The sequence below is a fragment of the Haliotis rubra genome, unplaced genomic scaffold (genome assembly GCF_003918875.1).
Source record: "Haliotis rubra isolate DU_JTF1 unplaced genomic scaffold, ASM391887v1 Scf27, whole genome shotgun sequence".
NCBI lineage: Eukaryota > Metazoa > Mollusca > Gastropoda > Lepetellida > Haliotidae > Haliotis > Haliotis rubra.
The window spans coordinates 2833859-2939003 of NW_025766780.1; the positions used below are offsets into that span (position 1 = coordinate 2833859).

General features: G+C 39.8%; 3 protein-coding genes, 1 long non-coding RNA gene and 1 pseudogene across 7 annotated transcripts; 2 read left to right on the plus strand and 3 right to left on the minus strand.

Moving 5' to 3' along the window:
• Nucleotides 1-8209: 8209 nt before the first annotated feature.
• LOC124280574 (deformed epidermal autoregulatory factor 1 homolog) lies at nucleotides 8210-18511 on the minus strand. Of its 3 annotated transcripts, none has more exons than XM_046716546.1 (7): nucleotides 17898-18511; nucleotides 15625-15833; nucleotides 13160-13316; nucleotides 12243-12368; nucleotides 11240-11349; nucleotides 9239-9370; nucleotides 8210-8812 (listed from the first exon to the last, which is right to left on the minus strand). In XM_046716546.1, exons 1-7 carry the CDS (start codon nucleotides 18331-18333, stop codon nucleotides 8543-8545), a joined length of 1440 nt encoding a protein of 479 aa, XP_046572502.1. In that variant the 5' UTR covers nucleotides 18334-18511; the 3' UTR covers nucleotides 8210-8542. The 3 variants fall into 3 exon arrangements, with proteins under 3 accessions (XP_046572502.1, XP_046572503.1, XP_046572504.1); XM_046716547.1 differs by having other exon boundaries at nucleotides 8212-8812; nucleotides 13160-13304; XM_046716548.1 differs by having other exon boundaries at nucleotides 8674-8812; nucleotides 9138-9370.
• Nucleotides 18512-18680: 169 nt separating this feature from the next.
• Nucleotides 18681-57630, plus strand: LOC124280583 (protein PAT1 homolog 1-like). The gene is given in 21 exon segments (XM_046716562.1): nucleotides 18681-18767; nucleotides 27877-27988; nucleotides 29061-29200; nucleotides 30468-30584; nucleotides 40089-40157; nucleotides 40675-40800; nucleotides 41559-41658; nucleotides 41660-41883; nucleotides 43366-43486; nucleotides 44886-45023; nucleotides 46853-46946; nucleotides 48099-48185; nucleotides 49037-49265; nucleotides 49993-50119; nucleotides 50235-50398; nucleotides 50551-50618; nucleotides 51008-51155; nucleotides 51336-51410; nucleotides 52164-52298; nucleotides 53492-53589; nucleotides 54548-57630. Coding segments are annotated over 21 exon segments (2592 nt in total). The 5' UTR covers nucleotides 18681-18728; the 3' UTR covers nucleotides 54729-57630.
• On the plus strand, nucleotides 31797-32166 carry LOC124280588. The gene is made up of 2 exons (XR_006899719.1): nucleotides 31797-31977; nucleotides 32099-32166. It is a non-coding gene; the product is annotated as an uncharacterized LOC124280588 (long non-coding RNA).
• A 2086-nt stretch (nucleotides 57631-59716) lies between the features above and the next one.
• LOC124280571 (beta-D-xylosidase 1-like) lies at nucleotides 59717-82316 on the minus strand. 2 transcript variants are annotated; one of them, XM_046716534.1, is made up of 12 exons: nucleotides 81975-82316; nucleotides 80504-80663; nucleotides 79995-80165; nucleotides 78324-78415; nucleotides 77733-77959; nucleotides 76857-77107; nucleotides 76336-76558; nucleotides 75816-75905; nucleotides 75315-75526; nucleotides 62468-62668; nucleotides 61727-61901; nucleotides 59717-59879 (listed from the first exon to the last, which is right to left on the minus strand). In XM_046716534.1, exons 1-12 carry the CDS (start codon nucleotides 82280-82282, stop codon nucleotides 59764-59766), a joined length of 2226 nt encoding a protein of 741 aa, XP_046572490.1. In that variant the 5' UTR covers nucleotides 82283-82316; the 3' UTR covers nucleotides 59717-59763. The 2 variants fall into 2 exon arrangements, with proteins under 2 accessions (XP_046572490.1, XP_046572488.1); XM_046716532.1 differs by lacking the exons at nucleotides 59717-59879; nucleotides 61727-61901; nucleotides 62468-62668 and adding exons at nucleotides 71927-72102; nucleotides 73316-73490; nucleotides 74647-74847.
• A 1847-nt stretch (nucleotides 82317-84163) lies between these two features.
• LOC124280616 lies at nucleotides 84164-94917 on the minus strand (annotated as a pseudogene).
• Nucleotides 94918-105145: the final 10228 nt, after the last annotated feature.

Here is a 105145-nt window from a genome sequence, read left to right on the forward strand (position 1 = left end):
AGATAATAATCGGTTTGATTTGATAGCATTGTGTTGGTCACGTGTCATTCAATAACGTAATTACCTTGTGTAAATACACTCTCTCAAAAAAAGAAACGCAACCCCTGGTTTTTTTGGTAATGTTTATATCAATTTTAACTGGTTATTACATTTGTATTTTTAAAGATAATGCCATGAAATTTGACATGGTGAACCTTAGGTCAGCACGGTATAAGGTAACAGTTAATGCAGGTCAGTATCGAACTCTCAATTTACGCTAGGGGGCGTTGTCTTCAGTATCTCGTTGTAGAGCCACGAACTCTAATCACAGCAGTGCACCTCCTCGGAACAGAACGAATCAGACGGCGGATGTTTTCCTGGGGGGATTGCTCTCCACTCTTCCTGGAGTGCTGCGGCCAGTTCAACCAACGTGTGCGGTTGTGGTGTACGTGCACGAACACGACGATCCAGCTGGTCCCACAGATGTTCGATAGGATTGATGTCTGGCGATCTGGAGGGCCACGGCATCACGTTGACGTTTGAATTCTGTAGGAATGCCACTGTTGCACGAGCTGTATGAGGGCGGGCATTGTCATGTTGAAACAACTCCCTCTGTTGGTCGATTATCGGCAGAAGATGTGGCTGTAAGACGTCATCAATGTACCGTTGTGCCGTCAAATTGCCACGAATGATGACCAAGTCTGACCGTTGGTTGTAAGACATGGCTCCCCATACCATGATGCTTCCTCCTCCAAATCTGTCGACCTGTCGAACGCAGTTCGGTGCAAAACGTTCATTTGCTCGTCTATAGACACGTTGTCTACCGTCACGTCGTTGAAGAAGAAAACGAGACTCGTCACTAAACCAGACTCTTCTCCAGTTTCTTAGGGTCCATCTCCTTACGTTAGTACACCACCTGAGACGTTGGCGTCGATGTTGGCGTTTCAAGACGGGCCCAACAACTGGTCTTTTGCACGTAAATTTGCCTCATGTAAACGGTTCCTGATGGTTTGGGCCGATACTCTCCTCAAACCTGGCACCTGTGTTGCAGTGATGGTGGGTGTGGCATGCCGATTACGTAGGTGGCTGAGTCGAATAAAGCGATCCTGAGCCGGTGTGGTGATCCTAGGTCTACCGCTCCTGGGACGATCTTCAATTGCATGGAACTGTGTGTAACGATTCCAAAGTCGTGAGATTGTTGTTTTGTGTACGTTTAGATGACGGGCAACTGTTCCAAAGCTTTCCCCGGCCTCAATGCGACCAATGGCAATATTTCGATTTGCTGTACTCAAACGGGGCATTTTCGAACTTGATTTGCAGAGCAAATTATGAGAGAAAAATTACAAACTACGCGTGCTTTTAAAACCCTCTACATGAACTGTGTTTTCAACGATTTGCACGTGCAACAGGCTTTTAGCATTTTGTACATGACAATTTCGCACTTTCTCAAATAACACGGATACAAAGGTCATCATGTGTGAAAATGGTTCCGTTTGGGAGCTTATACTGATCAGATGGGAACGTATTAACAGTATTTTGAAGAAAATTCTAATTTACATTCACCATCTTTATTCTAGAAATGATGTCAGATATTTAGATAGGGGTTGCGTTTCTTTTTTGAGAGAGTGTATATTGATGAGTTGCAATATGGAGAAATATTCAGTAATATGTATTTGCCATGATTTCTCCTTATCCTTGATAATCTGTAGCATGTCTTGGTGGCTGGCAGACTTTCAGCCAGCATCATCAAGAAGACTAATTTTTATTTGAGTTCTTGTGTCTCAGACAACTAATATTCTTTTACCAGTGAGTGAGTTCCATAGACGAGTAGAACACACTGGACACGTGGGGAGCCGGAACAACCTTCTCCAGGGGCGTGCCAAGAGGCTAAATTGCCTAATTGCTTTGTCTTTTTTTCAACTTGCCCTGGTAAATCAGAGAAAACTAAGGGTCTACACGCCAATGCGACAAATCAGGCACTGGCTTTCTTCAGAATATTGAAACTCTCGTTCTGTTTTTTGTTCATGTTTTTTTTTCATCATTGATATTATATATAGACCTGTTTTGGAGGATCTGGTCCCTTCCAGGATCAAACCGCTCCATTCAGGGTCAAACCTCTCCCCGTGCACTCCTTTTATACATTCTGCAAAATGTATGACGAAAAGAACCTCCCAGCACTTGTTTATAACTTACTCAAACCCGTGAACTCAAGATTCAATGCAAAAATAATCCTTACCTCAAAAGCTCCATTAAATTAAAAACTTGAAAGATATTCATTAATAAAAGGTAATAATGAAATATCTAAGCAAGGTCATTTTTCTATCTGATTAGCTTGTATTCTAATCAATTTACTCTTAATTTTCATGCCATTTATGAATATATGAGTTCAATACAAACATTATTCAAGTGAAATCATTGATACCAACAGTTTACAAACATTCCATTCTGAACATGGAAACGTGTACACTGATGTCTTGACTTGATAATATTCCAGTTACTATCAGAATGAGGCGAGGTGAAATTGGGTTTAACGTCGTACTTGAGAATATTTGGCTCATATGACGACGTGCATGCGTGTGTATGTGTATGTGCGGCTGCTTGTACTATCAGAATGAACACATGGAATTCCAATTGCGATTTTTGTCCAGCGAGGAGGCTGGCCCCTGCTATAATTGAGTAAAAACACAAACAGAACCAATTTGTTGAATGAAAGCATTAAGAGAGGGAGCCAGTTTCATCCTGAAGGGAGGCTATATCTTGGCAGTCTGTAAATAATCCTGTGATCAACAGCATAAGCATCGATATGACATGTGTCAAGAATATATCAGTGTGCCTGACCACCTGATCTGGTTAGTCGCCCCAAGCATGGGTTGCTGAAGACCAGTTGTAACCCAGATCTTCAAGGATGAGGCAATAAAATGTTCCAGGCACACACTGTATCTTCCAAATTTAACACTAAAGTAGAAATCAAAATATTAGATGGATGATTATCTGTAATAAATCAATAACATTATCATCTTCGTAGTTGAATTCATGAAACATGAAATTTAACAATAATTCATTATCTTAATTGGGCTCTAAAACTTTACTGTGTCATATAAAATTAGGACTTTACCCTATAAATATGTGTTACATTCAAGCAAAATACCTGATGCAGCAAACAGTATGTAACAGGCTATAACATGTCAATTGCGTCTGTTAATCAAAACGTGAATGAAATGCACATGCTTTTAGTGGAGGGTCGTCTCATAACCCGTTTGAGCTACTGCCATCAAGATGGACAATCACTGGTTGGACATCACTCTGAGCAACCCAATCAACCTCACAGTATTCATTTTCAATCTTGATGACATGGTTTTCAACATTTGTCCATGTTTCACTGTCAATCCTTTCAAAAGCTTGCTGTACCAATCGTTTCACATCTGAAAGTTTGAACGTGCTGTTCTTTTTCGCCACGAAGTTCTTGCAATTCGCCCATATTAGTTCAATGGGGTTGAGTTCACAGTGTCTCACTGGAGTTCTCAGAACAACATGTCCCTGAGATCCAGCTAGAGCATCGGTTTGGTACTGTGGTTTAGGTTTGTTTACTTTTATTTGTTCAAGAAGTTTTGGCTTTGTGTCTCTGGCATCAAAAGAAACATCATGATCTTTCAACCAGGATTGCATCACACATCTTTTGCTGGCCATGGTTGGGGCAACTGTTGATTCCTACTTCACATTATGGTAAGAGGCGTTATCTAAAACAATGACGCTTGGGTTATGTAACTCTGGTAACAGTTGATGTTCCAGCCATTCCATGAAGACTTGAGAATTCATTTCCTTGTGATAGTCACCCTCACTGCTGTTAGCCTCGAAAACAAGATCACATCCTGGAATCAGTCCACAGTCTCTCCTACCCGCGTGTAATATGATGAGTCTTTTCCCTTTACCTGACGGTATATGAGGTGCAGGGGACATGTCACATGGCAGCCACATTCTATCTGTCGAATGATTTTTGTTCACCCACGTTTCAGCAGTATAAACAATGTCAAACCCCAGTTCTCTGTACTCACGTATCTGTCTCAGGTAGGCACATCTCTGATTGACCATAGTCTTTTTTTCTCCGAACAAATGTCTAATTTCTCCTCGTTTGGAATATTGGAACCCCATGTCCTTCAAAACACGTGTTAAAGTCCTGCTTGAAACACAAATAGTATCCCTAATTTCAAGTTGGATACGTTTGACAGTGGGAGGGATGCGGCTACGATAAAGCTTTTGAACTGCGCGCCTGATTATGGCCCTGTCAAAACTGTCAACCACTTTCTTTCTACCTCTCCGCTCTTTTGAGACGGTCCCTCCACTACCTTTCGTCGTCTGTTTATTGATGATGACTTGAGTCACAGATAGTCCCACAGCTCGGGCTGTTCTTGGCAATGCCCGATTCAAATTTACCATATTCTTCCCTAATTTCTTTTCCCACTAAAAGAAAGAACATACCCTCTTTATTACCTTCACAACTGATACGGGCATTGTTGTTCCTCTACCCATGTTGACAGCACGTGAGCGAGGACGTAACAAGCATGGATGTTGTAGTTTTTTTCAATAAACGCATAATAAACTTAGAAAAGTTTTTATTTCAGTAGGTTTCTCCCATTTATGTCATTTAGGTACTCATCTATGGCACAAGTAGATAGTGTTTTTATTTTTATGCTGATATATACAGATGTCCTTCTTTTTCAATCGATTATCTCCACGATATCTACCAAAAACATCATTCTATTTTACTGATCAATACTTTAGGTTACTAAATGACATTTTTCCACTTGTCATCCACTGAATGTCACAGGTCAGGCAAGTCAAGCATACTAATTACACATCACAGTGTTTTCCACACGAGACAAACAACACTGATATATTAACAATCAATCTCTTTATTCTGTATGAACATGAATGATATAATAAAATAGAAAAGGATAAGCCTTGTATTCAAACTGACTGATCCACTTAATTACAAAGAACCAGTTGAACAAGTCAATGCATGCCCAAAACCAAACAATCTCCTCAAAATATTAAAAAATGCCACAAACTGAATTGCTGTTGAGCTAGAATTGTTTTCTCCTTTATCCACTGGTTGTTAAGGCTTCCAAGTATTTATGTATCCCTGCATGGGCAGCAGCCTCTAGAATAGTGTCCGGTGATGTCTACAAAGAGGTATGATGTGGGTCCATTAATCTTGAAATTTGGGACATCCACATCAATTTCTTAAGACCGTAAGATTGACTTCTTTATGAAGACAATCCTGAATGCCTATGTGAATGTACCTTGAATAAATACAAGCCTACTTTGACAATATCCTTTGATGATTTTTTTTACGGTACACCAAAATGTATATTAAAACCCTGCTCTCTGAAAACCCCCTGTCTTGATGCAGTTTGACATTTTCACTATCCATGTTACACCTGACAAATTCTAGACATGCCCTTAAATTTCCCAAATTTGGCCCAAAAAAATTGTCCTATACCCTGCCATGTTATGATATTTTTCTAACCATAATCATACAAACATGTGGCTCCTATTGACAGTAAGCTGAAACAATAGACAACACAATAAGCGTTAAACTACAAGCTTCATGTTGATGAGTAGCACTTGAAAGTTCGACAGAGCAAAACACCAGTTTAAAAAATGAGTAAACATGAAACACAGCAGCAATATCATATTTCATTCAAAGAATACATGTTTCTGACCCCTTCATACACAAATAAATTTTCTTTTCCTGAAACACATGTTCTTTTTGTAACAAATTGATACAAGCAAAACAGATATCTTTAGTTTCTTGAGTAAAAACCCCAAAAATACCCCACCCACCCAAAAAAACAAAACAAACCCAACCCAACCCAAAACAAATATTTTCTTGATTTGTTCATTCTAAGTTAATATAATATATCATTTTCAGGTATATAAGTGCAAGAAAAACTCTAAACAAATTATTCTTTTAATGAATTATTTTCCAATCTGGCGACAATATTTCATTAAAATATCATAGAATTGTTTTAGTGATGAAATCTGCTCTACTTCAATAATGCTTGTATGTTTTCTGCAGAAATACTTAGTCATTAAAGAATCTTGTGTGTACAAATATCACAAAATATGATGAATGATGAATGAAATTACTTAAAACGCCACATTGAAAGATTAGAAGCATATTTACAGTCCATATTGTCAAGAAAAAATCATTAAAAGTTCACATGCCCTCTCCAGCATACAGATGTCATGTCATCCTTTCAAATGTAGGTAAAAAACTAATCAATAACACTTTTAAGGGCGCAACAAACAGTGGGGGCAACTAGTACTAACCCAGCATGCAGAATTGTATTAAACCTTTTAAAAGTAATTAAGTTAGGCTACATTTAAGTTCACTCGGATCAATTCATTGGTCTCTGCATGATTGGATCATTTGTTCAATTAACAGACAGGTTTTTTATTTCAATGATTAACTGACTGACTGAGTTTGGTTTTACGCCGCTTTTAGCAATATTCCAGCAACATCACGGCGGGGAACACCAGAAATGGGCTTCACACATTGTACCCATGTGGGGATTCGAACCTGGGTCTTCGGCGTCACGAGCCAATTTCAACGATTAAACTAGCTATACCTGCAACACTGCAACAGGGGACACATTTTCCACTTTAAAGGATCAGACTAAAATTGCCATCTTTATGTAACAGGGACTAATTGTTTGGTTGGCATTCTAGAAGTTGGCGAGTCAAAAAATGAAACATGCAACTTTATGGATGACAACTTCTCGTCAGCTTTTATCGCTCTATGCACAATAAACAAAATGTTGTCATCCATAAAGTTGTATGTTTCATATTTAACAGGGACTAATTTCACTTTCAAACAACTAGCCTTAACTAGTTTCTCAAACATTAGTAATCTGAAGAGAGACTAGATGTCTAGTTTCGCATCAGTGTGGATATTATAAGAACAGAACTAGCATGACAATGAAAAGATACTACCCTTAACATGCATGATTAAAGAGAAAGCTCATCACTATACGTTGTGTTTATGTGTGCGACACAAGCTATGATGCATATCCGTTTTTGCTACAAATGTCATAATACTGAGTAAATTTCTTATAGCTCCCAATCCCATGCCTGTTGGTTAGCTTGTAATGCTTACATGATTACCCATACCATGGATCAGTGTACCGAAATTTCATTCTCAACTTTCTGAGGAGGACACAAGTATATGAATGTGAGTCATAATTTGCATCCCATACATGGGGCTATTACCTCTCAGACTAACAGTGGATTGGAGTGGGCATGAAGACAACAGAACATCAAAACTTCAACCTATGCCTCAGAGCAATTAAATAAAGAATAAATGAAATATGATACTGGTAGGCAAAATGTACAGCACAAACTCAAGGGAAGTAACATCATACAAACTCTGACAAGCCCAACACAGGAGAACCCTCTCTAAATGCCTGTTAGGTCTACAGTCAAATGAATCTCAATGATACCGCAACACATAAATGAGTAAAAACATACTCCCAAGGCAGAGAATCAGACAAAAGACTTACGGGGTAATGACACAATCTATGTCAGTGATGAAGAAAAGCAGAGTCTTTACTATCTTGGGTGAGTTTTTTTTTTACCTCTTCTGGTTACTATATTGCAAATCTTTTTACACTGTGGAAAATAAGTACCCTTTCTTAGATTTACTTTGGACGTATCAATACCTCATAACTTTTCTCCTATTGCAACAAAAGAAGGAAAGTTTCTAAGCATGAATTGTCAAATACTGCTAGTCAAACCACTGCTATTAGGTTACTCTGAAATTTCACTGTAAAAGAATGATTTGAACTACTGGCACGAGACACAGCATTTGAAATTAACATTGGTCCTTAGGCCCAAAGCTGACTGAGAACCACTCAGACTCACAGCTTTTTTTCTGCAGGTCCTTATGGCCAACAACTTTTTCATCCCCAATAACTAAAGAGTATTATTTCCCTATTAAAATATAGGGCATACACATTCTGATCAGGACACACAACTTTTTATGGTTCTGGGTCCTTAGAATCTGCAGCTTTTTGGGGTCAAGGGCAAACACTGAGGAGAACCATTTAAATCACTGAGTTTCACAATAATATCAGAGTAGTCCTTGTCAATTTATGCATGAAAGACTGATTGACTGACTGAGCTTGGTTTTACGCCGCTTTTAGCAATATTCCAGCAACATCACGGCGGGGAACACCAGAAATGGGCTTCACACATTATACCCATGTGGGGATTCGAACCCGGGTCTTTGGCGTGACTAGCCAACCCATGAACCATTAGGCTACCCCACCGCCCCCATGCATGAAAGAAATACAACAGGAACGGAAATAGTGAAATAAACCCAGGACGAACTAAGGAGACATGATGAGAAGGGATTAATACTATGAACCGAGATCTGGATCAAGGACATGGAGGAGACCTGAATGCTGAAGCCTAACTGCAATTCCAAAACAGACACAGAAATATATATAGCAGGGTAGGAACATCAAGTACGCTTGTTTAACAACTGCTGAGCAGATGCAGTCTATTTCTCTTTATCTGAATCTTCTTCCTCCTCATCATCCACCTCATTACAGATGATATTCTCAATATTGTTTTGTGTGGTCTGGTGTGGCCATGTCACATTGTAGCTCACTTTATCTTCAGTCACAACAGTCACAGAGTCCAGTTTGTCACTCAATTCCGCCCTGCCCTGTACCAGGGCTTGCTGCACAGCCAAGTCTCTCTGAGCTCGTTCCTCCATCAGTACACGAGACAAGTTCATCTGAGCTTCAATTCTAGCAGCTTGCAAGGCCTGGAACCCATCGGTGAACACATTAGCTGATAACATTGATTTTATGATGCTTCAAAATGAAAATTGATCCATTTAGATGAAAGCTGCGAGAATTTTAACAGTTCACCAAACTTGGTGTTGATGCTATACAATGGAAAGAGTACATGATATGGAACATTTTCAGAGAAAAAAAATTGAACTTTGAACCATGCATTGATATTCTTTAGAAGAAAAGGAACTTTACACAAAATCACAGTGAGCCATTTTACAAAGTCAAGGAAAGAAGTAGAGCGAGTACTAGCCAGACAGGAGCCAATACTTGAATGTGTCTCCGTGCAGTGCTTACTAGATATCGGGGCGGACAGCAAAAGTGTAAGTGCCCTCGGCAGTATTAGAAGCAGTGGGGGCATAATAAAGTTTGTTTCCAGAATCCTGCTCATTCCAGACCTCTTGTTTCTCTTTCTCCATGTGAGCCCGAAGTTGCTGCAGAGCGTGATCTTTGCTGATAAGGCTCTGCTGCTTCACCTGCTCCAACATGGCCTTCAGACCCTGGGCTTGCTGAATCAAACTTGCGGTCATCTGCAAGTCAAGGACATCATTTTAGGGTCAAATTAACGGACAAAATTGAGAAAAATGCAGTAAAGAACAGCATATTTTCAGCTGCTTCGATCATTATTTGAACTGTATTGTGGCACGTAAACCTGGCAAGGGATCATAGGTGGATGTTGTGGGGAAGGGGGAAGGGTGTGCAGGGGTGCTCACCTCCCCCCCTCCTGAAAGTTTATTAAATGACCAATGAAACTCGTGAAAATGGGTGACAACGATCTGCGCTTGCACGCACGCACACACACACACACACACACCTGCCAAGAGGCGTCTACTTCATCATAATACTGTGTACTGCTGACAAATACTTGAAGCTGGTGATAGAGATCTGCAGAGGGATCAATGTTAGACATGTTTTCCTCCTAGCATCATCTGTAACAAGCTTGGATGCAGTCTGTGGAATTGACAGCCCATGTCTCATGTCAGGATTGTGGTGATGCCTGGGATACAACAAGCTTCAGCCTCTTACAACAAACTGTCAATCAACCCATAACACTGAGACACAGCATCCAGAATAGATCATGATGAGCAGTTAATCCAAACTTGTTGAAGTTGTGTGCAGCCTCTTCAACTCCACAGGTCCAATCTCAGAGGTTGACACATCTCAGATTAGAAACCCCAAACATGCTGATAAGCACCATCAACCACACAATGAATTTTCTTTTTCATCCGGCATTTCCTCATGCAAGAAACTGGACACTTCACAAGACACACAATGTTCTCAACTGACAGAGTGCATCCGTGTCAGCATGTGCAGTGTCGTGCGTGTGTGACAGCCCAGTCCTGGGTCATTTTGGAACTCATACTTACACTTCTTGTCCCTGTTGCTCATGCAGGGGGAGAGAGAGAGAGAGAAAAGAGGGCACATGATCCTCCGTTCGGCATGAGAGCGGGGTCAGATACTATCTAGCAAGAACTTGTTTACACATCTGATTCAAGTCTTGTAATTGTACATCACTCCCCAGCACTCATAGGTAAGAGCAGTTTAGTGAAATCCAATTCCACATTCAAACCACAATTCAATTCAATATTGATTATGATAACGTCAGCATGATCAGCAGAATTCAAATAAGTTAAGGTACATTTAGACAACTGGGCTGTTTTATTTTACGTGCAGCAAAACTACATATAATTATATGAAACAAAAGTTAATGACTTTAGCTACCTTATGACCTTGACCCTAACATCAACCTATAACATATCTGCATATTACTTCTCTTGTGCCAAGCTCATACAGACATTTCATACCAACATGAAGATTGTTGATGCACAAAAGGAATCAAGGATGAACTTTCCTGTGACCTTGAACTTCATGCAGGTCAGTCAAAACAACAACCTGGATGATAACCAAAAGGATGAGATCATAACAGGGAGTATTTATTTACTTCATCACATATACATGTTTCAAGGCTATTTCTGAAGCCATTGCCAATTCATGCATCCAGTAGCCCTAAAATGGATATGTATTGAAGCACTTGTTATCCTTCAAACTCCTTGTCATTGATCCATTCTTCAAAATACATAAATACCTAAAAACACTATCAAAATGCAGAGTGTAGAATGAGAGTGGGGTCAGATACTATCTAGCAAGAACTTGTTTACATGTGAGATTCAAGTCTTGTAATTGTACATCACTCCCCAGTAATGACAACTGTAGGAGGAATACCACTTGAATTTCAAACTCAAAGTATTAAAACCACAGTAGAACCAAAATTGAAACCATAAAGATTCAGGAGATGATTATGATAGGATCAGGAAACATACAATGAATTCCATGTTAATTTTTACAACTGGATTGTTTATGACTTGACACTGAAACTAAGTGTGATTAAAGGTTGTCACCTCTTCCAGCTGCCACCATTGCTTCTGCTCTGAAACATCCATGGACACCACAGTGGCTGTCTGGTTCTTGGGGTTGGGAGCAATGGCGATTGGAGTCATCACCACTGCATCTGTACCAGAACAAGACCATGGTCTCAGATCTTAAGACACTTCAACATGCACACTTATTAAAAATCTCTCATCATCTTCAGCAAGAATGTGGGATTGGAAACCCATAAAGACTGGATTTTGGCATGTCTAAGTAAACACAACTCTGTACTGTCAATTCCAGCACCTAGGCCAGGTCAAATACTGCATGTTGCAACGAATAATTTCTTACATCGTGGAATAAGAGGTTGTTACATGACAGTTTCCCTTTCGCCAGTCATATCAGCCCAAGACTACCATATTAGCCCTTGTAGGTCCGAGGGCTGATATGGTAGTCTCAGACTGATATGACTGGAAAAAGGGAAACTGTCATATCATAACCTTTGTATTATAGGAATGTAATAAACCAGGCTCTGTCTATTGAAGTTTTAAGCGTTTTTCGGCCTGAGGGCTGATATGGCTGGTATGCATTTTCGGGAGCGGGTGGTCAATATGGATGTATTTTATGGGCAATATGGTCCATATTATCTATAGGCATATGATAATAAGGGGTTACTATATGACAGTTTTCCTTTCGCCAGTCATATCAGCCCGAGGTCCGAAGGGTCATATCATACTGTTTTATCATGTACGTATGAATAATATGGACCATATGGCACATACATGGGACATGACATATGCAACTGTATCAACAATACAGCAAAACTAATGTCTCATATCATATCAATAGACTTAATGTTAATAGAATCAAAACACATTTCGGTCAAAGTCAACATTTACTAGAAAATAACGGTCCCAAGAAAGTCAGAGTTATTTCTTTTTACCTTAACCCTTATTTGATTATCAGGCTGAATCCATGGCAAAATCGATATGGATCTCTGCAAATTGTATTATCAAAACATGAAGCATCTCCTACCTCCAGCTGTCACAATGTTGCCAGCACTATCAGTGGTGACGATGTGCACCGTTTCTCCATTCTCTGCGTTCGCCACGGTGATGGATCGACTCAGGGCTTGTCCGTTACCAATAGATACAACCACACCTGATAAATTAAAAGCACAAAATATGTCAGCGCTGAAGTGATGTCAAAACAATGACACAAAAAAAATATACCGTGTTAACTGAGACAAGCAGAGATTTTCCCAAGATAAGAAAGTCAGTGGTAATGGTATCGTCAAAGTTACGTTACGAGTGAATGCTTTAACCACTGGGCTATCCCACTGCCGCCCCATGCATATAAAGAACGTTGACATCACTGGATATGGCAGGGGTGGGAATAACTTTAAAATTGCTGGTGTACTCCGCTACAGTTGCACCTGTAAAATCCCTTGCCCTGATAATTTTTCCACTATACCGCCAATTTTCTTGTTGATTTTTTAAATAAACAACATAATTAACATTGGAAAGTCAACTGGACACCGGTACAGCGAAATATACAAATTTGCTCGCCCGACAGAAAAAAACACAGGACTGGGATGTCGGGCAATGGGTTATTTCCACCCCTGTATGGCTGCCACATTTCTCACCTATACCATGCGTATCGGTTTATATCGTCAATAAATATTATGTACACTTTCTGGAGTCAAGCAATGAAGTGTTATATTTGTGAAGTAATAATTTCATAACATATGGAAAAGTAGTGACATATTAACTTCGCCTGAACAATATCTATTCTGCCTTGTGGGATGCATATTTTTTATCTGGACGAATACATGATTCTGAACAGAACTTTAGGTCATGCTATTGATTTGCATGTTAAAATCTTTTCAGGACAGACATCAAAACAGACAGCAGATGAGTAAGCAATCAACCATATTTGTCAAATGTCATTACCTTCTTTGGTCATGTGACTAGCAGAAACAGCAGGAGGTGACTTGGCTGATGAAGGCCGCACTTTTTTGGGTGGTGGTGAAGGGGGACCACTCTCACTATCCTTCTTTCGCCTTTTATACGGCACAAATAATCTCACTGGACCAGTCTGAAAAGGAACCTGTAGAAATGCTAATATACTGATAGATCCTTCCAGCTTCCAGTATACCTAACAGCCTGATTAGCTTACGGTCGGACTGCTCATACTGGTTGACGTTCAACATCCCAAAGATTTAAATGTAGGCAGTTTTTCACTCAAGTGATCATGGTGATGGGGATCTTGTTTGGGCTCCTGTATACCAATAGTATGCGTACCCTCTATCAAATGTAACAATTATTATGCCCCATGATTGTGATGATTAACTATTTACAGAAATAGCTCTATCTCTAGTTTGATCATGTTATGCTAATATCCATATATGACCTTGTCACAATCATAGCATGTATGCACTAACATGACAGAGAAAACAATTGATGCATGCTTCTCAAAAGCTTTTACTGATTGAAATGTTTGTTTTTTAAGTCTGTGTTATCATCCATTATGACTTAAGAAAGAAAGGGAGGGAGGGAAAGACACAAAGTGCCAAAGAACTTTTGCTCCTTTTGCTTTTCTTTGACTTAACACTGAAGTCAGCTGTTCTTAAAAAAATATATTTGAGGGATGTCCTTTGACATAAAGTGCTTAAACTTATTGATGCTAACTTCTGTATTGTGAGAATGATGAGAAACACTATGTTTCATAGTATATTCTTAGTCCTTCATGAAAGCTCGGAAGCAGTGAGCCTAAATACGTCAGTGACTGACATAGTGCTTAATTTGAGTGCCATTGCATGGTAAATGTTGAAATGACACAGATGATATATTTTCACAATGCAATTGGGGCATGCCTAAAATTATACAAATAATTCTCACCATTATTCATTTAATGGACAATGCCATAAATTTTTACATTTCACAACCGATATTTGCACCTCATCAATCTGGCACTCTCAATCTCACAGCTTAACATAGGCACTCCAATTTTGAATGCCAGTGCACCTGACAGTAAATCCTGTTTTGGATGATCGCACCGTTTCTGTGTTAGTTTAAGAGTCCAGGACAAATAAACCATAACAATTCTTGCAGTCATGATTAGTGGTGTTCCGATTAATTGAAATAATCGAAGATTGATCGCAGTGACCAAACGACCAAGCAATCGATCACATTTTGTCATAATCGCACATAAACGATTTTGGAACTACTGTTTTAGTCTTTGAAATACTTGCACTGGAACATATTGTTGAAGTTGTCAGGGCCTGAAAACGTGTTTAATTCTTAGAAAACTCGCTTCACTAACTGAAAAGCCATGACTGAATATTTCTTGAAGACTCCGGGAAGTTTATGTTCATGATATATTAGTCATCACTTTAAAGTAGCAAGTTGCATCATGTTATACATATCTGCAATAACAACCTGGATAGGAAAATCTGAAAAATGACGCCAACCAATTTTTTTCGATGATTGTTCATTGGAAATGAAGCAATCATCAATTGTGAGATTTCAACCAATTCCCAACACTAATCATGATAGTGTTCAGGAAATCCAGCTCTCAAGTTTCCAGGTTTATATGATGTTTATTGACATATTAACAATAAATTGAGCCAACACATAAATTTTGCCTGGGTGTATGTATCACTTCTAAATGCTAGGGCAGCAACGAACCCACTAATACAAATAAAATATTATACATGCCATGATTACAGGGTTACAATTATGAATATTTTCCCCGAACACCACAACACATCACCAGTTGATGTTTTACTCATTATATTCGATCAAATGATGACCAAGTATATTATCAGACATGTTTTGACTATTGACAGTGTTCATTTGTCACAAAAGTGACCAATTACCACATTACTGTCCATAAAATAATTCAAATATTTATCTGTGGTGACCATTATGCTGCCTGGGTTGGATATATTCCATTTCACTCATCTCACTTTCATAAATAACAAATTCAAGTATAAAACTCCTAATAAATTCATTCAATTCACATGACTGCAAATAATGAATTAAATTCATGAAGGAAAATGATCTGATTCATGAATATGTCTTCCAAAACATCTGAGTGAGTGAGTGAGTTTAGTTTTAAGCCGCGCACTCAGCAATATTCCAACTATATGGCGGCGGTCTGTAAATAATTGAGTCTGGACCAGACAATTCAGTGATCAACAGCATGAGCATCGATCTGAGCAATTGGGAACCGATGACATTTGTCAACCAAGTCAGCGAGCCTGACCACCCGATCCAGTTAGTCGCATCTTACGACAAGCATAGTCGCCTTTTGTGGCAAGCATGGGTTGCTGAAGACCTATTCTACCCCGGATCTTCACGGGCCCCAAAACATCTGAAGGTCACATGACAAGAGAGACTGTGTTTAAACTCACCACTGACTCATCATCACAGCATGCAGCACATGTACAGGAGGTAGCATGGGGCTGAAGGATGCCGTCTTCAATCAAACACTGTAATGTTCTACCACCGTATCGTATACTGCGCTTCCAGTCTTTGCTGCTGGCTCTACCACTCATAGACTCAAACTCATTGGGGGTAAACCACTGATTCTCTGGGGTCCTGATACACTTCCCTCTCCCACCTAGAACACAAAATGAATTGACACAGTTGAGCTGACATACTCCTCACCTGGCTAACTAATCATCAATCATGTTGCCTAGTTTCTATTCACCTGGACAACCTTACATACTTATGTCCACATACATATACTGAATCGCTCTTATGTTACTAACAATGGAAGAAATTCTTTTGCAGTCACTTTTGCCCTGCTCTGCTGGTAAAATATGGTTTTACAATTAACAATATATAGAATATTAACAAGAAAGTATAACCTGCCATCTTTCAGTGTTGTCATTTTCATGACTTCGGCAAGGGATCAGAATGGATTGTTGTCACTATTATGATGATTACGGAGGTTTGGACCTATTCTTCAGCTTAAACACCTTGAAAGGTATGAGACTGTCGCATACCTTCATACAACGGCAGACTTCTGGCTTTAATGATCACTGTTAAAGTTTCGTCTAATGAAATACCATGGACATAAACATAATAAAGTTTAAGCCATGACAGCAAATAAAACAAACAGTAACATTTAAAAATTTAAATTGCTTTCTTTAACTTATCCTCTTCCAACTTTCAGTTGCTCACTGCTCTTCATGTCAAACATTCACTAACCACTTTTACAGTCTGCATGGTCAGTGCCAAATCTTTTTTGAGTTTACTAGTTTACTAGCCTGAAAATGTCTTTTGGCATAATATTCAATATATTATAGTCTTAGTTTAGGGATCAGAGTAATGTGATCTTACTGGACCAGAAGACATTTTGATAGACTTAGTTTCAGGATAAAAGTCGCAGACTGTGCCTGTAAATTTTGTTGTCAATGGGGCCTTTCAATACTCTAAAAATTGCATACAAAAGCTATTTGGGGGAAGCCTTTACTATCCTCAATCATTGTCTGAAGTCACTTTAAGCAGGGAGATAATAATATCAAAGTTCAGCCGTTGCTTTTGATGATTTAATTTCATTGGGCACTTTCAGTGATCACTCTTGATTAAATCTGTCATCTATTAACATATTTCCCCATCATAACTTGCCTTATAAACAGGACTCGGAAAGACAACTTTGACAATGGGCTATTTTCAGGATTATTAGCCATTTTCTGAATTTAGAATGGGCTACTGCCCTTGTATCAATAGTAAACTTCAAAATCTTAATGGGCCATTTTTTATTCTAATGTGCAAAATTGCCTATGCCTTTCCCAATCCCTGGCTGTAAGCTATAGTTATTCTTGGCTCTTATGCCCAGCTTTCGAAATTTGCTCACTTTGGAAACCATATCTTAGACACTTTGACCATTAAAATGAGCAGTGCTGTGGTTAACATTGAGATAACACTGCGACCACACAGGCTAAACCTCGGGATCAAAAAGGGGCGTTTGACAGGTAAAGGCAAATCACTTCCCTTGGGATTGAAAAGGAGTGTTTGGCAAGAAATCAATGTCAGTTCCAGAAAGATTGAAAAGGGGTGGTGGATAGTAAAAGTGCGTCAACTTTGCAGAACCATAGAGGGACCATCTTCGACATGAGAGTCCAATCAAGCAAAAGCTTGGGTATATGGAGAGAGAGGTAACGCTGTAGCGCTGTAACTGTGCCACCTGTAAATTAACTGCCCGTGTGTAATCAAGGGGGGGAAGACTGACTGACTGACTGAGTTTAGTTTTACGCCGCTTTTAGCAATATTCCAGCAATATCACGGCAGGGGACACCAGAAATGGGCTTAACACATTGTGCCCATGTGGGGAATCGAACCCGGGTCTTCGGCGTGACGAGCCAACGCTTTAACCACTAGGCTATCCCACCGCCCCAAGGGGGGGAAGAGGTTCTGACATATTGACAATGACAGTTAGGTTGACCGATGAGGATCCAAATCCATGCAATCTTACTGCAAATCACCCAGCACCACCAGACTGTACTTCCTAATGTGGTAAATTGCTACAATGGCAAGTACAAAATATTTAAAATACTCCATATGTTTGACTAACAATAGCTTTCACCCCAAGTTTTTTATGTAACTGGGTTATCTGAGATCACCTAAGATCCCTTTCCTGCAGGGGTGGTTTACACAAGTTCTCCAAGTTGATATGTACCTGATCCAAACTTTGCTTTGTGCAGTTCTCCGTTTGTGTTCTTGCATCTAACTGGCAAAACTTCTGAATGCACTGAACTGTCCCACTGATATCTAAAGCCCCTTTCCTTGCTTTGAGGCGTGGCTGGGGTTGGAGGGGGGAGAGGGGTGGTGGGAGTCTTCAACTCGGTCGGTGAGGAATCCACATTCAATGTTTGATCGTGAATGACAATATGTGTCGTTTTGATGCCAGCTGCCTCTTGCAGCTGTTCTGCTGTAAGAAGACCTTGGGATGTTGCAACGAATACGTGATCAGCCGCTATTGCGCCATGAGGTGCTGATATTGTTGTGGTACCAGCGTGGTTATCGTTGCCGCCTTCGCCATTTTGTTGTTGATCTTCGGCGAAGGCCGAATCGTCAGTATTCGGTAGTTCCTCGGAAATATCGACTTCGGACATTGTGGTCGAAAACGGTCAATCAAAACGGTTTTGCACACATCTTGGTGGTGCTTGTGCAAAGAACAACATTAATAGAACATTTTTCTTACATTCAATACCGATAAAAGTGGACGAATAGCTGAAACAACATAAATTTTGGAGTGACCTCGGTCATTTCCGTTCTTTGACGAAATATGGCGGAAAATCGAACGAAGTGCCCATAGTCTCTAACACATATATTTATTTAGTTTGTATTGCACATTCATTTGATAATAAATAATGGCTCACACCAATAAGGTAATATTTATGGCTTCTGTATCTACACATATCATTTGAATAAAAATATTTCTATGGAAAAATGGTTATTGCGAAGATGGGTTCGAGTCTATGTAGGTACAATGTGAAAATGACTTGAAATGGCTGATCCGCATGTTGCTTTCGGTTCAGGCTTCTCTGTAAGTGTTGTATGCCAGTTACATTAGAGTTAGTTTGGTAAAATATTAGTAAAACCTACATTGGTGTATATTGAAGTGCTGATATTATGTTATATTTCTTACTGTTTGGAATTTTCAAAATTTGTTTCGTAACTACTGACACCTTGCCCACGTTTTCAAAATAAAACGAATAGAGATTGTTGGAAAGGGCACTAGTAGAGTGTTACAACAATTATTATTCCAGAATATGTTAGTGCAACACAGGGTAAGAGTTCCTCCCCTTCCCCTATCCCATATAATATTTACAAATATACTAAAATTATTCACAAAACTTAACACAACAATTACTAGAGAACTCACAAAATGACTAAAAGTCCCAAATTTAAGTTAGGTTTAGGGTTAGGTTTGGGGTTGGGGGAACGGAAGGAACACTTTCCCAACATGACGTTTGGTTGTACATGATTGAGGAACTTCAATTGCTCTGCATTTGGGAAAGGAAATCTCGACGCAATACTCAAAATTTGCCTCAAAAGACACTGCTACTGAATCAGATGGAATGGAGTTAAACGTTCGGTCCATGTACACAATGACACTTAATATGATTCTAAGAATGATGTAACATTGTCGTTAACTTCACTGCAGACACATATTCAGTTAGCCTGAAAAGTGAATCGCCTAAGGGACTTAATAAATTATGGCAAGGGGGTTGGGGTGGTGATGATGATTTTTATGCAGAAGCATGTACAATGTGTATGAGCCCTGATACAATTTATGTACAAAGTAAGTGACCCCCTTGCATATCATGTACAAACTCAATGACCCTCCCTACCCATAATTTTTAAGCATAACTTCTTAATATCTTTATGGACAAAATTCCTGACCCTCCTAGTACATGTGTACAAAATTGCTGACCCCCCTACACCCCCAGAACAGAATGGGTGACAACCCCCCCTCCCGTTAAAATCATCATCGCCCCCTAGCCATAAATTATGAACGGTCCCTAAGTACCCTCAAGAAATAAGATTATATAACTTGGGGTTGATGTTGTCATCATTTACTCGCATCATGAATTTTCACAACATCAAGTGAAGTTATACAAGTGAATATATGCAAATCGACATTGTATTCACATGAAAATTAACTAAGGTGTGGAAATGGTATAAATCACACATATTTATTAGTTGTATGGATCATGAAGCAACATGTACTGAATTTAACCAGTGTACAAATAGTTAACTTCTTGGCACCCACAGAAAACACTGTCCACTCATGTAGGGATGTCTGCATCACAGATATGTTGCTGTATACTGAATAACGTCAACTTCAGAATGTATTAGTTTTGCCAATTTGTTCAGTGTTAGAAAATCAGAAGTTATATAAAAACTGGATCATCCTCTGGCTTTGGCTTGAACCATAACATGACAACATATCCATGCAGGGGGAAATGGCATGTTTCATTTACACCTGATTCAGACATGCGAATTTGTTAAGTGTAAATTCAGATTAGTATTATACAATAGTACATGTACTTGCATATGTGTAGAGGAAACATAAACATGGTATTTGCTTTAGTTTCCATGTTATTTCTTTCACAAATTGTACGTTAGTCTGCACATGAAGTTTGTCACCAAAATTGTACTGTACAACTTTGTTTTTCCCTTTGTCATCGGATAATGAATGCAGTGATTTTTGTTGAATACAAACGGTAATGGGGCATTTTTGTGAATCATAAAGTTTAAAATGACAATCAATCTGGGCGGCAAGAGTTCTGCCCATAACCACTGCTTGAAATGTATTCTCTTTATTAGGATTATTACGAGGTTTAGGGGTAGGGTTCATAAAATAACATCAATTCTTAGGCATAGAATGATAAAAAATGAAGGTCACGGTCGGAAATCTGTCCGTCTGGGCCTGACATAGCCTTTTCACTTTACTGATCACTTGATTTCTTTGTAACTGTCCAAGTCCAGATGTATTGTTGTTGTTTTGTTTTTTTTTTTTAGTTTTTAAATCTCTCAAGCAAATTTAATAACTCTGGACCTGAGTGTCTTCAAAGAGTAGACAAACTGGGAGTAATGTCCAGATGTATTCTTATTCCCTGTCTAATAAAGTCTTGTAAAACATACAATATTTCTTCACCAAATGTTACACAGGGATAGGTCTGGTGTTTAACTGGTGCCCTTTGATGCATTGGGATTTTTTGAAAAATTCATTTTTTAAGCTTTCATGATAATAACTTTGTTGTAGGCTTTAAATAGTTAGTGCTCGTTCCTGGAGCAGATATTGAAAACCATAAAATATTTCTTTGCAAAAATTGGTAACAAGTTACCATGGTTAGGTCTAGTTCTGACCTGGTGCTGTGTGATGGTTTGGGTTCAGTAAGTAATATGTTTTTGTCAGAGCTAATTTACAGCACTGAGAAACAAAGTCGGCTCATATATATTGCAGGGATGGCAATTTTCTGCAGATTTCTGCCAATTTTACTTCAAATTTATCAATTCAAAGCCCCCGTTCGATTAAACAATATTAAGTTTTCAGCTGAATATAGATCTTCCTGTTGCCATCCCTGATATTGCCATTTTTGTGTCTCATAATTAAACGTGAAAATCCCTTAAAAAATTGTTTTGAAGGGATTTAGTCATAAATCATGAATAATGAAGTTTTCACTTCTTTGCCCAGTTCATCTCTGTATTGATTGTTGTAACTGACACACCAGTAGACACTGCAACAAACAGGGCTAAAAGAGGAAAGCATTCATAGCAGATGTATCAGAAGTTCAAAAGATTTTGAAAGGCAAGCAAGCAAGCTCACAATTCTTGCACATTATACTAGGGCTGTAATGAATACACTATGTTGCGAGTATGATACGTATCATGAATATTAGGTAACGAATACGAATAATTATTCATGAATACAATATTGTAGTTAAATGATTGATGCACAATATTGAATGCCAATGTTGACAGTGTTAATTTGTCTCAGCAATAACCAGTCATCTCATGACACTCAAATTTTGTATGTAATAGTTACAGTTGACAGTAACATGTGCAGCCTTGGCAAACTAACATGACTTGGGCTACTACAAGGCTAGTACATATTGCATTCTTGCATATCCCGTTTTGAAAAAGGACATAGGGTTCAAGTAAAACACACTCCCTTATAAAAATTGTAAATATTCATGAATATTCGGTTCTTATGACCATGATTAACGAATTGAATTCATTAAGGGCTACGGTTCGATTTACCGAATATGCAAGTGAATCGTTACAGCCTTACATTATACCTTACTTGAGTAGTTAACCTTAAAGGGTAGGCGTGCAATGCTACATTGTAGAATTCATGATATTCATATGGTGCTGTACACAAAGATACACAGCAGTCTAAGCCTTCACATAGATTATTTGAAACTTTGTTTAGCAGTCTTACTAAAGCAGATATTTGTACTGAGCTTTACAACGAGGCAAGACTGTATGTTATGATTTCAACCTCTTCCACAAGCAGCTGTGGAAAGCAGGTTTTTTTATACAATGTCACATTTCCCTGCACATCATTCTGTTCATTATCAGACAGACTGGGGATATGGCAGACTTTTATTCTTGTTTAAACATATTTATTTTTTCTTATCCTGACTCATGATCTTTTGCTTATCTCCCTTTCCTTTGCCAATGGTAGTGGAACACTTGAATCCCTTGAAGTTCCTGAAGCAGACGTAAAAATACACACCCACAAGTTACCTCCCTTTTGCCCTTTCCCGCACAAACAGTCATGTGACCAGCCTTACTTGTCACTCCCTTTTCGCCCATGTGGATGGTTGGGCGAGCACTGGAGTCCCGTATACGGCATTATATCCTTTTTTGTTTAGGCCCTATTCTTCAAAATTACGTTGTGTATGGATTTGGCTATAACTACATTGTATTATATGTAAAAATTTCGAAAAAATTATTTGTATTTGTGTCATTTCTTCGTGATGTAACTTGTTTACATTTCATGAAATCTTGCAGTGTTTGCAGGCACAGGTTATCCGTGGCTGATCCTCACACCCAATGCCTTTGTGCATCAAACCATGTTCTTCCAGCTTGCACTGTACTTATTGTGTTGATTTATCAAATCTACAATTTAATCAGTATTTGTCTGATATCTATAGATGTACCATGGATCGGCTGAGGAAGTCATCACAAGTCATGGCCAATAAAACAGGAGATCAGCCTGCAAACCGTATGTTGCTTGCTACTGCTGAAGTTCATAATACTGGTGCTATGTTGAGTACGTTGCAGGGGCAGTCTGCTGGTACGGGGGTCAAGAAGAAAGCGGCTACAATGCAGTTGACTCCGACTCAAGCTAAGAAAAAGACGTCGTTGTCTTCTGCGTCGCAGAAGAAAGCATCTGTTACCAGATCGGAGGGTAAATCTACACGGCCTAGTAAGTCAACGCATCAGAAATCCTTCAACGAAGAGATATTACCTCCGCATGAAGTAGATGTTTTTGATGATCCCCCGTTACTTCTACCCGAAGTACCTACGAGATTGGCAACTCAATTGACTTCCACGACTACTACATCGTCTCCTGCAACTGTCACAGCAGGCCAGCTGTTTGACGAACTACCACCAACTTCTCAACGGAGTGAAGTCGAGACACACAACTGATCAGCGTTCGTGAACGCTTCATCTACACCGCAGCAGCTTCAATCAACGCAGAACTTTAATCCGGGTGAAGTTATGAGACAATTCACCAACCAGATGATGGCCATGATGGAACGTAGGTTCGAGGAAGAAGCAATGGCTCGGCGAAGCCTCTCATCTACTGACATCGTGTGCAAACCTACGGACCTGCGCGAACCTACTCCTCATAGAACTACGTCTCAAGACTAAGTTGGCGAGCGTACACCTTTGCGAAGGTCTCCACAGTCGGACGACTCTGTCATCTTGGAGGAGGATAGAAGACATGAGATGCCTACTCACCGTTCTACATCTGAGAACCCTCAACGTTAGAGAACATCGAAGGATCCAGCCGCTCAAGATCGAGATCTCATATCTCAAGGTTCGCGAAGGGATACATCTAGAGACAGGTTCGCGAAGAGAAGCTCACGTCATAGAGGTTCACGAAGAGATGAATCCACATATAGAGGTTCGCGAAGGGAGGAATCTTCAGACAGAGGTTCGCAAAGGGATGATGGAGGTTCGAGAAGGGATACAGGTTCGCAGAAGGATGATTCGCGGAGGCATAGCTCTACCGATCAGGAGATAATTGATGAACAACCAGACTTCGTCTTCCCGGACTCAGAGGTTACAGCTTGGATAGCCAATGGTTTGAACTTGGAGTCTCCTTCTAATAGATGAAGTCTACACTTATGAGATGCATAATGACGACTTTGACTCGGTGACTATTCCTCAGATTGAACCTATATCCAAGATACCTTCTAACCTACGCACAGCTTTGAGAAAGCTGCAGACATCTACAAGGTTCAAGAACTCTTAGATCTACAGGCAGATAATAGCAACGCAGACATCTACAGGGTCGCGAACCCTAGGGTTAACGAACCCTTACATCAACAGACAGGATGGTGACGTCGACTCTATTACCATACGGCTGGATAAAACGAAGCAATGATGAAAACGGATGGTTTTGTCAGAGTTTATAACTCAACAAAAAGATCTACATGTGCGATCTCTACAGTTTACAGCCTGCACAACTCTACAACCTGCACGAACCTTACACCTGTAATAGGTTCAGTTTCGGACGACATCTACATCCCTTCATCTACAAGGATGCTGAGGTCTTATACCGGGTAGCAGATGGCCTGCGGATATTGTCTTTCACTTACTCCTCCAACCCAACAGTGACGTACTGCATATACGCTGATGACTTCGACTCCAATATGATATCACCGATATCTCAAGTACTGGAGAACCCCAAGGCGACCTTTGTAAAGGGCTGAAGGTTACCAACGCCTTCAGGAATCCTTGAACGGACGTACAGATGATATTATTAACACTCGTCACACAGCGTGGGGATTATGATTTTATATCTTATCAAATAGATTCAACATCGGTATTTCTTCAAGATCCATACAGACATATGTCTCGACAGCCTCCTTCGTCATGCTGGTTTATATTATCAACAATGGGAATACATGATTTATATCACTGAACAAGATTTTACACTTGGAGCAACCCTTATTCAAGAGGTTTATATGAGCGGTGTAGTATTACGAGCGCTTTTACTCAACCAACTAATTGCACCAGATTTTATGTAGGCCAACTTGCCACAACACCGGTGATGTCATGCTTGAAGCTGATTGGTTCATGTCAGGCAACGCCTCCCACTGACAGAGCAGGCACCAGCAAGTTTACTGACTTGTAAACAAACCCGTGGTACGGGGAAATACTTCATCGGCAGCCTTGGAAACAGTATACAACTACGGCCTGTTATCATCATGGGAATCTAATAGATGTCTAGCCATGACAGCAGCATAAAACGATGTATATTTTGGAAGTTGTCGCTGATGAAAGTCGGTATGAGTACCTGTCCCCTGTGATGCTACACTGGAGCCAGCCTTGCTATAAATAGACAACTCTTCGATGTATGCTGATCAACACAGATCGCCTGCGTAAGGGGAAGAATGATGTATCATCACTGCAATCAGAGGTTAGCACTTCCAATGGAACATCCTACTGTTTGGAATATCATTGGCTCTGATTATTCATCTGAATAACCAAGCCTATCGGCACCTATCTGCAGCATCGAGGTCTACGCAGTGCCGGTTATCTGGACGACGGCATACAGGTTCTTCAAAGTGCCAATCAACTCAGACAGCATCTGAACTTCACAATTAAGGATACAGGACGTATCTAAGGACAGCTGATGAATCCACAAAGTGGCTTGACCCACCACCAATCCGTTGGATTCTATAAGCAAAAGATCATGAGTCAGGATAGAAAAAATATGTAATTTTTTAAGTCAAATTGATATTTTTATACTTATCCTGACTCATGACGAGAAGCCCTCCCAACCACCCCGCTGGAAACACTTCAGATTTCACAGCAGATCCAAGTGCATGGGCAGAAAACTCAGGAGAGAGTGACAAGTAAGGCTGGTCACTATACTGTTTGCGCGGAAAAGGGCAAAAGGAAGGTAACTCGTGGGTGAGTGTATTTTTATGTCCGCTTCGGGAACTTCAAGGCTTTAAGTGTTCCACTACCATTCTCAAAGGAAAGGGAGAAAGCAAAAGATCATGAGTCAAATTACATTCTTTTTGTGTTATTAGGACGTTACAAACATTCGTGATGATTAGTGGTGGTCCGATTAATTGAAATAATCGAAGATTGCTCGCAATGACTAAAAGGCCAAGCAACCGATAATGTTTTCTCATAATCTCGTTCCTTGTCATAATTGAATTTATCTTTAAGACCCCAGGAAATTTATGTTCCTAACATACTAGTCATCCTTTAAACATGTGAAATTTGTAAATGCTTTTTGTGCAATTTGCAACAAAAAACCCAAAGGCACTATATGGTTCTTCTATGTTTCAGGGGTGGAAATAACCCATTGCCCGACACCCCAGTCCAGTGTTTTTTGTGTCGGACAAGCAAATTTGTATATCACGCTGTACCGGTGTCCAGTTGACTTTCAAATGTTAATTATGTTGTTTATTTAAAAATCAACAAGAAAATCGGCCGGTATAGTGGAAAAATGATCAGGGCAAGGGATTTTACATGTGCCACTGTACCGGAGTACACTAGCAATTTTAAAGTTATTTCCACCCCTGTGTTTTTTTGTTCATTAACCATGTTAACAAACATAACCAGGAGAATTTGATAAATGACCCTAATCAATTATTCTCGATGATTGATCGGTTGTAATGAGCCAATCATCAATTGTGAGATTTTAACCAATTCCAAACACAAATGTCGGTACACAAGCATTTATCTTGATATGTTGCTGCAGGGCTCCAGATAAGGGTCGTATCGGCGTATGTACGGATAAAAAATATGCAAGATACGGTAGAAAATAATTTAGAAAGCGTAGCAGATACGTACCACAGCAATTGTGTACGGTCTTAGAATCATTTACAGACGTATTTATCTGAAAAAAGTATTGTTTTATTGTTTATTGACCTGTTTACACAAGAGTAGCAATGTTGTGGTGCATATATGAAACGAAACACAAGATTACTGATACGCCATTAATTTCCATTCAGTACTCTAATTGTACTCTTAAGGTTTTCCACTACTCCTATATTGAATAAATAAGGAGTACGTGCTCTGATCATGAAATAGTATCTGGAGCCCTGTTGCTGAGCAAACCGGTTACTTATTGTGCATTAGGCAGTACTCTACTCACTTGACACCGCAGACATCTTTGAAATCTTGACAAATATCATTCACAATCAGACTGCTTGCTTCTGTTGTACATGTTTGGTGCAAATGATGTCGCTGTACACAGTATTCCAGGTGTTCGTGTGCTTATGTTAATAGTTGCATGACTTTGCAGTTGCTCATATGCTCATGAACAAAGTTTTGGCAGATCCCCAATTTAATTTTTTTTTACCTTCATGATGCTTCACATGCAAATCTGTGTGTTGTTGTTTTGTGGGAATTCTTATTTTGAATAGGCTCTGTCTTATGAGTCAGGTTTTCAGCTTCTGTGACTTGTTTGCTTGTGTGTCATCATTGCCTGACAATTTCTATGACTGGCTTGACTGGTCGAGGTTCCATTATTGTGAGGCTGGATTCAAATAGAAATATTGGTGAGAGGGAGACTAAAAAACAGTGTGTGAGTATGATCTGAGCAGTATCACAGCAGGGACACCAGACATGGGCTTCACGCACAGCACTCGTGTGGGGAATGGAATTCAATGTTTCTGCATGATGAGTGAACACTTGATCCTCTCGGCTACCTCACTGTCCCCATTAAAATATCAAATAAATCTGATTGCGTTAAATTAAAAAATAAATTACCATCAAACGGTGATATGGGAAAAAATCAAGTTTTTCCTCCCTGTTCTGCTTACATGATTGATGACATCCCTAATTGTAACAATTGTAATATTTATTGTGTATGTAATATGTATGTAATACTAATAGGATGTGCTGAGTTTTATGACTTTGACTTGGTCACTGTTTGTTTGCAGGCCCTTGGGGCAGGGAAGCTTAACCAGATAGACAACGAGCTGATGGAGGCCCCAGAAGATGAAGACGACTTTGATGTACTAAATGAAGAGACATTTGGGGATATTGGAGACAGTATGTACTTCACTTAAGGTGTTCATTCTTGTTCATAGTAATTTTGGCCATGGCTCACATGTCTCTGTTGACTGCAAGGAAGTGGGCCATTGAGAATCTGAAGAGTGCTCCATCATTATTAAACCTACTCCAGTAAATACATTCTAATTGTGATACAAATATTACAGTCCAACTGATGTATTGAAGTTTCATCTCATGCATACTTAGAAGACCTGTTGCTGTAATTTGACATGAGTTTGTGTCACTCATGCAATAAGTGAGTGACTTTTGCACTGACATAGCTACAGATAACTTTTAGGGTCATTGAGTTATGTACTCACTTGTGTTCATTCCAATTGGATATCCTAATTTTCCTTTCAGTAACCAAATAAATTGTACTCCCCTCACTCAAAGTCAGTTGGGTATTTTGCCATTTTCCATTAATTTTGAAAACATAATAATAAAGTTTAAATGTTAGTGTTTGTTATTTATGTTTGATCTGTGATGAGAAACGATAAGAAAGACTGCAAGTTTCTAAGTTCATGTCCTGAAATAGAATCTCAATATACCTCAGTTATTTTATCTATCCACCGGTACGCAAGCAAAGATTTGACATTTGTGTACGCATGTAAGATCACATTGAGTATTTACAAAAGTTCAAGCGTACTTGTACGCAATAGACTTAATAGGAATTGACTTTTCACATAAATATTTGCATAATTTATCCAGATACGCAGCTTATCTGTACCTCTGACTGAACTTGCCATGGTTATGTGGTTTTGTACATATTTAATGTTAGACTGAGTTGCATTGTGGTTTTAAACAAGGTTTACACAGGTTTGGAATTGCAATGTTGCCATGAAAAGGTATTACATTGAACCTGCCTTGAAGAGGTATTACATTAAAATCTGCCCTGAAAAGCTGTATAAACCATGTGTGCTTGCAAAAATGTTTTGAGAGATACACTAATCATGATCATGCCTCATTTGCTGTTTCCCTGCAGAAATCCCCCATGTAATTATTTTATGGAAATCATGTTCAAGCTTAGCCTGTTTTTAAGGGTTCTGTGAATCATCACTGACTTTTCTTTCAGCTGAGTTTGATTGGGAAAAACAACATGAAAGATTTGCTGAAGAATTGGAGGCCCACTCGTTTAATGATTCAAGGCAAAATGGTAATCGAACCAGGGATTCAGGCTTTGACACAGCTGAAAAGAGCTACAGACTTCAAGAGGTACGATATATATGGTTGCTTCTTACCACCATGCAGTTATCCTTGACAACTGGGGAGTGATGTACAATTACAAGACTTGAATCTCACATGTAAACAAGTTCTTGCTAGATAGTATCTGACCCCACCCAGACTCGGAACTCTTTGACTATAATTTGAATGTGTCTCCTGTGGTCCAACGGTTGGTTCGTGTCATTCTTGATCTTTTTTAGCCTTTGGAAGTTTGATGTAATTATGAACAACCTCTTTACTAAACATACACAATTAAGGGATACTGAATGATTGACCTGATAATGTACAAGAGATAGCCTTGAAACATGATGGATGTATAATAAAGAAGCTGATTCCCGTAATACTTTCCGACATAAAACCTTTATGATCAAGCATATTGTTGGGTTTGAGTGACCTTCAAGGTCACTGGAAGCTCATCCTAATGCAATTGATTGACATTGAGGATCAAGGTCATGAGGTAGCCAGGGTCATGGGAAATCGTTTCAGAGTGACCGTGCATGCTTAAGAAGTATGTTGCCCAACAATGCATTTATGTTCTTCATTGCTGTAGGTAAAGGTACAGTCTATATTCAGTAATTAGTAGGCATGTTTCCTGTTAATGAAGGTAATTGTATCAGGCTTGACGTGCATGATCGTTATGATTTCTGGGGCCTTCTGAAGTGGTGGTCAGGGGTCTTCTGTTATTGCAAGTACCTGATTATGATGATGTTCTGTGTAAAATCTGGTATTTTGGGTCAACAGGAGATCATGGAACAGAGCATCAACCACCTGGTGCTGGATGAAGAAGAGGAGCGCCACCTCACTGATCCAGCTATTGTCAATGTGTCGGGAAGTGCTGCCATACCATTCTCATCTCATGTAGGTTATCACAGTCACTTGACACAGGGACTCAATCACATGCACCTATGGAAATATCCACTAAATCTATTACAGTTCTGAAGCATGTCCTCTTTACTGTCAGTACTGGGGAGTGATGTACAATCACAAGACTTGAATTTAGCATGTAAACAAGTTCTTGCTAGATAGTATCTGACCCAACAATGCATTTATGTTCTTCATTGCTGTAGGTAAAGGTACAGTCTATATTCAGTAATTAGTAGGCATGTTTCCTGTTAATAAAGGTAATTGTATCAGGCTTGACGTGCATGATCGTTATGATTTCTGGGGCCTTCTGAAGTGGTGGTCAGGGGTCTTCTGTTATTGCAAGTACCTGATTATGATGATGTTCTGTGTAAAATCTGGTATTTTGGGTCAACAGGAGATCATGGAACAGAGCATCAACCACCTGGTGCTGGATGAAGAGGAGGAGCGCCACCTCACTGATCCAGCTATTGTCAATGTGTCGGGAAGTGCTGCCATACCATTCTCATCTCATGTAGGTTATCACAGTCACTTGACACAGGGACTCAATCACATGCACCTATGGAAATATCCACTAAATCTATTACAGTTCTGAAGCATGTCCTCTTTACTGTCAGTACTGGGGAGTGATGTACAATCACAAGACTTGAATTTAGCATGTAAACAAGTTCTTGCTAGATAGTATCTGACCCCACTTTGATGCCATACAGTTTTAAGTGTCAGTAACAAATGTTACGCATTCTTTTCCATTACAACTATAGTATGACCAGAAATTATTGAGAATTTTAGGAATATGTTTTATTGGATTTCTAGTCTAAACAACCTTCACCAGCTATCAAGTGCTTGGTTTCATTCAAGAGAGACAACTCCGTTAATCCTTTTTCATTAGTTTGTGAAGAGTTATCCCCGTGTTTACTTGCTAGCAGACGGCATTTTCAGTGATCCTCAGTATGGATGATTTAGAGAAGAGGAAGTTTATTTTAGAGTATTATAACAAGGACATCAGATCAGCTAAAGTGATTTCAAGTAGAAAGGCATCCCCTTGTCCATTGTTTATCGTGTTTTGAAAAATATTGCAAATGGATATGGCATTGAGCACCAGAGAGGTGCAGGTAGGCCCAGAAAATTGACTGTTGGTGACAGGAGGCGGCTTGGTATTCTTGTTTCTAAAAACAAACGAAGGAGTTTAGAAAACTTAAGGCTAGATATGATTGATAGAGGAACTGTGGCTGTCTGTAAGGAGACAATTAGAACTGAGCTGCATGCAATGGGTTGGCAGAAAAGTCGAGGAATTCCATCACCGATCATGAAACCTGAACAAAAGGAGCGAAGGTTGAACTGGTGCTTACAGCATAGAAATTATAACTGGGACAATGTGATTTTCTCAGATGAAAGTTCTGTGTGGCTGTTTCCTAATACACTGAAATTCTGGACCAAACAAACTGAAAAACTGTATTTGAAGGGAATATGAACATTGAGCGGTACACAGATATTCTCGAGGGACATTTACTTCCATCGGCTCACGTGTTCTATGGAAATGTTTTGATTTTCCAGCAGGACAACGACCCAAAACATCGTTCAAAGCATTCACAGGCCTGGTTTCGGACCCAAAATATGACATTATTAGATTGGCCAAGCTGTTGCCCAGACCTAAATCCAATAGAAAATGTTTGGGGACTTATGAAGGAAAGTGTCAATAAGAAAAATCTGAGAAATATTGCTGAAATGAAAGAAGAGGTGGTCCGATATTGGGACAGCATGGACCACGACTTTCTAACTTCTTTGATCCATATTATACTCGCCGCATTGAAGCCAACATTGCTGCCCATGGTGACTTGACAAAATACTAACTGTTCACCTGTCTTTGAATCTGGAGTTATGTTCTGCTAATATTCACATTTAATACGGTAATGAGTGGGGTAGCAAAATACTAACTGTTCACCTGTCTTTGAAGCCCATTTCTGGTGTTCCCCTTCTATTGCTGGAATATTGCTACAAAGCGGCGTAAAACTAAACTCAGTCAGTCAGTCAGTAATGAGTGAAAAAGATAAAAACTTACAATCTTTAACTTCTCAATAAGTTCTGGTTGTACTGTAACTGTAATGAATCTCTTCAGGCTTTTCGAAATATTGAAGTATGTCTATATGTGGAAACATGCAACTGCTTCATTTGTGACTGCAGCTGTCTGAGACAAGAGTGTCCACCTTTGTTTTGTGTCATCTAGAGCCATCTAGTTCAAGTACATTATTGTCCCCCGCCGCAACGCGGAACGGGGGACTATGTATTCAGCGGTGTCCGTCCGTCCGTCCGTACGTCCCGATTCTTGTTAACGCGATATCTCATGAAATGTTGTACCCAATGTCTTCAAATTTGGTGACAGCCTACATTGGGTGATTATGCAGACACCAGTCGATTTGGGTGACCTTGACCTTATTTTCAAGGTCACCACTACACTTTGGCCACTTTTCAAACTGTTGTTAACGTGATATCTCATGCACTGTTGTACCCAGTGTCTTCAAATTTGGTGACAGCCTACATTGGGGATTACGCAGACACCAGTTGATTTTGGGTGACCTTGACCTTATTTTCAAAGGTCACCCGACGACACTTTCACACTTTATAAACTCTTCTTAACCACGGCATCTCATCGACCCGGGTCTGACTGTTGTTACCCAATGTCTTCAAATTTGGTGACAGCCTACATTGGTGGATTACGCAGACACCAGTTGATTTTGACTTGACCTTATTTTCAAGGTCACCACGACACTTTCACACTTTCAACTCTTGTTAACGCTATCTCATGGACTGTTGTACCCAATGTCATTAAATTTGGTGACAGTTTACATTGGGGTATTACACAGACACCAGTTTATTTGGGTGACTTTGACCTTATCTTCAAGGTCACCATGATACTTTGACCGCTTTTTAAAGGCGATATCTCATAAAACATTGGACCCAATGTTTTCAAGTATGTTGACAGCCTACATTGGGTGATTATGCAGACACCAGTCATTTCAGGCATCTTGTATGTGACCCAAAAATAAAAAGTAGTAAATATAGATATTCCATTCTTTAGTGGCGGGGGACATTGCCACATCAGTGGCAAACACTTGTTAGGTTTAATCTTGGTGCAGCTGCCTTTACAACATGAATTGTGTCCCTTGTGAAAATTTAAATATCCAAATAGATTGCTGTTCTTATTTCAGTCTAAGTAAACTTAGACTCAGTATTATTCGTTACACTGCTATACTGAGTCGAACAAAACCTTGTGGAAGGTCGCTTCAGGTAACCTTTGAGCGATCTATGACCATCCAATCAAAGGCGAGATGGCCGAACGGATTTAACCAATCAGACAACGGCTACTATTTAGAGTCCGGCGGGATTTACAAAATGGATTTTCTCGTCCCCGGTCGCCAACACCGATCTCCCAACAAATGAAAATCCGCATAAAACACTGATATTTGCACTATATATCCTTTGAGGTTCCTGTTGACATGGTTATAATTAGCTAATATTTCTGCTAGTTGACATGCTTTAATACTGACAAAGCGCTATTTTCAGCGAATGTTTTCTCACTGCTGTGGCATGCATCACTAGGAACTGATCGTCCGGAAAAAAGCATTCAGAATCGTTCTGGTACAAACTTTTTCGAGGTAAATGTTCAAAAGGTATGTGGGAATGTCCACTTTCGCGATTTGGTAAGCTGTGTTCTGATTGGTCAATTGGAAAGGTTACCTGACGCGACCTTTCACAAGGTTTTGTTAGACTCAGTATAGCAGTGTAACGAATAATACTGAGCCTAAGTTTACTTAGACTGTTCTTATTTCAAATGGCTTCACAAAGATGACAACTGTAGCAGATGATTTTAGAAAGCAGATAAAGAAACGTGGATTTAATTCCTGACTTACACATTTAACTGTTGTGCTGAAAAAAAATAGACATACTGAATGCACAGTATCAGGTAACACTGCGTATCAAAGTAGCATGAAATGTTCTGTTGCCTGGATACTGCACTGCATCTTTGTCTCTGCAAGTGGCATTCAGTCATTCATGTAAAAAACTGCGTTTTGCACTCAGACATGTAAAAATACTTATTTTTCCTTATCCTGACTCATGATCTTTGCTTATCTCCCTTTCCCTTTCGAATGGTAGTGGAACACTTGAATCCCTTGAAGTTCCCAAAGCGGACGTACAATACTCACCTACGAGTTACCTCCCTTTGCCCTCTCCCGCGCAAACCAGTCATGTGGCCTTATTTATTTGTGACTCTCTCCCTTTTCGCCCAAGCGGATGGTTGGGCAAGCACTGGAGTCCCGTATAAGGCAATATTATTGTTTACTCTTAGGCCTATTCTTCTTAATTAAGCTGTGTATGGTTTTGATTATAATTACGATGTATTATTTGTAAAAAATTGTTGAAATTTATTGACTTTGAGTCGTGTTTTCATCGTGTTGTAACCGTGTTTACAACTCTTGAAATTGTGCTGTGTGTGTAAACACAGGTTGTCTCTGGCTGATCCTCACCCACAATGTCCATCGTGTACAGATCCATGTTCATCCACCTTGCGTTGTATCTATTGCATTGATTTAACTGACTTACAATTTTATCAATATCTGTCTTATGTTTATAGACGTGCCATGGATCAGGTGATAAAGTCATCTCTAGTCACAGGTGATAAATCTGGAGATCAGCCTAAAAACCATATGTTACTTGCGGCTGATGGTCATAATAGTGATGTGTTGCCTAGTACATTACAGGGCCAGTCTGCGGCAAAGGGGACTAAGAAAAGGTCGTCAACCTCGCAACCTACGCCGTCCCAGTCTAAGAAGAAGACGGTGTCCTCTTCTACTACGCAGAGGAAGTCTACGAGTACTAGATCTGAGGGCAAATCTACACGTGCTACAGCTGCTACGCAGAGATCTTTCAACGAGGAGATTGTACCACCTCATGAGAAAGACGTGTTTGACGACCCCCCTATACTACTACCAGATCATCACTCATGAATGTCACAGTAGGCCAGCTGTCGGACATAAGACCTCTTCCTTCGAGGACAGAAGTTGAGGCACAGAAAACAGCATCGCAGCCGATTCAACAGATGCATAACTTCAACCCGGGGGAGTTCATGACGCAGTTTACCAACAAGATGATGGCTATGATGGAGCAGAGATTCCAGCAAGAATCAAGGAAGACACAACAGTCTGCCGACATCGTGCGCAAACCTCTGGCCTGCGCGAAGTTTATGACGCAGTTCACCAACCAGATGATGTCCATGATGGAGCGGAGGTTCGCGGAAGAAGCACATGCTCGGCGAAGCCTCTTAGCTGCAGGAAGGGTTCGTGAACCCTCAGATCAGCGTGAAGATACAGGCCTCAGTCAACCCTCTATGCAGACATCGGCAGTGAGAGATAACGTTCGGGAACGTTCACTCAACAATCTACTTCTGCGAACCCTCATTCACCTGCAGAGAGATCTTCAGACTCCAGATGCAGCAGAGCAACGAGTTTGGACGTCATCATCTTCAAGTCGCTCCAGATCTAGATCTCGCAGACGTTCGCGAAGCTTTTCACCACATCATAGAGGTTCGCAAAGCTCACACCACAGAGCATCGCATGAGCATAGATCATCCTACAGTGGCAGCCTGCAGAGCAGACGTTCGCGAAAGCACAGCTCTCATTATTCGAAGTCAAGAAGTAATGAATCGGCGGTAGAAGGTTCGCGAAGGCACAGCTCTCCTTACAAGGGTTCGCAAAGGTACAGCTCTCATTACAAGGGTTCGCGAAAGGATGATGAGTCATCTAGAGGTTCGCTAACTCATCTTTCCCAAGATAAAGGTTTGCAAAGAGGGAAATCATCTGAGAAGGGTTCGCGAAAGGACAGCACACGAGGGAATGCAGATTCACAGGCAGATGAACAGCGCAGTATCAGCTCTATTCAGCAACCACTACAGGAGCAACAAGAAGACCTTGTGTTTCCTGATCCAGAGATACAGCTGGATAGCTAACGGCCTGAATCTGCAGTCACCATCTAAAGATACAGATGACATCCTCTCCTATCAGATGCATGATGACAAACAAACGCAGACATCTACAGGGTTCGCGAACTCTCAGATCTACAGGCAGATATCAGCAAGCAGACATCTACAAGGTTCGCGAACTCTCAGATCTACAGGCAGATATCAGCAAGCAGACATCTACAGGGTTTTGCGAATCCAAGGTTTAAGAACCTTAGGTCAACAGGCAGAATGTTTACGTAAACTCAACAAAAAGATCTACAACATGTGCGATCTCTACATTTTGCAGCCTGCTCAACTCTACAACCGGTATGAACCTTACACCTATATAGGTTCAGTTTTAAACGACAACCTACTTGATGAAAGAATCCCTTCATCTACACGGATGCGGAGATATATACCGGGTAGCAGATGGCCTGCGGAAATTGTCGTTCACTCACTCACTCCAACCCATCTGAGACGTACTGCATATATGTTGATGACTGTGACTTCAAGATGATATCACCTATCAAGCTGATATATCAAGTTTTGCAGATATACATCTCGACAGCCTACTTCGTCATGCTGGCTTATATTATCTACAGTGGGAAGAGGTGATTTATATCACTGAACAAGAATTTACGCCGGGATCAACCCTTATTCAAGAGGTTTATATGAGCGGTGTAGAGGTACGCCCGCTTTTACTCAACCAAGACTGATGAGCGTCACGCTCAGCTGATTGGTCCACGTCAGACGACGCCTCCCACTGACAGAGCAAGCAGCAGAAAGTTTACTGACTTGTAAACAAAGACGCAGTACGGGGGATTACTTCATCGACAGCCATGTAAACAGTATACAACTACGGCCTGTTATCATCGGGGGAATCTGATAGATGTCTACCCTTCACAGCAGCATAAACAAGATTTATTTTGGAAGTTGTTGCTGAGGAAAGTCGGCATGAGTGCCTGTCCCCGGCGAGGCTACACTGCACCCAGCTGTGCTATAAATAGACCACGCTTAAATAGACAAGTATGCTGATCAACACAGATTGCCTCCGTATAGAGGGGAAGAATGATGTATCATCACTGCAATCAGAGGTTAGCACTTCCGATGGAAGATCCTACTGTTTGGAATATTGTCGGCTTTATGATTATTATTCATACGAATAATCAAGACTATCGGCACCGATCGATAACATCGAGGTCTATGCAGTGTTGGGTATCTGGACGACGGCATGCAGTTTTCTTCAAAGTGCCAATCAAGTTTAACAGTAGCTGAACCTCACAATTAAGTTGCTCACGCAACTAGGATGGCTAATTAACCTGATGAAGTTGCAGTTAGAATCAACAAGATCTTCTATTGCTGGGAATCATCACAACAGAGAACCGTATTGTCATCCCAGAAGATCGTTTGGTTAAAATACAAGCCATGATACCACAAGCAGTCATCTCTCCGTTTACACTACGATCATGGCAAGTTCTACTGGGTCTACTAACCTCGGCACAAGACTTAATCCGTACAGGAAGATTACAACTGAGGCCGTTGCATCGATTCCTGACAAAACATCTAGACAGCGTCGATCCCATCTCGCTACCAGACAACCTCAAGAGGTATCTACTCTGGTGGACTACCAGAGTGGCCGAACCTCCTAGTACATCCGCACACCAAGCAAGCACATGGGAACCCAGCAGTGTTCCAGTTACACGTATGGACCGTATCAAAGCATGCTTGACGAAGAGAGGATACTCTGCCAGAGCAGCCAAGCAGTATCGCTTGCGCTACGCAGATCAACTCGCAGTCTATACGACGACAAGTGGCTGAAGTTTGAACCTTATGCAAGGCGGAAGAACTTCACTGCGATAAAAGCGACTCATCCTCAACTGGCGGAATACTTGTGTCATCTAGACAGACGAGACACATTAAAGGTTCGACATTATCTACATACCTGGCTGCCATCAGTTCAGTGATCACCATGATAACAGGCATCAAACTGACAAAAGTTCCACAGCTACTAGAGTTGCTGAGATCTTTTAAACTGGAAGACCAGCAGAGGAAGTTTAGAGCTCCGGCCTGGGACCTGAACGTCACTCTACGTCATCTCACCAGTGATGCCTACGAACCTTTACATCAACAACCTTCGAGTTGCTGACACAAAAGACTTTGTTCCTGCTAGCGTTAGCCATAGCAGCAAGAATATCAGAGATACATGCCCTGGACCCTGGACTTCGAACTAGATTCGACGCAGGGCGAAATGAGGCAGTACATCTAAGACTTAGATGGGACTTCATCGCCAAGAACCAACTACCTGGTCAACCAGATAGACAGTTCAATGTACCAGCGCTATCTACAATCCTCGGCCCAGAGGATGTAGAAGATTTATCCTTGTGTCTAATCAGAGCTCTGAAGATATATCTTCAAAGGACTAAGACAAGGAGGCAAAAAGTTCAAGCGCCTATTCATTCCGTTATCTACAGAGACAATGACAGAGGTCTCGAGAATGACATCGTTTTGGATGAGAGCCGTCATACTGAGAGCCTATATAGCAGCAGGACTAGAACCTCCTAGAGCTTCCAACCCACACGAAGATAGAGCACTGGCGTCAACACTAGCTCTACATGGAAATTGCTCTATACCGACAATAATGGATGGCTGCTTCTGGAAGTCGGACACGGTGTTTGCCAACCACTACCTCCGAGACATAGCCACTGAAGACGTCTCAGGCATTCACCAATTTGGGCCTCTCGTTGTAGCACAGCTACTAACGGTTCTTCAAAGGCTCTGAGTTGAAATCTCACCCTTTATCACGTTAACTTGTAGATGACTTTTACTAGGAAAAGTATTAGTTTGAAAGTCCATGCGCACAGTCTAGGACAGACTAGCATGAGTGATTAAGATCCTGTGCGGGTAATAACCTTACCTGCACATAAAGGGATCGCAACTCATTTATGATAAAGATCTTATCATAATCCATGGGTTGTTATAAGATATCTAGTACAGGAGAATACTAGTTTATCTATAACCACACGAATCAACATGATTCAACTTGTCTGAGAGTGAAGTAAGACAAGGAGTGGTCCCCCCCCGAGTTACTATGCAAGTTGGAAGAATAGGACCACGGAAATGCCGTTTGCAGTTCCCATGGCGGGGATACAGGACGTATCTAAGGACAGCTGTTGAATCCAGTGGTTTGACCCACCACCAATTCCGACGGATTCTATAAGCAAAGATCATGAGTCAGGATAAGGAAAAATATGTAATTTTTTAAGTAAAATTGATATTTTTATACTTATCCTGACTCATGACGAACAAGCCCTCCCAGCCTCCCCGTTGAAGACACTTGAGATTTCACAGCAGATCGAACTGCATGGGCAGAAAATCAGGAGAGAGTGACAAGTAAGGCGTGTCACATGACTGGTTTGCACGGGAGAGGGCAAAGGGAGGTAACTCGTGGGTGAGTATTGTACGTCCACTTCGGGAACTTCAAGGGATTCAAGTGTTCCACTACCATTCGAAAGGGAAAGGGAGATAAGCATGAGTCAGGATAAGTATAAAAATATCAATTTTACTTTAAAAATTACATGTTTGAGTAGATTGAAAACTTTAAACCAGTTAAAATGTTTCTTTGCTCATTTTAGTGAATAATGTTTCAAATTTCACGTCTGCTGGCTGTTTTCAAAGCACCATATATATTTTTTGGAACCTGATGTTGATTATGTGTAATGTTGCCAGTTTCAACTATCACTGTGTACAATAGCAGACTCGTATCAGCACAGAAAAGTATCATTGAAATGGAAATGGTGGAAACTAGACTCTGATCATGCTGATAAAGGCAACTTTAGGCAAGTTGGCACTCTTGTGTATAGAAGATAGTCACGACTTCATGACCTACGAGTAGGCAAATGGTTGTGCAAGTTTGGGTCTATCTCAGATCCTGTGAATACCATTACAGTAGAAGCAAAATTTGAAAGAAAACAGTGCTCAAAAGCAATGAATAATTTTTTAAGTTTTTTTTATGTTTCTTAATTGCAGAAACAGACTAATCTTGACAAGCTGTTTGGACCATCGTCCCCTCCAGCTTTCCTGGACACAGAACACCTGGTAAGGACTGAACTCATTGTCAACAGCCTTCATTGCTGTCAGAGGGATCAGTTTGATTAATTACTGGCATATCTTGGTATCATTCCAGCATGCAAATGTGGTGATATCTTTTTGACCATAATTCTGTCAGTGATGATTTTGTTTCCTCATCATTCTGCAACTCCTGTAAAAACTGTATTCTCAGAACACTGATCCATATGGTCATCTCCTTGTAGGATTGAAGGGCCTGTTGAAATTGTAGGACTTTTGATAGTTTCCCAGATCCACACTTTCATTGAATCAACTGATGGTTTAATGTGTTCATTTCTGAATCAGTGAGTACACATAATAGTAATTGAAAACTCAAGTTTGATTGTATTTCTTCCATGAAACATCATGACGTTAACACTCTGTAGGATCCTGCAAACTCATCATAACTCTGTATTAATATATGGTACTTCTAATCATCGTAGCATCAAGTAGACCCTGTTTTGAGTGAAATGTGCATGTCTTCATATGTAAATGTTGCTTGTTGCAGGTGTCCCCCACCAGCAAGAACATATGGGGTTCTCCTGCCAGGGACTCCTTTACAAAACCAGTCAACAAACTACAGGCTCTGTTTGACTCTGCTAAGGGGGCTGGAAGTCCTACTCAGAATTCTAATGTAAGTTTTTCTGCAGTTCATTGTGGTCCTCCAGTGGCAAGGTAGAATAGGTCCTCAGCAGCTGATAATGTTTTAATATGGCAGAGGTTTAAATGGCACGTTCAAGTGTCATGCTCATTCTGTAAACCACTGATTTGCACTAGTTGGTCCTGATAAATAACAGGCTGCCGATAGTTTGCTTGATCATAACCCACTGTGGTATATAAATAACACAACACTACTGGACATACAGCTTTGTTCCCTCAGTTGCTGTGCAAATGTTATGAGAGACAAGAAAAGGCGAAACTCAAATGATAAATTTTGTTCAGAATATTGGAACAAATGTCAGTATTGTTTAATGTGAGCTTTTGCAATAAGTATACTGGTATATTTTAGTGTAAGTGTATTGAATGTGACCTACATAAGCGCCGGCTTCTTGGTGTAGTGGTTAGAGTGTCACGGGTGGTTAGAGAGCAGAAGTTCGCGGGTTCGATCTCCGACCGCGCCACACCAAAAGACGTTAAAATATGGTCCTTGTTGGTCCCTGCATGATGCTCGGCAATGGGTACAACAAGGACTGGTCGGCTCGGAGTCAGTACAATATGTCTGAGTGGGGTATTCATACTTATCTGCGGCATGGTATCTCAGGGAGCTAGCACTATAAAATCAGCTGGAGTCAGGGCTAGAACAAGCAGCCGCACATACACACGCATGCATGTCATCATATGAACGAAATATTCTCAAGTATGATGTTAAACCCCATGTCACCTCACCTACAGAAGCCATCAGTTATCCAAGCCAAGCCCCAGGTGTCGGGTATCCTGCTTGCTCCCCAGTCTCCCATAGTTCCCCCCAAGTGCCCAAACACTGGCAGAGATTGAGAACCAGCTGCTGAAGAAGAAGACGCCCACGGTGATGACAGCCGAGGAGTTGGAGCGCCAGATGAGGGGAGAGTCCCCACCAAACCGCCCTCCTGTGAAGAGAACCATTGCCACACCAGGCAGTGTCTCCACATTTCCAGATCACAAGTCCCCGTTCTCCATGCCAGTACCCATCCAACCCATTGGTAGACCTCTCGGTCCCATGATGCCAAACTTATCACAGGTAAGATGAGAAGAGGAGGTCATGTTTGTTCATGTTTGAAGTGATGGATTTTCACATGTACGAAAAGGTCATGTCCACAAGCTTTTTTGCAGATGGTAGGTGACCTCACTTCACAAAACAATATCACATACAGATAGATTGACAGCCTGAAATGAAATATGAAGATGATATCATCTCTGTATACTATTGCAAATACTGATATGTTTGGCGTTTATCACTTATACTGGTACATTTATCATATTGTCAACACAACTATGTTTGGTGTACTATGTTTTTGAGTATTTAATAACAAATTCAGAAATCATTCTTACTGGGCTTTGATATGTTTCTGTTGATAGATTTTTACTCCCTATTGTCTGTGGTTTTGGTATTTCAAAAGTTATTCAAAATGTTTCAAGTGTCTCTTTGTATCAGTTCTTGTGTTGCCTCTAGAATGTAGCATGTTGCATCAACTTACAACTGGGATGTATGTCTGATTGAAATAAGTCTGACATGGTACCCTTTTTATGCATTTGTCGCTGCAATGGAGTTCATGTATGATATCTGGAACACAAATTGCATAGGATACATTGGGTAATTTAAACAGGTCGTCCTTGTGAGGTTTTTGACATGTATTAATGTTTGTTGGTGATCAACTCAAATTAACAGGCAATAGGTCCTTTGCATATTTTATACAGCTGGACTTGTGTGTTGTATTGTCAGCAGCAGTATATATGTGATGTATCATCAGTACTTGTACATTGAATGGATCATCACTGAAGGGACATTATAGCATGTCCTGAAATTGTATTGTATCCCAACTAAGACACTGTGATGTCAGTGCTATATGGTATACTGTCATGTCCATAACATAGAATAGGCGGGTATTTTATGAACAAATTATACAAACTAGGTTGCAGCATGATCTCTCATTTCCCTTGGACCTGTAAGGATACAGGGTAGAATAATGTTTTATAATCAATACTTGTCGTGAGTCAAGTAACAGGATTGGGTTGTTAGGCTCACTGATTTTGTTGATGCTGTCATCATTTCCCAATTGTGTGGATTGATGCAGATGATCTCAGTCACTGGATTTTCTGGTCCAAACTGCAGTCATATATGGCTTAGTTGAATAACAGGTAGCATTACAAAGACCAGTGAATTGTCATGTCTAGTGACGTTAGATTTAAAGTTTCCTATTTTCATTTACAAAGTTTATTTGTTCACCTCCAATGATATGACATAGTACTGACTAGGCACAATACACGAAAAAGTAGTTGTGCAATGGCCTTTATCTCGTGTCATGGCGAGGGATACTTGTAGCTGTAATATTTCCGATTTAATCATTAAACAATAAACAAAACACAAATCCCTAGCCATTTAAATTCCCAAACAACTGTCCATATACTAGTATATGCCATGATTTGATTTTGATCTGCAGTACCATAAGCAACTCCTATATCTCGAACCTTTTACCTTAACCATGTGAGATAACTGTTCCAGCCACCGCCAGGGTTCAGCCCAGTGCAGGTGTCTCGTTCTCATGACGGACGTATGTCACCCCTCCACCAACGATCAATGACCCCACCCCTTGGAGGGCACTCACCCGGCCAAGGCTTTATGGGTAGGTTGAGCCATTTACTGTCACTGTTTGTGGAATGCTATTGTCTTTAGGAAGTATTGCAATCCTTCTGATGGCTGTTATATTTGGTAAGTTTTTTGTTGGTGTGAATGAATATTAACTTGATGCTTTGCTAAACTGTGATTTTAAGATTTACTCGCATAATAATTTACATGTAATATTTTTACACAATATTGTGGTACGTTGGTGTTGTTGATGTTGTGATTGATATGCGTAGATAGAACTTAGAAGTATGAATGTTGCATGTTAACCTACTGTTAATCTGCAGTTGATCAGCCAATCAATGGTCGTGCATTGGTGTTTCTGCATGGATGTAGTGTGTCTTGTATTTGCATTGGTTGTGGAACATTAGTTTGAGGGGTCACCTATTGCTCTCTAAGGGTGTCCTGGCCAGGACAAATAGAATGTAAAGAATTTTGAAGATGGGCATAAAGCTATACTGTAAAATTTTAAGATGGTTTACAGTTTATTAGAAACCCATGTAGATCAGGGTTAGAATTGGTCTTCAGTAACCCATGCTTGTCCTAAGAGGCGGCTAACAGGATCGGGTGGTCACTGACTTGCTTGATACATGTCATCGTAGCCCAATTACGTGGAATGATGCTCATGATGTTGATCACAAGATTGTCTGGTCCAGACTCGATTATTTACAGACCACTGTCATATAGCTGGAATCAGAGCTCCAGATAACATTTAGCTCATGTGGGTACTGTACCCACTGTATTTTTTTGGAGTGGGTATTATGAATGTTGAGTGGGTATTTCATTTTCTGTTACCCACTGCTTTCAAATATGTGCGTATTTCAGTCATTTTACTCACCTGAGTATTATGTCATTGAGTAAGTTTACTAAGCAGGTATGTTCTGCCTTATGTCATACCTAATCAAAACCAACTTAAATATAATGGAAATGATTTCATAAAAAATCATTCATCCTATACTGACAGTACAACACTTGTCCTATACTAACAGTACAACTTGATAGCAATCGATGTCTTTTTCATTACGCAAGCGATTTTTATAAATATATTCCGTACGCATTTGTTTTAAACTTTTTGCGCATCTAACATTTAAAATGCGTAATTGGTACGCAACAATTATTTTTCAATGCGTTATTGGAAATTTTATATGCGTATTTTACCCGGATATGCAGCTTATCTGGGCCTCTGGCTGGAATATTGCTGAGTGTGGTGTAAAACTAAACTCACTCACTCGCTCAGATACTGCTGAATCCTCCACTTCCACAAATGGCTTTTAGTTGTGTTTTATTAACGATAACCAACTCAAAATTAAATAGGATAGATTTACTTCCCGTTATCAGCATGGCACAGTTTGTCAGATTTGTCCTGTTAAATGTGATGTTGTCAGTGTGTCTTGTTACAGGCATGTCATCGTCCCCTCTTGCACGGTCCATCTCTCCCACCCCTCCCCAACTCTGTGGTACCCCCATACATAGACCACCGTCCCCAGTGCAAGCCAGGTTCATGTCGCCCTACAACAGCCCAGGCGCCATCTACATGGGTAGGTTCTATCAGTACTTGATACACTTGGCAATTAAATCTTTTTAGGGCAAAAAGGATATACAAGAGCATGTGTTGATTAGGACTTTCTAATCACTCACATATTATGTGATTCGAACCATATCCTTTCATGAATTCAATTTTTATTTACGATCACTAGAGTCAAATATTTTTAAAATGATTGTCTTTAATTTGGGCAATATTTATCAAAAGAGACATAGAAAATGGAATATATATACAAGTCAGGTTGGATAATAGTCAACACTTTTGTATGTTTAATGTGATGGTAACATGGTCACTGGTCATTGTCATCATAAATTAACATGGTCAAAACATGTGATTTCTGGTGTCCCCTGCCGTGATATTGCTGGAATATTGCTAAAAGCGGTGAAAATCCATACTCAAAACATGTGATAGAATATAGTTTGTTATTGTTTCACTGAATGTGTTGATAGATGCATCAAGTGCTGACTTGCATGATACGTTTGGTATTCACCTCACAGTGGATTCGTTGCAGCGACCAGTGAAGGTCCGGGTTAGAATATTGATCTTCAGTAACCCATGCTTGTCATAAGAGGCGACTAACGGGATTGGGTGGTCCGGCTCGCTGACTTGGTTAACACGTCATCGGTCCCCAATTGCGCAGATAGATGCTTATGCTGTTGATCACCGGATTGTCTGGTCCAGACTCGATTATTTACAGACGGCCGCCATATAGGTGGAATATTGCTGACTGTAGCGTAAACTAAACTCACTCACTCACTTGTTGCAACCATAGTGTTCTGTGTTACAGTAAGCTGTAATACATCCTAGTTGAAATGGATTCCTGTGCTTATTCTTCTGTTATTCCTTCTGAAATCAGCAACAATGTCAGTAATTCAACTTGACCAATGATATAACTTATGAGATCTGTATCCCTGCCTTGCTCACTACAAAACATGGGGGCACAGATGGCCAAGTTGTCTAAGGTGGAGTTGCCTCCCTTACGCACTCCAGAAACCTGTGATTATCGTGGTTGTTTGTGTTTCCTGATTTGTCAGCAGTATTCCCATGCTCATGGGTTTTACACAAACGGTAAACATCTGGGAGCTGCATCACTGCAGTGTTTGCTCCCCATATTCAGCGACCGTCTCCGGGGTGTATTGGTTAGAGCGTCAGCCTGGAGAGTGGAAGGTCGAGGGTTCGATCCCCGACCGCGTCATACCAAAAGACGTTAAAATATGGTACTTGTTGGTCCCTGCCTGGCGCTCGGCATTAATGGGTACAACAAGGACTGATCAGCTCGAAGTCAGTATAATGTGTCTGAGTGGGGTATTCATGCTTCACTGCAGCATGGTATCTCAGTTGGCTAGCACTATAAAACCAGCTTTAGTCTGGACTAGTACAAGCAGCTGCACATACACACGCATGCACGTCGTCATATGAGTGAAATATTCTCAAGCACGATGTTAAACCCAATTTCACCTCACTTCACCCTATATTCAGCTAGTTTGCCATGTTATACCCAACTCACTATTGCACTGCCTCACAATATCTTATTTAGTCATAACAGATGAAACAATGGCTGCGTTCACTGTAAACTCAGTATGTAAATATCAATTAATTTATTAGGTGGGCTTATACTCTGAATATTGTTGTAAAACTCAATGAAAATGGTGCTTGTTTCTCGTATGTAAAGTTCTAATATGATGAACAATACCTTGGTGCCTTACCAGAAGTGTTAAGTTTTGAAAGAAAGACCAACTCTCCACCTTAATGTGGTGATGTTAATATGCCCAGTTATCATGATTACTGATACGAAAGATTTCTAAATGGAATAATGTTTTTCAGGAAATGCAAACCGGTCGTTCTCCAGCCCGATCATCATACAAAGAGGTCACCGCGTTCCCATGCCCTTTGGTCCAATGGGCAGTCCAGGCCAAAGGTAGGTTCTGCACCAGCTCATCACTAGTCACTCCAGTGCTGATAGTATTACAGTACCGGTATATTAGTTGAGGGCCCCACCAAGTGGTTACGCCCTTGCAAAAACCCTTTGACTGCTATTATTCCAAGCACAAATTTTGAACAGTTTGTTACTTGCCTCAAAATTACTTTGAATTTAAGGCATAATAAGTCAATATCAAAATCTGCAAAAGTTCTGATTTTGCATTTACTAACCCTTTAACTTTGTAAACTAGAAAAATATGTATTGTTTTGTAACACTAGTTTCAACACAGGGGTGGAAATAACCCATTGCCCGACGTCCCAGTCCTGTGTTTTTTTCTGTCGGGCAAGCAAATTTGTATACCACTCTATACCGGTGTCCAGTTGACTTTCTAATGTTAATTACAGTCAGCTCTCGTTAATCCGACACTCATTAATCCGACAATCACGTTAATTTGCAAACATTTCTGACACACCACTTAGACGTTTTTGATGTTAATGACCATCAAAGATTTTTTCAAGTTATAAATTATATATGTTATGATACACGCCTGATTGTACATTAGACGTCTACATGTTATTATGGAAATATATGTTGTATGGAAACTGTAACATATTCAACATCCGGGTCATAATGGCAGCTGATATGCGGTAAAAACAAACGTGAGTTTTGTGGTCATGAAATAGATATGAAACTGTTCGCTTATGTGATTATATATGTATGTTATGCCATCTATGAATGTTAAGAAATGAAAACAAGTATGTATTGTTAGTATTTTTTTATTTCTGTGAATATTTTTACATACGATGAAGATAACTAGATCTACCATTTCTGATATGCATGCAACAGTATGACGATCATGACATTTAGTAAACATTGATATTTTCACACAAATACATTAATCCGACATTTTCATTAATCCGACATTTTCGTTAATCTGACATATTTCTCTGCAACCACAAGTGTCGGATTAACGAGAGTTGACTGTATGTTGTTTATTTGAAAATCAAGAAGAAAATTGGCCGGTGTAGTGGAAAAATTATCAGGGCAAGGGATTTTACATGTGCCACTGTACCAGAGTACAGGAGCAACTTTAAAGTTATTTCCACCCCTGCAACAAAAAGCTTTGAAGAATTGTGTTAAATATTTCAGGTTCCCCCATCATTCACCAATGTCAGATCCTCATGGAATGAGGGGACCTCGTCCAGGCAGGGGAGGACCATATCATCCAAATAACTAGTGAGTTCTAAAAGCAGACATAGTGGTCATGTTGCAGGAATACAATTGCTTCCTGAGTTACCAGAAGTCAGTCATGTCCTGTTGTGTTTGATTGAAAAAATAAGTTCAAGGTTAACGCTCAGATTTTTGTGAAGCATGATCATACAAGTGTCAGTTTCTGAGGTACTGGTTTCCTCGACAGACAAAAATCTTCACAAGGATTTACCAATTGTACCATTTTTTGGTGCCTTGTCTGTCCAGGGTCAAGGTTATCTTTAAGGTTACATGAAACATGGTTGTATCATTTACAGTTACTTATTCACTTGTGCAATCCTGAGACTTGGTAATTGTTGGATGCTGTCTTGATCAAGGCCAAAGACTGGATGTACATGGTGCTATGTCAAGACTGTAGAAGTTTTGAGGAAAATCACAGTAATAGGGCTGGTTATGATTTTGCAAACACAGACACACACACACGTCTAGTCGAGTGAACTTGTTTTGATGCTAGATTCTCAACAAGATTCATCAATACTTACACGACTCTGCATACATTATGAAACAACTGAAACTCTGCTCCTGTGTAATTTTTAGTTTCAAAACTCTGAAACTTTTGAACTTACACAATCAATACTTTTCTGCTGAAGTCTTTGTTTTTCAGTAGATAAGAAGGAACATGTATATGGCATTGTGACAAGCATTGTATTCTTCATGTATTGTGATCAGCTGGTAATTGACAGAAAACGGGTGGTTATTTTATAAGTTTTATTAGGTTTTACAACTCTTGACAAAACCAGACAGTGTCAATCTGGAGAAACATTGAATGCCTGCACCGACTATTACTTCAACGATGGTGTATGTTGCTTTACTTGTAGTTACCACAAAAATCAGGGGCACCCCCATGGCCAGAACAACAACAATCCCCATCGGTACTTCAACGACAGTCGCAACAGGCAGCATCATGAGGATGACTTGGTGGACCACGACATGGATGAGGACAGCTACGATGGGTTGATGACACAGAAGGAGAAGGACTGGATCATCAAAATACAACTGATGCAGCTGCAGACGGACAACCCCTACCTCGACGACTACTACTACACTGTAAGGTCAAGCACATTGGAGTCAGGAATGGGACATAGGGCAGATACGGGAATATTTGGACAGTTTTGTCTTGTCTTGCCATTTGAAAATATATTCCTTTGCTTATCTTATTCCATTGTCAATATTCCAATACCTGCTGTCACCAGTCAGGTGGTTGACCAATGTCAGTTTACCATTGGCTAGATAACTCTTGCAGCTGTGACTTTGCAGAGGACTTATAGCTTGGTATTTGTGGTAGTTGTCACCTTGCATAATACCACTGGTTAGATAGTTCTTGCAGCTCTTAGTTTGTTTAAACCCTGAAGATATGGGTTAGAATTGGTCTTCAGTAACCCATGCTTGTCGTAACAGGCGACTAACTGGATCGGGTGGTCAGGCTTGCTGACTTGGTTGACACATGTTATCGTATTCCAGTTGCATAGATTGATGCTCATGCTGTTGATCCCTGGATTGTCTGGTCCAGGCTCGATTACTTACAGACTGACGCCATTTAGCTGAAAGTTTGCTGAGTGCGGCGTAAAACTAAACTCACTCACCTTGCGGAATACCACTTGCTGGATCCCTTTTGTCCTCAAGGCGAAGTGCATGGTATGTAAGCTGATAGGTGAATTAAACATCATCAGAGCTGATGAGTAATTGCCCCCGAACATACACATGATGACTTGAGAAGCCTGCACAATACAGAGATATGCAAGAACTGTGACATTGATTTCATTTCTGTGTGTAGTATTATACACTGAAGAAGAAGGCTAAGGAGAGACAGAAGTTACGAGAGAGTGGGGAATTCAGTGATGATGATCCAAAACTTGTCATACCAAACCTTGCGAAAGTGGAAACAAAGGCTTACACACCAGGTAAGAAAGATGAGAATAAATGTGCAAGTAAATGTAGAATTATCTGCTCTTACTTTTAAATTATTGATATGCTTCTCATGGTTGTGTAACTCTTTTTTTTGCTCTTGTTTTCCAGCTCAGTTTGAAGGTTCATTAGGTCGGTTGACAACTGCCAGTGTTCACAATCCTCGCACAATCATCGATCTGTCCAAGAATGTAGCTCAGACAAAGGAGGACAACCCTCAAAATGTCAGCAAGGAGCTGCGACGAGTTCGCCAGTTACTCATGGACATTGAGAAGGTAATCAGTGTGATAGATATTGCTCAGCACTTGAGATACATTTTACAAGAAATAGGTACAATTTGTAAAATTTAGAGTTTTTCAGTTCCTAATGAATGAACTTTATTCATGTGGTCATCTAGAAATATAGCATATTCATTTCCTTTACTCAGGGATTTCTGCTTCTGCTTGATATTGACGACCTGGAGAAGAAGCTACTGGCACTTCCTGAAGAAAGCAGGTATGTGAAGGAGGGGTCGGGCAAGGCTAGTGTGGTGGGGAGAGGACTGTTGTGGTGGGGAAGTGGACTGTGGGTGATGACACGTTTACTTGTAGACCTTTCTTTTACTTTATTAATGGAAAGTCAGTTTTACATATGTGTTGACCCCCTCTGTGTATAGTTGATATCAATGTGATTATTGTGTTCATTTTGACAGTTGGAAGAGCAAGAAGATCATTTTGTTCACTAATATTGGCATGTCATCAGAATCTCTGTGGAAAGCTGGTATATTGGACACTGAGAATGACAATTCTGTCATCCAATTTGCTCACTCAGCAATGTTTGTGGCTTCCACCAAAGTCGCAATTGAATTGTTGCAATGAGTTCAAAACATTTCTTATTTGTTTCAGGATGCCTCTGGTCTTTGAAAGAAGGGAGAAAGTGGACCAGTTGTTTGCCTTCCTTTCAGCTGATGACAACATTGAAACATTTATTCAAATCATGTCAGTTAGGAAGGGGAGAAAACTCTTATCACGAGTCTTGCCTTTGCTGGATCCTGTAAGTATTTATTTGGAGTCATTCAACATAACAGGCATTATTTATCGAATTTATTCAGAAGCAGTGGGTAAAAATATTTACATTCGAAACAAAAGATGGAAGATGACGTGACCTTTTTTGTTGCTTCCTTGATGACAGTTCTCTCTCTAAAGCTACTGCTTCTGTCTCACTGTGTTCCAGGCTCAGCAGTGTATTATCGTCTCCTTGATGCTGTGTAACCTCACACAACTCATGAGGAAAGATCAAGCAGAAGAGGTAAGCAGCTAGTTGTTCTAATTCCTGCAGAGGTCACCATGAGTCAGGTGGCCTGCAGAGTGGCATCACTTTATCATGCCAGGACCAGTTTTCCAATTCCGGATTTACACTTAAATCTGGGTCGTAGCCTGTCAGCACCATATATTGTGTTGCTGGGTTTCATCACATGTACATGTACAAGATCATGTGCAGTACATCTGAGATGTAACCAAACCAAACTCTCATGTGTTCTCCATTGTGGTTGTGTAGTATTGTTTCTATATGGTCAAGTAATTATGATAAACTACTTGTCAGTCTAGTCAAGTGTAGGAGAATATGCTGATACCTAGGTCATCATTGTTAGAAACAATGGAAGTTTGTACACATTCCGCTATTGTTTGTTGTGGAATGTTTTCTATAGATATAAATAAGTGATGATAGTACATAAGTAATTCTTGCCTGATTATGTCCCCAGTAACCCTTACTAATGTAAGAACTTGCTGATGTGGATGTGGTAGTTGAAGTATGCGCCCTGGCTGATTGTGACTGGTGTGCCTTGCCAAGGCTGTTTATTTATGGGCAGTTATCATAGAAGCTATGTATCTTTCTGTAGAGTTAAGTAGGAGTGAGAAAAATCATAATGGGTATCTACCCTAGCATGTAGGTAAATTGAGAAATTGTAGCTTTTAATTCGGGAAAACATTTGTGGGTAACCTGCCTGGCTTACTTGTTGGGAACAAACTGGAATAATCAATATTGGTGAATTTTTTTCAGGGCCAGTCAATGCTAACAGATTCTGTGCATCAAGCTCTGAACAAGAGTTCATTTGAAATGCTGGCAACAGTGGGAGAACAGATCCGGCAGATGCAGAGCCAGGGAAAGGCAATAACAGCCATGTTGCAAAACAAGGTCTGTCTCACAGAGAATTCATCAGAGGGTTGTGGTGAAAAACATCTTTGTGGTATCACTGGTTCTTGCTACTTGTGTTCATAGGTTAATTCACAATGTGAACATGCTCTTTTCTCTTTTTCTTGTACATGCACCTCTATTCAAATAAAATTAGGAATTAAGCGAGCAGACCAGATGCAATTTGTTTAGATCACCATCAGCTGACTTCAACAATATTTTGTTAACAGTCCAGTGTGTATTATAATCAGTACATCAAAACTACATTATTCTTTACCATGTGGAAGCGTACATGAATATACTTCAAATGTCCTATCACAGAAAATACCCAAACAAATCCAGTCCTACATAAGTGATGAAATATATGAAAAGAAAATGCAAAAGTTGGCCACCCTTAATTCAATAAATTGAAATGTCAGATATATGCACATGACTTACAGGCAGGTAATGTTTAAACAAACATATTTTTATTAAAGAATTAACATGACATAAATGAGGTATCCAGACAATGTGTCAATGAGCCAGTGTCAGCTTCTGTGTGGAGGTTAATAGAGTTAAGAACAGAGGTAACTGTTCATGACCAAATGCTTTTGCTGGATAGTATCTAATTCCAAACTGACAGAAAGAAATACCTTTATCCCCAGTTGTTTTGTTTTTGTGCATTTTACATTGCATATCTGGCACAATCTTTATAAGAATGCATCCCAGTTTTGTGTGTTTAGATAATTGCTGGAGTTACCTCCCTGTATATGTACATTGCAGGTGTATTTAAAGTTAGTATCTCTTGCTTTTGCTCATACGTGTACTGAGATGTTGTGGGGCTTCTGAATAAGTGAGCAGGATTGTCAAGGTCAGGTAATATGAGTTTTAGTCATGGAAAATTGCTTTTTCAGCAAATGACTTTGTCATTGACTTTATTGCCATTGTGAAAGAACTGCAGTGGGAATGCAAAGATTCTTTTCTAACAGTTCACATTGTCTAAAATGTTTTGGCATCACTGGGGTAGCCTAGTGGTTAAAGCATTCACTGGTCATGCTGAAGAACCAGGTTTGATTTCTCACATGGGTACAATGTGTGAAGCCCATTTGTGGTGTCCCGGCTGTGATATTGCTGGAATATCATCTCCCAAATGTGGCATGTAAACCTCAGTTCATAGAGATGTACATTTGTAACAAAAGGAGTCCTTCATGTTTCAGTTTGGCTCAACCATACTGTGTGCAATGCTGGCCAGAATGGAAGATATTTACAAGAATACCTCTCCTGTTGATATTGATAATCAGCTGCAAACAAACTGGTAAGTTATGAAGTTATCACCCGGTATGCATGTACAGTTTTGAAAGAAATCACTTGTTCTGCTTACTAATTAGAATGAATTGGCTCAGTTTAAAATGGTTTTATTTGAGACTGTCGTTCCAGTTGTCAGTTTTCTGATCACTGCACCTATGCATGAAGATTGACTATTGTTAACATGGTGATAATTCTGTCTTCAACTTGTGTCTTTTGATGACAACACCACATAGTGGCCTGTTAACAGTTGTTTCTGGGCCTGCCAAACCAGGGATTGATGTCATGAGCCACATATGTCCTTGTTCGGAATACATACATTTAACTCAGTCTCTGAGTCTGATCAACCGTTGCATTCTGTCTGATTACCCAAAGCATTTAAACCTGCACTAACCAATTCCACCTGGGGTCTTGACATGGGTGCTTGTCTGGCATTTTATATAGCCATTGAGTAATTAATAATGTGGGCATTCTCTCTGAAACCAAATGACCGATTTTCATGGTGGATTCCATCAATGGAGTCTAAAGTTTATCACCTTTAAAAAAATTTTGAAGTAGCTTTCAGACATTGAAAATAAAGAATTTGAAAATTCCATTGTGGCCAACATGAATAGGTTTTAGTACAAGTCAGTTTGAAGTAGCTTCCTAATAATCAAAATATAGGATTTGAAAAATCTCCATGGCTTGCATTTCAGTAAATTTACACAAAACCCTGAGTCCATTCCTGTGGTTCCTTTGGCATTTTGCCACATCTTTGTAAGGACTTGTCAAAAGTGATGTCCATTTCTTTTACTGATTGCTTACTTTTTGAAAAGAAGAAAAAAACTGTCACAAACATCCTAGATGTTGATTAGCATAGACTGACCATTCTGCTTTGACATAAACACTCCGCATTTCATGAACACTGAAATAACCTTATCTCGTAATACCTGTGTCTTTTCTCCCATGAGTTATCTTGTTGTCTACAGGTGTCATTTTGTGGAACTGTTAGTTGAGTGTTTGTCTGAAGTCTCTGATGAGAGCATCGTTGCACCCTTGAACCCGAGTGAAAAGCTGGTGGAGCACCTGGAGAGACTCCTCAACAAGAAGCTAGTGGCCAGTGTGGAGGACAAACTTCTTGTGATACTTGGCACCAAGTCCCAATCCTGACCTGAGTCTCAACTCGTGGCAGGCCTTGCCAGTCACTCAAGTGTCATCTCAATTCACACAGACAAAGACTTTGATGGATAAATGCATTAGCGTATCGTAATGACTTGGTCGACATCATTGGATTGAAGAGAATGTTGTGGGCACATCCAGTATTGGACTAGTAATTCATTGACCCAGTTGAACATTCAGCCATGGAGTAAATATGCATTTTATGTAACAACCTTCTTGAATCACGAAACTAGATCATTTGGGTATATTTGAATCTCCTTTTACTGTTGCACAGATGGGTACATGTATAATGCTTGTGTCAAATGTTATTGTATCCACTTGGCTTTTGGATTGTGAAAGATGACATTGATCTGGTGGTTCAACTTGGCATCTTTATTCATGATCTGTACTGTTAGAAATGGAATGAAATTATGCATTTTACACTGACAATATTCACAGAATGAACATCAAAGAAAATATATTTGTTAAGACTGTTTAAGCGTAAAGTGCTCCTTCCTACTGAAACTGGTTTGTTAAGTTTGGGTTAGAATTTCTATTTGTATGTAATTTTGTTAGAAAAACAAATGTTATATTGGTTTGCTTCATGTCAATATTGGGAATGTGATAGTCAATTGGGATGTGTATTTGCTGTTACCAAGATCAAGGCTTCTTTTTGTCACAAGTGAACTGTTTTGGGGCCCAGACTTTCCAGTCTGTTTGCTGGGTGTAAAACCATCTGTCTTGGAAGTGTTAAAGTAACCAGTTGGTAACTAACATTGAGCAGATTGCCACTTTTTGTTGTCTAACATAACATCAGTGTTGTGTATGAAGCATTAAGAATCACTGAAATATATTGAAGTCTCACTGACCCTTGGTTCTCACATGAACCACATTTAGTGCTAAAGTAAGGGGAATATTGTGGTTGATATGTTATCTTATCCTAATCAGTAACTTCATCTACAGCTGTGACATTCAGTTGGGTTTGTTCACATCCAGTGTTGTTTTGGTAAGGTTCCAATACTATTTGATGTTCATTCTTTCTCAAAACAATGCTTTTGCTTTCTGACAAATTAATGTGTTCTTACATGGAAATATATTTGAAATTGACATAAAACCTGGTTTGTATTTGTGCATATACTAGACCTTGTTAGGTTTGTACAGTTAGAGGAAAGGCATTTCCTTAGTTGTTTACTGTCTTCATATGTTTTGACAGTATTTTAATACCAGCACCCAATTCTGTTTTGATTCAGCACTGTCACATTTAATTGAAACTCGACTTGAAAAATGGTTGAAAGTGACACTTTTACCACAAGTGCTGTCTTTGCTCTTGTATGTATCTGAATATTCAGTGTATGATTCTATGCTTCTCTGTGATAGAGCATGACTGACACTACTTAATCAGGATATGTATTACAGTTGCAATTACAATATTGATGCGAAAGCGAGTAGTATTGTTCCCACCTTGTTTCCCTTGTATGCTGATGTAGTGTTATGTATGTACTCTTAGAGCAGAGGTAGTGTCATGAACAGAACAATGAATCAATCACAGTGCTTATTTTTCTTGCAAATATACTGCAACATCTTATTGGATGTACTCCCTTTGAACCAGAACTTTTAGCTTTGTCATCAGTACTCTTTTGAACAACTACTGTTGAGTGATTAAGGCCTTGAAAGCTATCACCGAAATTGTCAGTTTTACAATTTAAATCATCCAAGGCTCATTGTAAGTGTTAAACGATTGAATATTTAAGTTTGATGAGGTTATAATAAAAGACAAGTATATGGATGGCAACTTCTCTATTGTTGCTATCCATATACTCGTCTTATATATTCACCAACTTCTAAATGCCTCTTAAGAATTTGATAAGGTTCATATTCTGTTTACCAGCTCACATGTATCAGACTCAAATATTTAAATCTTTGAACTCTTAAAATGAGTCTTTGATAAGTTGATAGAGGACAAATCTTTTTTGTCATACATTAGTAATTATTGACTTTGTACAACCGTGTTATGTGTTCCTATATGAGACAATTTACCACCGTTTCTGTTATTTAACTTTATTTGCACACTCTAGTTTTTCATTTGTGAGCATTTAAATGCCTTAAAAATTATGTTAGAAATAAAAAAAAAAGTGTTCTGAAAAATGTTGCTAGTATTTTGAAGGTCTCTCATAGAGACCTTACTTGTGTGACGTGCACACATCTATTCAAGATTTCACCTGTGAAATGAAATACTGTGATGTCAGTATATTCAGATGTCAACTGGTCCTGAATGTACTCCATTGAAACTTAAACCATTGTAAATGTGACATTGAAAACTATTGTAATATGATTTCTTAAACACTTAACCAGCAATTCAATCATACATTTTCGAAAAGAAACCTTCAATTCCACATTTATTTTGTACATTTATAGTGTACATACGAAATGAACAAATTAGTTCAATAGATTTGCTTTGATGCTCAAATGATGGCGTTTTCTGTGGGGCGACATTGGTTATGCCCAGGCGTCTGTCAAACATCGATGAACACAGTTTCTGCGAACTTGATTGTGATTAAGGATATTGTCAAAAAAGTATGTGTCTTTGTATCATTTAAATTTGTCTATGACCTTTAAATTATACACCTAACCATTTTGTATTTATTTTTAAGAAAGTGCATTTTGTTCCTTGTTTAGGGTACAGCAAGATGGTGTATTATTAACAATTTGTGATGTGAAACCTATGCTTTTACACACTAAAACTTGGAACTGGTTTCATTGTTTGTTGGCTTATGTTTTGCCTTAACTCATTATTCACAATTGTCAGGACATTACAGCTGCATAGAGCGATGCTGAATAATGGGTTAAAACACAGATTACATTGGATACAAATGTACAGGGCTTGTAATCATTTCATTAAATTATATTGTGTGCAGTTGCTCTTCTGTTGTTTATTCCCTGATTTGTAACATCTTGACATTTAATTTAATTTCTTTAATTTGATTCTTTATGAAAGGAACTTTGGTGTTTCAAGCTCTTCAAAAATGAATCAGCAATCTAAACCCTTAATAGTGTAAATTATCATCCAGTTGTAACTGTCTTTATGCATTTTTATGGCTGTGTTGACAAGAATATAGTACTTGGGATGAGAAAACAAACTTGTTTTGAGGGTTCCCAGCAAATAAATGTTGTCTTGACAAATACAATGTGAATTTTCGGTTTCATCAATTGGCTTGTCAAGAAAGTACTGACTGAAAGTGTTATCCTGTTATTATTAAGTAGAGGTTTCAGACTTCCACCTCATTATATATGCACCAGGAAAACAATTAAGCAAACACTAATTTTTGCAAAGTTACAAGTTTCAGCTAATATCAATTGTGTTAACGCACAGTACTTTGGTTAGGCTACATTTTGTTCTGTTAGATCATGTCTTGAGTACAAGAAAACACGAAAAGGACAGACCTATAAAATGATACCTGTTACAAGTATGGAACCAGAGATCGGGCAATATGGCATGTATGGCACGTGTATTTGTAACCTGGTAACGTTGTACAATCAATATCTAGTGAACCCTGTATTTGTAACCTGGTAACTGCCTGTACTCTACGTCTCATACCCCTGTCATGCAGAAGAAATTGTCGCCATCCTTGGTTCAAATCTGCTTCTACTCAGGCCGATTTTGAAGGTGTGCACATGCTTGTATCAGTTGCCTGATAAACGGGGTTCAGGTCTGGACTCTGATGGGCCAAGAAATGAAAGCTATGAAAGCTGTCACTGCACAAGAAGAGTGTGGCCCAGCGTTGTCAACCATAAGACACAGGTCAAATAGCAAGAGGATGACTATCAAAGTACAACTGGATCCAGCACTTCCTGGCTATACTGATCACATGTCATATGCCCTCGGATTGTTACCAAGTCATGTACATTCGTGAGATGCACCCCCATACCAAGATGGAATCTCCACCAAAGACAACAATTGGTTGAATGTTTCCCCTGCCTCCAAACTCACAAGCATCCATCAGTTACTTTCATCTGACCAATGTGCCCTCAGATTCCAGCGTTGTCATGATAAACACCAACCCTAACATGCTTGTTGGTAATGATCGCCGGTGGTGGACGGTTGATGACCCTTCTAGAGTTGTTCCACACTCCTTAGGCAATTCTTGACTGTTCTCGTGGAGAGTAACCAGTGGTGCTTCAGAATAGTTTTTGTGGCAAGTGGTTCTCGTGGAGTGAGCCTCATTGGTGTGGTGTCTTCACGATTTGACATCATCCAAGGTCCTCCAGAACGTGGGAGATCATTCAACTGATTTGTTTCCCTGTATTGCATGACCAAACGGCCGACTTTTGGTTAGTGGACAGTCATTTCCCCACCAGTTGCTTTAAAGGACATTCCCGAGTTAAGCATACCGATAATTTGCCGTCTCTGGCGATCTGATGATCAGCTTCGTGACATAGTGGGAGAAAAATGATTGAACATTGTTACCCATGCAGATGAAATACTGACATATTGACACGTGCACAAACTGCACATGTGAAAATTTGTGGGTTTGCTTCTGGACACACTCCTCAGGGTGTGTTTCCACCAACACACTTGCAATATATTATACTTTCTTAAATGAATATTTTTATCATACACAAGCTGAACTTGAACACAGTTCTGTTGGCTGTCAATATATTTACTGGTGCTTAACATTTTTCCAGGTTTATATACTGGACAAAAATAGTTAGGGATATATGTAAATTTTGAAATTATGAATAATGATCTATTTATTCATTGACTCACAGATAAAATATAATCATAACAATACCAATATCCCTAACTTCTTTTGTCCAGTATATTATGAAAGAGTGAGTAAGTAAGCAACATCACGGCGGGGGACACAAGAAGTGGGCTTCACACATTGTACCCATGTGGGGATTCGAACACCGGTCTCTGGCGTGACGAACGAATGCTTTAACCACTAGGCTATCCCCACCACCCCATATATATTGTGAAAGAGATAACAGAGGAATAGTTATGACAGTTCTCGCAAGGCACATTTTATTAATGCAAAGCTGATTTGTCTTAATATACACCAAGATACTTGGACCCCTCGACTTTGAATCTACCTTCCAACACTTGTGATGCGGCAGACTTTTGTTGACCTGGTTGTTGCCCACCCGCAAACATCTGCATGTAACCTGAAGAGGATGATCATGATGGTTAATGAGAAGACAAACCTTGTGTGTTTTCAAGTCTCGGCAAATCTTGACCATTTTGTTTACGGCAAAGAAGACACTTCTCGTCTATTTACTCAAAGACCCTTACCCAAGGGAACGAAAGACTTCTGAGCTATTTTCTGCTAATGGGCTAATAACCGATCAGCTTGTCAACTTGACTTAAACCTGCTATAGGAATGCACTTTTCAATAGCTAAGATACTGGATGATGGAAAAATCGCATCACTGATGAACCCAAGAAAGCTCACCACATAAAAACTGGACACGCTGGGTCACAACTCTGACTTGTGTTACAATATGGATGAGAATCAATAACCGCAACAGAACCAAAATTACTAGTTGAATAATGCTCTTGCTACAGTACCCAGATCAGTGGAACAGGGACAAATTACCTGCACGTGAGGGAACAGCCATCTGGACAGTAAGGTACTAGACGCTGTTCAGAAGACGTCAACACGAGGTCAGAGCTTACAAATCACATAGCAGATCCTAACCATAACTCTGAATGGAAAGGGTTGCGTCCACTGCCGACGACGAGAACAAGCCTCATTTTGATGGAAGTTGCAGGATTATGGCTAAGGGCAGCGTCATTATGAAGGTAGGTGGCAATCAATCGAACCTGGTTTACGTTTGTATTCCCATTTGCAACACCTCTGTAGAGGATGAGTATCATTTCACACTTATATGCCACTTGTACAATGAATTGAGAATAACTTTTCTTCCGGAACACTTTTGGAAGTTCCCTTCTATCCATAAATATAAAAGGCTGATATGTACAACTCAGGAGAATTTAATCAGACGTGTACAGTATTACATTTACCATGCATATATAAAAAGAAATAGGTATTTAGAAACACTTTAGACTTCATTTGTATGCTCTTGTTAACTATGTATAGTTATATCTTGTATATGGGCCCTTGGCCTCGTTACAAATAAACTCCTTTTGACTTTGATTTGTTTGGGTGGCATTTTAGAAGTTGAGACGTACAATATAGAACGCTTTTTTATGGATAACAACTTCTTTACTTCGTGAGTGCATAGGTAAATTGTAGCGCAAATAGGGTTGCGCAACCCTATTTGCGCTACAGTTTGCCTGTGGTGAGTGCGACGTTTCCATACAGATTCTGTATCGAAACGTCGCACTCACAAAATAAAAAATTGTTCTACATGTATCAGATTTATAGAAGTGTTGGTCTATTTGGTCGTTGCTTGAGGTCTAAGAATGTTCCATCTTTATAATGGCGATCATTAAACAGTCGAGTCCAGACAATCCAGTGATTGGCATCATGCGCATTGATCTACACAACTGGGATGAACTGTATAAACCATGTGAACGAGTCGGATCATCCGATCCCGTTTGTCGCTTCACACAAACATGGGTTGCTGAAGACCAAATGTAAAACTATGTTTTTCTGTTAAATCACCAGCCAAGAGTTGTCACCAGTGCAATGAACTATAGAACTGCATCTACACCTAGGTCGTCAGCGTTAGAGGCACAGTGTACATGACAAGTAAACAGAGGTACAGTATATACCAGTACCCACAAGGGTCACTCACCTTGCTCTATCACCCACCCCGAGTTATCCACCCAAACGGCCATGCTCTCTGCTGACACCGTCACGTTAACTACTACATGTATTTTGAAATTTAAAACTATTTTTTTCTGTTAAATCACCAGCCAAGAGTTGTCACCAGTGCAATGAACTATAAAATTGCATCTACATCTAGGTCGTCAGCGTTAGAGGCACAGTGTACATGACAAGTAAACAGGTACAGTATATATACCAGTACCCACACTGACTCACTCACCTGGCTCTATCACCCACCCCGAGTTATCCACCCAAACGGCCATGCTCTCTGCTGACACCGTCACGTTAACCACTTGGAAAGCATTGGCAGCAATGGTGACACGCTCAAAAGCAACCAGCTGTCGCCGTGGAATTGGCACACTGGGGCTGCCCCAGGATATATAAACCTGAACAACCTGCAAAGAAGAATATTTGACCCAAACAGTAACAAATCGCAATAATGTCATGTCTCCATATCGCAACTGCACTGCTTGCATGTGTGTCTGTAAGCATACTAAATAATGCTTTTACCACTGAGATATCATGCCACAATTTTAATACCAATACGCTACTAGAAACAATATGTTGTATTTTGTTCTTGAGGACTTTGCAAAAGTCAGGTTATAATCTATTTCTAACGCTTGTCATGTGAGGATGATTGCATTATGTGCATAGTATAGATATTCTAATTGTGTGAATTGCACAAGAACATGGCTCATTTTTGGTGATCAAAGCGTTCCTCGTTTCAAGAACAGTGACTTAGGTACAGAACTTTTCTCCCTGTTCTTTCAGAATATATTCTCAACCATCGTGAATTTGAGAGCAACAAAACAAAACTAAATACATTCAATGTGTATTGTGTAAGTAAATGTGCTCGACAGGCTATATATATTGTGAAAAACACATCTTAGGTTTTCTTGCAATAATCATCAGTTATACAAAGGGAATCACACTGAACGAAAGACAAGTAGATTCCACTGACCTCATCACCCTCATATTTCCCTGTGTTCTGCAACAGAATGGAGACCTCGACATCTTCCCCTGCCTTTATAACGTTGGCGTACTGTAGCCTGCTGTAGGAGAATTCGGTGTAGGAGAGGCCGTAGCCGAAAGGGTACAATGGGTCGTCCTCGTAGTATCTGTATGTTCTCCCGGCCATTGAATAGTTTGTCATGGCTGGAAACTGGAATAAAATGGATTTCAGCTATTGAGGGGCCTTATGTAATATTCCGACCATGCTGAGACAGTCAAGCAGGACCTTAGTAAGTTAGTGACAGGAAACTTTAGCTACGGTCCAGGCCATCGGGTACTGCCATATAAAACATATTAGCCAAATTAGCACCTGATACAAATTTGATAATAACTCGCAAAGAGAACTACATACGTTTGACAAATTCTGACGAGGTCCAAAGGCACCTTTGCCCAAATGTATACGGTATGATATAAGATTTCACTCTGCACACTCGAAAGGCTATGATAAACCGTACGAACTCTGGTAAAAACACTTTCCATTGATCAAAATTAAATTTAAGGATAAATTCATCTACATATAATATAAATCAACATGTTTAATATTGATCGTACACATTCTTAAAAGGGATCGTCATGTCTATCTGGGAGAAACTGTCAGGTATTCACGCGAATGACCAGTACTGGAACATTTTGATTGAGATAGCATACTGGCAATTAATGGGTCGACTCTATACAGGAAAATGAAACATCACTCACCCCATCAAGACTCTTAGGCCATGTGTAGGGCAGTCTGGCTGCAGGAACCGAACCAGGTCCATCCATGGTGAGCACACGTCGCAGAGCGTCTCCTGTAGCCTGAGCAGGAAAGAAACATTCTAAGATGGCGGCAACCTGAGGACTGGCATCTGCCATGGTGATGTTCAGAGGACCGGCATTGAACATCAGAAGGACGATCGGCGTATTGGCGCCTGCACGAAATGAATGATATATTTCCGGCAGTTTGTACGTTGATAGTTTCGTTGTAAATTCATGATGTAAAACAAAAAACAGTTTTTTTGCCTTATCACCACAACAATCGATGTTGCTGTTATGTTTGTGTTCAGTTTTCCTTTGTACAGATGTGCAACTTTAAAGAATCGAAAAAAAATGAAAACAATTAAAAGGTAATACTGATAAAGGTGAAAAATGTTCAACCTGGGTTCTCAGTGGAATATTAGGAAATAATATGGTGTAATTACTGCCTCGAAACACAAAGTAGGTATCTGTTGTTGGAGTAGCAGAACAATTTTATTTATTTATTCAGACCATTATTTCTCAAGTTTCAGCAAGTCAGTATATTGATGATAAAAACTATTAATACCTACTGAATTTTAATGAATCTAGTAATAGTTCGGCTTGTCCTGCAGGTAGTTCCATATTTGGTCTGTCACGTGCTTCACCTTCAATCTCTTGTCCTTGTAATATAGAAGATAATTATAAGTATCACCATTGCAGCATATATGTCGGAAATATATAAACTGCTCGTGGGCATATTCTGAAAGTTTCTATCATGCTGATTTAAATCCAGAAAGGATATAATTGGAAATGTAGGTTTAAAATGAAAATTAGGATTGAGAATAACGCATGCAGTAAAAATCTGTAACTGCAAGAAAATAGATAACTTTCATAATAACAGGTTTGTTACAGTTAGCAAGATATGTTTTTTTTGCAATTTGCGAAACAATATATTGACAAAAGCTATTTAGGAAATAGGTCATTGCCAAAATTGGAGGAAATATAACAGATATATTATAGCAACGAAGGTCACCAGGGATAGGTGAACAGTTTTATTATCACACCGAATCCCCTGACAAACAGCAAGAAAAGCTGAAGTGTAACGGTGTAAGACCAGAACCCCAGTTTCATATCTGTTACAAACTTTGTTCAACATATACTAATTGCAATGCGGTATGTATTAAGACAGTCATCAATAAAGGAAATGGTACTAGTTCTGTTATATACCAGTGCCCAGGCAAACAAACACCAAATCTTTCCCAGACACAGCGTCTTGAACAGAGGAAGAGTTGTAGTTTGTGCAGGAAGTGTTAGAGCAGCCAGCGCCATATTGGACGTTTGAGGACAACTGTTTGATGCCATCCAGTGCTGTCATGGTAAACCGAGGGTCACTGTCGGCGGAGTAGTCGCCAAATATGTTGACTTTGTCGTTGGCGATAGGACCTACCACCTAGACGAGAAACGGGAATTACAATACCCAATATAGTGACCTTGGAATAGTTTTGACAAACGCAATGCAAACAAATTATGACCATCAGCACAAACTACGGCAACAAAATTACATTTCCATGTCCCTTTTTTGTAAATGTACGCGGACGTGTTCACACCCTCTGTTTTGCATGTATTTGTGTACTGTAGACCTATGTTCCTAACTACAAGCCCTAAACCCATTAAGTGTTTAAGAAGTTTGCAATTTAAAAACAATGTAAAACAAAACACCAAAATACCATACCCCAATAGAATTATATTTCTTTGTCAAAGGGAGGAAGGTGTTCACGTTCTTCAGCAAGACAAAGGTTTTCATCGCTGCTTCAACGGCCAGGGCTTTATGGGACTCACTCTCGATGGTAGACGTGTTCAGCTTAGTGTACCGGTTCGATTCCGGAGGATCAAACTCACCAAGCCTCATTCTGGTATAAAACAATGGTTTCACTCTCTCCCGAATCAAATCTTCCGTGAGCTTGCCCTGTTTGACTGCTTCAGCTGTTGACAGAGGGTTAGAAGCTGATTCAGAATGGTCATTGTCATGTAGGTGAACACATGTACGCTGTGTACGCATTTACGTACTGTCAAAACAAAAGCGTTTCATAGTATGGTATTGAACTCTGAAGGAGCTAGGCAGGATACATTCAACTTGGGGAGTCCTGTTCCTTTTCTGGACATCGGCCATGGGTCGAGTGCTCTATTCGGAAAATATATTTGCTAAACAGATTATATAGAGTTTGTTTCTACGCTGACTACAATTTTCAACTTTGCGAGGGATTAGAGTCTGTTTCAAGCACCAAAGGAGAAATCGATGTTTTTGACACTTGAAGTTCGTATCTGCATTTTTTCAATTCTTCAAAAGCAGATTTATCTGAATGACCGGCTACACGTTTGCCGTTTGGGCTTTTGGCTGCAGTCGGTCAATGCATAAATCGAAATAAGGATCCAGTAAACAACAGTTCTACAACCAAAAACATATCAATTCATGTTCTTGCAAACTCCACACTTCACATGTTAATGACGAATTCAGCTGATGAGGTTACATGAAGTCGGTAGTTTTGCAAACGTTTTTTAGTATATTGCCCCTCGTTTCATAAAGGTTGTATACCCTTAGAAGAAAAGAAACACACTGAACCGATGAGGATAAAGAAACAGGTCTCTTTCGAATCAAGTCTATTCCATTAGATTAAATGGCAATAAAGTTGCAGCGTTAATAAAAACAGTAAATTGGTAATCAGTTCATTTTTGTTTTGTGGTGGATAGCCAAATTAATGGTAGACGTTTGAGATAAAAAGGACCTGGTAGTGTAATTTTATTAGATATTTTAAATGTTACACATTACATGCTAATGTCTTTATAGAATTCGGTTTCTTCTGTTGGCAGCGATGAAGTCTTTTCAGGATGATTAACACTACCACTCTCTGAACGCTTTTAAGGATGACTACCACTCAGCAATGTTCCAGCAATATGACTTTGTGTATTAATATGACGGTGATCTGTATACAATCGAGTCTGGAACAGTTTATCCATTGATTGACATCATGAGCATCGATCTACCCACTTGTGATACGATGACATGCATCAACCAAGTCAGCAAGCCTGACCACCCGATTACGCTAGCTGCCTTCCGAGAAGCATGGGATACTGAAGACCCCTTCCAACCCAAGTCTTCACGGAGACTGTCTACGAAGAGACTGTGAAATGGTACCTACATATTAGGGAGAAGTATGGCTGGGGAAGATTCTCCGATAATTCCAGATTGACACCAGCGTTCACTGACGCTGCAGCTATGTCGACGCCGTTGTCGAGGTAGTGGTGTGTTGTCATGATTCTCTCTATGGCCCCTTGGTCACTGATGACGTAACCGGTGAAGTTCCATTCGTTCCTGAGAACATCTGTTAGAAGCTGACTGTTGGCACATGCTGGCGTTCCGTTGAAGCTGAATGGCAGGGACCCCTTATGAATCACACTCAATGATGCCTCCATTACCATTGGATCAGAGTACTCGGTGGAATAGAATATAATTAGCAGAGACTGAAGAAGCTTCTCTGAAGAAAATTGTTCACCACTATTAAGCTGTGTTTTGAAACGTTTTACACGTTTAGCAATATTGCCCCATGACTCAAGGCAAGGTGGATTTCACACTGTAAACTACGCACACCTAAAAATGTTACTTCTGCAGCAAAATGTAGTTTGTCAACAATATCCTGCTACTAGTTTTATTAAACACGTTTTACATAGATGTTATTTACATGCCGCTTCATGTTCACGAGCACCATGACCAGAGATGTACCTGTTGTAGCTGCACATGATGTTGTAAGTCCCGGCTTGGACACACGCCCGAAACGCTGGTAGGAATGTTGTACGCCAGTCTCGTACTGATACCTGTAGAAACAGGAGGCATATATCACAGGAGGCATATATCACTCAACTCTAACCATCATAATGACTTACACATATTCAGACAAGGTGACACTATATATACTGGATATCGACGGCAGAATGAGCATTGAAAGTGAAAGAAGGCTTCACATTATGTTCTGAGATCAATTTTGTTCAATATTGAAATGCGTCTTCAGTGTTATCCATGTATTGGCACTTGCCAAATTAGCATGCGATTTTAAGACATAAACTCAAAAACATTAACATTTGGCAAGTTACATTTCACACAGGTTTCACCATAACTACTATCCTCGTATGCCCTAAACACCTAGTCTATGGTTGGTAAGTACACCCTGAAAATATTCTTTTGTGCAGAGCTGCTAGACGATAATTTGAAACCGATTAAATGTTATGGTCCTTTATGGGTGCCTTAAAAACAAAAACAGATCGTCGTTGCGAAGGCCACACACATATCGAGGACATCACTAAGGCTGTCAACCCATGAAGATGCGGGCTAGAATTGATCTTCAGTAACCCATGCTTGTCGTAAGAGACAACTAACGGGATCGGGTGTTCCGGCCCGCCGGGCTGGTGGACACATGTCATCGTATCCCAACTGCGTAGATCGATGCTTATGCTGTTGATCACTGGATTGTCTGGTCCACTTGATTATTTACATATTGCCTCCATATAGCTGGAATATTGCTGAGCACGGCGTTAAACAACAAACCAACGACAACAACAACCAAGGTTGCCGGTTGTTTTCCACAGTAAAGGAACTCTTTGCCGTTGTAACATGCCCAATTGTTGGATATTAAGGTATCGAAACGTTTTGACCCACTGACGGTCTATCCTACTCTCTGTGTGACAAACGAAGGCGAAGTACTGTGTTGACTATCCTCCCGTGAAAGATAAGATAGTAAATGTATATATAGTACATATCAGGGTCACTGAACTATGCTTAGCTGAAAATATTTAAAACTACTCAAAGTCAACAAAGTCACCACGAACCCACACGTTGAGTTTTGCATGCCTAATAACATCTGATTTGTATCAGATAAACATATGGAATTTTAATTAATAGCAGTGACTTATGTATAATTATAGAATATTTCACACGCGTCTATCCCTGTGACGTTATGTGAGCAATAGATACCACCGATTTCGCTGTACGAAAGATGGAAAATGTCTTTTTACACTGTGATGTTTTTCATGCACAGATACTTTTCACACGTTTCGTGAAGCAATTTGGTCCCTTTAGTGGACGTAAGTATAAAACAATGATACCCACTACGGCTGAAAAGTTATGTCTTTGTACGGGAATGCTGTCTGGTCCTCCGTAGGCGTCGAAGTGTTTGCAGCCAGCGTTCGCTCTGATGTAGCGCGAGTCGTGACCTTGCAGTCCCTTCACAAACATGGTGGCAAGGACACCGGACATGTAAGGATCTTCTCCATAACTCTCCTAAACTCAGAAAGTATTTTGTCATATTACTTGAAACAACAGGATGCAAACCAGCCACAATATATCACAGAACACTTCATTAGCCGGAAGACCTGGGTGAACCTTCAAGAACCTATCCATATCAAATTCGAGTGAAGAAGCTTTCACAGTTTGTCATTTATTAAAGATTCCTCTGAAGACGAAACACTATTTAACTTTCATAACGTGCATAACACTGGGTCACCTATGTTTGTGAAGTATTCTCTGTCAGTATGTCTCCATGCGGCAGATGTAAGAAGGTGTTTCACTTTCATTCTGAAACATTCTAGTTTCACCCAAAATATTTAACCTAGCTAATTCAGTCATGATCTTGACCAGGCATAATCTCATCGGAATGAAACATTATATTTGCACCGTAACAATTCAAGATATAACGACGAAGAGATGAGAAAGTTGGACCTGGTTTCGTCCCCATCTGGGGTCCCTCATGATGTTGATGACGGGGCTGAAGCAACTGATGCCTTTGTGGTCGCCGTACTCCTTTTTGCTGATGTAGTCGTTATATTTACCCCGTACTTCAACACTAGTTGCCTCAGCAATCCGGTATATAAGGTCCTTACTGTGAATATACACTTTTGGAAATTTCATGTCCTCTGAAAGCGAGCTGAATGACCATACAACCAGGTACGGCGGCACGACATTAATAGAATGGAAATGCTGAACATCAAACAATAATGGAAACATCACGGCTATAAATATTTAAAATTGAAAGTTTCGAAATTGATTAAAAATAAAGTTTACCTTTTTGTCTGACTACACAGTCCATAGTTCACCGTTTATGTCATATTAATATAAACGACAAAGACATGTTACAAAATATCACTAACGTATTAAAACTACACAATTTAGTTCGCATAATAATTCACACACACACACACAAAAATAACGTTTTCAATTTTCTCCGAGTAATCCTTTTTAGTTCGTATTTCTATATTGTATCTATATCTCCAACCTCCTTAGAAAAGGATTCCGAAATAAAATTCCTGAGCACTTTATCGTTTGCAAAATTCCATAGCTCTGATAAGGTATCCTTCGACTAATGTTGCCAACTCAAAGCCAAGTGATTGTATACATACTGGCCAGAGTCACCTCTCTCCTACATTTTTGTATTCCTCTTTCCTCCATTTTTTATTTGTGTTAAACGTGCCCCTACGATATTCATAGATGATCATCAATAGAAACTGAATCCACCCTATCAGACTCCTACCTGAAGGCTGCAGCTAGACCCAGAGCTTGGGGGAAGGAGGTGGCATTTCCGGCCCCCACATCCCCCCTCAAACATTCGGTGTTCCAGGAGTAGGGGCCAATACCAAGACGGGGGATAGGGGGAGCGGGTCCACCCAAATTCCCACGCCCCCCTCGGGCCATCTGTTCTTGCATCTCTTCCAGGGTGAGGCGCCCGACAAGGTCCTCTACCCTCGCATCCCAGGGTAGGGATGTGTTTCTGAAGGGATAATCCCCTAACACAAAGAGGCATTGGAGGATTAGGACAAATCCAAATGAAAGACAATTCATGATAACACGTGTACGTCTTTCTACCGAGGTCCAGCTTGCTCGCAGAATGTAAAACAATTATCAGATAAGCAGGTATTGCTTTGACCTTGGCCTCTAGCACCATGTCCCTGGAAGATGACAGTGAATAAAAAGACAAGCATAATGACATCATCGTTTCAAACATAGTCCGCTGGCAATATTTAATTTTCATAATTGTAGATAAAGATGTAATATTTCTTTGCTGACAATACACCATCAATCAACCACCATTATACAAGCTGTTTGTCATACCATCAATCACAGTTCCAAACCAATATCATCGATCAATGAACTCAACACCAATGAGTGCTTAAGAAATCATGTTAACTATTGTTCAGTGTCAACTTCTTAATGGTTTTGTTAATATTCAGTTTATTCCTAACAAGTTACTATCTGGGTGCTTAAGAGCACACACTTTCATTTCACACTTGGGGGTAAAGATTGTAAAATCGTGAACATGCCAAATAACTAGTGTCCCTAGGAGAGATTTTAAAAGACCCGCAACATCTTTCTAAGCACTAAAACAGATGATTCAATGAAAACTAGGGTACGAAATGAATATGCAACCATATGACCCGTACCATGTTTGAAATTTATTGATGAGCAAAGAAAATATTCTAAAATAAGTACATCAGTTGTGAATTATGATACTTTCAAGCGCCAGTAAATTTTTCTTTATCTAATATTGCTCACTAAAGATAAGTCCAATCGAACATTAAACACATGATTAATAAGAGAAACATTTTCTTTTGTACGATATGTTAGAACCGAAATAGCGTACTCCTTGTATTTCAATATACTTTCTCATATACTCTTCTTCAGTTTACTTACATATGTTTGTGTTGTAGAAAGAAACTGCCTGTAGCCAGATCTGGCGAATAAAGTTGATGGGGGTTGAAGCTCGTATCCACGTGTCCATATCACCATGACAAAGGCGAACATGATCAGTTCACTCCAGATCATAGTAACATAATTCATCGGCAGACGTTAGCCAGACATAAAATTCTGGGTTGCGATGTTATCTAGGTAACAGAGCAATTTAAGATGGTAACCCATCACAATTCCAGGAAACCACTGGACAGAATCCCAAGGTACATACAGATATTTCCATTGACCCAAAACAAGTAGCATTTGATCTCCATTAAGTCATAGAGTCATGCCTTCGTTGTTCTGTACCTGTGGATGGCGTCAGTATTTGCTTTTGTCCTGCTATTGGCGCTTGGGTAAAACTTCAAGACCCTTTTTACTACACTGAAATGAGTGAGTAGCCTCCTCTTAAATAGAATCCGATGTAGGGATTGACCTCCTGAAGGATGGTTAACATCATTTTTGTCCACCCAAGCTGCTTTACAGGCAAAAATTTGATTGGGAAAATGGCGAAGAAATGAGGAAATAAACTAATTTGTGCTAAGGTTTTAGTCCAAACTCTCAATTGCCCGTTAAACATGGTTGTCTTGAAAATATTTAGACTTTTCCTTTGTAATAATCGCCCCACTGAAACAATAGTTGCATGTTTTCATGTATTTTGTAACATTGTTCTGATTGTATAAAAACAATATATTCAAGGCTTCACATCCACTCCGAAACCATCAAATCCTCGGCCATTGCATTGATCAGATCATTTGGGTGATATCACATTTCCGTTTTGTGTGTGGATGGCAATAAATACGTCCTTTAGTAGACGATATAGACAGGCGTTTTGCCCGAATTATGAAACTCCTACGTCACCTGTTGCAACCTTTATGTACTCGACATAATCGTATATTTGTGATAGACAAGAAAGATATAACGGAATAATAGTTGTGACTGTTTTCGGAAACATGCCATATTTTATTGACGCAACGAGTATTTGTCTTAGTACACACCAAGATACTTGGAACCCTCGACTTTGAATCCACCTTCCAGCACTCGTGATGGTGCAGACTTTTGTTGACTTGGTTGCTGACCACCAACAAACAATCGGATGTAACCTGAAGAGGATTATCGTGTTGGTAAATGACGAAAAAATCCTTGGTGTTTTCAGTGTTGTATTTTTTACGTTTGTTCAATACCTATAAATCGTAATGGGACATCCTCACCCCTCTCCATAACTTCAAAGTAGTCTCAGTAGTCAATGTAGTGAACTGGGCAACTAGTCCCCATGCTTTAAACAGGTCACAGCCAGATGCATATCATTGTTTGTTAACTGCTAGATAGTCTTATACAAGTGTATACGCAGTTACATGTTTAGAAGTATTTGTCTCCTAAATATGTACAAACCTCCTTTTTACAATAATTTTGGGGAAAAAAGGTTCCAAGACCTTTACTGTAAAGAAGAGTACGATGGTTCGTTCAGCAAAGTGATCATGGCTTGCACCAGACTACAAACGGTCATTCGATTAGCTAAAAGATATAGGGAATTGAATTGTAAGTTAAACAAAAAAAGATTGAGACGCTATGAAGTCTTTATTATTGGACGAGACATTACGACCGTGCCGGCGATATGAAGTGCTCCATTCTTGTTTCTGTAGACAACCAGCTAGGACATTACATCATGTGACGGTATGTCCAAGCAAGATCAAATGTATCATATTTAAGAAGACACAGATACTTTATCTATATTCTCCCGTGAGAAAAAATAAGATGGCAAAACAAACGCAAATGTTTTTGTTTTGTTACAGCGGACATGTTTAGTGATGTGGCGTGGGTTGAGCTTAATATAAGCAGAAGGTTGAAAGGGCCAATTCATATATTAGTCAAGATCTGCCTTGATCTGCCTGTAGTTTTGCTTTCTACCCTCAAACCATTATGATCTTTACTCCGAGACTCGCTGACCCCACAACCATAGCCCCAGGGCACTCTGAAATGGCATTGTATAGTCAAGTTTGGACAGGACAATCAAGAGAGGGATATCCTGAGTATTGACATTGTGATAGGAAGACATCCACCAAAAGCAATCCTGACCACCCGATCCCGACCCCATTGCTGAAGACCAATTCTAATCACATATAAGTAAAAGAAATATTCTCATATATTTTGAAATGTAAAGACTATTTTTTCTGTTAAATCACCAGCCAAGGGTTGTCACCAGTGCAGTGAACTATAGAATTGCATCTACACCTAGGTCGTCAGCGTTAGAGGCACAGTGTACATGGCATGTAAACAGAGGTACAGTATATACCAGTACCCACAAGGGTCACTCACCTGGCTCTATCACCCACCCCGAGTTATCCACCCAAACGGCCATGCTCTCTGCTGACACCGTCACGTTAACCACTTGGAAAGCATTGGCAGCAATGGTGACACGCTCAAAAGCAACCAGCTGTCGCCGTGGAACTGGCACACTGGCGTTGTCCCAGGATATATATACCTGAACAACCTGCAAAGAAGAAATTTGACCTTTTGACCAATCGTTGTATCAATTGGTCAATCAGTAACCATTGACATTAGTCTAATGACACATCTCCATATCACAACGGTTTTGCGGAATTGTTGTGTTTACCCTTTGACCAAACATTTTACCTCATCACAAGTTGATAACCATTCCCAATAGTGTCAAGCAAACAATAGTGTCATGATCTCACATAACTATATGACATTAAATCACGTACGACAGAGTTGTCTTTGAATTCTGAATATATCACTTGGTGGCGTGAAATGGGATATTAGGTTTAGAGTGTGTGCGTGAGCGAGAGCGGGTGTGCTATATATCTGTTTAGGTGCACATGTGTTTGTATGTGTGTGGGTACTTGAACTTGTCCTGAACTATTGACGGTTTCATGGTGCCAGCCCACACTCCATACCCTACTCTACCACAGTATACTGACTCCGAGCCGAACGGTCATTGCTTTGTTATGGGAACAGGCAGGGTAAATACAAGCGCCATCTTTTATGTTCCTTCCGAGTGACGTGCCCGATGATCGACCCGCCGACATTCTTCTCTGACAGCCAAAACTCTATCTACTTGATAACAGAGGTGTCACGATTTGCAAATTCTATCAGTTGATGTATGAATGTATATTGGTACTGGAGGTCATGACGTCTGGTCCTGATTCTTGGTATTCGCGGTGAAGGGGCATCTATTTCTCTCTGCCCAGAATAACTCAACAACAGTATCTCTCATCTAACCGTTATGAAAAGAGAGGTGTTGCCGTTTACTTTTAAGGAATTCGTAACTGTACATGTTGACGAATCTAATGTGAAGCAGATAACATGCGGTGGTGTTGGAGGAGCATCTATTTCCGTCTCTTGTAATGACGTTTCGGACATGTTTAGTGTAACTGTTTGCAGTTCATCAATGTATAGAGACACTTCATCAGTTTTCATCTTCAACTATTCAAAAATATGAGTGGGACAGAAATCGATTAGTCAAAACACACACACACACACACACACACACACACACACACACACACACATCCATTTTAGTAGATCATTGAACAAATTAGGAGTCAAGCTTATCGGTCTTCTGGAAATAACCACCAGTTTCACAAGGGAACGACGCTAAAGGAAAGGCTCAAGCAGATTCCACTGACCTCATCACCCTCATATTTCCCTATGTTCTGCAGCAGAATGGAGACCTCGACATCTGCCCCTGCCTTTATGGTATAGGAGTACTGAAGCGTGATGTAAAAGAACTCAGTGTAGGAAAGGCCATAGCCGAAAGGGTACAATGGGTCGTCCTCGTAGTATCTGTATGTTCTCCCGGCCATTGAGTAGTTTGTCATGGCTGGAAACTGGAATGAATACATTTCAGCTTACTTTGACAGCTATTTGGGGGCCTCACATTATTTAATGTTCAAATCCTACCACAACAGCCATTACATAATTAGTAACTGTCGCGGACATCGGAAGCGATCGTAGAAAATCGGTCAAATCACAGTGCTCGGTCCAATGTACTCTTCTCTCTTTGAAATGCATGGTATACTCTGGCAAACTCTCCAAGGAACGTCTGGAGGTGTCTTTTTCCAAATCTAATTATTTTGTATGTATCTTGTATGTACATACTTTATATGTACTTATGCCGATCAACATGTTAATATTAACAATGCACAATGCTTGATCAATAACTGATTTACTCACTGTGTTGCCTGGTGTAATTTTGTGTCTGGGTAAAGGTGTAGGGTATTGAGGACCAATGCTGGAACCTTTTGACTGAGGCAACATATGTCAACACTGTACAGGGAAATGAAACTTCACTCACCCCATCAAGACTCTTAGGCCATGTGTAGGGCAGTCTGGCTGCAGGAACCGAACCAGGTCCATCCATGGTGAGCACTCGACGCAGAGCTTCTCCTGTAGCCTGAGCAGGGAAGAAACATTCCAAGATGGCGGCAACCTGAGGACTGGCATCTGCCATGGTAATGTTCAGAGGACCGGCATTGAACATCAGAAGGACGACTGGCGTATTGCCGCCTGTGAAAAATCAGGAGTGAAATGGTAAAACATGTAATGCTTTGCACGTATTGAATGCTGCCGTAATCTTCGTGTACAGTTTAATCTAAATCTGGTGAATAACAAAACGGAAAGTAATTGGAAAATGACACGCACATTGCTCAACGCCAGTAGGATGGTATAAATATTTATCTATTGAGGTATCTGGGGTATTTGTCAGACAAAGGAACTGGTTTGTAGTGAATGCTACCGAACACATTATTATTTTAACACCGAGACTATCAATGTAGTAAAATCTGAGGACACTCACTGAATTTCAGTGAATCTTGTAATAGTTCGGCTTGCCCTGCAGGAAGTTCAATGTTTGGTCTGTCACGTGCTTCACTCTCAATCTCTTGACCTTGTAAAAAGGAGTCACAGTGTAACTATCGCCATATGTGTAAAAACATAAGTGAAATATATGAGATAACGTTCGCCTTTATGTGCTTCTGATACAGCGAGCGAGATCAAGATAAGGGGGCACTTTAAAAATACATTGACGACACCTCTTTATTTATAAAATTATCAGTTATCTAAATATATCAAACAAGCATCGATACAATTCTGTGATAAACAAAACCAGGAGTAGATACACAACTGTACAAAACCAATCACCCCCAAGAAATCCCTGTTACTCATTAGCAGCAACACAAGCTAAGATGTTACGGGAAATCAGAACACCCGTTTCAGTTATATTACAAGTCCTGTTGAATATACACTAATTCCATTGACCTTGTTATTCGATACAGACAATCAACAATAAAGGAAATGGTACTAGTTCTGTTACATACCAGTGCCCAAGCAAACAAACACCAAATCTTTTCCAGACACAGCGTCATGAACAGCGGAAGAGTTGTAGTTTGTGCAGGAAGTGTTCGAGCAGCCGGCGCCATATTGGACGTTTGAGGACAACTGTTTGATGCCATCCAGGGCTGTCATGGTAAACCGAGGGTCACTGTCGGGGGAGTAGTCGCCAAATATGTTGACTTTGTCGTTGGCGATAGGACCTACCACCTAGAGGAGGAATCACAGTAAATGATAGTGTGGCATTGGAAAACTGACGAAAGGTTTCTGATTACACTTTTGACAATTTTGATTTGACCATCAGAACAAAATACGCAGTATGAAATTGCATTATTTGTAACTGTACACAGCCTCTCTTTCAGATGTATTTGTGTACGTATATTAATATATATATTTATATTTTTATATCCTTAATTGGTCAAGAAAGAAATTATTCTTTTGCACGTGGGTGTGCGAAAAATGAATGAAATGAAGTAATCCGATATATAATCCCTATAAACAACCGTACCCCAATAGAATTATATTTCTTTGTCAAAGGGAGGAAGCTGTTCACGTTCTTCAGCAAGACGTAGGTTTTCATCGCTGCTTCAACGGCCAGGGCTTTATGGGACTCACTCTCGATGGTAGACGTGTTCAGCTCAGTGTACGGGTTCGATTCCGGAGGATCAAACTCACCAAGCCTCATTCTGGTATAAAACAATGGTTTCACTCTCTCCCGAATCAAATCTTCCGTGAGCTTGCCCTGTTTGACTGCTTCAGCTGTTGACAGAGTGGTAGAAGCTGATTCAGAATGGCCATTGTCATGTAGGTGAATATATATACAGATGTGTATGCAGACTACTGTACTGCGTACTGTAATGCAAGACCCGTGGAATAAAGCCGCCGATCGAATCTAGCGCTAGATAGCTGCTGTCAACGTGGCTGGAATTAATAAACGAATTTAAAAGGTGGAGTTTTCGCTGTCCTGGCTGATCCATGATTTTGGCTTGGAATTGTGGAGGTAGCTGTTTTCGGTGAGTTGTAGCGAATAACTTTTTGAAATAATGATCCGATTGTGACCAGTTATAGCTCATTTTGTAGGGAAACCATCTAGCTTTCGATCCGTAGGCCTCGGCGGAGCCTTAAAAATATTTTACGTGGTGAAATCTAACTTTGATTGAGGAGAGGGTAGTTTCGCCGTTACATCCCTTTCCTTTTATATACTACTAGGGTTGGGTCTATATACCTATTTGTCTTTTTAACGCTGTTTCTAAGCCCCAAACAAAGAAAACAACACCAAAACAAACGTTGCATGAATAGTATTACTAATACCGTGCGACCTCGTTCCTCATTTGGACATATAGGGATGCAACGACATCGAATATACATAGGAAAAGCTACCTACTGATTAAAGTGAAGAAGGGCTGTCGAAGGTTCTCAGCTAATTCCAGATTGACACCAGCGTTAACAGACGCTGCAGCAATGTCGACGCCGTTGTCGAGGTAGTGGTGTGTTGTCATGATTCTCTCTATGGCTCCTTGGTCACTGATGACATATCCGGTGAAGTTCAGCTCGTTCCTGAGAACATCTGTCAGGAGCCAACGGTTGGCACATGATGGCGTGCCGTTGAAACTAAAACGCAGAGTCCCCTTCTGAATCACATGCATTAATGCTTTCATTGTTCACTGGAGCAGTGTAGAGAAAGGTATATAAAATAATGAATGAAGAATTGATTTAAAAGGCTTTGACGGAATTGGTTCAGAACCATCAAACCATGTTTTAGAGAGGTTTTCACGATTAGCTTTTTCCATCATCAGGGTTAATGGCAAGTGTGGGTTTCTTTCTATTTACAAAAACACGGTGGGAAACCTAATAAAGTAACTTCTAAAGCACAATGTATGATGTGATTAATATTCTGATACTACGTTTTGTTATGATGTTTGTAGTTTTATGTGTATTTCTTGTTCTTGCCGCTTGGGGTACCGCACTGTTGTACCTGTTGTAGCCGCACATGATGTTGTAAGTCCCGGCCTTGACACAGGCCCGAAACGCTGGTAGGAATGTTGTACGAAAGTCTCGTACTGATACCTGAACAAACAGAAGTCAAATCTTATCCTGTCTACACCTAAAAGGATAGAAGTGACGGGCAAGTATTTTGATCAGATGATACGAGAAATAGACCACTGAAGCGATATTGAAAGTGTTTACAACAGAAGGTATTTGAGGCTCTGAGAAAATCTATATGGAATAGTCTATCCATCCATGTATGTTTTACTACCACGTATTGGTACATGGTACATAGCTTTCGGTGCTGTTGTTTACATCCCCCACATCATATAGCTTAAGTACTTTGTTGTTATACATTGGAGACCCATCTGTAACATCTGTCTATTTGCACATTTGCTGTAGCATAGAAAGTTTCAAAAATGAGGATTTTCTCTCAGCTGTGCAGAGTTGTTGAGAGTTCGTATGATTGTGATCCTTGTATTTTCCGTACCCATGTCTGTCATTCACTCGTTAAGCTGATACACATGTACCGATATATATCTTTGAAACAGTCGCATGTGTGAAGAACGTTGCAAGGCTGTGAACTGTTGGCCACAGTGGAGTTGTCGGACAGTAAGATAGGAGGAATGTTTTACCTCTGAAGGATACAGCCTTGTACACAATGAGGTGGCACATTAATGGGCTTATTAGGACAAACGCGATTGGAGACATAAACCTTTGTACCAGACGGACAGCATACCGTTCATAAGACAGCGACAAAAGGAGGCGAGGTAATGTCTGGACCATCTTAACTTCTTTGAGAGGCATTTAGATGTTGGATCAATAAGAAAGGATTACAATATATGGATGAACAACTTCTATAGTACTGTGAGAACGACGTTTCGGTGACGTTTCAAGTCACGGTGCTTGATAACGGTGTTAGAACCTACACCGAAACGTCGCTCTCACTGTAATAAAGAGGTGTATCCATACATCCATATATTTTCATTCATCCTTATTGGATTATCTGAGGTACACAGTTAGATATATTTAAATAGATTGAAAAAAACACACATGGAGCATGAAGATATTAATGAAACATGTATGAGTGAAATTGGCTCTGTATAAACATATAACCACTTTCTGGTGACATAGATGAAAATCAAACGTTCGATTATGGCTACATTGGAACATATGGGATATTTCAGTGAAATTATAGCACTCGAAGGAATAGGATCGCTTGAAACATTGCAAAATATTCATACCTGTCTCGTCTCGTGATTTCGCTGTCGAAAGTGGAGAATATTTTCTATCGTTCTTTTTGACCCGTGAAGGTCTGGGTTAGAATGAACCTTCAGTAACCAATGCTTGTCGTAAGAGGCGACTAACGGGATCGGGTGGTCAGGCTCGCTGGCTTGGTTGACACATGTCATCGGTTCCCAATTGCAAAGATCGTTGCTCATGCTGTTGATCACTGGATTGCCTGGTCCAGACTCGATTTTATACAGACCGCTGCCATATAGCTGGAATATTGCTGAGTGCGGCGTAAAACTAAACTCACTCGCTCACTCACTCACTATCGTTCTTTTTAACGTTAGGCTGTTGTCAGTACTGTACACATTCTTCATGTAAAATGGCTATGTTGTCCCTCTTCGGACTTTTGTAAAAGAATAATACATACCACGGCTGAAAAATTGTGTCTCGATACGGGGATGCTGTCTGGTCCAGCGTAGGCGGCGAAGACTTTACAGCCAGAGTTAGTTCTGATGAAGCGCGAGTCGTTACCTTGAAGGCCCTTCACGGACATTGCGGCCAAAACACCAGTCATATAGGGGTCTTCTCCATACACTTCCTGATTTCAGAACACATACTTTTGTTTCATCGTAGTAGCAGTTGGGTGCAAACAGACAAAACACATGGATCTCTCATCAACCGGAAGCTTCACTGTTTTTCATTGTCACCCTAAACTGATGAAAGAATCGCTTTCATTCTTCACGTTATACGCTATATGTTTTAATGAAATGATATATGTTCCTGTTTATTCCGGCTGCAACTATCAACATCCTGTATCAATGTCCGAGAGGTGTCAACATGTGGTTTAGTGTAAACACTTTACTATAAAAACACATCCAACAGAAACATATCATTTGCAGCTGAAAAATTATAAATGTAAGGATGAAAAAGTGTGACCTGGTTTCGTCCCCATCTGGGGTCCCTCATGATGTTCATGAAGGGGCTGAAGCAGCTGATGCCTTTGTGGTCGCCGTACTCTTTTTTGCTGATGTAGTCGTTATATTTACCCCGTACTTCAACACTGGTGGCCTCAGCGACACGGTACATCAGATCCTTGCTGTGAATATACACTTCTGGAATTGTCATGTCCTGTGAAAGTGAGCTGAATGACTACACACGCACGTACGTGCACACGAAACACATTCACAGGTGACAAAGGATGGAAATCAATAGTCGCATTCTATGAATAATCAGCAGAACATAATAAACTATTCTAGTTTGGGACAAGTCATCGTTACCGACCGAGGTTCATCATTGCACACATGAAACGATTGAATGTCAAGGTGAGAGTCGACTGTACTCAATCATTTGATTGCTTCCCACCCATAAGAGTCCAGACTATGGAACCGATCAGATCAAGTGTAGAACGTTACCCCACTCTTCCTGCAGACCTTGAGCCAATTGTTGGAGGGTATGGGGCTGTTACTGACGTGTTCAAGAGCATCCAATAAATGGGGTTTATGTCTGGTATTTCTGTAGAGGTATCAGTGGTGAGTATGAACATTTTCCTGTGCTGCAGTTGTGACAACAATTCATGTTGCACGTTCATGTCGTGTCGGTGTGTTTGGCCGCCAAGCAGGCGAAATTGTTGCTGTTGATTTGTATGCGATTGAAGCCAGAAAAATTCTTGATACGGCAAACTTGTATGTTTAGTTCTAGAGCGTTTTAAAAATATATACAGAAATTACCCACCAGTGATGTTGCATCTGAATATGTTATCAGTAACTGTTAATTAACAAATAAAAAGATGTATCTATGGCAATGTGTGGTCTAAGACAATGAAACTATTACAAAAGTTTTGAAAACAGTTCAAGATATTGGCAAGAGCAAACCAAATCACAGTGACGTGTATATGTGTCATTTCTCCATGTCCTAGATTTTGTCCCAATTCTGTATTATATCTATAAGTGATTACTCTTTGGAAAGGGTTGAGAAATGTGTTTCACTCCTCTTTAAATTACCATTTGCCGAAGTCTTATCGCTGATAAGGTATCTGACACAAATCAAAAACTTAAAACAACGTTCCTTGTTGGAACGAATTATTTGTACTTGTAAGTCTCTGTGTTTTTTCTGGACAGTTCCCCCGGGAAAACAGTAAATGTATTTCCAGAAATTTACATTTATTTTTTTCTTCATTGTATCTTTATCTTATTTCCATCAGAAACAGGGTTCACTTCCTAAATAAAATATGTATTGCAAGAAAAATCTTAACTCCCATAAGGTGTTGTACACATGTTTACCTGTGTCTAAACTCTCCCCCCTCGGCCTTTCTTTCCCTTTCGGAAACAATGATTGTGTTTAACGTGTCTCCACTAGATGTACAGATGATCATCAATATAAATTGAATCCACCCTATCAGACATCCTACCTGAAGGCTGCAGCTAGACCCAGAGCTTGGGGGAAGGATGTGGCATTTCCCGCCCCCACGTCCCCCCTCAAACATTCGGTGTTCCAGGAGTAGGGGCCGATACCAAGACGGGGGATAGGGGGAGCGGGTCCTCCAAAATTCCCATGTCCCCCTCGGGCCATCTGTTCTTGCATCTCATCCAGGGTGAGGCGCCCGACAAGGTCCTCTACCCTCACATCCCAGGGTAGGGATGTGTTTCTGAAGGGATAATCCCCTAACACAAAGAGGCATTGGAAGATCAGGACATATACGTATATAACACCGTTCATGATAACAGTTGTAGACTTTCTACCGCTGTCCAGCTGGAACAGAGAAGGTTTAAGCAACACTCAGATAAGGAACTAGTATTACCTTGGTCTTGTCCTTGATTTCTAGCACCATGCACGTTACCAAAATCACGTGACAGTGAATAGTCGGAAATAGATCATTTAAACTGGTCCAACCTGTTCCAGTATTGAAGTGAGTTCATTTCCATAACTGTACATAACGATTGAATTCCTGGATGATCACTATACAAATTATTGTACTGATCAATACAAAGACTGTCTTTCAAACAGCCAATCACAGATGCGTAAACAAAATATATGATTTGTCACATATCAGGTTACAGACCTTTGATAAAATAACCCAGCTTGTATGACGTCTCAATCACAGTATATAACGGGCTATTTCTGAAGCCACTAAACAAAGGTCAACTGCTCGGACAATTGAGCCACCATTTACTGATCAATGATCATGTGGATAGTCATAAAGGAATATTCCACAGTGAAAACTACTTGATAGAGGTCTTACCATTGGCCATACATGCATAAACAGTCTTTACCTAACACTCTGCTTCACGACACGTTATGATATATCTGACCCTTCCATATGTATATATCAAAATGGTTCCACTAACGCTCAAGTCCGTTCATATTTCAGAGATTATATTTGTATGATACATTGTCCAATATATATATCAGCTATTGATTCATACTTGCATAGGGTTTCATAACAGGTGCGCCTGTTTTCATTTCTGTACACGAGAGACTAACCTTTCTACATGTTTCGTTGATGTTTATGTCAACAAGAGACTGTACCACACTTTACGTCAGTCATGTCCTTTTGGTCTCTGTATCCTTATACTGGGCGATTGCAGAAGGCACTTGCAGAACTGGAATATCTAGATAGTTGCTTAGGTGTGCAGTTCTTTTATTTGCACGCCATGGATGCCATTTTGTTCTCAGAAAGCGGTAGATTTTATTGGCTGACGTTACCTAAATGTAAATCTGGGTTGCGAGTTTATCTGGGAAACAGGGCATTAGATCAGGCGGACCGACTTGCCTTACTTTCAATCGTATGACTGAGACTTTACAGAAAAATGATAATGTAATCATTCCATTAAATCTTATTCTGCGCTGTGGCGCGTCTGTTTTTGTATTCATCGAGTTGAAAGATTTCACAACGGTTAATTCGCTAACTAGTTTTAATGAGATATTCTTCATGAGGGAAACATGGGTTTGAGGATAAAACATCTTTAATTGTTTTCTTAAAAATTGTGAACAGCAACCCACACACTTCACGATGAACCTATCAGGCAGTTCACTCATTGCGACCATCTTCATGTCAGTCAGTTGACTCTTCTGACAAGCATATTGTACTCGGCGTCTCTAATGTGACCTGCAGTATTAGAATGGGAATCTCTAGCATATACTCATCTGGTTTATAACGTCATGGAGCTGATGTTGGGACTTGGATCTGTTTGGGATAAGTGAATATTTGAGCGTCCTCTAATGCTGGTTTGTATTGTCAGGCAGTTTCTTTAATAATAATCATCCCGATGAAAATGAATTCCGTGTTTTCAAACAGTTAGCGGAATAATATTATTCTGCTTTTTATAGAAAATATATTCGAGGATTAATTCCAGAAAACACCAAATACCTGAGCATTGAACTAATCTTTGAACATCATCTTGTGTGATTGAGATAAATGGACATCTCACTTTGTCCGCGGATGAAGTAGTCACATTAATTGCTTCCTTTGAATAAGACGACGTAGACAGTCGATTGCCCAAAGTACGAAACTCGTATGTTTTCCCTGTCGCCACGTTTGTGTACTCGGCATCATCTTGTGCTTGCAATTGGTTGAATGAAATAATGGACGAATAGCAATGACAGTTTTGGTAACAAGACCAATTTTATTAATGAAAAAAAAAGAGATTTGTCTTAGTACACGCCAAGATACTTGGACCCCTCGACTTTGAATCCACCTTCCATCACGCCTGATGGTGCAGATTTCTGTTGACCTGGTTGCTGCCCACCAACAAACAATCGGATGTAACCTGAAGAGAATTATCATGATGGATAATGCCAAGATAAACGAAATGTGTGGCTTTCAACGTTCAACGAGGAACGTTCATTTAATACCTGTAAATCTTAATCGACCATCATCGACCCTACCCATAACTGCAAAGAAAACTCGGTTTGGAATGAGTGAGTGAGTTATACGCCGCACTCAGCAATATTCCAGCTATATGGCGGCGGTCTCTAAATAATCGAGTCTCGATCAAATAGTCTAGTAATCAACAGCATGAACATCGATCTACGCTACTGGACATTCAAGTGTCACTCACCTTGCTCTATCACCCACCCCGAGCTGTCCACCCAAACGGCCATGCTCTCTGCTGACACCGTCATTGTAACTACTTGTAAAGCACTGGCACCAACGGTGACACGCTCGAAAGCAACCAACTGTCGTTGTGGAACTGGCACACTGGCGTTGTCCCAGGATATGTAAACCTGAACAACCTGCACAGAGAAACGAGTCACCGTTTGACCAATTAGGCACCAATGGTATCATGATACATGGTCATATCACTATCTCACGCACATAGAGACATTAAAATCACATGGCCAGTGCTCACTGTACGCCTCTACTGTAGAATTAAAAATGAGCCATGATCCATCTTGTTTGCGACTTGTTGACATACATGGGATTTGGGAACTCATTTCAGTTGCAAACGTTGAACGTAACACATGTCAGGGTTATCATGCGGGGAGATGAAATGGGATTCCACGTCGCTTGTGTAAATTCGAGCCTGTGTGGGAGCCTACGTGTGTTACATGTATGAAATAATCCGAACCAATGGCAGTTTCATGGTGCCAGCCCATTGAGATATCATGATCCGTCATAGTAACAGGCAGAGTAAATAAAAGTGTCATCTTTTACGGTCCTTTAAGTATGGAGCGGTAGACGATCGAACCAACTTTTTTCTCTCCGATCGAAAACTGTATCTACCAGACCACGAAGGCGTTAAGGGATACGAATTTTATTAGTTAATACATGCATAAAAAGTGGTAATGGAGCGCACGTCTACTGGACCTGACGGTAAAGGAAGTATATGTGTTTTTGTCCAGAAAAATATATATTTACAACCACTCGGTATTTATCAGCAATTGTTTGTGAAAAGAGTGTTGTGTTTTAGTATTTACAGTAAGTTCTCTCGTGTAATGACGTTTCGGACATGCATTGTGTAATTGTTCTTAATTCATAAGAATTCAGGAGAATGAGGACTATTTTTATGGATATACAACTTCATGTAACTTGACAACGACATCAGAATATATGTCAACCAAGTTGTTTGACAACTACAATAGAATCTATGTCGAAACGTCGCCTATAAAGAAGTTGTATATCCATAAAAATAGTCCTCATTCTTCATCTACCCAACTTCTAGAATGCCAATCAAAGAAGTCATAAGAAATGTTATCAGCCAAATCGTGACGAGAACAATGAATTATTATTATATTATAGAGCAATGAAATAAGAAATTTATAGCCTGCTGACGAAGAACAGTAAAACTACTAGTGTATCACATATGTTAAAGTAAAACTAGCATGTTATCATCAAACGATATTATTGAAGAGAACAATAGATTGCCAACAACTGAAGGTAGATCATCATACTATAGATCATGGGGACTTACAGTACATTTGCTTCCTGCATGGCCCTAGATGGATTTACACCATCCCTTCAGCTGTTAGCAATTATGACAAATCTAGCCATACATTAAATGACACATATTCTACGATTAAAAAGTGTGAAGAGATTAAATCTACTTTGAAGGTTTTGGGACTTGCGAACCCTCAGGAGGACAATACTTTTACAATTCTTTAACCCGCTTTAAGGATACAGCCACTAACAATCGCAGTATGCCCTTGATCTTTTTACAAAACATATTGTTCAATGTTTTTCTAACAATTATATTTATTTTCTAAACCCTATTTTTAAATGATGATTAATACCATAAAGAGATCAATAATTGTTTTGACACTGCAATATTTATCCCTTTTGATGGAAAAATCAATACAGTAAATGTAACGAGAGGCTTCATCACATTTTGTGACAAAAATCTTCAACTATTCACAAATAGTAAGAGGGACAGACTAGAAGAAACTGGGAGTCTGCGAGTACAGACAATGTAATTATTTTAACATAAAATTCTTGCAATAAACACCTAATGAGACAAAGGGCATCACAATAAAGGAAGACTGAAATAGATTCCACTGACCTCATCACCCTCATATTTCCCTGTGTTCTCGAGCATAATGGAGACCTCGACATCTTCCCCTGCCTTTACAACGTTGGTGTTCCGTAGCCTGCTGTAGGAGAAATCGTTGTAGGAGAGGCCGTAGCCGAAAGGGTACAGTGGATCCTTTTCGTAGTATCTGTATGTTCTCCCGGCCATTGAGTAGTTTGTCGGGCCTGGAAACTGGAATACACGGACTTTAGCTTGTTGAGATCTCAAGTCACAGGGGACATTCATGGAATGATTATGGTTGTTAAACATCACATTATGTAATGTTCCAACCATACCATAACATCCTCCAATTAAATCAAGACCTGATAAACTTTGTACCTGAAAGAATTAGGAACGGTCCAGGCCATCAGAAATGATAATATGAAAGCAGCCTATTCGCAGTGCCTGATCACCTGATCCCCGTGTAGTCAGTTCTTTTGGAAACGCAATGAGTCCAAAGGTACCTTTGCCAAATCCTATTTTGTATCTTGTACTTCCTCATTTTGTAACTATTTTTCATGCTAATTACGATATTGATATTGTATCTCAAAATGTTAATCATAAAGTGATCTAAAATGCTTTTTTGATTTGGGCAAACTTCTGTATTCACGTTGAGGTATTGACCTGGGTCTAGAATTTCGAAGCTCTCTTAGCACTAAGATAGTCGTAAGTTAATGTTAATGTATGGCACTTACGACTATCTTAGCGCAAAGAGTGCTTCGAAAATCTAGGCCCTGGAACCTTGTGATTGACGCAACATATGTGTATTTCAAATAAGTGAACACTGTACAGGAAAAGGACATTTCACTCACCCCATCAAGACTCTTAGGCCATGTGTAGGGCAGTCTGGCTGCAGGAACCGAACCAGGTCCATCCATGGTGAGCACTCGGCGCAGCGCTTCGCCTGTAGCCTGAGCAGGGAAGAAACATTCCAAGATGGCTGCAACCTGAGGACTGGCATCTGCCATGGTGATGTTCAGAGGACCGGCATTGAACATCAGAAGGACGATTGGTATGTTGCCGCCTGTAAAACATCATGTGTGAAATGGTAAAACAGATAACAGAGGCAGTGTACAGCACTGGATGTTGCTTTAATAAAGGAATGATTAGGAGGGAAATATATACATGGAACAATCTTAAACGAGACTCCTAACGGTGAAAATGATTGAAAAAAGATACACAATGCTCAAGATTCATCTTGAATAGGTATCTTGAATATGGGAAATAATCTTGTTTTTATCTGTGTTTCAGGACACACAGATGGTTCCTGTGAAGGGAGGAGCATAACAGTTGAAGTTATTTCATAATATGTTGTTTCCAGACCCATTCTGTCAATTTATTTGTGGTAAAACGTGATAATACTTACCGAATTTGAGTGAATCTAGTAATAGTTTGGCCTGCCCTGCAGGAAGTTCAATATCTGGTCTGTCAAGTCCTTCAGTTTCAATCTCTTGTCCTGGTAAAATGAAGTCAAGTTCAAATATCGCCACAGATATCAGATTATTAGATAGGTTTGCGGTTAATCTTCAAAGACTATATACCAATATTTTCTGAGATTAACTGGTTTCATTGGTTTCTCGTGAACCTATAGTGACATTTCCTGGGATCTTGTAGCAAGCTGAAGTGTTGACAAATTATAAAACATGAAGTGAAATCCTGGAAACAAATTACATGTACCTACATTTGCTTCTTTCAGAGCGAGTTCAAGATAAAGTTGGTGCTCATTATTCATAAAAATATTGATCTAAATTGATCTGTCATCTGATAAGGAGCAGCAAAGGTAAGGTTTAACTGAGATCAGGACACTGTTTTCAGGTATATCACAAATGTCATTTTATATACACTAACTGCATTGTCGTTGTTATTAAAGATCGACAATCATCAATAAAGGAAATGGTACCAGTTCTGTTACATACCAGTGCCCAAGCAAACAAACACCAAATCTTTCCCGGACACAGCGTCTTGAACAGCGGAAGAGTTGTAGTTTGTGCAGGAAGTGTTTGAGCAGCCGGCGCCATATTGGACGTTTGAGGACAACTGTTTGATACCGTCTAGGGCCGTTCTGGTAAACCGCGGGTCAGTATCGGGAGGGTAGTCGCCATATATGTTGAGTTTGTCGTTCGCAATAGGACCTACCACCTAGAGAAGAACAGACTATTACAGCAAATGGCATAATGACAATGGAAAAGTGAGAAAAATTGACATCAGAACGAAATAAGGTCTCAAATAACATTATCAAATGCGGTAAAATCCATAATCCTCTGTTTAAGTACGGCACAACGTTACAAAGCCTCCTTTTCACATGTATAATGTACTGTAGAAGTATAGTTCTAAAACATCCCCCCGAGACATGGTCATCTAGCATTTTAACATTTTCATACATCCCTTCAGCTAACCAAACGTGTAGTGAGTCAGCATGCTTACCCCAATAGAATTATATTTCTTTGTCAAAGGGAGGAAGTTGTTTACGTTCTTCAGCAAGACAAAGGTTTTCATCGCTGCTTCAACTGCCAGGGCTTTATGGGCCTCACTCTCGATGGTAGACTTAGTGTTCAGCTTAGTGTACGGGTTCGATTCCGGTGGATCAAACTCACCAAGCCTCATTCTGGTATAAAACAATGGTTTCACTCTCTCCCGAATCAAATCTTCCGTGAGCTTGCCCTGTTTGACTGCTTCAGCTGTTGACAGAGAGGTAGAAGCTGATTCGGAAAAGGCCATTGTCATGTAGGTGAATATATGTACAGATGTGTAAGCAGGCTACTGTTTTATGTATTGTAATATATGCCGATATACGTCCATTCCACATTGAACGATCCCGGTTTCCTTTATGGATATGGATGTGTGTTTGTGCCTTATGACCGCCGTGATATTGCTGGAATATTCCTAGAAGCGGCGTAAAACCAAACTCAGTCAGTCAGTTGTGCCTTATGTATTGGTCGATTGGCCTGATCATAATATATTTAAGAAATATCATGTGAGTTTTTTTTTACAGGATTCTTTAGATCCATGTTCCAGTTCCTCAGAAGAAGACAGGACAAGTAAATATATGAATAAGTGATCTCACCCCATTCCAAATCTTCAATTCTCCAGGTCACATTCTGGGCTAATGCCCTTATTTCTCACATACTTGATTGAATGGAAATAACCATTTCACAATAATATTACGTTGGATGAATTGATTGTAAAAACAAGCATTGTTGTAACAGATAGAGAGACACACAGCATGCAGCCCAGTCAGTGGCCTGTGTCTCCAATAAAAACACGCTACCTAGCAGGGTGTATTATAGTTGAAATCAACTTTTGAAATGTGGAGTAAAAACAAGAGCTGGTCCTTGTTCCTGGTAACTGATAGTGCAGACACCGATGAACATTTTGACATTTCTTACGTATATAATGTCTATAATATACACTGGTAAATGCTACCTACTGATTTGGGAGAAAAAGGGCTGGGAATTGCCCCCAGATAATTCCAGATTGACTCCAGCGTTAACGGACGCTGCAACTATGTCGACCTCGTTATTGAGATAGTGATGTGTTGTCATGATGTTCTCTATGGCTCCTTCGTCAGTGACGACGTAGCCGGTGAAGTTCAATTCGTTCCTGAGAACATCTGTCAGGAGCCAACGATTGGCACATGATGGCGTGCCGTTGAAGCTAAAACATAGAGTCCCCATCTGAATGACATGCATTGATGCTTCTACTTTATGCTGATCAGTGTACACAAAGAATATGCTATAATTATTGAAGATTTTAATATTATTGGAGAAACTGATTCAGAACCGTTAAGTAAGCTTTTGAGTAAAAGGCGTGTAGCCAATATCTGGTGTCCTCCGCCGTGATATCGCTGGAACATTGCGTAAAACCAAATGTTTACACGATTAGTTTTTGTCAAGGAGCAGGATTGACTTCACTCCAGTTACCGATTCAAAGCAGAGGGGAAACATGCGAAATATTGGTTTTAGTTATGATATTTGTAGTTTTGTATTATTTCAAGTTCTTGCCGCTTGAGACACCGCAGTGTTGTACCTGTAGTAGGCGCACATGATGTTGTAAGTCCCGGCCTTGACACAGGCCCGAAACGCTGGTAGGAATGTTGTACGAAAGTCTCGTTCTGATACCTGAACAAAGAGAAGTCTGATCGTATCGTGTACACATTAAAATGTTAAAATGTTCAAGGGAATGGAGTGACGAAGATGAAGTTAGATCGAATGTATAGATACAAATGCAAGAATAGACCACTGAAACGTTATTGAAAACCTTTACAACACGAGCTCTGTGGGGTTCTGAGAAAATCTGACTGAATATTGAAATTAGACTTTAAGGGGATATAGAATGAGCGATACAAACAAGTATTTTTTTCCTACAGTGTACTGATACTTGGTGAATAAGCTTTTCGGCGTTGTTTTTCGACACACATCCACAAATCATATCTTAATTACTTTGATGCTTAACCCCCAAAACATCCCTGATCTAAGGTAACCAGACGTTGGTGTAGGTAACACAGAATGCCCAGCGACCCATTTTCAGTAGCATACACAGTTTCTAAATTGAGAATTTTCTTTGTTGTGCACCCGTGAAGATCCGGTTTAGAATTGATCTTCAGTAACCCATGTTTGTCGTGAGAGACAAATAACGGGATCGGGTGTTCAGGTTTGCTGACTTATTTGACACAATCATCGGTTCCCAATTGCGCAGATCGTTGCTCATGACCTTGATCACTGGATTGTCTGGTTCAGACTCAATTATTTACTGACCACCGCCATATACCTGGAATATTGCTGAGTGCGGCGTAAAAGTAAACTCACTCACTCTTAGTTGTGCAGAATTGGGTTCTCCTTACCTAGACACCGGACCTTCGTCCATTTTGCCTTTCCTCACTGATTAACCTGACTCAGGTACCATTATTTAGGTCAAGAACGTTACCAAGGTAGTGAACTGTTTAGACATGTTATTCCCTCTGTTGGACTATCAACTCTCTGTCCGTCATGTATGGTGAAAAGGGCATTGATGCAACAGCTTTGTACAGCACATTTGGCTCATGTTGTTGCATTAATGAAAGGATCAGGGCAAGTTCGATTGAAGAAATAAACCGTTGTGCGAGATGGGAGCATGTTGTCCTTAACACGGCAAAAAAAGGAGATGAGGCACTGTGTAGAATATTTTTGTTTCAAAGATAAGATATTCATTGTTGATATATATTGTTTGTATATCAGGTCACTGTACTACACTGAGCTTGAGGAATTTATAACTACTTACTGGTTATAACGGATAGCATATTGTCCTTAACAAGGCGCCAGAAGGAGGTGGGGTACTGTGTGGACTATCTTAGTTTCAAAGATAAGATATCCTGTGTTCAAATCAGGTGATTGTGCTATACTAAGCTCGAAACTCCTTTAACTGGTGAACCAGTCCTAATAAATGACACTATAGGGTACTTTGGAACATATGCAGTTTGTGTGAGAAACATATGGCACGCTATTTGAAAAAGACTGCATGAAACATTACTAAATATTACAAACGTGTCTCTATCGAAAGTGGGGGATGTTTTTTCGGTCGTTTTTTACATGTTTCTATACTAAGCTCGAAACTCCTTTAACTGGTGAACCAGTCCTAATAAATGACACTATAGGGTACTTTGGAACATATGCAGTTTGTGTGAGAAACATATGGCACGCTATTTGAAAAAGACTGCATGAAACATTACTAAATATTACAAACGTGTCTCTATCGAAAGTGGGGGATGTTTTTTCGGTCGTTTTATACATGTTTCCATACTGTACATACGCATTATGATTGGCTGGGTTGTATGTTGTTTAACGCCGCACACCAATATCCCAGCTATATGGCGACGGTCTGTAAATAATCGAGTCTGGACATCATCAACAGCATGAGCATCGATCTACACAATTGGGATACGATGACATGTGTTACCCATGTCGCGAGCCTGACAACCCGATCCCGTTAGTCGCCTCTTACAACAAGCATGATATACTGAAGATCAATTCTAACCCAGATCTTCACGGGTGTCGCATTATGTGATATGCCTATGTTGTTCCTTTTATAGACTTTCGTGAACAATAATACATACGACGGCTGAAAAATTGAGTCTTGATACGGGAATGTTCTCTGGTCCAGCGTAGGCGGCGAGCACTTTACAGCCGGAACTAGCTCTGATGAAACGCGTGTCGTTGCCGTGAAGGCCCTTCACAAATTCGGCGGCCAAAACACCAGTCATGTACGGGTCTTCTCCATAAACTTCCTGACATTCAGGAAACACATGTTATTGACCCGACGCTCTCGAGACTGTCAAATCTATTTCGATATCGTAGTGGAGTAAACAAGTTTCAATGTTTGTCATTTTCCTGACTAAATTGATGAGAGGATCGCTCTCATTCTTCACTTATTCTATTCATTGAAATGTTCCTCCTGCTGCATGTATCTACATCCAGAAATAATGATGTACGAAAGCATTTAACTTTATCCCTGAAGCATTTTACTAATATCTCATCCTACGTACTTACCAAGTCCTCATATGTTTTAAAGATTTCCCAGACCGAATCATTACTTTGGCAAGCATAATTTCATTTGAAGCTAAACAATCCTAGATATAATGATGTAAGGATGAGAAAGTGTGACCTGGTTTCGTCCCCATCTGGGGTCCCTCATGATGTTCATGAAGGGGCTGAAGCAGCTGATGCCTTTGTGGTCGCCGTACTCCTTTTTGCTAACGAAGTCGTTATATTTAGCCCGTACTTCAACGCTGGTGGCCTCAGCAATCCGGTATATAAGGTCCTTACTGTGAATATACACTTCTGGAATTGTCATGCCATGTGAAAGTGGACTAAGGAATCACGGAGGCACGCATCACTTTCACAGATGGCGACTGATGAACATCAAAGTACAACGGAACCATCGTGTTAGTCAGAATTTGAAAACATTTGTATCACCTGACAGGGACATGTGTCGTTATTGAGTTCATGGTTCTCGCGCAGTTGATTATATATAATCAAATAATAATTTAATCCTATAACATACCTCGCTGTTGATTTGTATGCGAGGGTATAGCCACGATATAATACTCTCTTGAAAGCTTTGGCAAAATGTACATTGAGGTCGTTTAACGCTTCACACAGCAATATTCCAGCTTTAAGGCGACAGTCTACAAATAATCGTGTCTGGACCAGACCGTCCAGTGGTCAACATCATGAACATCGATCTATGCAAATGGGATTCGATGACATGTGTCAACCAAGTAAGCGATTTAGTTAGGCTCCTCGTACGACAAGGATGGTTATTGCATGAGAACTTGTAGCATTATTGCTGTAGATATGGCAATGCGTGGTATTAAAAATAAAACCAGTTTCAAAACTATTACAGTACATGTAGTAAATTGTAACCAATTCACAACAACATGTATACTTTTCATTTTCTCCATGTCCTCCGTTTGTTTTATCTCATTTCTGTACTATATCTCTATTTAAAAATATCCTTTGTCAAAAGCCTTATCTTTGATAAGGTATCTGAAACAAAAGAAACATAAAACAAGGTTCAATGAAACCTAACATTTCCTTTGAATACACGCTAGTTCTTCCCCGCCTTCCCTTGCGGAAACTATAATTGTGTTTAACGCATTTCCTGAAATGAGCATGAGTTCTAGTTTCATTTCTAGTTTCCCCGTTGTGTCTTTTTCTGATAACTCTTCCGAAACGTTACGAAATTCAATTCTAGAATAGAATATCGCTGGCAAAACTCTGATTAGGTGCCTGAATAAAGTTCTAAAAACTTCTTTCGCACTTCCTTCAATGTTACCTTTTATAAGCAAGGGAATTAAGGGATTGACACATACTGGCCTGTTTCTCATCTTCCCTTCTCGGAAACAATGTATTTACAGATGATCAGCAATACAAATTGATACCATATGATCAGACTCCTACCTGAAGGCAGCAGCTAGACCCAGAGCTTGGGGGAAAGATGTTGCGTTCCCTGCCTCCACATCCCCCCTCAAACATTCGGTGTTCCAGGAGTAGGGGCCGATACCAAGACGGGGGATAGGGGGAGCGGGTCCACCTAAAGTACCCGCACCCCTCGGGCCATCTGTTCTTGCATCTCATCCAGGGTGAGGCGCCCAACTAGGTCCTCTACCCTCACATCCCAGGGTAGGGATGTGTTTCTGAAGGGATAATCCCCTAAAACAAAGAGGCATTGGAGGATTAGGACATATCCATATAAAACACCGTTCATGATAACAGTTGTAGACTTTCTACTGCTACCCAGCTGGAACAGAGAAGGTTAAGCAACACTCAGATAAGCAGGTATTATTACCTTGCCCTTGACCTCTAGCACCATGTTCCAGAAGGATGACAGTGTACAGTTAAAAAGAGATCACGTATAAAAGGCGCAGCGTACTGACGTTAACGTTTCAAGGATGGTCTTCAAACAAAGATTTAATACTGCCTTGTTAACAGTACCACACGATTCGACGATCAATACACACAAGATCTGACATACCACCAATCCGGTATCAGCTCAAAGGCGTTCTTTCAAACAGAGAGAGAGAGCCTTTATTCAGTATAGGAGGCCGCGTGACCCAGTGTACAAATACAAAGTCATTCATACATATTAAAATAAAGTGGATATAAATGTACATTTGGTGTGGGAGCTCAACTACAAACATACATACTTCTTTTCAAGTAAATGGCTAACCTTTGATTATGTTTACATTTGTGCAAGACATGTGTTGTATAATGACGAAATTTGGTATGAGTTTTGTTCGACTTTCCTTAAAGAAAGGACTAACAAGAACAAAATGGAACTCATCTTCAACAGCTCTTAAATTACAGAGCTCACAAACTAAATCAGAATGAGCCGTGTAATTATTAAAACGCTTTTTTTGAATTTTCAGACTATGTGACAGACATCTAAACTTTGCAAGTGCTTTAGTCAAATCCCTATCAATATCAGCACTTACATACTTGTCTTGATCAAAAACAGTTTTATAAGCATACGTTTTGAGAAACGAAGATGACTCCACTTTCCCAGACTCCACTTTCCCATACCAAGATTGAATATCTGAATCAATACATGTCTGTTTAAACAAAGTCGTAAATTGCGATACATTTCCACATTCTCGAAAAATCCAAGCATATGAATAGCCAGTTTGAAATAACAACATTCTGACACGTGAAGCCCAATTTACATTGCCAGCTTCGTCCTGCGCTTTAAGCATCTTATAACAGGCAGGAGGATTTCGTGCCGAGTCCATATGAATCAACCTACACCAGTTTCTTATACAGCGGCAAAAGTAATGTACAGAAAGGTGGTAACGCCCGAGTTCACTGAGAATCGCCTGTGATGAGGATCTTTTACTTAAACCAAGATATTACTCTGGACTTTTTCTGTACTTACACGAAACGTAAGACCCCATATTTCACTGCCGTAACATGCAATTGGTGCAATTTTAGTATTAAATATAGACAAACTAACCTTCAGCGAAAGATCTGGGTAACATTTCATTAACTGGTTAATAGGAAAACAAGCTTTTGATGCTTGGTTTGCAAGAGTTTCACAGGCTGTTGACCAACACAGTCGTGATGAAAAGGTCACACCTAAATACTTATAATACGCAACCAGTTTTCAGTTGCTTGTCTTTATTAACCTTTTCAAGCTTTCCGCCATTATTACGAAAAACAATGATGTTTGACTTTTCCATAAGATATCTGATACATCACAAATCACTTAACACACTCATTTGACAGTATTATTGTAACTAATTGTCAGCGAACAGTTTAGTGAACAGACTATATTCTCTGTTAAAGAGGCCACATTTGTGTGATAGAGCCATTATAATATAATCGGCTACTGACCTTTGTTACATGCTATCTCACTTTTGCATAACATGTAAATGCTTAAAGGTGAATACTAACGTAATATTATTTTTTGATATATGGAAAAACAAAAAGTTTGTAAAATCGCAAATAAACCGTGAAAAACGCCCTCGAATTTCCGCCTATTACGGAAACACCCGACAGTTAATGAGCAGAGTCGGGTATCACGTGACATGACGTCAAATGTGCCTATTGCCGGTGGCTTCCTCTTTGCTTATGTTTGACAACTTGACAGTGACCATGGATTCTGTAGCCATAAAAATGTTCCCCATGTCTTTTTTTACCTGGATGTTAGGCCATACCAACACCAGCCGATTTTACATCATGCAAGAGAAACTTCCGGCTTTCCCGGTCGGACACCGTACAATTCAAGATAAGGAAAACACATGTTTCATGAGAATTGCGACACAAGTGCGATTGAGAAGAGATAGACTTTGGTAATTGATACTATGTAAATATTATGTTCGGAGATCCGCATACATTTCACAGTTACGTTTATCCTAACTTTTACGATGTCGGCACTTTTTCACATCTTACAAACCATGCAATTAGATATAATTTTATTCTTACCCCGTTCATCGAAATTCGTTTTGTTGTACCAAATCGTCTTGTAAAAAACACGGCTTATGGGATACTTGTTTATAATAACATTCGAAGCAGTAAGCACGTTTTTTGCTTGATGGGTAAAGGTGTGTGTAGCCGGCGATCGGCTCAATTGCTTCTCATTTAGATGTTTTCATTGTACTTTAATATATTCTTATAATACGAGTGATATATAACGTTTAACTTCTTCTTTATTGTTGTTGTATGGTTTGTTGAAGGATATCATTATTTGACAGAGTGCAGGTGCTTTTCATATGGGTACAATGTGTGAAGCCCATTTATGCTGATTTATGGTGATATTGCTGGAATATATGGCTGCGTAAAACTAAACTCACTCACTCACTTTGGGGAACATTATATATACTCGTCTTATATATTCACCAACTTCTAAATGCCTCTCAAGAATCTTAATTAATTCTTAGGTGTGACTGTGAGTGCATCCCGATGCCAACTGGTCTTGAAAGTAAGTGCGCCTGACTCGGAATGATCGGAACATTTCTCTTGCCAAAATCAAATTTTTTACTTTGAAAACGGAAGAAATGGTGGCTTTTTTCATTGTTCGATGATTCCGAGCATCCCCAGGCAACGGAATACACCATCGTACCATTTACAAAAACGACAAAAAACGGCACGATTTGTATTACTGTAGCGCTTGGTCTTTGGCAATATGGCGGAGTCTAGGCACATTTGACGTCACGAGCGGAAAGGTCACGTGGGTCCCAGCGGAATATGCATAATGGCCGAAGCTCAGATAACAGAAACTGTATTGCGATTAAAACATAAATATGCATATTTTTTTTATTGAAAATTTGGGTATATGTATATGACTTTATCTTTCACCCAGCAAATTATTGCAATTCCCTCGTATTCTCCTTTAAAGGTACTATTTCACACCACACTTCTCTAAAAATAAATAATGCATTTCTCTCAATTACACTTACTATCAGCCCTCAAGGAAGCTTCAATGCATTTCTTTTTAAATACGTATTTAGATTGCAATATAAATTAAAATGAACTTTAATGGAACGTTGAAATAAATCGACTCTCACGGCCTCTGCTGCATAACATTATTTCAAGCGAACCTCATAAAGTTATGTCCCTTAGAGACCTCTTTACGAATATCATATAACTCAGTTTACAAATGCGCATAAGTAATGTCTGGCGCAAAAGCATACTCGCAACCTGTGATTGAAACCAGTTCGGCAAACATCGGCAACACTGAGTTCGACGGTTTTAGATGTACGGAGCAATTGTTTACATTCCATATATGACAAGTGTTCTCAGTTTGGATGTTGTTCGCCTAGAAGTTTCAATTATCGATTTCAGGCAAGTCGTAAGGGCTAATAATTCTTTTATTGCATCAATAGGAAGCTAAAGTGAGTGCGTATGCCCAAACAGATATAATACAGGCCAAAATATTGTCGAAAATGTGTGAAATTATGCCTTTCAATTCAGTATGTGTGACAGATTTACAGTTCTATTTCCTGAGTGTTTTTTTCCAATATCAGAAACGGTATAAGTTATATCCTTTTGTATGTTCTTTCTGTAGCCCTTACGATTTGATTTTTCGAATGTCCTTGCATATCTTGTTGTTGCTTAGGTGTGACACAACTTAGAATTTTACCATCACACGGATGAATTCGTGATTCTGATAGGTGACACCAAAATAAAAATTCAGGTATCTAAACACTAGGTCACCTACATAATGGTACGAGGTCACCCTAATCAGCTGCTATAGCCCCTGTGCTGAACACACAAGACAGACTAGAAATAAATGACAGAGTGGTTGTCAAGTCCTTTACGTTTCAGTATGTCAGCAATATCCTGTAACGCTATCTCACAGATATGACTGAACTTCTTTTCCGAAACGTCATTCGCGTACCGCTAATACCGGTACACACGATTCCATTATGCTTTATGATTTCTTCTTAGAAAATTCTAAGTTGTAAGACCATTTTTAGCTAAGATTTTTTTTAAGTTTGGGTTAAGAAAGAAACTAAGAATTTTTCTTAAACTAAAGAATTCTTAAGGAAACTTAAGTAAAAAACTAAGAAAATTCTTAGAAGCTTTATGAATACCGCCCCTGGTCACAGCGGTCCAGTTAACATCAACAGATGGTTGGGCTGACAAAGAAACGTAGGATGCGCAAACTGATGAGTTGTTACGTTCTTTTCTTTCTCATGGAACTACGAACATTTAAACTTTGAGCATACACGTTGTGTGCCTTGTGCAATATAACTGTCATTATTGCTTACAGTTTAAAATAAAAGCACGAAGATGAACCTGGTACAGTGAGGCTAGTTCCCACTCTTCAGAACTGGTGCCTTGAAGACCCCACAAAAAACTTCCTGGTAGCAAAGCCGGGTTTTCTCTGAATATTGGCAATCACTTTAGTGTCGAAAGGTACAGGGCGGTCATTTATACAAACAGTTTTAATGTCAAAGTATGGTTTGTTGACGTGGATACGCTGAGGCTATAAACTGGCATATTCCCTAAAACGTTTATGTCCATGAAACATTCTACATATTCTGGGACGTGTCATGGACGAACCTTGGAGTCAAAACCTAAAGTATGAAGAAGATTAAAGGATCGAGACACATCATCATCCTGCTTGAGATACTATGTTTGTACTAAGTCTGGGCTTCTAACGACAAGTTGTTAGGCAGTCTCATTCAGGCCATTGAACAATCTACAAAAAGACATTCTGTTCAGACCAGCCGATGGTTGTTTTCGGCAAGCTCTTCATCAAGTTTAAGTTTGCAAATGTGCAAATAATATTGCCATGAGCCGCCTCCGTGTTTATCGAAAGGCAACCCCTCCCCATTATAACTGGTAAATACGGGCGACTGAGGTAACAGCGATGCTTCATATTCCTTGTTTTGTTCGATCAACAACACCTAACGCATAACAAAGGACGGGTTAAGCATATGAATTTGTGGCTTTGACAACAGGACTGACCTTTCACGATTTGGCCAATAACTCCTCTCTCAGGTAAATTGACTGATTCTCCATCTTCTTCCTTGCCACATTTTAGATAAAAGATGCATGCCAGTATCACTGACAATGACTTGTCATGGTGAAGCTGGTTTTTAATGCGGATTCTCCCTTAGGAATTACTTCAAGTTCGTCAAATGGATATGGGTAAAATGTGTTGGGGATGTCCCGGGATGATAACCTTATTCGTTGTTAAGAAAATGCCCAAAGGAGGCATTGACAAACAAATGTAATTCGTCATTTGATACTTTGGTAAAGCAAATAGTCTGACCAACACACAGAGAGGTAAGGGGAGAATTTGTTGGCCTCTTCAAGGATTTTTCAACCAACAATACACACTTGTCATCCCAGCATCTCTGTATGGTTACAATATAACTCTTGTCATTGAATTGTAGCATGGATAAACAAGATTTGTGAGACGCCATATAATATTTTTGCATTTTCAATTCAGACGTATATTTAAGTTTAGGATAAGACAAATCAACTTTTATTGGAGAAGTTCTGCAGAACCAAGGTGGAACATCCCCTATATCTAAGGGAGAAATCAAACGTTTAAGTATGTTTTACGCCGCTTTTAGCAATATTCCAGCAATATCACGGCGGGGGACATCACAAATGCGATTCACACATTCACAGAAATCTGATTCACGCATACATGGGTAATCGAACTCTGGTCTTCAGTGTGATGAGGAGACGCTTTAACCATTTGGCTACCTCACCGCCCCTGAAGGTACTAGGGAACTGGTCACAGTATCGGCTTTGAAAAAACAACAACAACAGACAGGACCCGTGTTAGATTTGTACTTTTGTATTACCTTCTTACAATTTTGAGAAAACACAACAATAGTGACCGAATTTTGTCATAATCCTTGTAATCCTAAGGCAGAGGATCACAACCTTTCCAAAACCTTTCACTGGAATATATTGTGAGTCTTTTCTCATCACCGCCACTGGTTGCATTTAACAGCCTGTAAACCTGATTTATTCGCTTTTGAACACTTTATTTTGATATTATTAAACATTCCATTTGTCCATAGTAATTCATGCGTTCACAATGGCTGAAGTGGTCACGTGTTACGCACACTCGTTTCATACAGTTTGAGCATTGTTTTTTCGATTCATATTTATGAAGGAAAAGTACAGTCGAACCTTAATTTGCAATAATTCTCAACGCTATAACGTAATTTCAGCAAAGTTCTGTCTAGGTTATATATCCTTCGTGTCTGTTTTTGGTATCGTTCGCTAATTATTTTATTGTTCCTTATTTTCTATATCTCTGGAACTGCAGGGAGTTTCGAGAAGCAGTTTACACATAACAGTTAATGCCATTTAAGGTATCAAGCGCTTATTCAGTTAAGGTATCAAGTTGATTCTGTGGAAACGAATTGGTAAACTGTTTTTGTTTGCCCTCTGTTTCTCATTTGGTAAACCACAAATTTGATTTGAAAATTACTGTGGGTGTGTCCAAGATATTCTATAATGCAATATGAGCCTCCCCCTTGGTGCAAATCCCATCTCCTGGTTCACACGCGCAAGAAGTGTGGAGTTTAGTTAGTGTGTTGAGCTATTTCAGACTAGTTTGTACAACTTTCAAACAGCTATCATGGAATAAAGCCTGCTGAAAAATAGATTATTCTACCGTTTGAATTCGTTTTCATCTTCAAAGTATTTAAAGTTACAAAAATGGTTTCGGTCCAGAATGTCAATCGCCCAAATAATATCGGTGGACTTATACTTTTCCGTGCTATTTATGAGCAGGCAAACCCAATATGCTCCTGCTGGACGAAGGAAGTGTAGTGGATACGAGGATTGTCCCTGCACATTCAGACAACAAAAGCAACTAGTAAAACGTCCACAGCCAGATAATGGCCAACGCCGGATGGCTCATGAATTAGAGATACATGCTACTCACAAACGTGGTGGCAGTTGAAGTTAATCAACTTGGATGGGTGACCGTGTGTGACAGTTTGACTCCTGATGAGAGTTTCTAGGACTTCAGACTTGCCCCACAACGAAGCACATGTGATACATGTGGTCTCACCTTAGACAAATGAGTTTGTTAAAAAATGCCTCTGTTCACCCATCAGAAAATTATCCGGTGGTAACTATTTACCTTCTAGCGCCTAACTGGCAGCTTGGGTTATCCGGCGCAATAGAGATCAGATTGTGAGCTTTGAGCAGGATATCTATCCTGGAAAAGCGCGTTATAAATATTCTCATTATTACTTTCATGGATCAACTGAACGAACTTGATGTGTCATATGTTTCTTTCCTATGGGGTCTTAGAATGCTATTTCATGACAATGAGGTCGATTTGAATCCCACAATATATATTTAATTGTATATATTTCCAACCTTTTCGAATTTATGGAATAAACATGCAGCAAAGAAAAGATACTAGAAATTACGCAGATATAATTGAAGAAAAGAGGAAATACTAGGCTAACTGTTCTTTATATGAAACGCTGTGTACCTTAACTCTATGTTAACTCTATGTTAACGTTCCTGATGCTACATGATGTTTTTCTGATGAATTACATACCATAGATGACGAGTGCACAGGCCTCTGACCCCCACACATTCGAACACCGTGGTTCGACGATGCCAATGACTGCAAACAAACTAGGAACGCAAAGGGAAAGGCTGAGCATTATTTCCGTCGCCATCCTATGGTCCACAATTTGAATAAATTCTAAAGGGCAGCTTACCTCCATACAAGATACACGCTAATCATGGCGAAATTATGAATCAAAATTAAATTCACGTACGCCGATAACAAAGATACGGAACATGATCCAGAAAATCAAAGGAAATCATTCTAGCATTCGTCATCTTAAAGACGGATACAAGTTATCAACAAATAAGTCTGATATTGCTAATAGACGTGGTGGAACTTTAACCAAACATTCTTCCACATCATATTAAGTACCCCAATTCAAAAGGTATTGATAACAGCAAGAAAAGAAAACTATTAATTTCATTTCGGATAATGGAGAAGATTACACAGAACTATTCTATATTCTTGAGCTCCATACTGATCAACAAGCTCACGACTCTCCTACAGGAGCTAATAACATCCATTATCAACTTCTGAAGCACTTACCAGAATCATGCTTGGAAATTCCTTTAATTATTTTGGATGAAATTTGCGCGTCAGGGAAATTGGTTACGACTCTACGTGGAAAAACACACTTTGGAAAGATCTACACGACTTTGGACCCCAATTTATATCCACTTTTTGTAATGAGAGGCAATTTCAAGTCCGCCTGGGTTCTTCACTGTCTGATCATTACTTTCAGGATCAGATTGTCCCACAAGGCAGTATTTTCTCTTTCACACATTAATGATTTGTCAAAGGTTTTAACCGATTCAATTGATGGATCGTTTCTGTGGATGATTTTAATAGTTGTTTTTTTGTCGTTGTAAAAGCATGCATGCTATCGAATGACAACTGCAATTAGGTCTGAATACAATTCAGAAATGGTGCTTAGGAAATGGATCCAGGTTCTCATGGAAACATAAACAGTTGTATTCATTGTTTGCAGAAAGACAGAGAACTTCAATGGCATGTTAGATGGCACTCCTACCAAAGTTCTAAAGGACGCCAAGTTCCTGTGTATTATTTCAGATCACCATTTACCCTTTCGGCTTCACATCAAATATTTAAAGAATAAATGCCCGAAAGCACTGGTTTTATTGAGAGTTGTTTTAAACTCGATGTGGGCTCCCCCCACCCCCCACCCCCATCTCTATCTGTACAGAGCCCTGGTCCGTTTTAAACTTGATTACGATATCTTCATTTGTGGTAAAAACAATGTAAAAATGATTGTTCATCACCTAGGGCGAAGGCTTTACCACTTGTATCAATATTTATTATACAATTTGCCATTTCTGCAGCTATTATAGATCTTGACAATATAGCCCCAACTCAGCTGTTCTCTTCTCGACCATGGCAGCTAATAAGACCAATAGTGTACCTAACAATAACTAAATTTACGAAATCTGAAACCAACCAACTTTTTTACCAACAACAATATAATGAAGTAAGAAACATTTATGATACTTACAAATCTATCTTCACAGATGGATCCAAGGATGGTGGCATAGTTGCTTGTGCCACCATCAATGGATCCTTAACAATAGCTTCAAGATTACAAGATGACAGACCCATTTTTGCAGTAGAAGCTAATGTCATATTAATAGCTCTAAAATGTAAACAGTGACTAGTCCGGGATCTCATGCGAAAGAAGTGTGGCATCTAAGTGGGTATGAATACATTAGATGAAATAAACTCAAGTATCAGTTACTCCTACTTGGGTTGCCAGTCCAGATTTGAAGAGGTCATTTTAACACGATGGCATATTGGCCACAGCACATATACTTGTGATGACAGAATCACGGCCATGCATCTCCTCCTTGACTGTTGATTTTTGTCATCACAGGGGATAGATATTTAAGTGTAAAAGCTGTCAAAGATCTTTATAATTTTGTTAATTGTCAATTAATTATTTTAAAGAGAAATGGAATTGTTCGAATGTTTTTAACTAATATGTTGTGTCAATGGAGTTAGATTGTTAGATTAAGTGAGATTTTTAGTGGGTTTACCCTTAAAGGGGGCAAACGTTCTGAAAAAGTATAGGCGTCCTGAGAGGGGTTGCAAATATATTTAATCTTACCACGTTTTCTATCGTAGAATATGTGTTCGTTTTTATTCATGGCTAAGTATGTCGTAGTCGGCAACATCTGAAGGGATGGTGTACATCCAGTCCCCATGGTTCTTAGTATAGCGATAAACCCTCAGGTGTTGGCAATCTATAGCCCATTTTTGTATTGAATTTTTGTGTATAAAAATACAGTTTTATGGTAACACGCTAGTTTTATTGAGTCCAAATCTGTGATAGTCTAGTTAATATCCAATTTTCACAGTCACAATATGGCTGAAATACTGCCGATTTGACTTTAAATGTTAAAGGTCACATGCAACCAAAAAATCAAACATAATTAAAACACAATTATCTCTTCTTCATGGCATATAATATGCATTGCTGATTATGAAAAAACAAATAAACTAAATTATAAGCGTATAATCGCAA

What these genes read in the sequence shown, in the direction of transcription:
- LOC124280574 (XM_046716546.1), bottom strand. Translation starts at nt 18,333, where the DNA reads ATGTCCGAAGTCGATATTTCCGAGGAACTACCGAATACTGACGATTCG. An exon ending in CAAAGCAAAGTTTGGATCAG is followed by an intron (nt 15,834 to 17,897) that starts GTACATATCAAC and finishes TTTGTGTTCTAG; the next exon opens with GTGGGAGAGGGAAGTGTATC. An exon ending in TAGTCACATGACCAAAGAAG is followed by an intron (nt 12,369 to 13,159) that starts GTAATGACATTT and finishes TTAATTTATCAG; the next exon opens with GTGTGGTTGTATCTATTGGT.
- LOC124280571 (XM_046716534.1), bottom strand. Translation starts at nt 82,282, where the DNA reads ATGAACGGTGTTATATACGTATATGTCCTGATCTTCCAATGCCTCTTT. An exon ending in CCAGATGGGGACGAAACCAG is followed by an intron (nt 80,166 to 80,503) that starts GTCACACTTTTT and finishes TTCTGAAATCAG; the next exon opens with GAAGTGTATGGAGAAGACCC. An exon ending in GGCCTAAGAGTCTTGATGGG is followed by an intron (nt 62,669 to 75,314) that starts GTGAGTGAAGTT and finishes ATTTTATTCCAG; the next exon opens with TTTCCAGCCATGACAAACTA.